The sequence below is a fragment of the Emys orbicularis genome, chromosome 2, assembly GCF_028017835.1.
Source record: "Emys orbicularis isolate rEmyOrb1 chromosome 2, rEmyOrb1.hap1, whole genome shotgun sequence".
Classification (NCBI taxonomy): domain Eukaryota; kingdom Metazoa; phylum Chordata; order Testudines; family Emydidae; genus Emys; species Emys orbicularis.
In genome coordinates, this window is record NC_088684.1 from 107,140,333 (window position 1) to 107,284,511 (window position 144,179).

The 144,179-nt window shown below is 43.1% G+C and overlaps 2 protein-coding genes across 2 annotated transcripts in view; one reads left to right on the forward strand and one right to left on the reverse strand.

Moving 5' to 3' along the window:
• The first annotated feature begins 10,941 nt into the window (after positions 1-10,941).
• DCDC2 (doublecortin domain containing 2) lies at positions 10,942-119,612 on the forward strand. Its single transcript, XM_065399722.1, has 10 exons — positions 10,942-11,234; positions 19,922-19,973; positions 48,508-48,584; positions 48,697-48,828; positions 54,648-54,794; positions 56,913-56,967; positions 59,850-60,033; positions 98,756-98,856; positions 117,749-118,075; positions 119,508-119,612. The coding sequence occupies exons 1-10, from the start codon at positions 10,942-10,944 to the stop codon at positions 119,610-119,612; spliced, it is 1,473 nt and encodes a 490-aa protein (XP_065255794.1).
• A 23,357-nt stretch (positions 119,613-142,969) lies between these two features.
• NRSN1 (neurensin 1) overlaps positions 142,970-144,179 on the reverse strand; it is a 1,525-nt gene continuing 315 nt past the window's right edge. The window contains exon 2 of the mRNA XM_065400180.1: positions 142,970-143,368. Within this exon, the coding sequence (XP_065256252.1) occupies positions 142,970-143,368 (399 nt within the window). The remainder of the gene's footprint in view (positions 143,369-144,179) is intronic.

The following is a 144,179-nucleotide window of genomic DNA, read 5'->3' on the forward strand; positions in this document are numbered from 1 at the left end:
GCTACACCTCAGAACTGGATGAAAGAGGGTTTTTTTCATCTTCTTTCCCACCTAAGCTGTCCATCTGGGGTTTTTGCCTAAAAGTTTATGAAGTTTCTCCTGCTTACTCCCTCAGGTATCTCTCAGGAGTCTTGAGTGCACTAAAAAAAACCCATGTTGCTGACAAGTGGAATCAGCAACAGGTATGGCTTAAACTGCAACATTTCAATGAGGATTTTTGGGAAAAAATAGTTGATATGTGTTTACAACATTAATTATATTTTAATGGAGTTTTCGGTTTGGGAATTGTATAAGTGAGTGAAATTGCTGTGGCATAGATTTTAAAATTTACAACTGCATCAGTGTTTTATTTCTTCCAATTAGTGTGAGTGAGTCAAAGTGCCCCATAATGTGTACTTCAAACTGTCAATGAAGGCAGTCCAATTACTGCAGAATTACAGCTGTACATAACTGGCTGATATTCCTCAGACTGGTTTTTAGATACATTGCACAGAGCAATGTGAGTCTAAGAAAGGATTGTGGGCGTTCCATTTAGAAAAATCGAGTGCACTGAAATTAAATTCTCTTCTGTTGGAAACTTTACACTAACCCTCTCAGTACATTTTGTTGTTGTTCATTTTCATTATTAGGACCAAGCTCAGAGTTGATGTAAGCGGATACTGTGCACTGACTTCACTTGTTTGTCTTGTATTAATTGATTTACACCCTTTGCATCACGACTAAATGGCTTTTACAAACTGATTTATCCTATGCAACATGCTACTGTCTGACAAACACGTCATAATTAAATGACGGTAATGTAAAATTTAGATTCCCATCATTCATAAGAACAGCTATACTGGGTCAGACCAAAGGTCCATCTAGCCCAGTAGCCTGTCTTCTGACAGTGGCCAATGCCAGGTGCCCCAGAGGGAATGAACAGAACAGGTAATCATCAAGTGATCCATCCCCTGTCACCCATTTCCAGCTTCTGGCAAACAGAGGCTAGGGACACCATCCCTGCCCATCCTGGCTAATAGCCATTGATCGACCTATCCTCCATGAATTTATCTAGTTCTTTTTTGAACCCTGTTATAGTCTTGGCCTTCACAACATCCTCTGGCAAAGAGTTCCACCGGTTGATTGTGCATTGTGTGAAGAAATACTGCCTTTTGTTTGTTTTAAACCTGCTGCCTATTAATTTCATTTGGTGACCCCTAGTTCTTGTGTTACAAGACAGAGTAAATAACACCTCCTTATTTACTTTCTTCACACCAGTCATAATTTTATAGACCTCTGTCATCTCTTTTTCAAGCTGAAAAGTCCCAATTTTATTAATCTTTCCTCATATGGAAGCTGGTCCATCCCCCTAATCATTTTGTTGCCCTTTTCTGAACCTTTTCCATTTCCAGTACAGTAACTCCTTACTTAAAGTCATCCCGGTTAACATTGTTTTGTTATTAGGTTGCTGATCTATTAGAGAACATACTCGTTTAAAGTCGCGCAATGTTTCGTTGTAAGGTTGTTTGGCTCGCCCCCCTCCTCCCACCCGCCTGGCGCTCCTGATGGGGAGCAGGGTCAGAGCACGGGGGCTTGCCCCACTCCACTCTACCCACCGTTCCAGCCAAGGAGCCGGCAAGCTCCCATCCCCACTCCCCAGCAGGAGCGCGGGGTGGGTGAAACGGGGCAAGTCCCCACACCCCGACCCCGCTATGCCCCTGCCTCAACCAAGCTTCACAATCATCATTGGTGAGTATAGTATTAAATTGTTTGTTTAAAATATTTAAAACGTATACTGTATATGTATATAATGTCCTTTGTCTGGCGAATTTGCCTGGACCCTAACTGCCCCCCATTTACATTAATTCTTATGGGGAAATTGAATTCGCTTAATATCGTTTCGCTTAAAGTAGCATTTTTCAGAAACGTAACTACAGTGTTAAGCTAGGAGTTACTGTATATATTTTTTTGAGATGTGGTGACCACATCTGCATGCAGTATTCAAGATGTGGGCGTACCATGGATTTATATTGAAGCAATATGATATTTTCTGTCTTATTATCTATTCCTTTCTTAATGATTCCCAACATTCAATAATCATTTCACAGTGCACACAAGTATGCCATGGTGCATCCAATTATTTTTTCAAATATTATTTATCTAAAAAGGATGATCTGTTGTGTGTTTATCTTAATTATGCACATGGAGACAGATTCTGTCCTCCGTTAGAGAACTGGGTGTACATCAGGGCAGAATTTGGCTGATGAAGGAAAACTATTTATATATAAATATAAAATATTTTTGGATGTTTTTCTGCATTTATATATTGATTTCAATTACAATGCAGAATACAACATATTATTTTTGATTACAAATATTGACACTGTAAAAAGTTGAGGCATGAATGTTTAGCATATCTGGCATGTAAATACCTTGCAATGCTGGCTACAACAGTACCATGCGAACGCCTGTTTTCACTTTCAGGTGACATTGCAAATAAGTAGCAGGCAGCATTATCTCCTGTAAATGTAAACAAGCTTGTTCGTCTTAGCAATTGGCTGAACAAGAAGTGGGACTGCGTGGACTTGTAGGCTCTAAAGTTTTACACTGTTTTGTTTCTGAGTGTAGTTATGTAAAAAAATAAAATTCTACATTTGTAAGTTGCACTTTCATGATAAAGAGATTGCACTACAGTTCTTGTATGAGGTGAATTGAAAAATGTTATTTCTTTTGTTTATCTTTTTTACAGTGCAAATATTTGTAATAAAAATAATATAAAGTGAGCACTCTGCACTTTGTATTCTGTGTTATAATTGAAATCAATATATTTGAAAATGTAGAAAAACATCCAGAATATGTATAATACATTTAAATTGGTATTCTGTTATTGTATAACAGTGCGATTAAAACTGTGAGCAGGGCTGTGGCCTGGAGTGGGGCCGCGGTTGGAGCTGTGGGCCCCGGCCGGGCTTGGGATGGGGCCTCAGCTGGGAGCGGGGCTGCGGTCAGAGCCAGAGCTGCAGCTGGGGCCGCAGTTAGGGGCTTGGGGCCATGGCCAGACCCGGGGACTGCAGCCAAGAACGGGCCTGTGGTTGGAAGTGGGGCCAGCGCTGCAGCTGGTGCCACGGCCAGGAGTGGGGCGCTGTCGGGGCTGCAGCTGGGAGTGGGCCCGCGGTTGGGGCGAGGGTCGCGTCTGAGAGTCGGTTTGGGGCCGGGGGCTGCAGTTGGAAGCGGGGCTGGCGCTGCAGATGAGGCCGCGCTTGGGGCTAGGGGCTGCAGCCTGGAGAAGGCCCGTGGTCGGAGCTGGGTCTGGGAGCAGGGTCGTGGTCAGGCCAGAACTGCAGCTGGGGCTGTGGCCGGGAGTGGGGCCAGGAGCTGGTGGTTGAGGCCGGGGCCAGAGTGGAGCTGGAGGCAGAGCAGGGCTGGGTGGTGCTCCCTCCCTGCCCCAGTAGCGTAGCTAGGAGGGGAGCAGGGGGAGCGGCCGCTCCCGCACTGAGCACGTTCCCCAAAAGTGGCGCCTTTTTAATTTTTACACTGGCGCGGGGACGACGTTGCGGGGTGAGACCTTGGAAGAGCCTCTTTGCTCACGGCTGTCAGTTCGCGGCGCAGCGGGCGCGCCTGTCCCTTTAAACCGGGCGGGAGGGTGTGTTCCCATGGTGCCTAGCAGCGGGCGGCTTGGATTTTAAATCCTAGCATCCGGCGGCGAGAGTGGGGCGAGGTCAGCACAGGGTCGGAGATGAGCAGGGAGCTGCAGGCAGAGGCAGGATCACGAGCGCAGTGGCCGGGAAGGGGGTGAAGCCGCCGGGCGCGGCGGAGCCCGGGAAGGTGGCTGGGGCTGGGGCACTCACTGGCAGCAGCACGGGAAGTGGAGCAATGTGGCCCCAGCCCGCTCCACTCCGCCAGCTCCCAGCCGCGGCGCTCCGCTTCCCGCTGCCGGTGAGTGCGGTGTGCGGGGAGGTTGGGGAAAGACTCTTTCCTCCCCCTGCACTCACCGGCAGCGGGAAGCGGAGCAACGCGGCCCCAGCCTGCTCCGCTTCCCTTGCCCGGGCCCCAGCCGTGTTGCTTGGGGGGGGCCTGGGGAAAGGTCCCCCCTCCCCTGCACTCACCGGCGGTGGGAAGCGGAGTGCCGCGGCTGGGAGCTGGCGGAGTAGAGCTGGCTGGGGCTGGGCTGCTCCGCTTCTGCCGCTGCCGGTGAGTGCAGGGGGGGATCCCTTCCCCCAAGCCCTCTCCCCTGAGCGACACAGCTGGGGCTGAGGCGAGGGAAGCGGACAGGGCCGGCTCTGACTTTTTTGCCGCTCCAAGCCAAAAAACAAAACAAAACCCAGGTCGCAGGGCGGCCGGATCCGGAGGCAAAGCCAAAAAAGCCAACCAAACAAAAAAAAAAACGCAGGGCACAGGGCGGCTGGACCCGGATGCAAAGTCAAAAATAAAATAAAATAAAATAAACCACACGGCGCAGGGTGGCTGGACCCGGAGGCAAAGCAAAAAAAACAAACAAAAACCCTGGGTGCAGGGCGGCTGGACCCAGAGGCAAAGCAAAAAAACAAACAAAAACCCTGGGTGCAGGGCGGCCGGACCTGGAGGCAAAGCAAAAAAAAAAAAAAAAAAAAAATAGGGCAGCCGTGCCCCCTTAGGATTGGGCGGAATGCCGCCCCTTAGAATCTGCCGCCCCAAGCACGAGCTTGCTTGGTTGGTGCCTGGAGCCGGCCCTGGAAGTGGAGCAGGCTGCTCCCTGTCTCCCGCTAATCCTCTGGGCATGCGGGCCCCCAAAAGTGCCCCCCACAGCTCCTGCCTCCCAGACCCTCCGGGTCTTCAGCGGCGGGACGTTTAGTGCCACCGAAGAAACCCGGGGCAAGTGAAGGCCTGCCGCCGAAGACCCGGAGCGCTGCCAGGTAAGTAAAAGTGCCGCAGCGGGTGGCGCCTTTTTTTCCTTATTGCTCCCCCTGTTCCCTCCACCTGGCTACGCCACTGCCCTGCCCCCTGGGTCCTGCTGCGCCCCCCCCAGGGGCACACCCCACAGTTTAGGAACCACTGGCCTATGGGCTGCAGCAGTGCCCAGAATATCTGCAACACACCCATAACATGTCTCACCTTCCCCAGCTACCACGATCATGCTTGGTATGCCAGATTTGTGTTGGAAGGCAGCCTTATAGTTGGCTTCTGCAGAGCCTGCCCTGGGAAATCTCCTCCATCCTGGGCCCCTTTATGCAGCTCTAGCTCCTTTATCTGATGTAAGGAGGCTGGAGTAGATGAGCATTTCGTCCCTTATGTCAACTCTGTGCCAGCTGGGATATCCCCCTGCAGAAAGGGTATTCTTAGGGCTGTTTCTGCTCCTCCATTTTGCCAGTGCATTGTAAAACGATATTGTGTGACTGTGAGAATTGGGCCTAAGGTCAACAGGGATGGCTGAATCTGGCACTGAATAGCTGACGAACTGGTTGACAGATTATACCTCATTGCCTGACTCTGGGACAGTATCAAGGTCATCACCCTTTTGCCTTTTACACACAAAATACTAATGTTTCTTACAGGTTTTTTCATATCTGGCTGAACTGTCTGATTACCAGAGAGCACTGGATAGGAGGACAGTAATATTACTATGCAGTTTTCCCCTTTATAAATTAGATCAGAAGTTGCAAATGAGTGGAGGAATATAACTGTTAACCAATAACAATAGTATGTCTGACATCACTCAGCCTGAAATTACTCTCTTGTAATGGTTAACTGCCTTCCTGGCAATTCACAGCAGGGGGTGATTTTTCCTTCATAAAAGTTAAGATAAAAAGCAAGAGAAAAATTCCTGTATGTTTTGATCATCATGCGTGTTGAAATCAGTTTAGAAAATGATGATTATATTGAACAATCTCCAGGTGTGAAGGAACAGAGCCGTTTTGATCTTGCAACAATCAATGGGAAAAACAAGCCAAAAAAGAAATTAGATGAAATGTAATATATTTTCTGTTAATCTCTGTCAGGCTTTACAGTTCCTACTAGCCAGGATTTGTGGAAGGTCCAGTGGGGTCAAAGTCTTAACTGGCTTATACAGTGTTTCATTGTGCAGTGGTCTGGATAGAGCAACACATACAGTGTTAAAAATGTAGTAGAAAATCATGCATTGCTAGCACACACTATTTTCAAGCTACAAATTTTGCTGTTTGTCATCAAAATGTGTCCAAATGTATCAAAGCATTTGCTTTCATTGAGTAAGTCCACGAGACATTTAAATTTGGTTTTTTTTTATACATTTGAGTAATCAGAGCATAAAACATTCTTATTATAAAACATCTTATATTCTGACTGGATAATGCAAAGATGTCCAGGAAGAATTTTAGCAAATTTTGTACACACCAGAAATAAGTTTTGATTAAAAACAAGAAAGAGAAATTTCATTCCAAAGGGTCATTTATTTATGAAAAGTTATAAGTAATTTAGTATGAATGTGCCACATTGCTGCTGTATTAAGGTCTGATATTAGACCCACTGAAGTCTATGGGGTCTTTCTGTTATCTTTAATGGAAGTTGAATTGGATTCTTAATATGTATGTTATATACATCACTGTTTTGTGTTGAATTATATTAATTATTTGTCAAAAGTACTCAAAATTAACTGGCCTGACTTGAACTTTGTCTGTAAACCATGAATAGTTTGTGCTAGGTTGGTTTTTCTCAAAACCTTCTATTGATTGTTTTTGCAAACTTTATTGGCCCCTAGGATATCCACAGACTTTATCAGGCTATTATTCATGGAGTGTTTTGAATTCAATCCTGGTTCAGAAGGACAGGCTACATTGGGCAAGTCAAATCGTTTCTTCTGTGTTTCTGATTGGCTGATGTTATCCCACAGGAGGTCAGACAGTCTCCAGCTCAACAGAAGCCATTTAGATTCTTACAGGATCCAACTGACCTCTCGCAGTGGAATGGGTTATTTCTGGTGTTTAGGGCAACTGTGTCCTAGTGCAGGAGTGGTTAAAAAGCTCCACACTTTTAGGGAACACGATCTACTCAAAGTGAATTCACTTTGCAGGAATGAGCTTACTCCTGCCTTGCTTGATCATTGTAGGAGCGGACTTTCACTTTGTGTTATCAACAGACCTTGCCCATTCAGGCAGTAGAAGGACAATAGAAGGCAAAAAAAAAAGCAACAACACTATATGTATAATTTAATTGGAAAGACTTGTATAGCCATATGGAGAGCATCCCCCTGCGAAATATGTGATTACGTGTATTGCTGATCTAGGCAACAAACCAATGCACACTCTGATTTTTTAATCTGTATATTCAGAGAACTTGATCTCAGCCACACTGATATCTTGATTATGGCCCAGTCACGTTTTTGAATTGAAGTGAGGAATAAGGAGCAAAAAGATACAAAGATCCAATCCAGTTGTCATTTGAAAGTTCTTAATAATTGAAGACCAGAAAAGGAAAAAAATCAGAAAATATATGTTATATAAATACAGAATGGTTTTCAGTGTGTCAGTTGCTTTATACATGGACTGTCCATGTCATATAAAGAGAAACTATCAGATGCCAGTAACAAACAAAAAGACAAATGTTGGCACCAGATAAATATAGCCCTAATTAAGAACTCACAGATCAGAGTCGGTAAAAAACAAACAAACCAAAAACCCCACTTCTGTTAGTCTTTCATACCCCAGGAGCACCCCACCCCATTCTTCATTTGTTGTGGCTTGTCCTTGCTTCTGTGCTGCGTCAATGGAGTTTTTAGTGAATCTGGTCTTAAAGGAATCCAATAAAAGTCTATTTTATTCTTGAGAGTGAGTAAACTAATCCCTATAAAAAAGGAGTCCAGGAAGAGATGCCAAGTGCAAAATGAAGGGGCTGTTTTTCAGATGTTTCTTATTCCAGCAAAGTCTTTCCCCATTATATAGATTTTTTTTTTAAAAAGAGAGAGCCAAGTCTCCATGGTGAAGGGAATTTCCTTTGCCCCTTTTAAAGTCTAATAATAATGCTTAGCAATTACATGGCACTTTATATCTTTGAATCACTGAACAAACTCTAAGGCCCAGTCCTTACCTAGGAAAGTAGTTCCAGTAACGTCAGGAGAATTGCTTGTGCAAGTAAAGGCTGCAGAACTGATTACTAACTAATGAATCCTCCCATCATTATTATTATTTTATTTATTTATTTGTATTACCATGGCACCTAGTCCTGGACCAGGGACCCATAGCAGTGAAGATACGCTGAGGACCAAGCCCTTCTTCTTTTGAAATGTGTCCTCACAGCAATATTTTATGTAACTGAGTGTTTCTTATTTTGAAGACACTGAAACCGATTCTGTGCAAACAATGTTAATTAAGGGACGTATCTCAAAACAGAATAGGCATTTTAACATTATCTCCTTGTAGAACAAAGAAGAGGAATCAGTAAAGGCCTTTCTTATCAGATCTGTAACCATAAGTAAAGAATAATAGCACCAATGAGAAGATAGTGCTTCACCAGTTGCTGTATCCATCCACAGTTCTAATGCACTCAATACTGTTGCTTCTAGACACTGGAGGTCAGATCCTGGCCCCACTGAGATCAGTGGCAGTTTTGCCTTTGATTTCAAGGGAGGCAGGATTTCACCCCAGATACAGGAGTAAGCATTACATTACACCAGAATATCTGAAGGTAAATTGTCTGAATAAGTTTGAAGCACATTAATAAGTAAAATGCAGTCTGAGGTTTCCCTTGTGCAGTGTATCTTGGCTTTTTGAACTATTATTCATAGTGGCAGAAATACTTTAATTCCAAAGAATTTCTCTCGTATGGATAACATTCAAAAAGAGGGATGGATGGATGAATGGATAGATAGATCCGGCCCTTGTGTGCAGATATGTGGGGAGGGAAGAAGGAGCCTTCACCCCTCTCTTGTACACCTTGTATGATGAGGGGGGACAGTCACAGTCTGTGCTCCGGGGGAGTCTGTTACAGAGGAGAAAACATGATTTATTTAAATAACAAGAAGATGATAATGAAGACAGAAAACCCAGTACTGATCTGCTGTAACGCAGCATGGCTGTATTCTTAGGCTTTGTCTTCACTACCCGCCGATCCGGCGGGTAGCAATCGGTTTATCGGGGATCGGCTTACCGCGTCTAGTGAAGACGCGGTAAAATCGATCCCTGATCGCTCTGCCGTCGACTCCGGAAATCCACCTCGGCAGGAGGCGGCAGCGGAGTCGGCGGCAGCGCGGCAGCGGTCGACTTTCCCGCGTCCTCACCGCTAGGTAAGCCGACCTAAAATACGCAACTTCAGCTACGGTATTCACGTAGCTGAAGTTGCGTATCTTAGGTCGGACCCCCGCTGTAGTGTAGACCTAGCCTAAGTCTCAGTCTCTACAACTGCTTCCTGTTGCTGTGTAGACATAGTCCATGAGAGTTGTTGGGAATTGTGGCATTGCATAATGTCCTGCCAGAGGTGTGGTGACTTTAAATTCTCCCTGAAGTTTAGCCCTTAGAGTTCATCTCTTTCCTCTGCCCTCCCCCCCTCCCCCCGCCTCAAGTGCACACAAGCTCTCTTTTCCCCCCTCCCCTCTTTTGGGTTCTCAGAAGCTTTCCTCCACCCCTTCAGGCTCACACTGGTTCCCTCCCCCCTGGGGGCTGCAGCAGTGCTCTTTTCTTTCTCTGCAATGGATCGATGCTCCCCCTGCTCTTGAGCTACCTGGGTCGCTATGGAAACTGTGGCAACTAACAACATTCTCCCCCATGCCCCCAGGAGAAGCTCCTTGAGCAACAGCAAGAACCAACTGCCACGGCTGGTGCCTCCTTCTCTCCCCACCTTCGGGAGCCCCAGAGAGGAGCATGAGACACACACTCAGCCAACAGTGTCCAGTGTGCAGCAGTATGATGTGCCGGGTGGCTCAGAGCTGAGTGCTAGGTGGAGAGAGAGAGAGAGACAGACACACACACACACACACATGAGTTCACACACCTGTCACAGCCAATGGTGAAGAGTGTGCTGGTGTATCGTGACGGGGATCCTGTCACTCCTGACTTGAATTATCTTTGTCCCCTGTCTGCACTGGGATTTCTGCTTCTCTTCCCTCTGCCAGGCTTTTGGTGTTTGAATGATGCACCTACTGCTGATCACATGGGGGCCTAAGGGGCCCATTCAACCTGCACTCCTAGGAGGTGCTGACTGTTCCCATATAATTATGTTGATACAGAGATGGGCAAATGAAACGCACCAGATAACTTATTCAGCGAGTTTTCTGAGAGTTTTCTAAAACATTTCCACCATGGTGAATAATTCTGAAATAGTCACAAATTTCATGCAATTTTTTCCAAATAAAATATTTGTGACTCAGCCCCCTTCCCCTCCTTTTCTCATTACTCGCCCAGCTCTGATTTGGTTGGTGTGTTTAGGCTTAATCTCTCTGATTTGTTGCAGTCTGGCAGCCGTCCTCACTTGGCTGAGTTTTTCTTTTTTCTTTTTTCTTTCTTTTGAGGTGGGAAGGGGAGGGAAGATAAAGTTTCCTGAGCAACAGAGTAAAACCACTTGCGAAAGAAGAGAGCTGCAAGTGCAAAGTGAGGCTGTGAAGATCTGGCAGGACTATGGGTTCCTTACTATGCTCAGTCACTTTTTCTCCTCCTTGAGATCTGTATATATGTTTTTTTGGGTATGGCTTAGTGTAATCTGTGTTAGCCACACCAGGCTCCAGGGAGCAGCAAGAATCGGTTGCCTAGCAGAGGTTGCTCTTGAAGGGCTGAACAGAATTGTACGGGAAACCTTAGGGAGGCTCTCATCCCTCCCTGGTTGTTTTAGACAGGGATTTGCCTATTGGAGGTGGTCCTTGGTGCAGGTATTGTGTGCATGTGTGTACACAGTTCATGCATCACAGGTATTTGACAGTGTGTGTGAGAGAGGAACATTCTTGTTGAATAAACAGGTGCAGACAGTGCCTGGAGGGCAGCACTGACTGTCTGGCCGCAGCAACAGCAGCGAGAGGAGGTGAACATGAGTAGCCCCACCACGAAGCCGACCTGCCTGTCACAGCCAATGGTGAAGAGTGTGCTGGTGTATCGCAACGGGGATCCGTTCTTTCCGGGGCACCGGGTAGTCGTCCATGAGAAGAAGGTGTCCAACTTCGAGGTCTTCCTGAAAGAGGTGACCGGTGGGGTGAAGGCGCCTTTTGGGGCTGTGCGTAGCATCTACACCCCCCGGGGCGGGCATCGCGTCCGTCAGCTGGAGGAGCTCCAGAGTGGAGAGCACTACGTGGCTGGTGGCAGGGAGGCCTTCAAGAAACTCAAGTGAGTGATGAATGAAAAAATAATTAGAAAATGTAATGAAACATTTGCATCTAAACCTTTATTATTTGTATCATGGCAGCGCTGTGGAGCCTCAGTCATGGACTAGGCTCCCACTGTGCCAGGCGCTGTACAAATACAGAACAGAAAGACAGTCTCTGCCCCAAAGAGTTTAAAATCTAAGTAAATGTGACAGAGGAAATTTAATACAGCTTTGTGGGGTGGGGGGAGGGTTCCCTCTTTAAGGCTTAACATAGAATTAGCATTCTAGTATCTCTGCTTGGTACTTTACAAAAATAAAAGAAACAGTCCCTAACACCCTATCTTTGCAGCATAATGTATTATTTTCACTGCATGGTAACTGCCTGCATTTGGGAGGAATATATGGTGCTCAGTAATATTTGGGGAGAGCAGAGTGCAGAAGTGTGTATGGTAAAGTTGGATGAGCCTTGCAGATTAGACCTTCCAAACAATTTTGTTTCTTGCTTGTTTTTTTAAATGTTTAAAATATTTTGCTCATTCCAGGTAGGTACATGGCTCTCTATATAACCACAGTAGCTGAACACCTCCTGTTATTGAAAAGACGACAGTGTTTTTGCTCTCTCCCTGCTCTGCCCTGCCACCAAAAAGCAGGCTTAGCGTTGGTTTTTTGTTAACGAATCGTTATGAGAATATTGTGGGAAAGCCTTGGCAAAGTGGTGAGCTTATTGTTCTTATTTCATCTGACAGTGAGTTCCATAATCTTGGGTTTTTTAACAGAGGCGACACATAACTGTTGATATTGGTGGGCCCCCCCCACAATTTAAAGGTTCTGGTGTGAACCCTGTCCGCAGTGATGACGTGGGGGGGCACGAGCTGCATGGCCTCACAGTCACTCACTGTGCCTTCTTCAGTGCAATCCCTCCCCCACCTTTGGCAGGTAGCTCGGCTGTCCGGAGTGGGCTGAGCCCCTGTGCCCTGTCTGTGCCCCTCAGCTCCTGCAGCTCTACCAGGCTGCTGCTGCTGTCTGTGTGGAAGGGCAGGCGATGGCAGGAGTCGCCTCCAGCCCAGGATGGCATCACTGTGCACTGGCAGGGAAGGGAAGGAGCCAGGCTGCTCTGGGCACCCCTCACCACTCTCTCCCTGGGCTCCGGTTGGGTGTCGTGTCATCTCCTCCTCCTCCCCTCTGCCAGATCCCAACCACCCCTGCAGGTTCCTGAGGGCCCCACAGTGCACAATGCCTCCTTAACCCCTTCCTGCCTGCGCTGCAGCTAGGGGAGAGGAAGCGGCTGGATTATATCGGTGGCCAGCAGCAGCCTGGAGGTGTTAGCCGCCCTTGGTGCTGTGCGAGTGGGAAGGGACAGGAACTGCTGCCAGCCACAGCGGTGGGGAGCCGGGAAGAGATGAGCTCTGCAAAGACATGGGCAGGGGCAGCTCCTGGGCAAGTAGGGTGACCAGATAGCAAGTGTGAAAAATTGGAATGGTGGTAATAGGAGCCTACATAAGACAAAGCCCCGAGTATCGGAACTGTCCCTATAAAATCGGGACATCTGATCACCTTATGGGCATGGCAAAGGGAACGAGGGCAGCAACCCTCACTAGATGGTTCTGACATTCTGGTGTGAATCCTAGCAGAAATCTGGGGGACAGGGAGTACGTGAACAACTGGGACTGGGAAAGGAATTGTGCTTTCAGTAATTGCAGAATTATATATTTAAGGTTAAGTGGCTATTTCCCATCTTTAGAACTTGAACTTCAAACCCCCAAACCCTGTTTAGACCCCATAACTTATTCCTGAGGGAATTCTGCACCAAAACAAATAAAAATTCTGCACACAATATTTTAAAATTTTGCAAATTTTATTTGTCAATAAATAAATGTGGAGGCTCCAACATGGCTGTGGGGAGCACAGGCCACTAGCTGGACGGAGGTGGGGGATTGCCCTGCAGCCCCCCCACCCCTGGACACTGACTTGGTGGTGAGGCTGCACCTGACCCTGACACAGTGCAAGAGCCAGGCCTGCCCCAGAAATACTCCAGGGCCCTGCCCCTCTATGCCAGGCACACCAGGTATGGGCAGGCAGGCTCAGCCCGGCAGAATCCAAGTGTGGAGGAGCTTAGTGTGGGGGGATCCAGGTGTGGGGTGCGAGGGTTCTGGGTGGACAATCTGAGTGCAGGCGGCTCAGTGGGGAGGATCTGGAGGTACAGGGGCTTGTTGGGGGGTTAGGGTGGGGTCCAGGTGGTATGCCGCGGTGGTTCAGGTGCAGGGGGGTGTGGGGCTCATCAGGGTGTGGGTTTGAGTGCAAGGGGCTCAGTGGGGGTAGCCTGGGTGTAGGGGTGGAGATCTGGATGTGGGGCGGGGGCTTGGCGGGGGGGGGGGGTCTGAGTGCAGGATGGGCTCCAGATGCAGGGGGTGAGGCTCAGCAGGTGGAGGTTCAGGTGTGTGTGGGGGGGTGAGGCTCGGCAGCGGGGTCTGGGTATGGGGGGGTCTGGATGAATGGGGCTTGGGCGGATGGGGGAGCAGCTCCCTTTACAGAGACCCCTCCCCGTGCAGCTGAGGAGTGATGGTGGCAGGAGGCTGGGGGTGCTTCCTGTGCGGCGCTTCCTGCAGCTGGGGAAAGTTTCTGGGGGTGTGTCTGATCTGGCCCAGGCTGCTTCTTGCAGGAGACAAGGCAGTCCTGTCCTCCCCCACCCCCAGCCCAGCTGGGACTAGTAGCTGAGCCTGACATAGGGTAGGAGCCACAGGTCTGGGCATCCCCAGTGGTGATGTACCTCTCTGCCGGCTGCTCTGAGTGCCCAAAAAACACGCCCATGCTGCTGGGGAGGGGTATGTAACCGCTTTTGAGGCTTCCCTTTGCTTCCCCGTTGAAAGTCATTTTTCTGTGGGGAAGCAAAGAAATCTCTGGGAGACATGAATTCTGCACATACGCAGTGGTGCAGAGTTCCCCCAGTATTATGTCAACTTCATGTCTGTCTCTTCTGACAGTATACATTCTTTTTTAAAATGGTGCAATAGATATAGATTGGGATCTTCAAAAGCACTCAGCACTGGCCTAATCTTGCTCCTATTGAAGTCAATGGGAATTTTACCACTATCTTCACTGAAAGCAGGATTAGCCATTGCTGAGCACTTTTGAAAAATCCCACTCTACTGTAAAGCCACTGTCCAAGAAGAGGAAAAGTTCCTAATTATATAAAATTACTTTTCTAAACATACCAGACCTGATCCTCTACTGCCTTCCAGCTTGTGTAGTCATTTACAGCTGTGCTAAGTGAATGTATGTTGTGCGTGTACGTATGTATAGAGCTTGATCTTAGGGCTTGTCCACACAGAGACTGATAGTGAGTGGCAAGCTGGGGTGTAAAGCTATAGTGCTGTAGCCTATCGCACACTAAATAGCTGTATGCACCCACTAAAAGTTCTGTAGTGCGGTAGCAGGAGTCACACTGCGACTTACTGCATGGTCGATTAATGCGCTGTGGATTCTGTGCACTAATTTGCCATGTGGACAAGCCTTTAGTGCTTTGGTGATTTGTTCTCGGCCTTTGACACTTTTTCTTGTGAGGTATCTATTCCTTATGACACCTTTGTCTTTTTTAGCATTGTAAATTTTAGGTTGCCACCTCCCCCCCGCCCCATTAAGCCTTGGCATCTTTATACCCGGAGAAGCCTCAGCAGTTGGGCACTTTACTTTGGAACCTTGACCCTTATCCTGAAGAGTCTCTGCATTTTCATCTCTGGTGTTTCAGTGCTTTGCTTTGGTGTTGGACGTGTTGCCTTGAAGCCTTGTTGTATCTTGATACTCCAGCACTCTGAAGACTTCAGTTCAATACTCTAGAGCAGGGGTCGGCAACTTTTCAGAAGTGGTGTGCCGAGTCTTCATTTATTCACTCTAATTTAAGGTTTCGCGTGCCGGTAATACATTTTAACGTTTTTAGAAGGTCTCTTTCTATAAGTCTATATATAATATAACTAAACTATTGTATGTAAAGTAAACAAGGTTTTCAAAATGTTTAAGAAGCGTCATTTAAAATTAAATTAAAATGCTGATCTTACGCCATCAGCCTGCTCAGCTCGTTGCCAGCCTGGGGTTCTGTTCACCTAGGCCGGCAAAGGGCTGATCAGGGCCTGTGGCCGGGACCCCAGACCTAGGGGGGGGGGGGGGTGTTTCACGGGTCAGGGCAGAGGGCTGGGGGAGGGGGTTCAGGGCAGAAGGCTGGGGTGTGTGTGGCGGGGGTTCAGAGATCAGAGCAGACGGCTGGGGGCTGTGGGGGGTGCAGGGCAGAAAGCTGGGTGTGTGTTGGGGTGTGGGGGGTTCAGGGCAGAGGGCTGGGGGTGTGTGGGGGTGCAGGGCAGAAGGCTGGGTGTGTGTTGGGGTGTGGGTGATTCAGGGCAGAGGGCTGGGGGTGTGTGGGGGTGCAGGGCAGAAGGCTGGGTGTGTGTTGGGGTGTGGGTGGTTCAGGGCAGAGGGCTGGGGGATGCAGGGCAGAAGGCTGGGGTGCTCGGCTCGTGGGGGTGCTCCCAGCCCCCTGCCCTGAGCGGCTCATGGCAGGGGGCTGGAAGGGATATGCCCTGTTCCACCCCCTTCCCCCAGGCTCCGTCCCTACCTCTCTCTGCCTGCTCTACGGAGCTGTGTGCACGCTGCCGCTCTTCCCCCTCCCCCTCGCTCGGGCCATCAGCTGACGGAGAGGAGGCGGGGGACGGAGAGGAGGCGGGGCAGGAAAGCACCACTGGGGGAAGAAGTGTGGGAGGGGGGAAGCTTGGCTGCCGCAGAACCAAGCTTCTGCCTCCTGCCCCCGCAGGGGAGAGCGGTGGGCGGGGGGGCTGAGTGGGGCTGGGGGCCGGGACCGCGGCAGGGAGCTGCGTGCCACTCAAAATCGGCTCGCGTGCTGTGTTTGGCATGCATGCCGTAGGTTGCCGACCCCTGCTCTAGAGCCTTGGTGCTTTGGCATCGCTATTTCCAGGTTAATGGTGTTTTTTCATTGCAACGTCATTTTTATGCAGGCCTCCTTAATTTGAAATTTTGCCACAAGAAGTTTTTTGACTCACAGACACATCAGATCCCAGCCACTGACACAGAGCAATGATGCTTTTGGGAGACTATGCTTGCATCCTGGATTCCCAGCAGAAAGTGCCAATGGGAGATGTGTATCAAACTCTGCTCGTCTACCAATACTTTTGTGACTGCTTTCAAGAAAATCTGTTGAGGAGACCCTCTACCAAACTCAGCTCACCTGCAGATGCATGTGGAACTCCCAGCAGAAAATGCCACTGGGCAGACCCTGCACTGAGTGATGATTGCCTGCAGATGCATGTGTGTCTTCCAACTGGAAGTGCTAATGGGGAAAACCCTGTATTGAACACTGACCAGCTGCCAATGAATCTGATGCTCCTGGCAAAGACAGCTTAAAGGAGACACTTGAACTCCAGCCATCTGCTAGTTCATCTTTAACTTCTGCAGGAAGTGCCAAAATGAAGCACTGTGTTGAGATACAACTACCCACTGCAGCATCCTGGGCTCCAGCACATGCACCATTGCACGTTCCTGCACAGAGTTATAGCCAAAATCGCTGTGCATTCTCAGCTCCTGGTGCCTGGCACACATCGGAGACCTATATTTTTCTTAGTTTTTCAGCGTATAACTATGTGGGCAGAGTTAAGTTAGTTAGGGTGCTTTGTTCAAGGAGTCCAACCCCAAGTTCCTAAGCATGAGGTGTTTTTTTTTTAACTCTAATTTTCTTGAAAGGCAATATGCAGTTGTCAAAGTCAGACTCAGGACTCACAGTTTGTCAGACCACTCTGTTTATTAGCAAAGCACTCTGCTAATACACCCAGATAATGTGAGTACCATGCAAGACTCAAACTATCTTATTTATACAGATAAAAGGGCGCGAACTTAACAAGATAACAAAAGGAAGCAGAACTGATAAGTTTACCTGGGGTTAGACATACATATCTTATTTCCTTACTAACTGTTACCGATCTCCTGTTAATATCCCACCATCAGCTTAAGTGGACCCATTGTTTCATACCTTAATGTTTCTCTTCCTGACAACTATATTTCAACATTCCTTATTCCTGCTTAAAGGAACATACAGCATTTCTTTAATCCATTCTATTTTAACAATATAATTCATTCTACTTTCACACAGTCAAACAACCAATGCGTACTGCAGTTCAAATGTCACCTTATCAACGTTTTTGTGTGTGGGAATATAGGTTTTAATTAGGGCTGTCAATTCATCGCAGTTAACTCATGCGATTAACTCAAAAAATTAATTGCTATTAATCGCACTTATAACAATAGAATACCAATTGAAATTTATTAAATATTTTTGGATGTTTTTCTACATTTTCAATATTGATTTCAATTACAACACAGAATACAAAAGTGCACAGTGCTCACTTTATATTATTTTGTTATTACATATATATGCACTGTAAAAATGATAAAAGAAATAGTATTTTTCAATTCACCTCATACAAGTATTCAAGTGCAGGGGGGAGGGATAGCTCAGTGGTTTGAGCATTGGCCTGCTAAACCCAGGGTTGTGAGTTCAATCCTTGAGGGCGCCATTTAGGGATCTGGGGCAAAAATCTGTCTGGGGATTGGTCCTGCTTTGAACAGGGGGTTGGACTAGATGGCCTCCTGAGGTCCCTTCCAATCTTGATATTCTATCTCTTTATTGTGAAAGTGTAGCTTACAAATGCAGATTTTTTTTGGTTACATAATTGCACTCAAAAACAAAACTGTAAAACTTCAGAGCCTACAAGTCCACTCAGTCCCACTTCTTATTCTGCCAGTTGCTAAAACAAACAAGTTTGTTTACATTGACGGAAGATACTGCTGCCTGCTTCTTATTTACAATGTCACCTGAAAGTGAGAACAGGCGTTCGCATGGCAATTTTGTAGCTGGTGTTGCAAGGTATTTACATGCCAGATATGCTAAACATTCGTATGTCCCTTCCATGCTTCGGTCACCATTCCAGAAGACATGCTTCCATGCTGATGATGCTTGTTAAAAATAATAATGCGTCAATTAAATTTGGGACTGTACTCCTTGGGGAGAGAATTGTATGTCTCCTGCTTGGTTTTACCTGCATTCTGCATATATTTCAAGTTATAGCAGTCTCAGATGATGACCCAGCACATGTTCGTTTTAAGAACACTTTCACAGCAGATTTGACAAAATGCAAAGAAGTGACCGATGTGAGATTTCTAAAAATAGCTACAGCACTCGACCCAAGGTTTAAGAATCTGAAGTGCCGTCCAAAATCTGAGAGGGACGAGATGTGGAGCATGCTTTTACAAGTCTTAAAGAGCAACACATGCGGAAACTACAGAACCCAAACCACCAAAAAAAAAAAAAAAAAAAAAAATCAACCTTCTGCTAGTGGCATCTGACTCAGATGATGAAAATGAACATGCGTCAGTCTACACTGCTTTGGATCGTTATCAAGCCGAACCCATCATCAGCATGGAAGCATGTCCTCTGGAATGGTGGTTGAAGCATGAAGGGACATATGAATCTTTAGCGCATCTGGCATGTAAATAGCCAGCTACAACAGTGCCATGCGAATGCCTGTTCTCACTTTCAGGTGACATTGTAAACAAGAAGCGGGCAGCATTATCTCCTGCAAATTGTAACCAACCTTGTTTGTCTGAGTGATTTGCTGACCAAGAAGTAGGACTGAGTGGACTTGTAGGCTCTAAAGTTTTACATTGTTTTATTTTTTAATGCAGTTTTTTTTGTACATAATTCTACATTTGTAAGTTCAACTTTCATGATAAAGAGATTGCACTACAGTACTTGGACTCCCATGCCTATCCAACCCCCCTGCTCCCTGTCCCCTGACTGCCCCCTGGGACCTCCTGCCCCTTATCCAAGCCCCCGCTCCCTGCCCCCTTACTGCTCAGAGCACCAGGCCTGGCAGCCGCACCGTCCGGCCAGAGTCAGCCACGCCGCTGTGCAGTCTAGAGCACCAGGGCAGGCCGGCAGCTCTCGCAGCCGTGCCGCCCAGCAGGAGCTCACAGCCCCGCCGCCTGGCAGGAGCTCGCAGCCCTGCTGCCCAGAGCACTGGTGGCACGGTGAGCTGAGGCTGCGGGGGAGGGAGGACAGCAGGGGAGGGGCTGGGGGCTAGCATCCCCGGCCAGGAGCTCAAAGGCCTGGCAGGACGGTCCCGCGGGCCAGATGTTGCCCACAGGCCGTAGTTTGCCCACCTCTGTACTAGAAGCTGATCAGAAAGATGGAATCCTTGCGCAGGGGCCAGAGTTAGCACCCTGACAGGAATCCTAGCACAACACCTATACATCTAATCTATTTACTGTCCCTCATCACAGTAGTAACTGAGCCTCTTTCTAAGAACTGGATTAGTGAGGGGCTGTGCTTTTTACCAGGACTGGGTTCCTGACTCTAGCTGGTGACTCCTCCTCTGTCTTTTGTATCGGTCTCTGACTTGTAGGCATCTGGTAAACTTTTTAATTAGAAACCTGAATTAAGAGCACTTTATGCTATTGTGGCATGGTTTCTTTTCAGTGCTGCAAGTGGTCAGTTTGTTTCAGTATAAAACTTTCGTTATAATTATATAAGTGAAAACTCTCTACATCTTATTTTACTCATGCTAATTTAATTAAATATAAGAAAAAATATTTGTTGTTGAGATTAAATGCAGCTATAAGTAACCTATACCATTCTTTTCTCTTCCCCAAGCTATCTGGACATAGGAGAGGCAAAGAAAAAGCCTGCAGAAGTCAATAATGAGGTAATGAGACTCAACTATTTTAAAAAAAATCTAACATTAATACTAGTGTCATCTCTACATTTCTTATTGAAAATTTCGGTTTGTGCTTTGGTATCTCATGTTCAGAAATGATCAAAACCAAGTTCTTCAACATTATGAAGATGTTATTGATGTGACCGTTAGCCCCATCCACACTTCCCACATTTTAATTCTGACTGTGATGAACTGGTTGTCTTCCTTTCAGCTCTGACAGCTGGCAGGTCTAGCAATAAAATAAAGCATCAGTACAAACATTTTATTGCTGTCATCATTAGATGTGATTAGAAAATGAAGCTCTTTGCTGTGGAAAATTTTGATGAAAATGAAAAAAGTTTTGTTGAAAAAAAAAATCAGTTTTCCATGTTCTGGCTGACAAATTTTAGAAAAAAATATGGACAGCCTTCTTGAGCTGGTCGGGAAACCAAAACTTTTTGTCTGGAAGATTTCTCAGGTCCATAATGGAATTTCTGGTCAAAACCAAAGAGAGACCAAGAGAATGAAACCAAATTCCAAAACCTTTGGTGTTTTTTGTTTGTTGTTGTTTTTTTGCAAAGCAGAATTCTCATTTTCCGGAGAGCCCTATAGTCCTACACTGACCTCTAAGGCTTATGTCAGAGACATGTGACTGCTGGGAATAGGCGTTTTAACCTAACAAGGAAATGAAACAAACTCCAAGAGGAATCAGTAAAGGTCTTTCTTATCAAATCTGTAACAGAAAGTAAACAATAATTGCATCAGTGAGAAAATAATGCTGCTTCACCAGTTTTTATATCTATCTGCATTTCTAATGCACACAGCACCTTTGCTTCTAGGCACTAGATGTCAAATCCTGGCCCCACTGAAGTCAGTGGGAGTTTTGTCATTGACTTCAATGGAGCCAGGATTTCACCCTAGATACAGGAGTAAGCATTATATCACACCAGAATATGCCCTAAAATGAACCTAATGCTCCTCCTTTTTTTGAGCTTCCTACTCACCTGGTTCCAGTCTGCAAAGGCTGTTACACTACTCCACTACTGGGAAAAGCCCTGCTTAAAGGGGGTGTATCTTGCACCGGCGTTAAGAGTAGAGAAACTTGTAATCATCCCGATATCTAGTGGTAGTGTATTCCATGGCCAAGGGCCATACACAGACTAGCTATGGCTACACTACAGCACTTGCAGCTGCGCCACTGTAGTGCTGCTACTGCAGATGCTCTAAGCTGACAGGAGAGAGCTCTCCCATCAATTTAATTACTCCAGCCCCCACGAGCGGCTGGTAGCTGAGTCGGCAGGAGAAGCTCTTCCACCGACATAGCACTGTCCACACCAGCGCTTAGGACGGTGTAACTTATGTCACTCAGAGGGGTGGCTTATTCACACACCTGTGAGTGAGTAAGTTATACTGACTTAAGCTGTAGTGTATACATAGCCTAAGAAGGGCATCTTTAGGCACCTTTTCAGTGATGTACAAGGGGAATTAGGCATGCAATGCTTTCAATAATTAACAGGAGTCATACATCACAGTGAAAATGTATTTACAGAAAAAATTTCAAATTACTTTCTCTGATCCAGCAATGCATAGCTCACCCTTGAGATGTGGGAGGAATTCTTCTTTGTTCCTTGCAGTGCCCCAATGTAAATATGGCATCAGGTAGATGCTTAACTGTTTTGAAAAACAACAATTTCAGCTCACATTACTCTGCACCATTGTGTTGTGTGTGCGAGTTGGAGGTTAAGACAAGTGCCCCAGTGGGTAAGTGCATAAGCCTTTTACCCTTTAAGAAGAATTTTACATTCTGACTTGGATCACAACTGAGAATCAGTGGGATGGCTTCATCGTAGTTTCCATTTGTCCACCTTACCAAACCACAAACAAGTCAACTAATTTCGGCCAGATTCACAGACTTTGCTCAGAAGAGACCCTTCACTGGAATAATAAAGATATCGCAGGTCAGGAACAGGCTTCATTGACAAATGGTGTGGGAAAGCTTGCACAGTCCATGTTTGCACTGTGGCAACTTCTTTCTTGTGCAAAGTTACTAAGAGTTATGTATGCACCTCAGGGACACAATATAGGCCCTTGGCATAGGTCAAGTCAGTATTTAATTTCTTTTTTTTTTTTTATTTTAAAAATTGCTTCTCTCTCCCTTTTGCTGTGTAAAGGTGTGACGGGGTGGACTAAGCCCAGAAACCCCTTGCTGGATGCCTCAGGGTCCTGCCACACCCATCCCAGGAAAGGAGCAATAGAGCTAAGTCCTCTGAGTGGCCTAGAGAGACACTGAAGGCCTAGCCAATCAGAGGGTTGCAGGCTACTATAAAAGGAGCTGCAGTGCAGCCCAGAGTCAGTTCCTTGCTAGAGCCAGAGGAGTGCAGCTGGTGCTCCTGGCTGACCAAAGGGAAATGCAGCACCATGGACAGCTCAGTACTGGTAGTGACCAGGGGAGCAAGAAGGAACTTCTGGAGGGCTGCTGGGACTGAATACAAGACTTCAGCCCTACAGAAAGGGTGACACATCGGTGAAGGCTGGGGCTGCAGGGAAGTGGTCCAGGGAACTGAAATAGTTTCATTAAAGGGACGTGGCAGCATGTGGCTGCTATTCTTAGGGTCCCTGGCAGGACCTGGAGTAGTGGGGGGTGGGGAGGAGAGGCAGGTCCTCCCCACATAGGCCACTGGGAAAGTGGCCTATAATCGTACAGCAATAAATCCCCAGCAGGGGAACTGAACAGTTAAGAGGCCCAGCTGGAGAGCTGGGGCCTGAAGAGACCAAGAGGGTGAAACCATTGCCTTCAGGGAACAAACCCTGGGGATATGGGCCAGGACTGTTTAAAGACTGCAGACACACCCAATCAGAAAGGGTGCTCATGGGTGCCACTCCATTACATTAAGACTAACAAATAACAGGGAAAAAGAACCAACTGATTATACAGGGAGATAGTGAAAATACTTTCCTATAAAGGGCTGCTCAATGTGCAATGTAAGTTAACTGAAAAAATATTTCATGTATAGTACTCCTAGATGTTACTTGTAGTAATAATAGGTAAAAGACTCACAGATTTTCACATACAACATTTAAAATAGTTTTTTAGCAGACAGAATGTGTCACATTTTACATCCTTTGGATAATGAAGAATATCACAGCATCACACCAAATGTCTATCGGGTGCTAATACTGCTCAACTTTGAGGATCTCTCATTATTAAGTGTCTGTTACCCCAGGTTACATACATTAAACCCCTATTTGCACTACTAAGAGTGCTTTATACTTCTGAAAGGATAGTTCTTGGGATTGATGCTCTTCATTAGCCAGGAGTTGTAAAAAGAAATGTCGCTGAGATATAAAAAAAAAAGTTATTTCTATATCCAAGTGATGTGGACTCTCATCCCACAGGATCATACCATTGCAGAACACATTAGGTTCTGCACAATATTGGAAGTGGTAAAGACTGAATACCCTACCCTACTTGATATTATATTGTCACTGTTCAAAAGGTACAGGTGAGCTTGGATGCTCTGGTTGGGGCTGGCTGAAAATTTTCCATCAAACTATCTTTGGATAGATAGTTGGGTTTTTGACTACATTACATTTTTAAAATAAACTGTTTTCTTTCACATAATATTTCAAGTAATTTCACATATCTCAATTTGCATTTTACTTGCACTTTGGATTCTGTTTGTTATCTTCAGAGTATCTAATGCAGACATAGCTAGCTGTTTAATTCTGTGTAATTAATGTATTTGAGTATAGGAGTCTAAAAATAAAATTAAACCAAATAATCTGTAAATGTTCATCTAGGAATATGAAGAGCAGCTACATGGCACCAACTGTTTTTAATGCATTAACATTTCATTAGAAAATCTCCTTTAAAGGGTTACTGCCAAGAACTTTAATCTCCAGATTTATTTGTGTAAAATAGCTTTTTGATGAAGCAAGTCCTGTTTTACTTTTTGCTAATATACCACTTCATTGTTATGGAATTAAAAATAAACCATACATTTTGGGAGGAGGTAGGGGACCAAAAACCAATATTTTGTTTTTATTCTCCCTGTTTGCTATGCATTTTTATTCCTAGCACTGTGTGGGAATTTTTGATGCTGTTCCACAAAGATGCTTTGGTATGATAAAGCATTAATTTAAATAGAATTTCATAAATAAAGCCTTCCTAGTTTGTTTCATTAAAAAAAAATCAGTACTTGCCTAAGGGAAAGGGACAAAATTGGTAAGGAAAGATATTTATGGCTCAGCTTCTGCAAATGCACTCATCAGAGCCTACCTTTTCAGTTTTCTGAGAGCTTAAGGAAAAAAGCAGAGGAAGCTATTTTATATTTTATTTATTTAATTAATTAATTGTATTCCACTAGCCACTAGAGCACCCATCCAGATCAGGGTTGCCTAGTGCTAAATGTTGACCAAGGAGCTTACTGGTGGCTTCACAAGCAGCTCCTGGCTACCATCAGGGTAACGGAAGCTCTTTTTCTAAAGACAACTGCCACTGCCTTGCCTCTTCTTGTTGTGCTGAGGAGGGTGAGAAAACATCTGCCCTCCCCATCATTTCTGCCTCTTCCTAAGCCTTCTTAGAAAGAAGATGGAACTGGTCAGGCGCCCTCATCCCTCAGCACAAAAGAAACACAAGAGTGGCCATATTGGGTCTGACCAGTGGTCCATGTAGCCCAGTATCTTGCCTGCTACAGTGGGCAGTACCAAAGCTTCAGGGGAAGTATACAGAACAGGGCAGCTGGAGTGCTCCAAGCCTGTCTTCTCTTCTTGGCTTTTGGTAGTCAAGGGTTTAGGGTAGCCCCTACGCATGGGGTTGAATCCCTGACCATCTTGGCTAATAGCCAAGGACGCATCCTCCATGAATTTATTTAGTTCTTTTTTGAACCCAGTTATACTTTTGGCCATCACAACATCCCATGGCAATGAGTTCCACAGGTTAACGTACTTCCTCTTGTTTACTTTGTATTAAACCTGCTGCCTATTAATTTCATTGAGTGATCCTTGGTTTTTGTATTGTGGGAAGAGGAAAATAACACTTCTCTATTCATTTTTTCCACACTAGTCATGATTTTATAGACTTCTATCATACCTCCCTCTTAGTTGTCCCTTTTCTAAACTGAACAGCCCTAATCTTTTTAGTCTCTCCTCATATGGAAGCTGCTGTATATTTTGGATCTTCTTTGTTGCCCTCCTCCTAACCTTTTCCAGTTCCACTATATCCTTTTTGAGATGGGGCAACTAAAAGTGGACACAGTATTCAAAGTGTGGGTGCACCCTGGATTTATATAGTGGCATTATGATATTTTCTGTCTTATTTTCTATCCCTTTCGTAATAGTTCCTAACATTCTCCTAGCCTTTTTGATCTCTGCTGTGTATTGAGTGGAAGTTTTCAGAGAACTATCCAAAGTGACACCAAGATCTCTTTCTTGAGTGGTAACAGCTAATTTAGAATACATCATTATATATGTGTAGTTGGGATTATTTTTTCTAATATTCATTACTTTGCACTAATCAGTGTTGAATTTCATCTGCCATTTTGTTGCCCAGTCACCCACTTTTGTGAGACCCCTCTGTAACTCTTTGCAGTCAGCCTTGAGCCATGTCTACACTACCGCTTATGTCAGCAAAACTTGTCGCTCAAGGGTGTGAAAAAACACCCCGCTGAGCAACATAAATTACGCCAGCATAAGTAGTAGTGTGCACAGGCTATGTCGGCAGGAGAGTGCTCATTGGGGGTGATTGACAGGGCTTTCTCTTTAGAACTAAATTCAGTTTTTTAAAATAGACCAGAAACATGACAGTATTTCCTATTGTATCCTTGCAGTGACAAGGGTACCTCTACAACTGGTCGAAATATTCCAAATTTCCAGTTGATGAATTTTGTTGGTGAAAATTTGGTGAAAATGACGGGGTAAGAAGTTTTTTATGTGGATCAGGATTCCTATTCATGCACCAATTGCTGTCTCCCTCCTTCTCCTTCCCCACCATTTTCTCATTTATCCCGATAGATAAATAACAAGACATCTGCCATATCCCAACATTGTGGTAGCTCCTCTGTGCATAAGGGTGAAGCTAGCTTCCTATCAAAAATCAAATTTTCAACATCCCTTAATTTCCCCAATAACAAGGCAGTCCCCCAGAATTGTCACATGGAGGTTTTCCTGGGAAGTTTTGGGGAAAAAGTCTGAAAAACAGTTTTATGGCATCAGATTCTCAACTATGCCCAGTATTAGCTAGACTCAGTAGTGGAGGTGAAGGAGAATGCAAAGGAGCCAGCTGCAGCTCCCTGATTCTGGGGCAAATTGTATGCCAGCCTCAGGGCTGCTGTAAATTACACTGGCAGGCCCCTTATGGGCTTTTATTCCAACACAAACAAATATACCTTCATTCCTGTTACTGCAGTACAGATGGGAAAAATACTGTAGTGTAAAAACATTTTACCCTGACTCAAGCTATAACCTTGATGCAACATATTTCCCAGGTTTCTCTCTTTTGGCAGTAGAATTCATTTTGAACGAATACGTTCCTTTTGTAGTTAAAATGATCTACAGCAGTGGTTCTCAAAGCCGGTCTGCCGCTTGTTCAGGGAAAGCCCCTGGCGGGCCGGGCTGGTTTGTTTACCTGCCGCGTCTGCAGGTTCGGCCGATCGTGGCCAGTGGGAGCCGCGATCGGCCGAACCTGATTCGCTGCTCCAGGCCAATGGGGGCTGAGGGAAAGGCAGCCGGCACATCCCTCAGCCCGCGCCGCTTCCCTCAAAGCGGCTTTGAGAACCACTGATCTACAGTACAGGTGTATCTCAAAGGAGTTGTTAAACTGTCTAATCTCTGGAGGGAAGGTGGGTCAACATAGTTACCGTTTGATTATTATGAATAAAGCCTAATTGTTTGTAATGAACAAACAGGGCAATCATCAAGTGATCCATTCCCATACCTGTCATCCATCTCAGCTTCTGGCAGAGGCTTAGGGCTAGTCTACACTTACCGGGTAGTTCGACGGCTGCGGATCGAAGTTCCGAGTTCGATTTATCGCGTCTGGTGTGGACGCGATAAATCGAACCAGGAAGTGATCCCCGTCGACTGCGGTACTCCAGCTAGACGAGAGGAGTACCGCGAAGTCGACGGGGGAGCCTGCCTGCCGCGTGTGGACCGCGTCTGAACCGCGGTAAGTTCGAAGTAAGGTATGTCGAATTCAGCTACGTTATTCACGTAGCTGAATTTGCGTACCTTACTTCGACTTGGGGGGTAAGTGTAGACCAAGCCTTAGGGACACCCAGAGCATGGGGTTGCATCCCTGACCACCTTGGCTAATAGCCATTGACAGACCTATCCTCCGTGAACATATCTAATTCTTTTTTGAACCCAGTTATATTTTTGGCCTTAATAACATCCTCAGGCAATGAATTCCACAGGCTGACTGTGTGTTTTGTGAAGAAGTGCTTCCTTATTTTTGTTTTAAGCCTGCTGCCTATTAATTTCATTGGGTGACCCCTGGTTCTTTTGTTATGTGGAGGGGTAAATAACACTCCCTATTCACTTTTTCTACACCATTCATGCTTTTATAGACTTCTATCATATTCCCCCTTAGTCATCTCTTTTCTAAGCTGAACAGTCCCCATTGTTTTAATCTCTCTTCATATGGAAGCTGTTCCATACCCCTAATGATTTTTGTTGCCTTTCTCTGTACCTTTTTTAATTATGATATATCATTTTTGAGATGGGGTGACCAGAATTGTATGCAGTATTTGCAACTACTATAGGTGACAGTTTCTTTTAAGCTTTATTTGATCCAGAAAAATATACTCAATTGAAAAAGAAAAGATATTTTATGGAGGACAGAGATTTGAACATACTGAAGTAAACATCACGTTACTGTGAAAACAGAGAGTCACAAGCCCTTATTTGAATGAGAGTATGTACTATAATATTAAAGAACTAGTTTGCCGTTACTGAGAAGTGCAATTGAAGATTATAAGTGTTCATATGGAATGACATCTATTCTCCAGAGTTTTTAGGTGGTCCTGTGTTAAGGCCCATTGCTGATCATATTGTTATATTTGTCCTTAAAAGCTAATAGACAGATTTTTTTCTAAACAGCAACATCCTTCAGTTGTCTTATCCACTGATCAGTTTTTGACATGGATTTCTGGAACAAGGTGACCACATGGCAAGCTGTGAGACTGTTTATTATTATCATTATTATTTGTATTATAATAGCTTCTTTTTGTTGTGTGTATTTTAAAAAGACATTCACAGGCACATAAGAAAATGGCATGTCAATATATATTGGAGCATAGAGAGAGAGAGGTACACAAACTCGTATGGTAGGGTTTGTGTATAGTGTAGGCAGATGTGTAGTAGGTTGGGGAAGAATCTTTCTGCCCAGGTATTATTATGTGGGTGGATGGATGGGCATGTCCTATCTGGGTGAGGTAATGTGGTTTTAATTCTGGGCTGTTACCATTTGTCCTTGTCTCTTATATGTTAAAAGTAGAGTACTGGCTAGAGCCCAGTGATCTTCAAACAGTCCCTAGGATTTTCAGATTCTGTCTGGGATTTATTTCATCCCTTTAATTTCTTGTATTTCATAGACTCATAGATTTTAAGGCCAGAAAGGACCATCTAGTCTGACCTCCTGCACATCACACACCATAGAACCTCACCCACTCACACCTGTGATAGGCCCATAACCTCTGGCTGAGTTACTGAAGTCCTCAGATCTTGATTTAAAGACTTCAAGTTACAGAGAATCCACCATTTATTCTAGTTCAAACCGACAAGTGACCCGTACCCCATGCTGCACAGCTTGTAGGTTCTCGTTTTGTCAGCCATAGTATAATGATGCATTTTCTTTCAGTAGCTGTTAATATTTTGAGCAAGTATCTCTCTTTGTCATTATGGATGTTTGGAGGTGTGTCCATCAGGACATAATAGTTTGAGGTTTTGTTTGAAATATATGTCAAAGGATTTCTGTGAGTTTTCATGTGTGTGACCAGAATGTGTGGGTCTGTGGGCCGGTCCAGAAGGTGAGTGTGTGGTGGCCAATATGCCCACATCTTCTCCAGCAGAGGTTAGTAATTGCTAGAATGTAGAAGAAGCATTTGATATCTTTCCACTGGAATTTTCTCCAAAGCACAGTGAGGAGGTATGTGTATAGGTATTTTGGAGGATGTCTGCCATTCTCTGTCATATCCTGGAATGCTGCTTCCCGTTTTTCATTTATATGTTGTGACTTAATTATTTCAGAATCACTAAGGGCCACATAAAGTTTGACAGTTAATTCTCTGGATCTACCTGTCTGAGCCTTTTTGATGCCTCTTTCAGAATAGACAGTAGTGATGGTACAATATGTCTTCCTGGTCTGCACTGGTCGTGTTTGTAACTGGATGAATTTGTAATAATTTGATTTGGGGAGCTGATATTGGGAGCTCAATTTATCATATGATTAAATCCTTAACGCTGGGTAGACTTTTTGTTATGACATATCGTGTAAATCGATATGAAAAATACTTGTAATTAATTCCAGTATTTATGCTTTTTGTACTTATTGGAAGTTTTGTATTTAGGGTTACCTGACAAATAGTTCCTACACCTAACCACTGAGAAAAAGTTGCTGTTACGTAGACACTGTGAGTGGACTGTTGATTTGGTTCTTAGATTTTTAGCCATTGATCACTGAAAATTAATTCCCATTTCTTCAGTAGAGGAAAAATGTCGTGAGGTACGTCTGAAAACAGTTGAGAAATGGTTGAACTATCCCATTTTTCAGTGCTCTCAGAATGCAGCTGAAGATGGGATCGGCTTTGCCAGGCCAAACTAATCCTCACGGAAGCAAATTTTTCCTGATTTTTAGCAATAAGCAATCACAGCTCCTGTTATAAAAATAGCATACACAAAATATTGCTGTATGCTTGGAAGCAATTTAATTGTATGCATGATGTCCATTCATACTGCCATACAAATATGCCTGATAAAGACCCCTTAAGTGTTCTTTATTGCTCCACATCTTAAAAACTTGATTTCTTTCGCAATTTGCTTCAGGGGCTGAGTATGGAATTCCTCATTTTCTGAAGTGGGATATAATTAACTGTATTAAAAATGTTGCTGCTGGTATAACATACAGCATGAAATTGTCAAAATATAGGGTACAGATGCCAAAGTTTTGATTTAGTTTTCTATCCATGATTGTGTAAAGCTTGCAAATGAAACATTTGATATGTTTCTTAAACCTCTGGAGCAACATCTTTATAAGTTAAATTTTGCATGGCATTGTTTGGTAGTTAGTATCCTGGTAACGTAATTAGCACAACAAGACATACAAACATAGTTACTATTCCGAGTGTTCATAATCAAACTAATACCAGTAGGAATCAGTATGGAATTGACCAGACGGTATCTTTTGGTTTGTACATACTGCTAATTGGGATTATGTATTTTGGAAAGCTAATCATTCTGCTGCCATCTGCATTAGCAATGTATATGGAAGAGATTATCTTAATTTTTATAATTCCATGTACCTTTGTAATGAGCTTATTTATGGACTGGTTCAAAGCCCTCTGAAGTCAATGGAAAGACTCCCACTGACTTAAATGGGCTTTGGATCAAGCCCATGGAGATTTTAGGTTTTGTATTGGGTTTAACATAAGGGTAGCTAATTAGTCTCTTCTAGGTAATTAATGTGGCTGATGTTTTTAAGGAAGCGAACTATACTTTCATTTTTTTGGGTCCAGTTCTGCAGTCTTTAATGAGGTACAACTCCATGTAAGTATAAATACTGGCATTTTCTGTAAGCAGCATTGCCTTCCCCAAGTGTTCAAAAATCATAAATCAGGTACACACACACACACACACACGACATTGGATTAAAAATCAAGAGATTTTCAAAAATAATACTTTTTAAAAAATTTGCTTTCTTGTTTTTGAACCTTTATGGTCCACATCTTCAAGCTTTTCTCTGCAGCCTTGGGGGGCAAAGACCTTTTATTTTATCTTAAATGAAGCTCAAACCTGAGGGTGTCAGAGGTGAAAAGGGTGAGACAGCAAATACGCTGTGTAGAAGGCACCCCCAGTCTGTCCATTCATTTTGAATGAGGAGAAAAATCTGAGTGAAGTTGCTGAGCCCCTTCTGCCCCTTCCTCATAACAGACCCTCCCCATGTATTTAGTTTCTGATGAGGTTTCTCCAGGTGATTATCTAGATTATTATTTAAGCATCCACGGTGAACTTGATGCTGGACAAGACAGAGACATGAAATCAGATCCTCAGCTGATGTAAATCAGTATAACTATGTTGAAACCAATGAAGCTACCCTGGTTTATGCCAACTGAAGATCTGGCCTGTAATCTCTGCCTTGAGGAGTTTACAGTGATACATGTTGAATATAATAGAATTTTCCCTCCAGAACTTGCATACATGGGGCCAGATATGCCCACATAGGCACAGAGGGTACAAACGACAATGCTCTTCTATTGACATAGGTAGCTGCTGTGGAGTAAGATTTACTCTGGAGGTGAGCGGGAGCCTTCTTTATGGTTTTCAGTGGAAGAGGGCAGCTTTAAATGCTTGTGGGGGCTCTCTAGGAGCCTTGCTGTCAGAGGCTGCCTGGAAGATTTGCTGAATCAGCAAATACATATTGGCCTGGCACTGCCTCTTTCCTGCTCAGTTATGCTCAATAGGGATTCTGCTGGTTGACAGGAGAGAAGATTGTGTGTAAGCTGCCAAATGCCAGACTATCCGTGGAAGCTGAGAGAACCCAGTGAGTTAATATGGCCCATGGATGTTAACTGTGTCTTTGTAGAGCTAGCAGCTCTAGACATCTCTAGGAGTACTTTATTTCCACGCCAATAAAGGTAGGCCTCTAGCTAAAGATAAAGAAATTGTGGCCAGGTCCACTGGTACATTGTGGTTGCTTTGCACCATCCAGTGATGTAATACAGCCATAAACCTAGAGTAATTGGTCGGTCACTGCTTTGGGTCAATGGAATGATACAAAACATTTAGAACATGCTGGTGAATCTGGTCCTATATCTTTAAGAAGCATACATAAAGAACACCAGTAATAAAAATCTTATATTTATGTGGTGGATAAAATTGTTTCATGTGCTGTGATAGCTTTTAAAATAAAATAAAATAAAGGTGACATTTATCTTTTTTTCTTTGCTTTTGACCATTGAATCGTGAACCTACTTTCATTTGCATCACAAGTTTTGAACATCCAGGATGATGTATGTTAATGGGGTTTCAGTTCTTTTGTCCCCAGCTCTGCCCTTAGGGAAAGCAAACATTTGTTCTCAATTTTCCTGGGTTAACAAACTGGCCATTGTAACAAACTGGCCAAGCCATGGCTCATTATATGAGCTGATAAGTTTGGTATGCAACACTGTGTTGAAATCTTTCAAATTTCAAAAGGTTTAGCTATATAGTAAAATGAGTAATGTGACAGACACTAGTTTTGCCATAGACATATAGTACTTACTGCAGTAGCAGTGGGCCATATCCTTTGCTGCTATAAATTGGAACAGTGCTATCAACTTTAATGAAGCTACACTGATTTACACCAGCTGAGAATCTGGCCCAAAGAATGGCTTTATACATACATGCGGGTATGTGAGGGAAGGCTTGGAGCTGTTCAGGTGAGCCCCTTTGCTAGGGCGAGGCAGAAGATCAGTTTAGTCATGTCATGTTTTAGCTAGAAATTAAATGAATTCCATCAGCGTAGCAATCAATGCAGGTGCCTCCAGACTTTCATCCTTTGGCACGGATTTCAGATCGCAGATGTGCAGTCATGTTTGTTGCTTGCTGGAAGGAGAAGACAAGCTAAGATGAATGCTTTCATTCTATTTTTAACTCTCCTCAAGGTGACGAAAGTTGCCTAGATTTTAGTCTCAATCAATCTTCCTAATGTACCAGATGCAGTACCCCCCTTCCCTCACAGCAATCCACTGCTTCTCATGTCTGATTAAATATTGGTGTGTGCCACCACAGAATACAATGATAATAGTATGTAATCAACTATGTAATTTTCAAGTATTAAGAGCTTAATTCTGCAAAGTGTTGAGCACCTTCTGCAAAGTCCTGTATACGCTCAGCCCAGTAGAAGTTTAAGTACTTTGCTAGACTGGGGCCTAAGTTTCTTATTTGTAACTAGACTGTCCTCTCTTTGTGTGGGAAAGGGGAGAGGAGAAGGAGGAAAGTGAAGTCATATAACGTACCATTCATAGATTCTAAAACTATAAATATGGTAATCAACAAATAAGCTTACATGTTAATTAGCACAAAGAGAAATATACCATTTGCTACATCTTTGGTTTTATGGCGCTGGCTGTTGTAGCAAGCATAGTTCTGATCCCAGTGTAGACAGGGTCTTCTGTTGATTCAAATGTCACTCTTAGGTACTTTTTTCTTTACCTGTTAATGGTTAATACACTCATGAAAGTCTTGGAATGTGTCTCTGAGTCCCACGCCAATGTAGCCTGTGCCCCTGCAGTGTTGCTGAAAGTCTTCATACCAGTAACTTTACTTAATTGTGATTTCAGCTTGAGGCATTGAATTGCATACTGCTCGGGTTGCCTGAACAATGTGGTGCTATTGCAGACTTCACTTTCACAAGTGGTGCTCAACCCAGTGTTGTCAATTTCTCATTTTCATGAGCAATAAATTCATCGTTAACATAGTTCTAATGCTAGCATTAAACTAATGCTTCAATCGCTCACCTTCAAGAGCACAAGATCACTTTCTATTAAAACTTAAAAAATAGACTTAGAAAGTGTTTTATGCTGAATTTTTGTCTGATAGATAGAAACTTGTTTGTTTATTATAGATAATTTGATTGTATATGTAAGTTAATTATTTAATTGCTAAACATACTGTTTTGTTTTTTTTTTTTTTTTTTGCCAACAGTTAACAGTGGAAGATGTAAGTACAAGTATTAGTTAGCAGTGTGTGTATGTGTATATTATTGCCAAATTTTATGAATATTTAACAAATACCTGTAAGGACTATAGTATAAGGATAAATGATGTATAGAGTGTTTGTTATAGAATGACGATAATTTTTACTTATGCTTTTATTAGAAGTTTAATGCACATTCTGGTTGGGATTTTCAAAGGGGCTTAAGGGAGTTAGGCACCCTACTCCATTGAAATGAATGGGATTTAGGCACTTCCTCGCATAGAAATCCCAGCTTTAGTACCCTGGGTTTTGCTATGATCCTCAGTCATGCTGCAAAAAGTGAGGATGAAAGTTTGGCTTAAAGATACACACTTTAGAGGCCTCAGAATCCATGTTCTGTGAATGCTTGAATTTCAAAAGCCATGACCACCTGGGGCTGTGAGCTCATCAGATTTCAGAAGCTAAGTTGAGTTGGGTTTAGTTAGTAGTTATATGGGAGACCTCCAAGAAAATCCCAGTGTGCTGTAAAAAGTCATTTTGTTGATTTAGTAATAGTACTCTTCTGACTGAGTCAATAATGAACAAATATGGCATTAGAGGGAACAGAACAGCAGTGTTGGAGATGCCATCTTTTTAGATGAAATATAACAGAGACATCCATGATGGTTGTAAGCGTTAGAGATACCATGCTGTATTTCACAAGACTACTGGGGTTGGCTCCTATATACTGACAAATTCTAATTTAAGTAATAACATAAAATTGCCCCGAAGTTTAAGTTGGATACAGTGCTCTTTGCTTCCTTTCTTAAAATTGTACAGTCCTGCTGTGTGCTATCATTTAACACGATAAACTGGGACCTCACACAAATAAGAAATTATTACCTAGGCAATTTTCACCAGGTGGTAGGTGGAAACTGCCTTGAAATGGCCCATTTGAAAGAAATTGAGGGAGCTTGGATATGAAAGCATAAGAGGGCCAGATTCTCATGGAAGTCAATAAAACTATGCTGATTAAAGTGAAATTAAACTACCGTGCATTAGAGGATTTAGGTTCTAGTGGTGCTGGCTTCTTAACATAAGTGCAAATATTTACCCAAGGCTTCACTTGGGTTAATATGTAACTTTGTAGCCCCAGAGGGGTCAGACTATTCCAGACACTATGCCATTGTGGTCTCTCCTACAAAGGAAATATGAGCACATCAATGTATGCCTTAAACAAACACTGAGCCAGATATTCAGCTGGTGTAAATTGGCATAGCTCCATTGACTTCAATGGAACTGCATTGTTTTACACCGGCTGAGCACCCAGCCTCTTATTTAGGGTGACCAGACAGCAAGTGTGAAAAATCGGGACAGGGGGTCGGGGGTAATAGGAGCTATATAAGAAAAAGACCCAAAAATCGGGACTGTCCCTATAAAATCGGGACATCTGGTCACCCTACTCTTATTTATGTGTTTTGTGTATTTAAAATATATTGCTCTCTTAGAAAATACAGCTCTTTTCATACCTAGAGATGGCTTAGCAATGGCTAAGTCGGTCTAATGTGTGAACTGATAGCTGTTAAGACTGTGCTGTTAGGGAAATGTGAAACAGAAAAGCAATGTGTAAATGAGAGAAATGTGGTTATGAGGCTTTAAGTGTCTGTAATGCTATATACACTGTGCTTTGTTTAAAATGGTAGCACTGTAGTGAGCATGGTTGTGTGGCTACATACTTACTGACTTGAAAACTTATGGTGTGCAAAACTCAGGTGCAGAACTCCATAGTATTTCAGCTAGTGTTTCTTTTTGTGGTTTATTCTTTTCTCCTATCTTTCTCCTGTACCTATTCCACATATACAGGGCCAGATTGTGCTTGGTCTTTGGGCATGTGCACAGTGTGGAGATGGGTGCAAAGAGTCTTTCCTGCCTTTTGCCACCTGAACCAGGGTCAGGCATAATTGTAGTGGTGACCTTGAAGGGGTAGCCACCCCAAAGAGGGTAGGGGAAGACCTGCCCCTTCCAGACCTGCCAATGCAGCATAACTGTCCACATAAGGGTGAGAGAGAATCCTAGGAGCAATGCAGCAGGTCTGTTCCCATTGTACAGTGGGGAATGCCAAAAGGACTTCCTATAGAGCAGTGCAGTTCTGTTCTGCCCCCCAAAAGGTCCAGTGCTTGTTAGACACAATCTGGGCCACTGTGTGCAGTATTGTCAATTACTAAAGCTTCTACTCTGTGTACTACGGCAAATATTTATGTGCAGTTAGAGTGGGTTAATGTTGCTCTGGGAACCTTAACATTTTCTACTTTCTGATTTTTGTGTGTGGACTTAAACTGGCAACCTTTAATGTTGTGCTAATGTAGCTTTTTTGCCTTTAATATAAGGCATGTTTGGTTTTAACAAACGTGCAGAACTGTGTAGGGTTTTATTTTGTTCTTACTTGTGCCACGTTTGGAGTAAAAGGGAAAAATATAATGGCTTTACCCAAACTGTTCCCATCTTGCATTCCCTAATGATTTGCTCATTTAAAAATGGGGCTATCTTGTTTTCTAGATAGACCAGAGAAGGCTGCTGGGGATAAAATGGCTCTTTGTTTAGAGGGTAACCCAAAAGACAGAACTTGCAGGCTGAAGCCATAGTGTCTATTATTGGCAGAAGTACAAACCTTTCAATAATAAATGAGCCCTTAGCCGCTCTCACACTGTATCTATCCTCAGGGGCCAAGTGCAACAACATAGTGGCCTACTGAGGAACTTGGCTAGAAATTTATGGTTTCATCAGCTTGCAGAAACAACTACAGTAATTAATTGGACACACCAGGGAATAACCTAAATGGTTTGTTCTTTGTGATTAGAGAGCACTTCTTTAACTAGCTCTCCAATGAAGTGTGGGTCACTGAAATCTGGGTGCAACAAAGTATATTGAAGAATGTAGTTTTGGTAGGTTATTTAATGTTTGCAGTATATATATGATGTTAATGGGCCCAATCATATAGTTCTTGCCTGCAGAAACTTTCGTTAAGGTAGATGGGAGGCTGTGAGTGCATGTCAGATGCAGGAGTCAGCCCTGAAAATGTTGAACAGCCATTAGAAAAGGTGTGTAGGTGTTAAATGATGGGAAGGGTTTGGTGTGATGAGGGGAAACAAGCTGATGGAAGTGGCTACACCCAGTTTTTTGTTTCTTAAAATCTAAATAATAAATATATATTCTTAAATAGTTTCAGCTTTTTTAGCAAGTGAATAGGCTACACCTGTGCTTAGCTTGCATCTCATCATAAGTAGTATTAACTGTTAAAAGCATTCACTAATTTTTTGAAGCTTTTAAGGTTAAATCTTTAAACTTGATGCATGAAATGTTAGCCACTCAGCTCTCATTAATGGTCAAGGAATTATGCTGCTAGAGCCTTGAATGTTCAGTTGGGATTGTAACCTTGGGGAAATGTTTTCAAAGTTGGCTTACAAATTTGCACCTGCAAAATGGGTGTGCATGCACACAGTTCTCATTTATGTTCAGAAATAGGGTAAAAGTATAATTACCCCATTGTTAGAAAGTCAAAAGGCTCATAGGTGCAATGCCTAGGGCCTTTGAAAAAATGACCTCTAATGTTCATTGAAAGGAAGCAGTCTGTAAAGATTTTTTTGAAATATACTCACTTCAGAAAGCTTAAGTACTTTCTGTGCTGTTTTTTGTACCTTTGTAGTTTTGAACTTCTAGCTGAAGGTCAAATGGGATCACTGGGTTAATTTAATTAAAAAGAAAGAAGAAACTTTCATATGCATCCATGTTTTGGGATGTAGAGGCAGTGGACAGCCGATACCAAAAGTGAATGATTTCATAATATAAGGCCAGAGAACTACACATCGGAGAGTCTGTTCATGCTGATGTGCCTCGGGGAGGTAGCCACTTCCAGGAGGCAGTATGGATTAGTGGATAGAGCACTGGACTGGGACTCAGGAGACTTGGATTCTGTTCCTGGCTCTGTCAGAGGTGTACTGGATGGTGTTGGGCAAATCACTTCACCTATCTGTGCCTCAGTTTGTAAAATGGGGATAATGATACAGCCCTCCTTTATAAAGCGCTTTGAGGAATATTGATGAGAAGTCCTATATAAAAGTATTATTATTATTTTATTATGTCTGAAAAGTGGTTGCCTCTCCATCTGCTTCTTCTGGTGCTTTTGAAGATTCTTGAAATGTATTTCTTGCTGGCCTTGTGTTCAGTGGGGGAAATCTGTTCCAGATTCTAAAAGGAAATATAACAAGTAGGGTGTTGAAGGGCCACATTACTGGGGAAGGAGGGAAATCCTACAAAAAAGCCCCTTCGTGTGGAACATCTTTCTCTGTTCCCGAGCACCCTGGGATGTTGATGTTTAGGATATTAGTAGTGACGTAAGGATCAGGTGTGGAGAATCTGGAACCAAAGGATCAAATCAGTCTTTTAGATAGACAAGTACTGTTAAGTACTGAAGCCAGTCTGCTTTATGCTGCAGATTGGACTGAGAGCCCCAGCATTGGTTGGGAGGGGAATATGCTCTGCATCAGTTGTTCTTTGAACACAGCCCAAGATCTGGGTCTAAATATTCAGACTAATGACTACTAAAGTATGATTATTGTCATCCTAGCCCTCAGCAGCATGCTTTTCAAAATGTTTCCTGGCTTCTTGGCTTTGAAGCTCTTTGCTACACTGGTTACATTGGTAAATGATCCTTTGACACTGACAGCAGCTACAGGAACATCTTCAAAATATTCCCAATTTGGCTCCCTTTTGCAATCTGGAGACATGGCAGATTTCCCTCCCCCGCCAAAAGCCTAGTATGGTAAAAGACTGATATAATAACACTGTAAAAAATTAACCTTAAAATGTTTTTCTTTAAAACTGACACCAAAAATTACCAAGATCCTTCATAATTTGGCAGCCTCTACAAAATCTCTGTGCTCCAACTATGCTAATTACAAATGATGTCACAACAAGCTATCATTGTCTCTCCCTGCCCAGCCTAGTAATGTAGAATCTTCTGAGTGCCAGGATTTCCCAAAGTCCCAGGCTCTAATTCAAAGCCCATTGAAGTTCATGGGAAGGTTTCTACTAGGGTTGCTAGCTCTAAGGTACAAAAAAACACCATCGGGGAGCATCCTGAGCCCATAAAACCGGACAGCTGGCAGTGTACCCTGAACACCGTTACAGATTTCCCAGGACAGCTATCTCAAAAAAGGGACAACCCTGGGAAAACTGGGACATGTGGCAACCCTTGCTCTCACTGACTTCAATGGGATTTAGATCAGACATTAAGGAACACACTGGTTTAAAGACAGATAGTACAGGCAAACAAAACATACTCCAAAGAGACATCGTCGACCACCTCAGGAAATGGCTTTAGTGAAGAGGAGATCCACAGGAGTTCTAGGAATCCACCTCCCAGCTCCCTCCACAGGCACTTCTGGAGTCTAGGGCTGCACTAACCTCCTTAGCCATTCCATCTGTCTCCCTGCTGAGGGTGTAGCCAAAAGCTTCCCGCACACTGGGGCTCAGCTAGTCCCCACAGATTGCAGCTACCCTGTGCCAAAGGAATGCCGGCCCATCTCGTGGAATCCCAAAATCCTGCCAGACCTGTGTAGTGGGCCTGCTTTGCTTGAGTGGACAGGGAGTATGTTTGATCCTGAAAATGCACAGTCACTAGTGAGTTTAGTACTCACTACTGTGAACTACTTCCATGGGCCTGCTCACAGTAGTAAGCGCTAATCTCAGTAGTGTTGGCAGGATCCGCCCCTTGACCAATAGTCATCTGGCAGTCCCAGGCTACAACATCTCTTTAATTCGGTTCCATTAATAGTATTAAATAAAATAGATTGTAGGCTGAACGGGACCTGTGATGAATCTACTGTGCTTAATATTTGCATGGCTATTGAATGTATAGCATTTTAGTATTGTCTATTATATGGTATTAAACTTTTTTTACCATGTAAGTGACTACAATAGGGGGCTGTAGATTCTAATTTGTTTTTAAGTTTCATCTCTCTTTTTAATTGATTTAATTTTTAAAATTGCTTTCATTTTTTTAAACCTATTTTTATCCCCCCTGCTTTTGGTGCTTAGTTACTACAATGCCAGCGCTAAGTCCATTTTTAACATACATATTTGCCTTTTATATTATAGCTCACTTGAAATGTTACCAATGGTAAATGTTGCCACTCTTCTTTGATGGTAGTTACTGTGTAAACCATGGGAATTTCTTTAGGGGGTTGCCACACGCCTCCACCAACTGAATTCTTTGACATGCATCACTGCCAAAGGGGAAAAAAAATCATCATGTTGGAAAAAAAGATAGAAGATTGGAATCCAGAAAGACATCATAAATAGGTTTTATGCAAAAATATATTCAGTGACTGTAAATAAATTTGGAACTTTAGGCACAACAACAGAATAATACTTTTTAAGACCACAGTGAAAAGGAAAAACTTAACGTTCAACCCTTACTTATGCTCTGTTAAGGGCAGGCATTCCTGCCCACATTCCATTCTTCTGTTGTGTACAGATAAGTCATTTCATGCACATTTGAAGTGGGGGGAATGCTATTCTAAATGGGCAGCATTTTGCAGTCTGTTAAATTCTACCTCAGCCTCTCCCATTCTCCCACGCCAAAGTAGCATCAATTACTGCAGACAGTTTGAGGTCATTTACACTGCTTACTCCTCCAAGGTGTGGACATGCCCCTCTAGGGTAGTGGTTCTGAAACTTTTTTGATTGGGCTCCCCTTCTTTGTGTCTGTAGTCATTTACACATCCGTCCCCGGCCCAGTACACATACGCCACCCACCATTTTTCACAGCAGACTTAGCGCCCCATTGAACCCTTATTTCTGGTGAGGGATTTGGGGGGGAGGAGCAAGAGAGCCCACGTGGCAGAGCTCTGGCTGTCCCCTTTATCCCTGCCTCTCAGGTGTGCATAGCCCTTCTGCATGAGCCTCAGCCACCTGAGGCTGACAACTAGAGCTCATAACAACAACAATAAATAAAGCACACAGCTCACGCCACCCTTGGGAGGCCTTCCCCATAGTTTGAAAACCACTGCTTTAGGGAATTTCTGGGGCAGTCGTGGTTGTGATGAGCAGTCAGTGTCAAATGGGCTGAAGGGGGCAGGAAGTTTTTGAAGGAGAGTGGTCATTACACAGATTACCTCATCTGTGGTTCATCCCAAGAGTTCTGCAGGTTTGGGAAATGGAATCTTTGAGCGCTCAGACACCTGCTATGGAGAGGCAAATCCTGCCTCCCTCTCCCCACCCCAATGCAAAAAATCAAAGGGTTACACATGCTTAGAATCTTTCAAGAAATGACCTTTGGTAACTAGCACCCCAAGTCTCCTTCCTTTCATAGCAATACATGCAATTCTAAGCAATGGGCTACCTGAAAATGTGCAGAGATTGAGTGACCGTACTGAACTGGTAGATTAAACATAGAGTCAAGAATTTCTGAGTTCTAATCCTAGCTCTACTATTGACTAATTTGGCTGACAAAGGTACCTGTATACATAGAACATACAAATATACAATGTCAATGAAGCACACATTATATGGATTAAAAACTAGCTAACTGATAGATCTCAAAAAGTGATTGTAAATGGGGAATCATCATCTATAGGGGGTGCTTCTAGTGAGGTTCCTTCCTCAAGGATCTCTACTTGGCCTCATTCAAAATCTTTATCAATAATCTGGAGGAAAATATAAAATCATTGCTGGTAAAGTTTGCAGATGACACAATAATTGGTGCAGCGGTAATGGTATGGCCAAGTCAGTTCTACAGAATTATCTGGGTTGCTTGGTAAAGTAGGCTTACTTGAACAATTTGTGTTTTAGTACAGCCAAATGCAAAGTCATACATCTGGGAACAAAGGGTGTAGGTCACATATATAGGATGATGGGACTGTATTTTGGAAAGTAGTGACTCTGAAAGCAATTTGCGGATCAGAATCAATAACTATCTGCCATAAGTGCTGTTGTGATAATTGGGCCTACACATTTATCTTAATCATGAGCGCAACTGTAAAAGCTGTGAGATAGTTTATAAAGTGTCACAATAACCTACAACAACACATGTTGATGTGGAAAAGGTGAAAAAGCGAGGCAGACTGAATTAGCCTAAACCAAAAGGCCTACTGTTATAACTAAAGGACTGCGTTAAGATTATGCCTGGAAAAGAAGAAAAGTGAGGAACCAGAAATCAATCAACCAAAATTGGTGTGGCAGAAATTAGGCCTAATTGGTGGACAAAATAATGAGGGGATGGGACTTTCAACCCATCACTCCTTTTTGGGATCCTCAAAAAGAGACTTTGGGGGGAAAATATGGATGGCTGGGTGGAGGTGACGCAGAGGGCCTACCATGCCACTGGCTGACTGAGAGAGGAAGGAAGGAGAAGAGTGAGTTTTACCATCATGACTGCCACTCCCACTTTCTCCTGGGACCCTGTACCACCTTCATCCTAATCCTGAGAGATGTTCTGACCAGAGTAGGCCAGAGAGAGGTACCAGATGACATTGCCACCTCCACCAGCTCCAACTAAATCCCAAACACAACCTGGGATGTGAGATTTTGTCACCTCCCTCTTCCCCCATCCCACATGTTCTTTTCCTTCCCTGCCTTATTTCTTCTCTTTTATTATCGCTCTCCTTTTGCCTTCTGTCTAATAAGTCTGGCTTAGCCAGACAAGACTGTGTATTTCACAACTTGCTTTAAGCCTGCGAATAGAAAGATTTCAGAGTGGTAGCCATGTTAGTCTGTATCAGCAAAAAGAACAAGGAGTACTTGTGGCACCTTAGAGACTAACAAATTTATTTGGGCAGAAGCTTTCGTGTGCTAAAGCCCACTTCATCAGATGCATGCAGTGGAAAATACAGTAGGAAGATATATATGTATATACAGAGAACATGAAAAAATGGGTGTTGCCATACCAACTCTAACGAGTTCTCCGGCTGATAATAGCCCACCTTAATTGATTAGTCTCGTTAGAATTGGTATGGCAACGCCCATTTTTTCATGTTCTCTGTGTATATATATATATCTCTCTCTTCCTACTGTATTTTCCACTGCATGCATCTGATGAAGTGGGCTTTAGCCCACGAAAGCTTTTGCCCAAATAAATTTGTTAGTCTCTAAGGTGCCACAAGTACTCCTCATTCTTTTTGCGAATAGAAAGAGGCAGCTAAAAGCAAATGCTGTAAATGGCTTGATGCTGGTACAATTTGCCAGGTCTGAGAAGTGGCTGATAAGACCGTGTGCCATGCCAGGGTTTCTCCAGCAGTGAGATTTGCAAGTGAGAGTCAACATCAGAGACAGAAGCTGGATTTTTTATCTTTGCTCTTCTTTTCTCTACCCTCTTGTAGGTGTCTTGTTTTGCCTTTTAGGAAATGGGATCGGACTTTAACAACAGCTCCAGCCCATTTCAACTAACTGCTTCTCGTCTCCCCAAAAGGACAGTTATTATCATCTTTAATATTATGTGATAGACCAGTGTTTCCCAAACTTGGGACGCTGCTTGTGTAGGGAAAGCCCCTGGTGGGCCGGGCCGGTTTGTGTACCTGCTGCGTCCGCAGGTCCGGCCGATCGCGGCTCCCACTGGCCGCGGTTCGCCGCTCCAGGCCAATGGGAGCTGCTGGAAGCGGCGCGGGCCAAAGGACATAAACCGCAGCCAGTGGGAGCCGCGATCGGCCGGACCTGCGGACGCAGCAGGTACACAAACCGGCCCGGCCCACCAGGGGCTTTCCCTACACAAGCGGCGTCCCAAGTTTGGGAAACACTGTCAAGCAAGGTTTCCCTTCCCCCCCCCTTTTTAAAGGCTCTCTACAGTTAAAGTGATAGGGAATGAGGGGTGCTTAAATGAAAACCTTACTTAACATTTCAAACGCTATAACTGTTTTTCCTTCTTTTTTGTATTTTTAATAAAGGGTTACAAGATTTTTAACGGTATGTTTGCCATGGTACGAAAGCAGACTGAAGTCTCTGTGTACCAAACCCAGAATCTTGTTTAAAACTGCTTAGTGTTGGACAGTTACAGGATCATGTTAAAACCTTTGACTTGGGCCCATTTATTGACCCTGAATGAATTCAACAGTGTGATGTGGTGATTAAGAGAGCAAATGTGATCTTTGGATGTCTAAGGGGAATATCAAGTAGAAGCAGGGAGATGTGTAATGTATACTGCCTTAATGAGACCGTTACTGGAATACTTGTCCGGTTCTGGTGTCCACACTTTGGAAAACCTGCCTTACTGGGAGAGACAAAATAGCTTATTCTAGTTTATCCAAGAGAAGCTTAAGAGGTGACTTGATCACGTTCTATAAATACCTACGTGGGGAGAACATTTCTGATAGAGAAGGATCTTTAATTTAGCAGACAAATACATAACAAGAGCCAATGACTGGAAGATGAAGCTAGAGAAACTCAGAGTAAAAACAAGATGCACATTTTAAAGTCAGGGTAACTAGCCATTGGAACAATTTACCTAGCTATGTGGTGGATTCTCCATCTCTGGAAGTCTTTAAATCAACACTGGATGTCTTTCTAAAAGATATGTGGTAGATAAACCAGAAAATTAGGGGGGAGGCTGTTCTAGATTTGATTTTGACAAATAGGGAGGAACTGGTTGAGAATTTGAAAGTGGAAGGCAACTTGGGTGAAAGTGATCATGAAATGGTAGAGTTCATGATTCTAAGGAATGGTAGGAGGGAGAACAGCACAATAAAGACAATGGATTTCAAGAAGGCAGACTTTAGCAAACTCAGGGAGTTGGTAGGTAAAATCCCATGGGAAGCAAGTCTAAGGGGAAAAACAATTGAAGACAGTTGGCAGTTTTTCAAAGAGACATTATTAAGGGCACAAGAGCAAACTATTCCACTGTGTAGGAAAGTTAGGCAGTATGGCAAGAGACCACAGTGGCTTAACCAGGAGATCTTCAATGATCTAAAACTCAAAAAAGAGTCCTACAAAAAGTGGAAACTCAGTCAAATTACAAAGGATGAATAAAAACAAATAACACAAGTATGTAGGGACAAAATTAGAAAGGCCAAGGCACAAAACGAGATCAAACTAGCTAGGGACATAAAGGGTAACAAGAAAACATTCTACAAATACATTAGAAGCAAGAGGAAGACCAAGGACAGACTAGGCCCGGTACTCAATGTGGGGGGAAAGACAATAACAGAAAATGTGGAAATGGCAGAGGTGCTTAATGACTTCTTTGTTTCGGTTTTCCCCAAGAAGGTTGGTGGTGATTGGACATCTAACATAGTGAATGCCAATGAAAATGAGGTAGGATCAGAGGCAAAAATAGAGAAAGAAGTCAAAAATTACTTAGACAATTAGATGTCTTCAAGTCACCAGGGCCTGATGAAATGCATCCTAGAATACTCAAGGGGCTGACTGAGGAGATATCTGAGCCATTAGCAATTATCTTTGAAAAGTCATGGAAGACGGGAGACATTCCAGAAGACTGGAAGATGGCAAATATAGTGCCCATCTATAAAAAGGGAAATAAGGACAATCCGGGGAATTACAGACCAGTCAGCTTAACTTCTGTACCCAGAAAGATAATGGAGAAAATAATTAAGAAATCAATTTGCAAACACCTAGAAGATAATGAGGTGATAAGTAACAGTCAGCATGGATTTGTCAAAAACAAATTGTGTCAAACCAACCTGATAGCTTTCTTTGATAGGTTAACAAGCCTTGTGGATAGGGGAGAAGCGGTAGATGTGGTATATCTTGACTTTAGAAAGGCTTTTGATACTGTTTCACTTGACTTTCTCATAAACAAACTAGGGAAATGCACCCTAGATGGAGCTACAATAAGGTGGGTGCATAACTGGTTGGGAAATCATTCCCAGAGAGTAGTTATCAGTAGTTCACAGTCTTGGTGGAAGGGCATAACAAGTGGGGTCCCGCAGGGATCGGTTCTGGTTCCGGTTCTGTTCAATATCATCATCAATGATTTAGATAATGGGATAGACAGTTCACTTATAAAGGTTGCAGACGATACCATGCTGGGAGGAGTTGCAAGTGCTTTGGAGGATAGGATTAAAATTCAAAATGATCTGGACAAACTGGAGAAATGGTTTAAAGTAAATAGGATGAAATTCAATAAGGACAAATGCAAAGTACTCCACTTAGGAAGGAACAGTCAGTTGCACACCTACAAAACGGGAAATGTGCCTAGGAAGGAGTACTGCGGAAAGGGATCTGGGGGTCATAGTGGATCACAAGCTAAATATGAGCCAACAGTGTAACACTGTTGCAAAAAAAGCAAACATCATTCTGGGATGTAAGCAAGACACGAGAAGTAATTCTTCCGCTCTACTCCACGCTGATTAGGCCTCAACTGGAGTATTGTGTCCAGTTCTGGGTGCCACATTTCAGGAAAGATGTGGACAAATTGGAGAAAGTCCAGAGAAGAGCAACAACAATGATTAAAGGTCTAGAAAACATGACCTATGAGGGAAGATTGAAAAAATTGGGTTTGTTTAGTCTGGAGAAGAGACGACTGAGAGGGGACATAACAGTTTTCAAGAACATAAAAGGCTGTTACAAGGAGGACAGAGAAAAATTGTTCTTCTTAACCTCTGAGGATAGGACAAGAAGCAATGGGCTTAAATTGCAGCAAGGGTGGTTTAGGTTGGACATTAGGAAAAGCTTCCTAACTGTCAGAGTGGTTAAGCACTGGAATAAATTGCCTAGGGAGGTTGTGGAATATCCGTCATTGGGGATTTTTAAGAGCAGGTTGGACAAACACCTGTCAGGGATGGTCTGCTCAATACTTAGTCCTGCCTTGAGTGCAGTGGACTGGACTACTTGACCTCTCGAGGTCCCTTCCAGTTCTATGATTCTATGATTCTAAATATTGTCTTGATGCAGGGATAACTGGATGAGGTTATCTGGCCTGTGTTATGCAGGACATCAGACTAGATGGTCATAATCTTTCCCGACCCTAAAATTTGTGACTATCTGGCAGGTCCCTTAACCTCTTTGTCAGTTTTCCAATCTGTACAAGGCAGATGATAATACTTACAGGGTGTTTTCAGGTTGAATTAATTTGTTTGTTTGTAAAGCCATTTGAAGATATAAATGGTAGTTTTCCCCAAGTTGAAACGAGGCGTATTAATTAAGTTGATGCAACTTTTATGTGTGGACGAGGACTGATAAAGCTTATAAGGGACTAAAGCATGGGCTATTTTTCATCCTACGATTGGGCATGTAACTTGCGCTAACTATATAAGTATTGCAAAGCATGTTTCTATTTGTGAGAATGGTGTGTTGAATCCTTCAAACCTGTGACCCTTTCTTGGGGTATTGTGAGATTGTAAATACATTTTCCTTTATTTTTGGATGTTTGTTTGGGATTTTGTCAGCCCACCTGGCTCAATGATTTGAGAATTATAGTAGATGAAAAGTCTTCCCTTTAGTTGATTTTTGGGGGGGGGAGAAGATGTGTTTACCTTTTATGTGTTTATTTTTTTACTTGAAAATTTGAAAGAATGTGATGAATGCCATGTGGAAGCCTAGCTTGATAGCATTGGATAACTTTCTATTAAATATTAATGTCATGACTACTGAGCACTCTGAACACAGTGTTTATTAAAAAGGGAGGCAGTATGGTCTAGTGATTAATGCCGATGTCTGGGGATCAGGCAGCCTGTGTTCTATTTTGAATGCCACAAACTCCTATCTGAGTAAGCCATTTAACCTCTGTGTGCCTTTTCCCATCTGTAAAATGAGACTTGTACTTACCTTCTTTTGTAAAGTGCTTTGATAATAAAAAGAGCTGGATGAAAAGGGCTGAATAAGAGCAAAATATTTATTAAACTCTAAGACCTAGAGGTACTTAGCTATTATACCGAATGGAAGATGCAGGTTTGACTTTCCGAACCAGTAGGCATGAACTAAGGCCTTGTCTACACCCAGCCGCTAGTTCGGCGGCTGGGAATCGACGTTCCGGGTTCGATTTATCGCGTCTGGTCTGGACGCGATAAATCGATCCCGGAAGCGCTCGCCGTCGACTGCGGTACTCCAGCTCGGCGAGAGGAGTACCGCGGAGTCGACGGGGAGCCTGCCTGCCGCGTGTGGACCGCGTCTGAACCGCGGTAAGTTCGAACTAAGGTATGTCGACTTCAGCTACGTTATTCACGTAGCTGAAGTTGCGTACCTTAGTTCGAAGTTAGTGTAGACCAGGCCTAAGACAGAAACACCGTCAGAAGTCAGGGGTGAAGTTTGGGAGGTTGACCCTTGTGTGACTCAACAGCACTTACTGGCAAGTCAGTAATGGCATCTGCAGAGCTCTGAACTTCAGTGCAGGTTTTGTGGCAGGTGTATGTTTATGGCGACATAACTCCTGCATACTGGGAGGGATAGAGGAAAGCTTTATAAGGGGGTGGGAAGGAAGGTCTTCATGAAGGCAAAAGGTCAAGGTCCAAATTTTATAACCTAATATAATTCCCCCAAGAAGGGCCCCAGTCATTATAGTATGCTGTTGTACCACAGAGAGTACTTAGTGCCAGATGGCAGTAGTGTGAAGTTAAACTTACTGCTGGAAAAAGAGGAGTGAGGTAAAAGTAAAATGAAATAAAATTTTTAAAAAGTCCTGTCCTAAGATAAAGACAGAATAAATGACTTTATACTTTTGTCCTTCCAGGTGAAGCCAGTTACCCACAGTAGAATCAATGTGTCAGCACGGTTTCGAAAACCACTTCAAGAGCCATGCACTATTTTGTAAGTAGGATTTTCAGTTAGGGGAGGTAATCCACCATCGTCTTTTTCTTGTTTCTATTGAGTTTTATTTAAACACAGCTACACATTATTTAACTTTCCTTTATTCTTCCAGTCTGATTGCTAATGGAGACCTTATAAATCCAGCAGTGCGCCTCTTCATCCCTAGAAAAACACTAAATCAGTGGGATCATGTTCTTGAAATGGTGACAGAAAAAGTAACCCTCCGAAGTGGAGCTGTGCACAGGTATGGGGAAGTTGTATATTTATAACATATACTTTACATATTGACATATCTTTAAATCTCTATAAATAGAGCTGGTTGGGAACTGAATTTCTGTTCCACAGGAAATTGTGACATTTTGAAAAAAATTGTTCCTAATCAGAATGAAAATCTGAAATTTTGCATTTCCACTTAAATGAAAGTTCCAAAAAAGTTGATTCAGTACAGTTGAAATGTTTTGTTTTGGCTTTACAGTTTTGATATATATAATTTTAAATATAATATATAAGGACAATACAACATTGACATTAATATTTAATGTAACAAAATAAAAACAATAAAGTCAAAATATAATGTTTTAACATTATTGAAATGAAACGTTTTGACTTTTGCCATGAAGCGTTTTATCAAAATTGACATGTTCCCACAAAATATTTCAATTATAAAAACCCTGCATTTTTCAATGGGAAACTGGCCCATCTAATTTCTTTCAACCAGCTCTATCCACAGCCCACCATTTTCTGATGACTTGGGCCCTGCAGTATGCTCAGAAAGTCAACCAGCTCAATCTCTGTCAGACCAAGGTGGGAAGCTGGTTCCAAAGTTATACAAGCATCTCAGCTCATCTCAGTTGATACAGTATCGATTAGAGGAGAGATGATCTCTCAGGTAGGTAGTTTCCAAATCATTTAGGGCTTTAAAGCTTAAAATCAGCCCCTTTAATTGTACCTGGAAATTATTTGGGAGCCAGTTCAAGTCCTTGAGCACAGATTAAATGTGCTCTCTGTGGGAAACACTGAAGTAAGCAGGCTGCCAAATCCTGCACTAACAAAATTTGTGGCCTTCCAGTACATCCCCATGTAGGGCACATTACAGTAATCCACTTTGCAGATGGGAAAGGCATGGTTAACTTAGGTAAGGTCTGCATCCGAGAGAAAAGGTCACAGCCCTGTACCAGTGAAGCACTCTTTGCAACTGTTGCTTACTAAGCTATTCTGGAGCAGGTGGGAGTCAGTAAGACCCCCGGGTTGTAAAGCTGTATCACAAAAAGAGAAACTCCCCCCAAATAATAAGAGATGAAAAAATCTCCCCTGCTGTATAACCTCAGTCTTGTGTGGGTTGACTCTCTGCCAGCTAGCTTCCATCCAGTTCCCTCATCCCCAGCTCCATGTTTCTATCAACATCACTAGACTCACAAAACACAGTATTTTTTGGGACATCTTAGATGTTATATACAGTAAAATAGATGTAAACATACATGACAACTCTTTCGGTCAGATCCTCGGCAGGTATAAATTGTAGCTCCAGTGAAGTGATGTCACTTTTTACCAGCTGAAGATCTGGCCCTCTGTTTTCACCTCCAGATTGTTTTGAAATTAATAAACCATTAGAGGTTTGCTCTCACAGTTTGATGTCACTACTTGGTGTAAGAAATAACCAAATTATGTACAGAAAGGTATAAATTATTCTTTAGGTAACTATGGTTGCAGTTCAGTGTTTTGTGTTATTTTTGATGATAAAAATGCACATGACATCGCAAGCGCCGACTTTCCAAAGTGCCGGAGGATGCTGGACCCCCTGGCTCTGCCCCAGGCCCCGCCCCCCACCCCACCCCACCCCACCCCACCCCACTCCTTCCCTCAAGGCCCCACCCTCCCACTTCCCACCCCTGCTCCCAAGGCCGGCTCTAGGCACCAGCAAACCAAGCAGGTGCTTGGGGCGGCACATTTTCAGGGGAGGCATTTTTTTTTTTTTTTGGCACTTGGGTGGCAAAAGCCTAGAGCCGGCCCTGGCAGCAGCAGCGCGTCCTGCACCGGGGACGCCCTGGGGCCGCAGCAGTTCGCGTCGGGGAGCAGCGCCCGCACCTTATGGCTGGGCGGGCTCCGAGCGCGGGACACTCCGTCTGGGGGCTGCCCTTCGGGGCACACGGAGCCGCCTGCAGGTGCCGCAGGGCGGCCACCCCCCAGCGCCGCAGCCGGGCCTGGGCGAAGCGGCCAGAGCCGCCCAGGGACTGTGGCAGGGCGGCCAGGAGCAGCAGCAGGAGCGGGGCCATAGAGGACGGGGTGCTGCCATGCGGGGCCCGCGTCCCGCTCTCCGGGGCTCTGCTCCCTCTGGGGCTGCCCTGCCCTGGCTCCTCAGCCCCCTGCCGGGGCGGTCCCCCAGCTCTGTCCTCCCTGGTCCCGGCCGGTCCTGGAGGCGGGAGCCCTGGCTGGAGGGACCCTGGGCTGAGGCGCGGCCCGGGAGCCCCGCTGCTTACCCCGACCCTGCCAGCGCTGGACCGGCTGTAGGCGAGGGGGGAGTGGGCGGAGTCAGCGCTGGTGGGGGGAAGCCCAGCGCTGGGGCGGCAGGCAGTGCGGGTGGGGTGGGGGGAGAGCCCAGATTTGGGATAGCAGGGGGTGCGGGTGGGGTGGGGGGGGAGAGCCCAGAGTTGGGGTGGCAGGGGGTGCGGGTGGGGTGGGGAGGAGAGCCCAGGGTTGGGGCAGCAGAGGGTGTGGGTGGGGTGGGGGGGAGAGCCCAGGGTTGGGGCAGGTGTGGTGGGAGGGAGCGCCCAGAGTTGGGGTGGCAGGGGGTGCAGGTGGGGTGGAGGGGAGAGCCCAGGGTTGGGGCGGCTGGGGGTGTGGGTGGGGTGGGGGGGAGAGCCCAGTGCTGGGGCGGCAGGGGGTGCGGGTGGGGGGGAGAGCCCAGGGCTGGGGTGGAGGGCAGCCCAAAATTTTTTTGCTTGGGGTGTCAAAAAACCTAGAGCCGGCCCTGCCCGCTCCACTCCTGCCCCTTCTCTTCCCGCCCAGTTCCACCCCCTCCCCTGAGCGCGCTGTGTCCTCACTCCTCTCCCCTCCTCCCCAAAGCCTCCTGCACGCTGCAAAACAGCTGATCACGGCGGGCGGGAGGCACGGGGAGGGAGGGGGAGGCGCTGATCTGCAGGGCCCGTCAGTGGGCAGGAGGCGTTGCGGGTGGGGTGGGGGAGAGCTGATAGGGGGGCTGCCGGTTGGTGCTCAGCACCCACAGAGTCGGTGTCTAGGTATGGCATTTGAACCATTCAGTGTTTTCCTTTTCTGGTTTCCTATTAACCTAGTTTTCATATTCTGTTCCTTAAAATGCTAGGAATACATACTAAATAAGTTAGTAAAGTGATCATTGTTCCTTAATAAGTTACAAATTAATTGCTGTGGTTTATAGTCACTGTGTTGTCATCCTGTGAGACCATTGATGCCAGAAAGATAAAACTTCTTATTAAACAAGAAAAAACAGAATTACGAGAATGACACTACATGTGTGGTGTTTTTCTTTTCCGCATCATTAACAACATAGCTGCCAAGTTTTGTGGTTTCATGCATGACATTTATCAAGTCACTGATTCTCCCTGCCAAGCTCCCCAAGAGTGGGGGCAGGTGCAGTAAGGATGTTTTCCAGGGTTCTCCAAGCAGTGTGTGGTCTAACAAACACAGTGAGGTGAATTCAGAAATGAGTTTCCTTATTGATTTTAGGTTTCCTTGTCTTTGTGGGCTTGTTTGCTCATTAATGTTGTTTCATCATTACTGGTGGCTTTTATGTGGCAATGAAGCATAAGTGTTTTTTCAAGTGCTGCCATTACCATGAAATGTTTGTATTTAAAAAATAACTACTAGGTATACTTTGTAGTAGTGGAAGTGCATTTGGGATGACATACTAGATATGCAAGGAAACAGCAAAGTTTAAAAGTGGAGATTGGTATTAATATAAAATAAGAACAAAAAAGTTACCTATGTTAGTATACAATTTGTTGCACCTAGAAAACTGAGGAACTTCCACATCTGGGGGATTAATGATGCATTATGGGTTACAAAAATATGTCAGAGTATTTTTGCAAATTGTGCTTTTTAATGTTATTTCATGCAAGATTAAACCAAGTGTATGTCTGGCTTCAAAGGGCAATGGATTCATCTGACTAATACTGACTGTCGGAAGTTAGTGTAAAAAGAATTATGGGGAAAAGTAGCTTTTTCTTTTTTATAAAATACAGAATTTTCTGACTTAGCTCAGCTCTCTCATCTTGCACATATCTGTATATATCAGTTGGGAAAAAAGCTTGTTGAGGTGGACTTGTTGAGAAATTAATATTTGTTTGTGTCAGTATAGTGTGCATCCATTTGCTGTACGTGCACTTTGTGGATAATATGCACACGCCCTCTAGAAGGCTTCTTAAATACAGATGTTTGAATGTTAAATTTAATTATGTAAACGTGCTCCTGTTGTTGAGTTGTGGAACGTGCTGCACAGGGTAGAACCTGTTCAGTATAGAGGGATTCCCTCCACCCCCTTGTGATCTTTCTTGTAAAAATTCAGAGATTTGGAAATGAGCTGATTCTGACAGAAGAGAAATAGAAATCCCCAAGCAACAAGTTTCATCCTTCACCCTCAGTAAATGCATGTGTACACACAATAGTCTATATACTATACTATACTCTATATACCGAGATTATTATGATAAAGATCCCTCTGGTACAACGCAGACATTAGCTCTTGGTATTTTAATTGTTTTATACATACTGTTCCTTGCTATAATGCAGCGGTTCTCAAACTTTAGCAACCCAAGGACCCCCATTTTGATTTAAAATTTTTCGGGGACCCCCAAGGCCCCCCATGCAGCCCTTGCCCTGTCCTCTTCTCTGAGGCCACGCCCCTTCCCTGCCCCTTCTCCGAGGCCCCGGCCCCACTCAGTCTATCCCCCCTCCCTCTGTCACTCGCTCTCCCCCACCCTCACTCACTTTCACCAGGCTAGTATAGGGGGTTGGGGTGCAGGCTGTGGACCCCGGGAGGGACTCTGGGACCTTAGGTGGCTCCAGAAAGCGACTGACACATCTCTCTGGCGGCAGTTCCTAGGCGGGGGGCCCAAGGGGGTTCTGTGCACTGCCCATGTCCGCAGGCACCGCCCCCACAGATCCCATTGGCCGCAGTTCCCAGCCAATGAGAGCTGTGGAGTCGGCACCCGGGTAGTGGGCAGTGCACAGAGACCCCCTGCCAGGGCAGGAAGGAAGCCTGCCTTAGCCCTGATGTGCCTCCAGACTTTAGCGTTCAGGAGGCGCTGGGAGAGAGGGGGAGGAGTTGATCAACGGGGCCTGCGGACCCCCGGGGCACTCTCGGGGACCTCCAGGTGTCCCCAGTTTGAGAAATGCTACTATAAAGTAAAAGTGACCTGATAATATATTAACAATACCACCACAACAAAAAAAGCCCAATCCAGCATAGATACCCTGTGTGAATAAAAGTACTATGCATAATTATGTTCACACTTGAAATGAATAGAAGATGGGTTCTGAATCTTGGGGTGATGACCTACCTGCCTTTTCCATATAGCTGGACGGGAAGTGAATCCTGATATGGAAAAGAGGGTCCTAGAATGAAAAAGGTTGAGAGCCAGTGGAACAGATCACATGTAGCTCTAGAGAATAAAGTTTCTGTGAGTACAGAAATCCAGTAGTTCTTATATTTATTCCAGTTACCGGATAGAGGAAACCCTCTATCTGTCTCCCAATAGTTCTCGTTTCATTAGCTGACACAGTTCACCCATGACAATGAGAGATCAATCCCAAATTAGATTTCTCTGCTCACCTGCTTGGATCCCAAGTACCATGCGGCTTGATCCAAGTTGTGATGTGGATGGTTAGTTTGATATTTCTTTCCTTGTATTTGATTCTTTGGGGGTATAGCGGTATATATATTTGTATGACAACTGTTATAGCTCTGCTTTTGAAGTCCAGTAAATTAAGGACGAAAAGAATCAGTCATGATTTTTAAGTGGATAGGTTACTCTAGCTTTTCAATGCACTTAGGAAATCTAATTGAAACTGCAATTAATGTTTTGCCAGGCTTTATACTTTAGATGGAAAACTTGTTCAGAGTGGGTCAGATCTGGAGAATGGGCAGTTCTATGTCGCAGTGGGCAGAGACAAGTTTAAGAAGTTGCCTTATGGTGATCTACTGTTTAGCAAGTCTACAATAAGAAGACCTCAGGGGTAAGCTCTCTTTATACACACGTGTGTGTGTATTTTCATATTACTTGTGTCCTTGTGTGTTAGTCATTGTGTTTACAAACCAAACCCAATAAAACACAAAATCATTATTTGAGACACACAAAATGTAACACAGAAGCAGACCTGTATATATATTTTTTGAAAAACCTGTGTTGATGCCCATGAGAAAGAAAAGGGGACAAAGAATATTAGCAGAGAGAGGAAGGAAACTGAGAGGAAGGGAAGATGTGTTTCTCTCATAAAAGTACCATTAAAGTGAGAGATTATGTATCACAACATGAACACCGTGAGAGAGATTCTGTGGCTCAGCCCTCCCCATCTAGATTTTTCCTCTACTGGTGTTAATCCACATAGATCTGTGGTCTTCAATGGAACTATGCTGATTTACAGTGGCTGAGGCCCACTATATTTTGTATGGTGTGCGGAGCATGCATTCTTTCAAAAGGTGCTGTAAGCCAGTTCTATGACCCAGAAGTGGAGTGTGACCTTCCTTAAAGGTATTCTCTCCCCCCCCCTTACCCCCCCCCCCCACACTCTGTTTCCCAACTGCACACTCTTCCAGCCCTTCCCCTGACTACCTGTGTAAGGAGAAAACACCAAGGACCAGACAATGCCCCTGTCACACGAGTATTCTTTTAGGGACTGATCCTATGAACACTGTGTGGCTTGTTGCAAAACTACCATTAGTAGTCCCATTGAGTTCCATGGGACTATACATGGTAATAAGCACTACACTGGTAATGTTTGCAAGATTGAGCTCATAATGGGTATCTGCTGGATCACTGTAATTTAAAAATTGGACCGATCTTTTAAATTCTTTAGAAAAATTTGGGCCCAATTCTCTCACTTTCTCTGATGTAGATCAGGAATAATTCCACTGAGATCAGTGGAGATGTGTCAGTGAGAAACTGATGTGAGATCAAAATTTGTCTCGTATTTTGCAAATTAACTCCAGCGCAATACATACTGACTTTTGTGAACTGTATACAGAGAGAATTAGTAACGCAAAATATTCTGAGAAAAACATTTTTGAGGCACGAATGGAAAGGTAGTGCAAAGCATAACCTAAGGCTATGTCTATGCTACGAGCTAGGAGTGTGATTTTTGCTGTTTGTGTACATATACTTGCACTAGTTCTCATCGAGCTAGCGTGAGTATAAATAGCAGTGTAGTTGTGGTAGCATGGGTAGCAGTAGTGGAGGCACTGCTGAACTGTGCCAAGTACATACCCACTAATGAGAGCTAGCGGGAGTATGTGTACACGAGCAGGGGAATTGCACCCCTAGCTCATTGTGTAGATATAGCCTAAGGGATATTGAGCTAGATCCTCAGTTGGTATAAATCGGCATTGCTCCACTGAAGTCAATGGAGATACTTTGAATTATAGGTGCTGGGGGGGGAATCTTGCACAGATTAACAGAATACCTCCTCACATTTTTCAGTATATAAAATATACCAGTGATTCTCAACCTTTCAAGACTACTGTACCCCTTTCAGGAGTCTGATTTGTCCTGTGTACCCCCAAGTTTCACCTCACTTAAAAACTACTTGCTTACAAAATCAGACATAAAAATACAAAGGTGTCACCGCACACTATTACTGAAAAATTGCTCACTTTCTCATTTTACTGTATAATTATAAAATAAATCAATTGGAATGTAAATTTTGTACTTACATTTCAGTGTATAGTAAATAGAGCAGTATAAACAAGTCATTGTCTGTATGAAATTTTAGTCTGTACTGACTTTGCTAGTGCTTTTTATGTAGCCTGTTGTAAAACTAGGCAGATATCTAAATGAGTTGATGTACCCCCTGGAAGACCCCCTGTACCCCTGGTTGAGAACCACTGAAGTATACATTATGGGAATTACAATATATTTATTTGCATAAGATAAGGATTAGGCATTTAACTCAACCTAGTAAATAGGAATTTGACATCAGTATCAGTGGGATTTCTTAGTAAAATAGTAGATTGGATAAAATAATTAACTACATTGCCATAGTTAGGAAAACAACCCATTTTTTATTATAATAAAGGCACATATAGCGTTTACATTATAGACCGTGTTTAGAATCCTAAGGTATTATTTGTTTCTGCAGTTCCAAAGCCTCTTCACTGCCTCCTGTTGTGGGATCCCGAAAATCGAAAGGGAGTGTAAGTAGCAAATGTAACAATAAGATTTTTGCTGCTAACTCTGCTTAATTCCAATAGATGGAAAGTCACTATCCTTTGGGTTTCAATTAAACATGTGATAATAAAACCCAGAGCCACCTGGTGGTATGTTTATTACTGCTTGAAGAATATGGAACTATTCCCATGTCAATTAGACAAAAGAAATATCAGAAAATATTGTTGCTGTAATGGTCTATTTATTTTGTACAACATCTCTGAAACACAGCCAAAGACCAACTGTTGCTTTGAGATATTTCTCATAATTCTGGTAAACTATCCTTGTAAGTTTTCACTCATTTTTTAATTCAGTTTATGCAACTAAGGAAAATACACAATCAAGACTTCATACAAAGGCCAGTGAAGACAGTGGGAGTCTTTTCATGGTCTTCGAATCAGGCCGTAAAAGAGTTGCCTATCCCATGCTCTAGGAATCCTTTACAGCCTGATTCTCTACTGCATTACACCATGTAAGCCATTTACACCTCAGGGCGGGTAGTGATCGATCTATCGGGGATCGATTTATTGTGTCTCATGTAGACACGGATAAATCGATCCCCGAATACGCTCCCCGTCGACTTCGGAACTCCGGCTCGCGAGAGGCGGAAGCGGAGTCGACGGGGGAGCGGCAGCGGTCGACTCGACGCCGTCCTCACGGCCAGGTAAGTTGACCTAAGATACGCCAACTTCAGCTACACTATTCACGTAGCTGAAGTTGCGTATCTTAGGTCCACCCCCTCCCCCCAGTGTAGACCGGGGCTCAGACACATAGACTTTAAGGCCAGAAGGGACCATCATGATCACCTAGTCTGACCTACACACCTGTGCAGAGTGGGTATAAAATGCTGCCAGATCAGAATGGTAGTATTTTATTCCCTGCTTGCATTCACTGTGCACAGAGGTAAATGACCACAGAAGTTGAAGGGAGTGGAAAATCAGGCCCACAGTCTATAAGTATAAACCCTGTAGTCTATCCCACCCACCCCACTGCCCCAAGGAACACCCCCCCCCCCCCAAAAAACCAACTAACGGGACACCAAGAAAATATGAAACTATTGGGAAAAAAAGCCTCCACTCAATTCAGTTTAAATTCAATAGAAGATACAAACACCAGTATAAAGTGCAGTTTCCTTGCTTTGGTCACTGTATGTGAATTTCAGCATTCTAGCATTTTTTTTATTTGTCTCATTTAACCATGACAAGTCTGGAAAAAAGAAGCGAGAAGCTAACGAGAATAATGGCTAACATTCAGAATTTATCTACTTTATGGTTGTATCCCATGTAGAGAAGTAACACAGACAAGATAAAAAATGCACAATTGACACAGTGATGCATAGTAGACATTTTAATATATGTAGACTTTTTAGGAATGTGCAGTATTGATATTAACTATCTGGGGCAAGATTCTCAGCTAGTGTAAATCATTGGAATTCCATTGGCCTTAATGGGCACCTACGGTTTTACTGCTCTTGCTGATTTGGACCAGCACTTTGATATGTTATGAATTTTGGAATTTGTAGGCATTGAAAGAAAAGGTGAAATGTGGCTATATCCCCATTCTTCAATAAACAAAAAAGCCATCTTTAAATGAAACGAGGTGACATTTCTATTGACTAAATAAAAATCAGAAGAACCACAATGAACATGTTGTTTTTATTAAAAAATGCCAGTGCACAATACATACAGGATTTTGTTAAAGCAAAGGTTATTGTAGTGAAGTCAGTCCTGAGACCTTTGGTTAAAGATAGGTATTTCCTCTCAACTTCAGCAGCGGGGGAAAAACACGCTGTCCTTGTCTATTCTGCCCACGTTGACACTTTGTAGAATTACAGGGCCCTCTAGTGTCCAAGATTTAAATCGTTTGAATTGTTCAAACAGCTGCACCCAGTGAAAGTACCAAGTGGAATTTACTTGTCCTTTGTGATTTAACTAAATGGCATTATATGTGTCTGAGATATGTAATCTACTCTGCATACATATTTATGATATAACTTTTATAAAAATTATTGTGAACTGGTTTAAACTAAGGAAAAAACATGTGGAAGTCACATTTTTTTTCAAGCTAAAGATTGTGTTAAACTTAAATGTGGTCAATTAAAGGGAAAAAGTGCATGCTGCTTAATTAGAGAACATTATTAGGTTGACAACTCCAAATGAAGTCAGTGGGCGCTGTGAAGGACTGGGCTCCTATGAAAATCAGCTTCTAGATAGCCTTTTAATATGCATTATCGTGTCATTTTGCCTTCCTTCAAAGATGACTTTCAAATATATCTTCTGAATTTGCCATAGTAAGTCTCCATAAAGAGACATGGGTCCAGATCCACTGCTCAGTTTCTAGATGCAAAATGGGGAAGTGATTCAGAAGCAGCAGGGTGGCTGGCCTCTTTCAGGGTGTCTATAATGAAGAACATCAGTGCGAATGCCAGATATCTGCCAGTGCCTCTGCCATCTGCTGTTGCTACTTAGGAGAACAACATACAAATGTAGTTTTGGCCATGTGATCAATTATTTACCAATCACATTGGTTATGAACATCCAATGACTTTATATATGTATATGCATGTATTAATTCACATTAAGGAATCTTGTATCAAAGAGGGCATGCCTGATTTTCCTGAGGGAATTCACAGCATTAATTGAGTTAAATGAACTGGCTTTTTTTTCTTTTTTGAGTTGACAACAAGTTGATGAAAGGTTATGGTTTCTTGGATTATTTTAGATAGCATCTAAAAGCACTGGTAGCTAATGAATATATCTGTTTGTATACTTGTTGTCTGTATAAACTATGACTTAGGTAGCTTACAGTGAAACTTAAAAAAAAATCTATCCTATATTCATCAATGAAAATTCTGAATTATTTTTCTTAGGGAAATGATCGCCAATCTAAATCTACTGTTGGCTCCCGTGACACGGGAGACATGGTGTCATCTCCTCAGCCTCCAAAGAGAAAGGAAAAGAGAGAACAGACTCAAGAGAAGATCAATTTTTCTAACAAACCCACAAAAGTGAAGCAAAATATAAGAGCAACAACTTATATCCTTCAAGATAATGGTGAGTATTTAGGTGAAGTATAACATCATATAGGTTCCTGAACACTCAGGGCCAGATTCCGGTCTTGGTTATACCAGTGAAAATTTGGAATTACACATTGGTGTAAATCCCAGTGAGGTCATCAGATTTTCAGTGTACTTTGTCTGCCACATTAATTTCCAGATCAAATCATCACGTATCAAATGTATCTGTATGCAGCATTCACAGCCTCAGCCCAATTTATAAAAGACAGACTAACCTGGTATATACCATATATAATGTAAGCTAAATAACTTAGGGTTGCCCAACCTTTTATGCTTTTGGTACAGGCATAACCAGTGGAAAAACACGGTCAGAATCCCTTTGTCATTGTTCTGCATTGAAAAAAAAAAAGAAAAAAAAAAAAAGAAAAGCTGGCCTGCTCCAAGGACATTACAATGTCCCAGAGGATCCCATGCTGGCTGCCTGGTTCTGATAAAACAAAATGATTTAGACCCAGAGGGAATAGAACAAATGTAGAACTCCAATTAGCCAATAGCTGCAGAGACTAATCACACTTCAGACTTGCTGGAGGCAACTTCTGATTTGCTTCCCCACTGTGTCATGGCAGCAATTTAGAAATTTAGAAATTTAATAATAAATGTTCTCTTTGGGAAATTGCTTTCCCTCCCTTACGGTGTAAGAATTTGTTTTATGTCTAGAAGAATATCTACTCTGGACAGATGTTATTGAGACATTAGTGTGCTATTTTTTCTTATTAATAATGGTTCAAAAATTGTTAACATGGAGCAATTAATATCTGTCAGCAAAAATAAATTACACTTTTCATAACTTCTGATGTTTCCCCAAACTGCTGTTTAAATGTGCTATAATTATGCATCATGCTTTATAACTTTCGCATATTGGATCCAATAGTGCATCTGCAATGGTACAGGATTTACAAATTGTACTTCCTGATTCTGAGGAGTAGATTTGAAAATTGGCATTGAAAGATCAATGAAACCCTTTACTCTGAATCACTTTGTAGTATAATGGTATCTTTCTTAGAAGAAGGTTGTAGAATTGCTGCTTTATTTTTGTTGTGAATCTAATGCCCTTGAATTGTAGTACTGATGTTACTATAGGTTGACATCATTATCCAGCTGTTTATGGGTCATGTTCAAACTATGTTTGTTTCTTGACAGAGGGATAATTTTCTTATTATACTAAAAGTGACCAAGGGCAATTTTACTGTCTGCCTTTTAGAACTGGCTATCTTCATAGGTTCCCTTTCTTGAAATTGCCTCTGCAATTTCCTCTCTTAAAAGCTATATGCCATGACTTGCAATCTGCAACTTGGTTTAACTGATAGAGGGTAGTCACCCTTGGATGCACCATTCTGAAATTCCAGCTGCAGTTATCAAAGGCTCTGCCTCCTACCTGTTCTCAGGTCCTGGCTTTTCACTGCTAAAGGAGTTTCTTAAACAATTCTCTTATCCCTGATTATGTCATTTAGTTTAATACTACTAGTTATTCAGTAGGTAGTAGTTAAAGTGGTTGAATTAGATGATGATAAGGATTTAATTACGGTTGAGGCTACGATTATGTCATGGAGGTTGCAGAAGTCACGGAATCCATGACTTCCAGCGACCTCCGTGACACTGTGGGCCCTGCAGCTGACCAGCTGCCGTGCGGTGTGAAAAACTGCTATCTGACTGAATGTGCTACTTAGGGTGTACTGAGCATGCTCACACGAACAGCAGGGGACCCCTGCAGCAGCCCAACAGGTGGCAGAACCCCTCGCAACTGACCGGCCGCCTCTGGGGACCCCAGAGATGCCCAGCTGCCGCCGCCAGCAGCAGAGGGATCCCGGAGCTACTCAGCGGCCGCTGGAAGGGGCCCCCAACAACTCCCCAGCCGCCAGAAGAGGTGGCGTGGGGACCCCCCCCCGTTCCAGTCCCGCAGGGCAATGGGGCCTCTGCAGCTCCCAGCTGCTGCAGGCGCGGGGTGTGTGTGTGTGTGGGGGTGTGTGTGTGTGGGTGTGTGTGTGTGGAGGGTGCTGGACCCTCCTCCCTCCCCATTTTGTCAGGGACATATTTAGTAAAAGTCAGGGACAGGTCATGGCTTCTGTGAATTTTTGTTTATTGCCTGTGACCTGTCCCTGACTTTTACTAAAAATATCCATGACAAAATTGTAGCCTTAATTATGGTAGATCTGGAGAAGCCTTGAAGCACTGCACTTAATGAAATAGTGTTTGCCACAGACTAGGATGTTAAGAACCTGGAATGCCCTGCGGAAGGGTATATCTTGCAAGGAGTCTTTTACTTTTGTAGTTTTTGCCCTTGGTGTTAAAAGCAAGAAGAGAGGCCATGCTCTTGGAGAAGGCTTTGTCTGTTTGGCTTACAGTTTTTAAGGGCTCGGAGACCTCTAACTCAGAATCCTCAGATCAGTCTCCAAGAATACAGGAATTATCTTCTGTTCAGACAGTTCCATCCTGGTTAACTTGAGGCCTTGGTACCTTTTTCTTCTCCTTAGAAAAGAAGCACTCAGTGGTGTTGAGAGACTCTTGATGCAGAGGTCTTAAAGTAGCTCTCAAAATCCAGGTGTATTGATCCACTCTCCTGTTTGGTATATTGAACCTGAACCTCTGGGACGAGATGTTCCTGATTCCAAGTTAAGGAGTCCGTGTACACAGTCTTCTCTGATCCATGTAACTCTGACCCAGTGATTTGATAGTGTCAGTCTGTTTGGAATGAGGATTTTCATAAGTAAGGGTTCTGGTTCTGGAGATATTTCTTTAGGTGGGTTCCTGAATTCACGTAGACACCATTGTAAGAAAGATAAGGTATAAAACAAAACCTTAATTAAGCAACTGCTTAACTGATTATCTGTACAACCTTTCTTAGGGTTCTTTTAATTTCGATTGCTTAACTAAAGAAAAAGGACTTGAGAGTTGAATGTAGTTTTATACAGTTTATTAAATATCCTTAATAATAGCAACTAATAGTTTAGGATACAAGAACGCAAAAATAGTATTGGACTCTGATTTGACTAACAGACTAGAAAACTGGTCAAAATAACCATTCAGATTTTCAGAATCAAATCACATGACCACAATAGAAAACAACAATTATACTCAATTACTATCTTGGGAAGGTGACTTTGTTTGGATTTTTGAATAAGAGTCCCTCAGAATAGGGCCTCACTTCTGCTAATTGGTTATCAGCTCCGGTTTGCTAACAAGAGTAAGAACAATCCAAAGCTAGATCACAAGACAATTTAATCAATTATTTACATGCCAATTCACCAAGGTCTCCTTCCCAATGGATCTATAGTAGTCAACCCTTTTAACCTATTTTCCAGTTAATCATATTAGCCCCAGGATCTGATTAACTATCTAGAATAAATTACTACATTTATAACAGACTGTATAGACTGAGTGCAGTTCAAGAAGCTTGCACACTTGGTTTCATTTATGTATGTATACACCTAGAACTTGAAAGGCAGTATGAAATCATTAACTGTGGTAGACACACGTCCATATACAGTGTTCTACAATCTTAGTTAACAACACTAACTTGTTCAGTTTTAAGGCTACTTTACAATAGTCTTGATTGGCACCTGTTACAAAACAAAGACACACACAGTAACTCTATGATAGTCTTTAAATCCATGGTACGCTCACATCTGGAATACTGCGTGCAGATGTGGCCGCCCCATCTCAAAAAAGATATATTGGAATTGGAAAAGGTTCAGAAAAGGGCAACTAAAATGATTAGGGCTATGGCATGGCTTCCGTATGAGGAGCGATTAATAAGACTGGGACTTTTCAGCTTGGAAAAGAGATGATTAAGGGGGGTGTGGTGGGGCAACGACTCACCGGCGCGGCACCTCCTGCTGGTTGTCCAGGGAATTAGCTCTTCCAGCCCAGAGTGCCCTCTGCGGGCCGGTGTCTCGCCTGCCGCTGGCCCCGTGTCCTTCCCAGACCCCAGTGCCCTTTGCCCAGGGGTTCTGCCCACCACAGTATCCACTCACTCTGTATCCCAGGGGAACCCCCAACCCCCTATCTCCACCTTGCCTCAGTGGCTACTGCCAGTCATCATCTAGCCCCCGCTCCCTGGGGCAGACTGCAGTCTGTAAACCACTCATCATCAGCAAGGGGGGTTGGACCAGCTGCCTCTGCCTATATCTGAGCTGCCCCTCTGCAGCCCTAGTACCCTTTTGTGGGCCCTTAACTCGGCCTGCAGCCTGGGGCTTTGCTAGGCTGGAGCTCCCCAGTTCCCTCTGCCCTTCCCCAGCACTGCTCCACCCTAGGTACCCGCCTCAGCTTCCCAGACAGCCAGGTCCTTCTCTTTCCAAAGCCAGAGAGAGTGTCTGTCTCAGGCTCTGGCCCTCAGCCCTCTTATAGCACCAGCTCTGGTCTGATCGGGGCGTGGCCCCACCTGTGGCTGCTTCCCCCAATCAGCCCAGCTTTTCCCCTGCCAGAGCCCTCTCCCAGGGCTGTTTTAAGCCCTTCAGGGCAGGAGCGGGGTGACATGATGGAGCTCTATAAAATCATGACTGGTGTGGAGAAAGTACATGAAGAAGTGTTATATACTCTTTCTCATAACACAAGGACTAGGGGTCACCAAATGAAATTAATAGGCAGCAGGTTTAAAACAAACAAAAGGAAGTATTTTTTCACACAATCAGAGGGGTAGCCGTGTTAGTCTGGATCTGTAAAAAGTAACAAAGAGTCCTGTGGCACCTTATAGACTAACAGATGTATTGGAGCACAAGCTTTCGTGGGTGAATACCCACATGCGTCTGATGAAGTGGGTATTCACTCACGAAAGCTTATGCTCAAATACGTCTGTTAGTCTATAAGGTGCCACAGGACTCTTTGTTGCTTTTTCACACAAAGCAGTCAACCAGTGGAACGCCTTGCCAGAGGATGTTGTGAAGGCCAAGGCTATAACAGGAGTCAAAAAAGAACTAGAAAAGTTCATGGAGGATAGGTCCATCAATGGTTTTTAGCCAGGATGGGCAGGGATGGTGTTCTTATCCTCTGTTTGCCAGAAGCTGGGAATGGGCGATAGGGGGTGGATTACTTGATGATTACCTGTTCTGTTCATTCCCTCTGGGGCACCTGGCATTGGCCACTGTTGGAAGACAGGATAATGGGCTAGATGGACCTTTGGTCTGACCCAGTATGGCCGTTTTTATGTTCTTTAAATCACATACACAAGCAGGTACTCATCTTTACTAATTAAGTACACAGTTTCAGGAATTGATCAGTTGACTGATTTGGGTCATCATCCAAGAGAAAGGCTATGTTACTATCACCAGATCTTTGCTCAGTCATCAGCTTTCAGTTTAGTTATCATTCACAGCAGGATCTGACACTGCGAACACAGGCAATGCAAAGGACAGACATGACTATAGGCTTTTTCTGGTGCACTAGCAGGCAACCTGAATTGTTGGAAAATAGAAAGTGCCTATCCAAGATAGGTACTTGATATCATCAGGAGGACACCCAGGTGGCCAGGCCAGGACCTCTGTCTTCTCTCCTCTCGTTGTCTTCGGCTTTTGGGAAACGACGTACTGAAGGAGACAGGCTGTTTTATCCTGTTTTTGCTGTGTGGTTTCACTTGGTCTCTCTTCTTGGAGATGATGGTGTGGACCAATCAGCTGGTGACCCATATTTCTTCTGAAGATTCAAAATGTCCAACCAAAATGAGTCATCCTGTCTCACCATCCAATCAGGGAATGAGACATCAGCTTTTGGGTTCTTACAACTGGGACTGGAATTTTCCAGTCTCTTTGTGCTACACATTTTGTCACACTAGCTTGTATAAGACAAGTTAGAGCATAACTGTTGGGACAGCCATCTTGGGACATACCTTGAACACTGGCTAATTTGCTCTGGTTAGCAACTTTCCTCCACAACTCGCTTTCTGTGGGCCCCTTTGCTAATCAGAGCAAATTAGCTAGTCCCTCCATACTCTCTGAGTCTCTTTAAACTTGTTTTGACAGTCCATTATACAATGCAAAGTCACTTCAAGAACTATTGTTCTCCAGCAGGCAGGAATAGCTGTATGAATCTACCATTTCTATTCTTGTTCTAACAACAATGGTGGGACCTTGGTATGTATGGCTGAGCTGAATCTCTGTGTTATTACCAAACAGTTCATTTCTGACTAGTCCACTTTGTGGTCAAGTGTCCTTATTACCACACTGTTTGGTTTTAGTTCCTTTTATTTATTGCCTCTTTCGGCACAGGTATATTATACTAACTTGATAGCACAAGCATTTCTCATTGCAAACAGCCTTACTTCTTCACTTTATCACGTAAACTAAAAAAAATCAGTATGAACGCAACTCCTTTCTTTCCAAACAGGATTGCCCGGGAGGTAAATCCTGTCATTAATTTACAATATTTTGCCCCAAACTGTATAATTTATTGTTACGTTCGCTTTTATACACATTTTAATTATAATTTTCGGTTAAGAACATAAGAATGACCATACTGGGTCAGACCAAAGGTCCATCTAACCCAGTAGCCTGTCTTCCGACAGTGGCCAATGCCAGGTGCCCCAGAGGGAATGAACAGAACAGGTAATCATCGAGTCATCCATCCCCTGTCCCAGCTTCTGGCAAACATAGGCTAGGGACACCATCCCTGCCCACCCTGGCTAATAGGTTCCATCAAGTTCCCCATTTTACTTCTGTATTTGGCACATCATATAATATCTTAGTTTGATATTAATTTAAGTCAGGGAAAAAGGGGAAGTCTCGTTGCAAAAGTCTGCATCAAGTCTGAGTTTTTTCAGATTATTGAAAAAATCTAGCCATTGGGTTTTTATTCTCTTAGCCCTCTGTTCTGTTTTCTCTAAAAGGCCTCGATGCCTGAAATATTCTTAAAGTGATAACTCATAATTTTGGGGCCTTAATGACTACACCGTATCACGATCATAAGGAAGACTCCACTCTTAGGCTGGGGCATCTGGCTTCAAGTGGCAGGGGCTTCTTATGGCCTTCTTCTCCTCCCCCAGATAGGGAAGGGGAGGAAGAGGGGCAGCCTCCCTATTTCCCTCTCTCTCCTTTTAGCACATTGGGTGCTGGCTGGAAGCCAGAGCCTCTTTTAGAGGATAGGAAACAAACATAGGATTCCCCCCTGGGACATCTCTCTTTCTGTACTGGTTGCTATTGCTGTTCCACCCACTGGCAGGAAAGGCTGGGAGCCCCAGAAACTCCCCCGCTAGGCATCAGCTGGCTCCACGCTGCTTTCATGTCAGATTTCCCTGCCTGGTGACTTGCATCAGCCAAAGAGAAGGGCGAGCTCTGAAGGAGCTGAGCTTCCTATACTGAGGAGAGGGCAGGTCTTTCTCTAATTGTAGATGAAGGAGGGAGGAGTGTGCTTCCCTCTCTGTTTCCCTTACTTTAACCCTAGTGTGAAGGCACACAAGGCCAAGTGTGACGACAGATAAGTCCAAGGCTTTGCTGGTGGTAGGAGACTGGGAGGAAGGAGATGTGCCTGTCTGTAGGTTGGGCTTAGCTGGGCCCTGAAGGCAGCTGCTGTGGGAAATGACTGCAACTGAGCTCCTGCAGCTAGGGAGGAGGCATCTTCACGGTCGGCCCTGCAGGTAGCTGCTGGTGGAGGCACACATGCAGCCACCGATGCCCAGCCTCCTGATCATTCTCCCCTGCCTGCTGGCTATCTTGACTCTGTCCTGATAGGTCATACAGACTGCAGGACAATTTGAGATGGCAAGCCACACCTCAGAAACTGGCCCATGTGCAAAATGATCCATAAAATGTAGGCTTCTTAAGAGGCCTATGCAGGGTAAAAATGACTCGCCAACACTTTTTCAAAAATATCCTGTTATCATTTCTTTTTCACGCTGAAATTAAAATCTAATATTTAATTAAATAATAACAGATGTTATGATCAGACACACAGCTTGCAGACAGTAGTGTCATTCAGAGTTCAAACTGAATCCTTTCTAATAGCCATTACAGTAAAGATGGGACTTTGCCTGTGGTTACATGACACTAGATAGCCCACACTGAAAGTACAGTAGTCCTGTGCTAACAGAAAAAGCAATGTCTCTAAGGTCCCCTTCCTAGAAACCTCTGCACTCGCATAGGTCCCCATTGACTTGCTGGAATGGGTCCTAAGACTGTAAAAACACATTTCTCTTTCTGGTGAGTCTTTGGTTAAGGACTGTTCAGAAGCAGTTGCAGACTTCCCTCTTGCCACCAGCCATGGAATTATGTTTTCATTACTGAATGCTCTGATAGTTGTTCAACCAGATCAAATGAAAGAATAGCCAGGAAGCAGCTGCATGATTCTCATCATGTGACTGCTATTTCAAAATAATTTCTAGTCATGTCATGTATTTTAACAAGGATTACATTATTATTCCATTATATATTTTTACACTTATTTTTCAATTAAGCTTAACTCTACTTTTTAGTTAGAAGATTCAGATTTCATTTTGGTCACTTCATGATGCTATCTATGGCTTCTTTTCTTCAGCTTTTCTTGGTACTTGTCCCCCATCTTGACGTATGATCTTTTCTGCTGTCAAGAGCAGTCAAATAGAATGCCAGCATTGCTAGATTTTGATTTTAGATCAGCTGCTAGTTATGGTCCCAGACATATAATTTTATTTGAGGAGCTGATGGCAGGTATTCTTTCAATTAGAAGGTTTGCATTGTTAACCATGGCATTTTTCTAAATAAAAGGTTGTTCTTGTCACGTAGAAGTTGCTTTGACGTTACACAGGATTCTGAGCAGACGTTTTGTAGTAAGATTTTCTTCTGTGTGTCCTTTTTATTTTCTTTTGATTGTAATGATCATAAAAGTGCCTGAGAGCCCTGAAAACTTAAAGGCCTCTATGCAATCCACAGAAGAGGTACAGCAGTGACTGCAGCACCACATGTGCTTAAACCAAGTTCTGGGGCACCTGTCTCTGTAAGAGAGAGGTTAATTCAGTTTCCCTGCCCATTCGTTTCCTAGATCCTCTGACGATGTAATAGTCTGGCTGTGTTTGTTTGAAAAGCCCCTTCCTGTTACCAGGAGTTGATCCTGTTGGGAAAAGGTTCAGTGGATTCTACTGATTCACTGAGGCAGGTACCTCATTTTCCTATTTAAATATAAGGGAAGTAGAAGAACCACTCTAGAGAGACCATATCTTAGAAGTTTTGAGGCAGGAAGCTCGGGTGACAGCAGCAGCTGTCACCACCAAACCTGGGGAGAAGGCTGAAGCCAAACTTTGTTATTGGTAACTACTTTATTAATAAAGCTAAACTCCAGGAAGGGGGTGACTTTTTGACCCTACACTGTGTGTAGCTTTTGTTTTAAAGCAGGTTAGGAAAGGTATCTGCTCACATGCTGATTTTAGAGAAATATTCCCATGTTATCTGGAAAATAAAGAAAATCCTCTTTTCCCACAGAGGCATAAAATACACAATCAAACTTAGAGGAGACTGTGGCAGCACTTAGAGAAGATAGCATTAACTATACTACAGCAGCATAGGTAAACATTGCAGTGTATGTTTAATTTAGACTTGGTGCATTCATTTTGTTGCATGTCCTCTAAATAAATCCTTCACAGTACTGCTTGAGTATGCTGATTGTATGAACATGGCACATCAAAATATATTTTTGACATATTATAATAAATTAATTGCTATAGACAATTTAATCTATTTCGTCATCAACATTGAGACTTTAAGATGGCCTGCGGCATAAAACAAATATTAGCTTGCAGTCATATTTGAAATTAAGTGTGATGGTGTATTCAGTGAATATTTTCCCTGGATAAAATAGTGGCTTTCAGGGAGATAGAAATTACCTGGAGTTACAGATACAATTATTTAGCTAAGTTTGAAAAATTTTGTTTCTCGTCATGGGAGGGGGAGTCATTTAAAAAAAAAAAAGTGTGATGAAAATATTTCTGCTGGAGTGTATACCTGAGCAGCATACTAATTTGTTTCCATTGTATTACACGTTATTCCAGTGTAACACAATATGCCAAGTCATGGCCAAAGCCAAGATGATGATTTATTTCTTTTCATAGAAATGAAAGGCAAGCTGCTTCTTGGAAATTCAAATGCACCAGGAAACAAAAATCCTTTAAAATAAAGTGTAATAAATTGCACTCACAACATTTTTAGCATGCAACCATTTGTACATGTGATTCAGGTTGCTGGTACAATTGCTGGTACAATTCGGGAGAGCTTCTGACAATCAGAATTCTCTAAAAGATGAAATATAGAACATTATGATATCATGATTATCATAGTGTTTTATATAAATTCTTATAGTCTAGTAGTAATAACCTATTAAAACCAAGACAAACCTTGATCCACACTCCAGAGCAGATATAAGCTCTTCTGCCCCATTATGTACCTTTTGCCATTAAATGTAATGGGCCTGATTCACTGGTGCTCTGCATGTTTTATATTCATTTATACCAGTTCAAAGTAGGGTGACCAGATGTCTGGTTTTCGACCGGAACACCCGGTCAAAAAGGGACCCTGGCAGCTCAAATCAGCACCGCCGACCGGGCCATTAAAAGTCTGGTCGGTGGTGCTGCGAAGCTAAGGCAGGCTAGTCCCTATCTGCCCTGGCTCCGCGCTGCGCCCCGGAAGCGGCCAGCAGACCCGGCTCCTAGGTGGGGGGGCCACGGGGCTCTGCATGCTGCCCCCGCCCCGAGCACTGGCTCCGCACTCCCATTGGCTGGGCACCGGCAGAGGCGGTGCCTGCGGGTGAGAGCAATGTGCAGACAGAGCTGCCTGCCACACCTCTACCTAGGAGCCGGACTTGCTGACTGCTTCCACGGCACAGCACGGAGTCAGGACAGGCAGGAAGCCTACCTTAGTCCCCCCACTGCGCCGCTGACTGGGAGCTGCCAGAGGTAAGCCCGCCCTGCAACCCACTGCTCCAGACCTGAGCCCCACCCAAACCCAGAGGCGCCTCTTGCACCCTGAACCCCTCATCCCCAGCCCCACCCCAGAGCCTGCACCCCCAGACAGAGCCCTCACCCCCTCCTGAACCCCAACCCTGTGCCCCAGCCCAGAGCTCCCTTCCACACCCTGAACCCCTCTGCCCACCCCCCAGCCTGGAGCCCCCTCCTGCACCCCAAACCCCTCATCCCCGACCCCACCCCAGAACCTTCACCCCCAGCTGGAGCCCTCACCCCCTCCCACACCACAACCCCATGCCCCAGCCCAGTGAAAGTGACTGAGGGTGGGGGGAGAGCGAGCTGCCGAGGGAGGGGGAATGTAGTGAGCGGGGGGTGGGGGCAGAGCCTCAGAGAAGGGGCAGGGCAGGGGTCATGGCCCCAAGAAGGGACGGGGCTAGGGTGTTCAGTTTTGTGGGATTAGAAAGTTGGCAATCCTAATTCAAAGTAAGGGTAAAACACTATTTGATTTCAATAGGGCTTTCTGTGGGCTCTGGGGCCTACAGAGGATTAGGGGCTATTAACATACTGACAACAAGCAATAGGCATTACACCATAAAAGCTCTAAGTAGTAAGTTACCATAAACTCTATGTCATCTTGATCTGAATATATGACATATCTTTCCTAGTCTCCAATTGCTTATCTGTGTTTCTGTGCACTGAAGGTGTGCATAGAAAATATTCTTGTGTTTTGTTTGCTAAAGAACTAAATTAAAATCCATTGTGGCTGTTCTTTCATGGAGTCTTTCAGGCTCTGTTTCTATTACAAGGGTTTGCAGAAAGGTTTTAGATTTACTGGGGTAATGTCTGCACCCAGCTTGTAGATAGTTAAATAGGGTCTAACCAACATGGTTGCTGCAAAGGAAAAATGTGTCTCACTAATCTGCTAGAATTCTTTGGAAATGTCAGTGTGGTAATACGTACAAATAAATAGTGATGATGATAAAGTAGTGGATAAAAGAGAATTGGTTTATAAATTCAAAAGGCCTCTGACAAGATCCCTCAGGGTATGTGTCTACACTGCAGCTGGCAACGTGCCTTGCAGCCCATAGACAGACGCTTGTGAGCTCTGTGTGAGCTACTGTGCTAAAGTTAGCAGTGTAACATAGCGCAGGCAGCGGTATGGGCTAGCTGCCAGTGTATGAGCCTGAGCTCAGGTGGCTAGCCCGTGCCACTGCCCATGGTGCAATGTCCACACTTCGGTTTTTAGTGCGTTACTTGGAGCGAAGCAAGTGTGTGTTTGTCTCCCCCGGCTGGAGGCACACTCCCAGCTGCAGTGTAGACATACCCTCAGAAGAGGCTGTGACAGACTGACAGTATCCTGTAATATCATGAACAAATGTTATGGACTTAAGATAAACCTTATGGAGTTAGGGTTAATACCTTTGGGGTCCACTGTATTAAAAATGCAATTGTGTATGTGTTATTGTGGCGTGTGTACTTTCTCTAGTAGGAGGGGGATGCTGACGTACTTCCTCTGTCATCTGTCCTTTGAAGCCATCCCCTTTGCGAGGTGGATACTCTAGGGACCAACAGACAAAGAAAGGATTTTTGGATAAATAGTCTGGTTTTAAACTGGCTCAAGGTCTTCTTCCTGATCCAGCAAAAGGACAGTACCCCTGGTCCACAGAGGACCCCAGTCCTTATGGAAGGATTGGAAAGACATGACCTACTGAGGCCCCATAAGACTGGGTGCTAGTTCTGAGCTGAGGCTGTGATGAACTTGTGACCACAAAGGAAACCCCTTGGGTGGGGTTTTGAAGGACTGCTCCTGCCAGAGCCCGTGTTAGAGTTGGGGTGATCTCTGGTAAGCTTTTTAGCTTGTGTGTAGGTTCTTTATTGTTTTAAAAATGTTTTCTCTGTAGTGCTTTTACCTTATACATCGGTTTGCATAAAAATATGCTGTGTGGGTAACTTAGAATTGTAGCAATTACAGGTATTTGTCTCTGAAGAGAAAGCAAGTAGGTGTGCTTGAGCAGCCTGTCTTTGCTGGGAATAACACTGTGCAGCTGGGAAATATGCCAGTCAGAAGGGAGTGAGATGTGGTTTTTGACTCAAGAAAGGCAACAGATGGGGAGCTGGAAGTTGAGAGTTGGTGGCCTTGCTGGACCACTGAGGGGAAATACAGGTGCAGTTGCCCTGAACTGTAACAAAGTCTACTGAAAAAACTAAGTAATCATGAGGTGAGGCAAACTGTTGTCATGTGTCAAAAACTGGCAGAGACAGGATTGGATGGTCAGTTTTCACCATGGCAGAAGTTAACAGCAGGATATTAGTTCTGATGTTGATTAATATATTTATTAATGATTTGGAAAGGGGGATGAGCAGTCAGGTTGCAACATTTGCAGATGATGAAGTTTTTAGGTTAGTCAAGTGAAGAGAAGTCTGTAAGGAACATCAGAGGGACCTAACCAAGATATGTGCATGGGCAAGGTAATGGTAGATGAAGTTCAGTATTGATACAAGGTGATGCAGATTGGTGGGAAAAGGTTGTGCAACTCATATACCTTACAGAATTCTAAGTTAACTGTATCAGCTCAGGAAGAATACCTGGGAATCACTGTACCCAGCTCAATAGAGACCTCTTTTCATTGTGCATCTGTGGTCAAAAAAGCAGGATGGAGCCTAATATGGAAAATATTATGTCATTATGTAAATCAGTGGTATGACCTGGTTTTGCTGGTACTGGTATACTGTGTGCACTACCGGTCACCTCATATCAGAAAGGATATTACAGATTTAGAGGAGGTTCCAAGAAGGAAAAAGAATGTGATTAGGGACATGGAAAAATACATATGAAGAGACTGAAAAAATTGGGATTGTTTACCTTAGAAAAGAGGAGACATGATAAAAGTATATAAAATAATGAATGGTGTGGAGAAGATAGATTAGGCACTTTTGTTCCCCCAGTCTCATAACACAAGAACAAGGGGATAGTGAGTGAAATTTAAAAGTGGCAAATTCAAAATTAATAAAGGGAAATGCTTTCTTTTACACGACTGTGGAACTCATTGCCATTGGATTTTGTTGGGGCCAAAAATTTAGCAAGATTCAAAAATGGATCAGACATTTATATGGATATTAAGAATATCCAGAGTTATAATAGTTAATGCTAACAAGTGATTAATGCTAACAAATTTTGGAAGGTATATAAAACCGCATTTTTCAGAGCATAAACCAGTCTCTAATTGTTAGGGATTAGGATGAGAGCATCATGGGGACAGATTATTCCACATCAGCCTACTGAGGGGTTTCTTGCATTTTCCTCTAAGCCTTAAGACATCTGGTGCTGACCTCTGTCAGGGACAAGATATTGGACAAGCTGGACTATGAATCTGACCCAGTAAAGCAGTTTCTATGTTCCTATTTACACACTGACTTTCTGAATAATATAGACTTTTATTTTAAATAGCTTTAATTGGCGATTTTAAGCAGTAGGTGGTGAAATGTTCATTTTATTTCTGACAGGAAAAAATGTAACAGTTCTCAAATGGCATGGGCAGAAGTGAATTAAGTTATTTTCCCCCCAAGATCTCTAAAATGAGGCTTTTACTGCCTGCAGTGTAATAGTTTTCTTTTGCTATGTAAACGCAGTATCAGTCTGGTTTGCTATAGAAATGTTTTCCTAATGCCTTTTTTTGTGCTTTTCATGCTGTGAAGCAGCTGATAGGTGTTCTCGTGAAAGGTAAATTGTAGTAGATTCATATTTATAGGGATTCTGGCAGTAACTTAGGAGAACAGACATTTGAAGTGTAGCATGCATTTGTTAGTGAAGAATATTGGTAAATCGATAGCCTTTTTGAGGTTGAATGGGACAGTGAAATAAAAAGTAGTCTTTTTTTACCCCCTTCTGGCTTACCTCAAGTCAATTATTTAACTTATATTAGTCTCCGGAGATATTGCTCCCAGAGTGGGAATTGTAAATCAGTTTAAACATACTGATGAATCTAACTTTTTTAAACAGATACTTTGATAGTCTTTTTGTGCTAAAATGTGAATTTTTAAAAAATATATTACATTATAGGACTCTTATCCTGAAGGAACCTTCCAAATATATTAAGTCAAATTCTCCCTTTTGTGCACTGGAAGTGGGAGACGATACGGGGTTGGAAGGAAGAGATGGATTTATTGAATGGGCGGGTCAGTGCATGAACATCCCTACAGCCCGTTTCTGACAGGGTATCTGGCCTGTGTTTCAGGCTCATCCCCACATTTTTTCCACCAGTGACCAAACTGGCTTATCAAATTATGCTTTCTGTCAGTTTATAGCTGGAATAAGGAGCTGGTGGCACATAACATGGCCACTTGCATCAGCACACCTGGCCGCTGAGAAGTCTGTGGTGAAAGGGCTACACGGAAGGTTTTCACAGGAGGAAGTATGGGAAGCTACAGGGGGAGGGAAGGAGTGAGGGCCAGTGTGTGTATATATGTGTGTGTGTGTGTGTGTGTGTGTGTGTGTGTGTGTGTGTGTGCGCGCGCGCAAGGGTTACCAATTTAAAGCCCCAGTTTAGTAAAGCACTCAAGCATGTGTTTAAACCCATTCCTATTCAGGACAGCACATGATTATCTTTTTAAATGGAACATCAATGGGACTCTGCCTTTGTCTGTCTGGCCATTTTTGACAGACCTGCGGGTGGCTATCTTAAAACAGAAAAACTTCAAAAACAGACTCCAAAGAGAGACTGCTGAGCTGGAATTGATATGCAAACTAGACACAATCAACTCAGGGCTAAATAGGGATTGGGAATGGCTGAGCCATTACAAACATTGAATCTATCTCCCCTTGTAAGCATTCTCACACTTGCTTCTTATCAAACTGTCTGTACTGGGCTATCTTGATTATCACTTCAAAAGTTTTTTTTCTCTTACTTAATTGGCCTCTCAGACTTGGTAAGACAACTCCCACCTGTTCATGCTCTCTGTATGTGTGTATATATATCTCCTCAATATTGTTTCACTCTATATGCATCCGAAGAAGTGGGTTGTAGCCCACGAAAGCTTATGCTCTAATAAATTTGTTAGTCTCTAAGGTGCCACAAGTACTCCTGTTATTTTTGCGGATACAGACTAACACGGCTGCTACTCTGAAACCTGTCACACAGGTTGTAACTACATTGATTTAAGACTACCTTACACTGATTTTAGCTTAAGTTGATAAAAAATTAACTTAAGTTAAATCAGTGCCAGGCACTCCTAAATTGATTTAAGTGTCCCCACACGAGAGATGCACTGATTTAATTAAATCAATTTATAAACCACTTTAGTGTACTTGGTACAATTTCTGTATGTGGACAAGACTTCAAGTGCATGTTTGCTTAAAGTGAAACATGTGATTAAATGCTGTCGTGAATAGGCCCCAATCCTACAATCACACACATGCATACACTGTCTTCAGTGAAACTGATTTCATGTTTAAAGTTAAGCATGTGAATATGAGTTTGGAGGATCAGGCCTAATATATTGTGTCTTCAGAGATTAAATTTTATTCCAAAACGGAAATATATAAATTACTACACAAGTCATCTGGAAAACATGGAGCTTCATTCAGTGCTGTTATTTAACATTTAATGGCAGTTTTCTCACATATAACACTCTCTGCATCATCATTAAACAGTGTGGAATAAACAGTTCATATTCGATATAAAATAACTTATAATCTCTACTCTTGGAATGAAAGTCAATAAATCCAAGAAAGTATATCATCCTTGAGCACATCAATTGTTTGTGGTTGGGATGTCTTTCACAGAGACTTTTCAGCTTCATATCAATTATTCAGCATATATTTGAGTATATGTTCTCTGTGTGTGTTTGTTTAGTACATTAAACGGAAAAAATCTATTAATGCAAATGTTCAAGTTATAGCACAGTTGAGAGAAAATATAAACCAAGAAATGAAAGCTCTAGTTTCTACAGCAACATTAACTTGGACATATTTTATATATATATATTATTTCCTATTCCTGTTTTGCTGGTTAAAAATGTAGTTTATATATGTTTCTGTCCATTATAAAATGTATACTCCAAAATATATAAGATGTACATATAGTTGATTTAATATTGCTGCAGAAACTTTTGCATATCCTGTCATTTTATATTGATGAAAGCTTAAATGTTGCATTAATGTGATAGTCTTCTGCATTTAATTTCCTTCTTTTTTAAAATAAATAATTTTAAAATGTGACTGTGGTTAATAAAGTTGGCATTTAGATAGCCTTAACTAGACTAGAGTTCACATCTCACTGAGATGAATTTGATTGGTGTGTGTGTGTGTGGTAGAATTCACACCTCATTGAGGGGACCAGGATAGTTCAGAGTTGGGCTCCCAATCCTGCAGTTGCTACCATTTGCTTGGAGAGAGAAATTTTTTTTTTACATGCAGCAGTAATTGACAGTACTTACAATATTCCCTATAATCAAAACAGGAAATACAACAAATATATAGCTGCTACGAGCAGTAAATGTTTTTTTATGGCACCATCTATATTAGCTGACCATTGCTAAATGCAGCAAAAAATGGCCCTGAAGGCCCTAAAGTTATGAGATCTGCAACAGTTCACACCTGTAGTTATCTTCTGTGCCTGATATTAAGGCAGGATATTCTTGTGTATTTGTGGGTAGGTTTTTGTTTGCTTTTTGTTTTAATTATTGTTTTTTTTTTCTATAGTACTTAACGCAATGGTATCTGAGTTCACCAGGATTATAATGAATTTAGCCTCACAACTTCTTTCTCTAGTTCTCTTTCCATCCATTTAACTATTATTTTATGTCTTCTTATCCCCTCCTTACTGTCCGTCCTGTTCTGTTCTCTTCTAACCTCTCCATTCCTCCCCCATTTTCTGTGATCCACGATTTTTGATCCACTTGCTTTCTCACTTTCCGTCGCCTCTCTCCATACCCTTCCTTGCTCTCTGTTCTCTCCTCCTCTCATTAGGACTAGGATGCAATGCAAGAGAACTTCCAGCTCTGTCACAGACTTCTTGTGTGACTTTGGGCAAGTCATTTAACTTCCATACCTTGGTTTTCCCATTTTACAATACCATAGCATAAGCATGTGAATAAAAATACTCATCTCATATCAGCGTTGAGAGAGTCAGTTCACTGATGTTTGCAGAGCACTTTGAGGTCCTTAGATGGAAAGCGTTATAGAAGTGCAAAGTGTTGCTTTTGTTTTTCTGCTCTTCCTTATTCCACGGTTCCCACACCATTCTCATCTCCTCTGGTGCTGTATTCTCTTTGTCTCCTATTCCTCTGGCAATCACCACAGTCTCTCTTCCAGTCGCTGATGGAGAAGGCTTCTTCTGGCAGCTCCCAGGGAACCAGTCCTACTTGTTCAGCGGGTCTGATTTAGAATTTCAGAGTCTCTTCATTTTGCACCTCTTATTGTCTGCACAGAGTAGAGCACCCAACAGAGAAATACTCCCCTGTCTCTTAATGTGGGAGTCAAGGCCTGCTTGGAGTTGCTGAGCAAAAGGAAGGGCTGAGCAGACAGGTTTTTTGTGTGAGCTAGCATATCTGAGCAGTGCACCCATAGAGTGGGCAGCAGTTTAGCATAGAAGCTTTCTCTGTCAGATCAGCAGATAAATAAATATTTGGCTGGTGAACTAGGCAAGGGGGTAAAAAATCAAGGAGGCATGTAGTAACCACTTCTTGAAAAATGCTGGGCAATAATTCCCATAGGCTTTCCTTGACAGCTAGGAGGGGAGAGGACATACCATTCCTCTTTGATCAGCGTCCCTTTCCTTTTGTACTTAGCCCATGTGACAGGCAGGGGACCTGTTAACCCTTTACAGACTGCAGCACCTTTGCCTTGCCAAAAGGTTGTGCTAGGCATTTAAATAGAACACACTACCAGGAAAACTTAGTAGCTAAAACATTGTTTGAGTTTTCACACCTTATTAAAGTCATATTTCTTGTCTCTGTAGTTGCTTTTAGTGAAACATAGCTCTCCAATCATGACAGTAATGTGAAATATAACTTTTTTTTATGAGTTAGAAGTTATTATTTTGGCCAGATCAGTAAAATATATGTCTAAATGCTCCTTCAAAAGCTCTAACTGTGGTTTTGATGTTTGATTTGTAGATTATGATTTTTAAAGCAAAAACTAATTTACGTGCAATTACTAGATAAGTTATATTAAAAGTGTGACAAGAACTCACAAGAACAAAGAATATTGGGGTTTTTTTTCTTTTAAGTATTCATTACAAGTTAATGCAAAGGCTGAAGGACAAGAATCTTTAACTCAGTTACAAAAAAACCCAGGAGGTGTACACTGGTCTGCATTGCATTTTAAAATACAGTGTCTCTGGGGTCAGTGTTTAAAGATATTTAGATTTGTTTTCATTTACTCTGCTCTGACAGTGAAGAGGAGCCTTATCCTGCCAGAATAGTGTAAATGAGGCCCGCGTGTAACTGAGAATTGGGCAAAATTAACAATAGTGCAATGGATTCCTTTTCCAGGGGGACTGTTTTTCACTCTTAGTGTTTTATTGTTATACGTTCTTTGTTACTTAAAAACCTGCGTTAAACCAAAACTGGATTTTGGTTTAACGCAGCTTTTTAAGTAACAAAGAACGTATAACAATAAAACACTAAGAGTGAAAAACAGTCACAGACAGCAACAGTCCAGATTCCAGACTGAGGAGCTTTCAAAGTCAAATTGGTGACTGACTTTGAAAGCTCCTCAGTCTGGAATCTGGACTGTTGCTGTCTGTGACATCATACTATGCAATTCCAATTCCCCTAGCTGGATGCTGTGCTTTCGGAGCTCAGAAAAGCCCCTCCACTAACACCATCTCTCTCTCAGCCCCAGTCTCCTACCTTATGGTGAGATAGGAGCTCCTGCTGCAGGGTCCTGCAGTTGTGGTGTGAGCAGCGGGATTGTAGTGGCTCATAAGGTACTGCAGTGACTACAAAGGGACCCAGGGCCATTTTGTGACAGGCATCTTTCAATCCTGGTAACTCATGGGACCCTTCACCAGCGGGATAGGAGGCTTAATAAGTTGCAGCTACCCTGCTAAGTAGACATCAGACAAGCAGCATGTCTCATGGCAAGCGCTGGGGCCAAGGCACAGATCTGGAGGAGTATGAGTTCAGGTAAATGGACTCCATGTTCCTGCTTTCCTTCCAGCTTCTCTCTGCCTTTGTGATCTGCCTCAATTCTGTGTTTGAGAAATTTAAGATGGGAGGGGTGAGCAGGCCACTTTCTGACTCTCTGTCGCCCAGTCCACAAGCTCTACGCTGTAGTGACTCTAAGACAGATAGCTAGCCTGTTCCTCCTCCAGCAGGATCTCTGTTAGATGATTGGTGCCCTGTCCCCGTTCCCCAGTGTTGCAGTCAGCCACAATGTTGGGGAGGGTCCCAATCATCATAGTTTGAACTAGGGTTGCCACTAGGCTGGTTTCTAATGGATCTGGGTGGTTTTTGTACTGCCTTCCTGGTTAAAAGATTTAATGTGCCGTTTTTTCCCTACTTGGGATACATGAGAGCAGTGGTTCCCAAATGTTTTACTAACGTGACCCACCAACTGCAATTTGTCTTATTTTGAAACCCTAATCCTGCCCAAGTGCAGAGGGATTGGAGAATGAACCTGTCCCACATTCACCTGGCAGTGGTGGCTCCTGTCCTGTGGGGCTGGGCCTGGCTCTCCATGCCAGGCATTGCGATCTGGCATATGAGGTCACAGCAGCACTCAGATTTGGTGGCTGGGACAAACCTGAGTGGCACTGAGACTCCATGTGAAATGGTTCTTTCTCTCAAACATTTTAGTAATAATTAGCTATAGTTGGCAGTAGGACCGTTTTTGTTGGTGGGGTGGGTGGCCAGTGGATGAGTTTTCGGTGTCTTGGAGGTGGCAATCCTAGTCTGGAGGCATTCTTCCACTTTGATTTCCCTAGTACAGTGGTCCCCAATGCGGTGCCCGCGGGCGCCATGGCACCCACCGGGGCATTTATGTGCACCCGCCTAGTGCCCAACAGGGGAGACAAGCCGCGGCCCCGTGCCTGATGGGGACAGAGAACTTAGGCTGCGGGCACGGTGTTCTCTGTTCCCGGCAGGCACGGGGCCCGCCTAGTGCCCAGCAGGAGAGAGAAGCGGCGGCCCCGCGCCTGCCGGGGACAGAGAACTCCGGGGCTGCAGGCTGCGGGCGCCAGTGTTCTCGGTCCCTGGCAGGTGTGGGGCCGTGGCTTAAGCCGGAGAGAAGCCACAGCCCCATGCCTGCCGGGGACAGAGAACTCTGGGGCTGCAGGCTGTGGGCGCCGGTGTTCTCTGTCCCCGGCAGGCGCGGGGCCCACCTAGTGCCCAGCAGGGGAAAGAAGCCAGGGCCCCGCACCTGCTGGGGACAGAGTACTCCGGGGCTGCGGGCGCCGGTGTTCTCTGTCCTCGCGGCTTCTCTCCGGCTTCTCTCTTCTCACTGGATTCATATATTATGTAATATTAAATATGATGTTTTTCGTATTATTTAATGTACAAATACAAAATAAGCCTTGAAAAATTGTTGGTGCCCGCCACACTCTTCTGAAAACATGAATGTGCTACTGGCCACGAAAAGGTTGGGGACCACTGCCCTGGTACCTACCAAATTCATCTCAAAGCAGAGGCCAGGGGAACCAGTCTCTTGCCATCTGGCTGTCAGTCCCAGGGTACTGGAAAACCCAGAGGAAGAGGGTGAGTGTTCCTTAGAGATTGTGTCTTCAACACCACTGAGGAAGTGGCATCCTCCATCCTGGATTTCCCCCAGGATATCTCCCAAGAACAAAAGCCCCCTAAAAGAGGCTGTTTATGTGGGAAGAACCCTTTGGCTGTTTCTTTTCCCACAAGGATATCTAAGAAAGTGTCAATGAATCCTGGGATGTGCTAAATTCTCATCCTATCCTAATGGACCACCTGCTCAAGAAGCATAGGAAATCCCAAGTCTCTCATGAAAATAGACACTGAGTTAACTCCTCACTTGAGGATACCTGCTCTCACATAGAGGAGGGAATTTTCTCTGAAAGATCCTTTTGACAGGAAGCTGGAATCCAAAAGAAAGCATGAACTGAACACAATGACTATTTTGGTGGATTCAGCCAGAACGTTATGCTCTGAAAAGACTCCCTTCAACTTCAATGTTCTTTGGAGCAATTCCTATAGCAATTTAGCAGCAGGCTGTGGATCAGGATTCTCATTGGGTCACAAGTAGGTGAAGGAAGCCTGGTCTAGCCTCCACTTCATTTCCAATTACATGAATGATGTCCCCTTGAAAGTGGTCACCTGGATACTTATAAACAGGCTCAAGAGAGGAGAATCCTCTTAAGGTTACAGTTCCAGGAGATTCAGACCAAGCAGACGCTCATAGCTACTCCTGTTAAAGGTGAGAAGTTTTCTGGGGAACATCCTTTTGGAGCCCAAGAAGCTGATTATCTTTTCTGTGCCAGGATCACCCAGCCCCTCCGATTCCCATTTAAGTGTTGGTAGTGGTCATAGGCCCCAAGGTCCGACTGGGCAAGAGTCCTGAGGAATAGATCTGTGGCAGCAGGAGTGCACAATGCTGGTGAAGGAGAGTTTTTAATGTCAGGGAAGCAAGGCCCATCCCTGCTTCCAGTGAGAGGAAATCTCCATTTCCTATAAGCAGTGAGGGCAGATTACCAAAGATAGCTGGGTGCTATCTGTGATCTCATTCGGATATTTGTGGATTTATAGTCTTTTCCAAATTCCCACTGATTTTTGCCATCTCCCATCTCTTATCAGCCAGAGAAGCAAGAAACTGTGTGGCTGGACCTACAGCAGAACCATCTTCGGGTGCCAATCAAGGATTGCTTTGCAGGGATCTGTGCTCTGTTGTTTGTGATGACAAAAAGCTTGGGGGGAGGGTTATGATTTTCTGCATCCAGTCTTAAATTTGAAGAGGTTTAGTTCCATTGTAGAATACAGAAAAATCAATATGGATTCACCCTGGACAATTATACCTGTGGTGGGACCTGGAGAATTCCTAACATCCATAGCTCTAGCAGTCACCTTCCTGCATATTGCCATCTCTCTACCTGAATATGTCCACTGGGAAGCAAACATAGCCTGTTTGCCATTGGGACCTCGCTGTCATGTATATTTTGTACAAGATAGGTGATGGGCATGCTGCTAGCAGCTGAGATTCCTGTACCAGATGTAGACTGGCTACAGAGCCTCCTTCTCAGAGAAACATACCAGAGATGTGTCTTCCACAAGAAGATCATTTAATGAACTTCCAGGAATGGCTGATATGAGCTTCATTTAAATATGTTACACATGGTGTCTAGTAGCTGAACAGTATAATACAGTTTAGCACCAGGGTCTAGTCACCAGATTCATGAGAGTAGACAAGAATCTCTCTTCTAGGTCCACTGTTTGGATTCTAAAAATACTTTTGCATAAGCTCTTCATAAGTTTAGGGTCCTATTTGGGTGGGTGACTTTCAGTTGAGATCGCCATGTTGTTGGTCATTTCCGCTGTGTGGAGGATGAGAGAATTAGCAGTTCTTTTCTTATAGGTTCTTTCCTGATCTTACACCAGGTCAAAGTATCCATCTACTCGGTACCTAGTTTTCCTCCAAAGTTAACTCTAGTTTTCGTAGAGATCAGTCCACCGATCTCCCTTCGAGTTGTCCTCTTACCCCTCTTCTAAAGAGTTCTTAGAAAAATAATTTGAATGATTCAGACTATCACATATCTCCAAGAAATTCACTACTCCTTGATTGTGCTGTTCAAAATATATTTTTTTAAAGGGCGGGAGCTGGAGAGAGACCTTCCACTGAATCATAGTAAAGAGGCTGCCATTAAGAAAACCTATGTATTAGAATTACGTCCTTGCTCTATTTGTATTGTTATTGCCTGTACTGTAAATAAATACAGGATTTCACATTTCACTTAGACCAATCAGGCACATCTCATGAACACTAATAACTTTAAATGTGAACCGTAAAGCGTTTATAAAGTAATATAAGTGTTCAGGAATCCAAATAATGAACAGAATGGACAGCAGTTATAGATTTACAAATTACAAATATATCTACTTTTAACAGCATATTTGAAAACAGCACCACATCCGCTCAACTGCCACATCTTAGGTATTGTTCCTGATCTTTGTTTCCTATATACATTGCTTTAAGAATCTTCATATTTTATGTGCTATATACATTAGAAGTTGCTACTGGATTCATTTTAATTTGGACCAAATAAACTATACACAGAATTGAAATGTGCACTCTTTGGAGTATACTGAAGTGGATAAAAACTAAATATTCTTTGGAGACAATGTGTTTTTGCTCCTCAAGCTTAGAATCTGTTTTTCTGTTGTTTGAGTACATAAGTGCCAAATGTTTGAAGGAAGTTGATTCCAGGATTTAATTAATCAAGAATTATGTCCATATAATACTTAAAGGCTTAACCTAAATCTTCCAGCACAGTTCAGACTGCAAGGTTAGCCATACGTTATTTTTGAATTTGCTTTTTTTTTAAACGCACATACTAGAAACTGTTTCACCGGTATGCCATACATATCATAACCCATGCATGTCACAATCCCATCAAATCAAGATGATTGAAGAATTACTTATTTTTTTATGTTTAACTCCCTTCATGTTTATGACAAATCTGGTAGACTGCAAGCTAGCATTTCAGTTTTTCTAACCTATTAGACATAATAATGGTATGATTGGATTTGTGTCACACTGGTAATAGCATAAGCAATACTGAACATGTTTTTTCTTACGGTGGCTGCAACTGGAAATGTCAGTGAGGTTTAGAGCCATAGATTACTGCAGCTGTACCTCAGCAATAATTGGGTTTATTAAAGTGATACCAAAAGCATATATTGTTGTGATATCTCCTCCATCCATTAGATATTTTACCCCACTGTTTATTTGGTTGGCACCTATTGTGCAAATAGTAGCTTAGCCCAATTCTAGACAGTAAAATCCTACTTTAGCCTTAGGAAATAAGAGTCAATTTAAAATACTTCAGTTGTATAATGTGATTGGAAAATGAAAAGAACTGTGCAAGCTGTTCAGGTATACATCCCTCACATTTATGTTGTTCAGTGCCAACTTGGTGAGCAATCTTTCATCCCATAAAACCATCTTTAAAAGGCCAAAGCACACTCTTTATTGTGTTAGGCTTCATCATCACCTTCAGGGGCATCCATTTCCTCATAGCCCAGTTCAATTCTGAAACATTAGAAAAAGGATACCAGTCTCAGCCCGATAGGAATTATTCAGAACATTTTGCATTAGTGTGTCATATGGAGACATCCAAAATGCTGGCATCGAGGGGCTAGTTAAAAGAAAAATATGCAAAACCCATCTCTTTTAAAAGCCAGATGTTTGAGACATCCATGTGATCCTAATAAAATTGATGAAAGCCCCATTGGAGCCAATTTATTAATACAAGCTCAATATCATACCTAGAAGATTATTTTCTGATACCATATTTTAGTAGATTGTAGCATCAGTGCAGAGTTTTTGTAGGGTGTGATAGTTTAGTATAATCTTCTAGTACTATTTACTAATGTTCAATCTTCTGAAGCATCCGCTTTATTGAGCACCTAACTCATATTTATGCCTTTGAAAATCTCCCCCTAAAATAAACTCCTTCTCATATATTACACACATCTGTGGTGGTTTCCCACACATATTTTGCAAGTATCTACTCTATATGCCGGTTGGTTTTTGTCACTGAATGATATTTTAAGGTGGTGGGTCCCCCTAGAGAGGTGACCTGTCTTACTGTCATGTTATTTTTTGCCTTTCATAATCACTAATGGCTCTTATAGATTTTTTTTTTGCAACTACAGGAATTTAATTTCAAAATCACAAGCTGAGTACATTTGAACCATCATTGTGGTTTCTGTTTTGTAATCAATCTCAATTTTTTCCCTCAAGAATGAAAGTGATTCCTTCAGCCTGAGACCTTAGTGAATTTTATTTTGCGAGGATTAGGAGGTGGATAAAAAAGAAAGTGAGAGCTGGTGGGTATTAGATCAATACTGTGTAGGCATACAGTATGCATCATCTTTACATTTGTATCTCCATAAACACATCTCTTCCATTGAAGTGCATTTTATTTTCACTCTTCATTAAGAATGAGTGCCACTAATACCAAGAGAATGTGAATTTAGCATAATGTAAACATTGGGATAGTTGAGTGCATGGCTGATATTCAGAGTTAAAAATGTTAATGACCATGTTTACACGATGTTGACTCTTAGTTGTTTTATAAAAATCTGTAGTTCAAACATAGTAATATGACCAGCTCATTGAGAAGTTACCATGCATATGAAACTATGCTAAAGAAAGGGAAGTGTTGACAATAACTCAGTAAAGAAGAAAGTCATGTTTGTTTATTTATTGATTTATTGTTCGTGAGAGAGAAATCATAATCATATTTATTTGCAGAGATTTCCCTGGACTTGGAGATTTATTATTGGCGGTAATTACAACTGATGAAGGAAATAAGATCATTTTTTTACAATTAGTCTATATCACAATGCTTCATTAGTAGCAGTCATGTGACACTGAATGTAGTCTTACAGCTGCCACAAACCTCACCACCTTCCGTTCTAGTGCAAGGCACACTTTTTCAACTTTGCCTTCTCTAATATAAACATAGAAACATGTACATAAAAAAGAAAAACTCTCCCTATCAAAACAAAACACTCCACTGTACACACATTTCTGCCCGGGGGAGAGGATGAGAGAACAAACCACATGTGACAGATTAGTCACATTGCTTAATGCAGTACTGGAAGGCACTCAGATACTCCAGTGATGAATGCAGAATAAGACCCTATATAGAGTAAAATAGAATATAAGTTGCAGTGCTTCATCTGGTCCTATACAAAAGTTTTGCCATTATGAGAGATGAGTTACACTAGGAACCTAAGAGAGTGATGTATTTTAAAACTGACAAGAAATCAAAACAGATCTAGACTAAATAGGCGATACTTTATTATTGTAACATACACATAGTCTTTAATGGTCTATAACTGTCATTTGAGCAATAAATTAATAAATTAAACACCTAGAAGCAGAGAGAGAAAATAAATATGGGAATGTTCAAAGAAGGTGGGGGGAAAAACAAGTCCCAAAATATCACACCCATTCTTTTTTGTAGCAGCGAACTGTAAGATAAATAACGTAATCCTTTCAGAACAAACTACTGCATACAAGTGAAGCACCCTTTTCTCTGCTCTAGCATTTACTGCATTCCTATCAATAAAGGAGACTGCTTCATACAAGGTCAAACTTCTGGAAGCACCTTTTGCAATTTCCATTGAGATAGTCTGATGTCAGCAATCTATAGCTGAGTGAATTCTTATTAGGAATTCAGTACATTCTGAAGCAAGCAACTAAATGTTTAAAAGCTTGATCCTGTTGACCACATTAGCATCAGATGAAGAAAAGTATTTTTCATATTCAGGTTCCCTGCTGCCAATTTCTGTTTAATTCCTTCTCTCTCTACACACAATGAACTACCACCAAACCCATTTAAAGGAAAAATCATGGATCTTCCACCACAATGCAGCCTGGAGATTTTTTCAAAAAGAAAATGGTCATAGACAGGCATTAACTCCTAGGTCGCCCCCATCCCTCATAGCAATCTATGAGATTTAATGAACCACAGATTTTTTACATTTTGTTTATTTGACGTAGCATTTTATGAGGCAGAGTCTGGTAATTCACATTAATATTTTTTTAGTCATATTAACTTTCTTGCTTACATACAGAGCTTACAGTTAATAAATGCCTCTGATTTCCATAAAATATTCAGGGCAGGCCATTGTTACAATGACTTTCTTTTATCCCTACTGCTAAACTTCAATCAGTTTCAAATCTGAAATGCATTAAATGGCTGTGTATAATGTTATAATTTGTGCTACAATAATTTTTTTATAGTTAGTGTTGGTTAGGAAAGGAGCTTATACAAGAGGCATTAATTGCTGTGCTTAATTATTTAAAATATATAGATTTCTTACCAGTTATTTGAATGTGTAACTCATTTACCATTTAATATATCCATGTAATGTTCTTGTTTAGCAAAGTGTACAAAAGGATTCCAGTCAGGCTAAGCTGAAATACTGAACTGCATCGAACAGGAAAGGGTCTCGGCATTTCAGCTCTTCTGTTTTGCTCAGAAGTTCCAAATATGCAGTTCCTGTGGTTCTTTCTACAGGATAAAGGTGTCCCCATTTATTAAATGGCATATCTGCACAGGGTTATGAACATTGTTTAGACAGTGGAAAAATATCCTTGGTGAATTGTGTCTCTCAGAATATTTTGAGATATCTATAGTTTTTCTAGGACATTTGTTACTAATTTATCTACATTTTCCCTCTTTGGGGTTTAGTTGGCAGCCCAAAGCAGTTGGAGTGTCCCTGTAGGGGTAGTTGAGGGTTCCCCGTGTCACAGGTGAATCCTCAGGTGGTGCAAAGCCAGCATAGCCAGCAGAGTGCAAGGAGGGACAGGGTAGACTCTCTAACAGATCCTGGGCTACTGTGGTTGCTGGCTGCAGGCAGTGCGATTTAGAGCAGTCCTGAAGCTGCGTAAGTTTCACTGGTGTTCATTTCAGCTCCAACTGGCTGAGGATGGAGGTTGTGGAAAGATACATTCACACCCCTCCCCCCCCACCTTTGCTTCTCATCTGCACTGAGTGTACACTTGTCCTGCCTGAGGGTTGAGCCCCACTGAATTTTATGAAATATACATAACCAAGTGCAGTATCATTCTAATATCTGATATGTCCTTAATGGGAACTAGTCATTGTAGGGGGATAGACATGATCTAATGTGTCTTTTTCTTCAATAGCAGTGATCCTGGGTCCTATGCCAGTGGTTCTCAACCAGGGGTATGCCTACCTCTGGAGATCTTCCATGTGGTACATCAACTCATCTAGATATTTGCCTAGTTTTACAACAGGCAACATAAAAAGCATTAGCGAAGTCAGTACAAACTAAAATTTCATACAGACAATGGCCTGCTCTATATATTATATCAGTGTTTCTCAACCTGGGGGCTGCAATTCATTTTATTATTATATGATAAAAATGAGAAAGTAAGCAATTTTTCAGCAGTAGTGTGCTGTGACACTTTTGTATTTTTATCTCTGATTTTGTAAGCAAATAGATTTTAAGTGAGGTGAAACTTGGGGTAGGCAAGACAAATCAGGCTCCTGAAAGGGGTACAGTAGTCTGGAAAGGTTGAGAACCACTGTCCTATGGGTCTGGTTTTCAGATGTACTGAGTGCCACAACTCCTCCGAAGTTTTTACACTACCTTTTTTTTTTAATAAAATCTAAAATGTCCCTTTGTTGCAACGAGTCATACAGTTCCACTACTGGTAGCTATGGTGGTAATGCTACTATAGGCCAGTCATCAAGAGGTCTGGCAGCTTTGGATGGGATCAAGCCTATTCAATCCAGCAGATTCTTCAGCTCCTGGGGAGAATTACAACTTTCATAGATATGGTTCCCTTAGCCAGAAACAGAGTTCAAGTTGTGCCAGAACGCTCGGGAATGCCATTCCAGCACTTTTAATAGCATAGTGGTACTTGTGGTACCATCACTTACGAGTGTGTCAGAGGGTAGCTGCCTCTCTGAAGGGGTCAGAGGCCCAGCCTACCTCAGACAGGCTCCACAAGAGAGATTGGGACAGCTCAGGTTCACCTGGGAGTAGTTAAATCAGTTGAGTAACTGGCGGCATTTAATTAGGCAGGGAAGCACCTGAGCCTGATAAAAGGCTAAGGACCTCCATTAGAGAGAGAGAGAGAGACTTCAGAAGAGAAAGGAAGCTCCAGCAGATTGGAGCTCCCAGAGAGCCCGAACCAGACAAAAGCTGTGCTGTTAGAAGAGAGAGAGAGACACAGCGCACTTCACTTAAGTGGAAGCTGTGCTCCCAGTGTAAGGAGATGGAGGTAGATGGAATGTGAGCCAAACAGAAACTATGCTTCTAGGGCAGAGAACCTAAAGGGGGATCTTGGAAACAGAAAGCTCCCTGGTGAGCCTACCAGGGCAGGAAGCCTGGAAAAATGCTTCAAGGGAGCAGAGAACTCACAATGGGCTGAGAGGCCAGAGAGCCCTGTCTGATGTTTGGAACAGCCTTTTGAGACACCTTCACGGACCTGGACGTCAGAGGAAAACTCCATCCAGACAGCATCAGGAGTTCTGAGGCAACAGCAACCAGACAGAGCTCCTGGACAGAGGCAAATACTAAACCCAAGACAAATGACAGATAGACTGGGACTGACTGAGCCCCTCAACCAGGAAGCTGAGGTAGAAAGGTGTTGTGTATGTCTGTGTGAGGTTGTTCAGTTAAAGACTTTCTGGTAAATAAAGGAGACCCTCCATGGAGGGTGCTCTTTAATATCTGAAACTGGTCTGGGCTTGTTTACACTCCAGGTGAAGGGAGATCAAGGCAGGACTCTGTGGTGCTGTGATTGACCAGAGGGATGTGTGCTGGGGTGATCTCCCATACCTTCACAGAGTGATAGTGCCAGAAGAGTGTACTGGCACTTCTTTTTTTAGGACTGGAGCACTGGACAGGAACATGTACATCCTCTTTCTACGGCTAGGTCTACACTGCAGCGGGGGTCCGACCTAAGATACGCAACTTCAGCTACGTGAATACCGTAGCTGAAGTTGCGTATTTTAGGTCGGCTTACCTGGCGGTGAGGACGCGGGAAAGTCGACCGCTGCCGCCGACTCCGCTGCCGCCTCTTGCCGAGGTGGATTTCCGGAGTCGACGGCAGAGCGATCAGGGATCGATTTTACCGCGTCTTCACTAGACGCGGTAAGTCGATCCCCGATAGACCGATTGCTACCCGCCGGATCGGCGGGTAGTGAAGACAAAGCCTACATCTTCTGTTGGCTCAGTGGAAGCTGAGGGACAGTGACTTACAAGCAAGGATCCTTGTGTCTGCAGAGGCCAGACAATGTGTGTTTTGGTTGGAAGACTGTGTGCCAGAAGAGAGGGATGTTATTGCAGGACCTGTAAGGAATAATGTTTACACTAAATACCAGCCTCTGAGATGGGGAGTGACTTTGTAGTTCAAGAAACCTGGTCCAAGCAAGTGAAGTTACTTCATCAGTCTACTTAAGGGACAGCCCTTCAGGAAAGCTCTGAGCTGAGAGGGTCACCCAACTGGCCTTCAAGAAACAGATATTATATTTCCCAATTCATCTAGACAACATGACTGTAGTCTCTTACATCAACAAGCAAAGGAGCACCAGGAGCACAAGGCTAGCTCAAGAAGCAGCAGCACTAAAGAACTGGGTGAAACAGCACCCTCTGCTAATTAAGATCAGTCGCTTAACTGCTAAGCTAACCTAGCAGATGTTATATGGGAATGGGAGCTCAGGCTAGCAATTTTTGTTGGTGTGGAAATTATGGGTCACTCTATATGAATCTAGAAGACCCACCTGAGGTATTATGTCTAAGTTGTACTTTCAGAGATGAATCAATTTAGTTTGGAAGTACCTGCTAAGGAAGCTGTCGCCTGGGGTTAGAAGGTGGATTGCAAGACCAGAGAGCTAAACACAAATTCTTTGGCGGCAGAGCTGCTTGTATCTAGGCAATGAGATGGAGCAGCCCTTTCCAGCTGGTGATCCCCATACGCAGAAAATTTCTTTTTCACTCTCTATGGTTTCCTTTTTATATTATACTCTCTCCACATGCCGTGCTATCACAGTGGAGATCAACAGAGACACTTGCACAGAAGCCCAGTTGGTATAAATAAGACTGCTGAAACGATGTTCTCTGTGAGGGCCCTACTGCTTTGAAATTTGCTCCTTGCCACACCTTCGTCCAAAAAGGGTCTGAATCTGATGACCTTCAGGGCATGCTGCAAAGCTCGTCTTACACCCCCCCCCCCCACGCCCCGGCACTTGACAATGGTGACAGCTCTCCTGTGTACAGTGCTATGGAATCCCTCCTAGCCAGAGACTCCAAATCCTTTTACCTGTAAAGGGTTAAGAAGCTCGGGTAACCTGGCTGACACCTGACCCCAAGGACCAATAAGGGGACAAGATACTTTCAAATCTTGGGGGGGGGAAGGCTTTTGTGTGTGCTCTTTGTTTGAAGGGGTGGTTCACTCTTGGGACTGAGAGGGACCAGACATCAATCCAGGTTCTCCCCATCTTTCTAAACAAGTCTCTCTTATTTCAAAATTGTAAGTAAAAGCCAGGCAAGGCGTCTTAGATTTACTTTGTTTTTCTCAACTTGTAAATGTACCTTTTACTAGAGTGCTTATCTTTGTTTGCTATATTTTGAACCTAAGACAGAGGGGATTCCTCTAAGCTCTTTAAGTTTGATTACCCTGTAAAGTTATTTTCCATACTGATTTTACAGAGATGATTTTTACCTTTTTCTTTAATTAAAAGCCTTCTTTTTAAGAACCTGATTGATTTCTCCTTGTTTTAAGATCCAAAGGGGGTTTGGATCTGTATTCACCAGGAGTTGGTGAAAGGAAGGAGGGGGGAAGGGTCAATTTCTCCTTATTTAAGATCCAAGGAGTTTGGATCTGTATTCACCAGGGAATTGGTGAAGGTCTCTCAAGGCTACCCAGGAAAGGGAATTAGCTTTGGGATGGTGGCAGCGGACCAGAACTAAGCTGGTAGTTAAGCTTAGAAGTCTTCATGCAGGCCCCTACATTTGTACCCTAAAGTTCAAAGTAGGGATACAGCCTTGACAGATGACCTTCAGGGCATGCTGCAAAGCTCGTCTTACACCCCCCCCCCCCCACGCCCCGGCACTTGACAATGGAGCTGAATAGTAAGGGTGGTGACTTGTTGGAGAAGAAGGGTGGTTTTAGCTTTTTATTTACTTGGGTTGCTGGTTACGGGCCATATTGAATGGCATTGCTGCACTTGAGTTAGGTTGGAATGTTGTTTTGCATAGGGGCACTTTTAGGTTGTGTCAAAGGTGCCTTTAGTGTATCAATAGGCAGCCTTCTGTAGAGTGTATGTGCACATCTAAAACTTTTATTCTCTAACACTTTCATTTTCCTTTCTAACTGATATTTGTACCTGACATACTCCACTGGTTTTGGTTTTTTTTATTTATTGGTTGGTGATGTAGGTACCTATACACACTTTACATTTCTCCAGTAGATCTATTGGATTTCACTCAATATTTATTGATGTATTCTCTTAACTTAGTGTGCCCTACTTTATTCTTGCCTAGTTAAAATCTCTCATTACTACAAGCATGCTCTTTACACACGTTTTTGATTTCAATCCATTATCACAGCACCTCTGTACTTGTGCTCCACTGGTGCACATGCTGCTACTACATGATCAGGGGAAATTCTTCCTACATGTGATATCAATGCTCAGTGCTGGTACAATCAGCACTTGGGTATGTCAGAAATGGATATCTATCAGTCTTGCGTACCTCATCAGAAAGTTGCAGAGCAAACCTTTCCCCATTGTTTTTTAGTGCTGGTACCCATCATTCTTCAAGTGTTTGCTCATGTCCATTCTATGCTAGGTGTGTGTGCACCGTTGCCGGAGTTTTTTCCCTTAGTGGTATCTCTTGGGCCGGCTCTAGCACCCTGTGGAGCTGCACACATATGCACCGGTATAAGGGGTGCCACCAGCCCGTACCCTCTCAGTTCCTTCGTACCGCCTGGGATTGTTGCTGGAATGACCCTTTCTTGCTCTGACAAATCTGTCGGGACTTCAGACCACGAAGCCACCACGGTATCAGCGGACTGACGGTGCCATCAACTCTGGAGCCTCTCTCTTCTTGTCCCTCCAACCCCAATGGGGCACCTACCAGCTTCGGCGTCTGGAAGCAGGAGGGAACAAGGGGCATCAGGTGCCTTCCCGGCACCAGGCCCCCTGGCATCATCCAGGGGCAAGCCCCACATGATCCCAGCATCCCAATCCCTGGCACGCCACTGTTCCCCATAATTCTGGCACCATATAGAGGTGGAAGCAGGTACCGCTCCACCATGGTTACCAAGAGAGGAATCCTCTTCGGAGTCGGAAGGGGAACCCTATGTACCACCAAAAGCCCACCATCAGTACCCAGCCTACGCCCCCCCGAGCTTCAGTGCCGGTCCCCCAGCAGGTACCTGGCCAGCGGGTCACTGGACAATGCAATGGCCCTACTGGAATCCCTGGGGGTTTCTCCCAGTACCGGGGCCTTCCTCCCACTTGGTGGTCTCTGAGAAACGGGCTACTGCTCCTTCCTGCTCAGCACTGGATCCCATCTCTGGTACCGACCCCAGTGTCTCTAGGGAACGTAGTCGAGGAAAAGGAAGGAACCCCTCCTCTGGTGCAAGCCTCCTCCTCATCCTCCCCAGATGAGGCTGTTGCGGGTCCCAGCCTAGGATGATTTCAGGGCCCATCAGGACCTTCTGAAGCAGATTGCTTCAAACCTGGGCTTGGAGATCGAGGAGCTCAAAGAGACATCATACAGCCTTATTGATACCTTGGCTGCAGCAGCTCCATCCAAGGTGGCCCTGCTCATCAATGAGGTGGTGATGGGGCCAGTCAAGGCCCTATGGCAAACCTCTTCTTCTCTGATCCCCACTTCAAAGAGGGCAGAGAAAGTATTATGTGCCAGCCAAGTGGATTTGATTACCTGTACTCGCTCCCCTACCCCACCCTGGGGGTCCCTGGTGGTGTCTGCAGTGAACTTCAAGCCCCAGCAGCCTCTCTTTCTGTGCAGACACTCCAGGCGTCTCATTGCCTGGGAGCCTGGAACGTATTGGCGGATTACCTCAGCAGGTCCTTCTCCTCTCACCATGAGTTGTCTCTTCACCTGGAGGTTGTCAGTGTCATCTTCCAAAAGTGGGGCCTCCCTAGGTGGACCTGTTTGCCACCAGGCAGAACAGAAAATGCCTTTAGTTCTGTTTACTGCTTGGGCACAGCCTGGGCTCCCTCTCCGATGCCTTCCTGCTCTTGTGGGCAGACCACCTACCAAGGGCGCCAGAGCCCTACCAAAAGTGTGGGGGCTGGGCCCCCCCCGCCTCCCCAGGCCCTGGCCAAGCTGGAAGCCAGAGCAGGGCCGGGGAAGGGCCTGAAAGCAGTCGTCTACCCAACCTCCCCTTAGCTCCCCCCCCCAGGGCAGGTGGAGGGACCCAAGACCCCCACAGCTGCGCATGCAACTCTCCCCGACCCGGCTCCGGCTGTGGGAGGGGGGGCCTCAGAGCCGCAGCCCAGCCATGGTAAGAGCCATGCGGGCTGTGGTGGACCTTCCACCTGCCCTGGGTGGAGGGCCCGAGCAGCCCCTGGCCTGTGTCCCTGCCCCCCGGGCACTCTGCCCAGGGCAGGTGGAGGGTCTGTGCTCCTCACAGCTGACCGCACAGCTCTTACCGTGGCTGGGCTGCGGCTCTGAGGCTTCTCCCCCTCCCCACCTGGCTGGAGCTGGGTCGGGGAGAGGCACGTGCGCAGCTGTGGGGAGTCTGCGCGGAGTTGTGGACCCTCCACCTGCCCTTGGCCAGACAGGAACACAGGCCGGGGGCTTCTCTCAGCCCTCCTGTACCCCAGGCAGGTGGAGGGTCATCCATAGCTCCCCACAACTGCCTGAGTTCCCCGGCTGGACTTTATGCTGGCCTACCCCGGGGCCTTGGGGAGAAGAGGGGGAGAGGAAGGGGAAGGGGTCCGCCCCTGCGAAAAGTAGACGAGCTAGGCCCCCTACTTTCTAAAAGTGGGAGGACCCTGGCCCTCCCTCCCCCGATTCCAATGCCACTGCTGCCTACTGTATGCCTTTCCTCCGATCCTCTTGTTTCACAAGGTTCTTCTGAAAATCAAATGGGACAAGGCAAGAATTAACCTGATAGCACCAGCATGACCATGCCAGCATTGATTTGGCACAATTCTGGACCTCTCGGTGGCAGCTCCACTCCGCCCAGACTTGATTTCACAAGACCACAGCCGGTTGTTTCACCCAAACCTTGCCTCCCTGCACCTAACTGCATGGATGCTGCATAGCTGAACCCTGAAGAACAGGCCTGCTTGGAACAGGTTCGACAAGTCTTTCTAGGTAGTAGAAAGCCTTCCACCAGGGCTACCTACTTGGTGGGCTCCGAACGGGATCTCTCTCGATCTCTATCTTCTCTTCAGTCTATCTTGGACTGTTTGCTCCACCTAAAGCACCAGGGTCTGGCACTCTCATCTATTAAGGTTCATTTGGTAGCCATCTCAGCCTTCCACTCTCCAGAGAATGGCAGATCAGTGTTCTCCCATGAAATGACAGCCCAGTTTCTCAAGGTGTTGGAAAGACTATTCTCAGGTTCGCAAACCGACTCACCCCCCCATGGGACTTAAACCTGGTCCTGTTGAGACTTATGGGCCCTCCTTCAAGCTGTTAGCATCATGCTTCCTACTACTTCTCTCCTGGAAGGTTGCCTTCCTGGTGGCGATCACCTTGGCCAGAAGGGTCACTCAGATCAAGGCCCTTATGTCAGAATCACCTTACACATTGTTCTCCAAGGACAAGGTTCAACTGCGCCCCCATTCAGCTTCCTGCCAAGGGTGAGGGCACAATTCCACAACAATAAGGTGTCTTCTTCCCAAAAGCTCTTAGGAACGACGGCTTCATATGTTGGACATTAGGCGGGCCCTTGCCTTTTGTATTGAGAGGACTAAGCCCTTCCGGAAATCCACACAGCTCTTTGTAGCAATAGCGGAAACGATGTGAGGGCTACTTGTGTCAACCCAAAAAATTTCTCGTCCTGGATAACTGCCTGTATTCAGGCTTGCTATGAGCAGGCGACCATCCTACCTCCAGCCATCGTGACCTCTCATTCCACAAGAGCCCAGGCTCCATCAGCAGCATTCCTCGCACAGGTACCAATTCAGGACAGCTGGAGAGCCCCCAACCTGGTTGTTAGTTCATACCTTCACGTCCCACTACACCATCACCCAACAGGCCCAAGATAGGGGCGACGGATTCTTCCTAAAAGTGGGGGGGGGCACAAGGTCTCTCGGGCCCCTTCACCTGCCCGGGGTGGGGAGGCCCAAGAGCAGCTCCCGGCCGGTGTCTCCACCCCCCAGGCCTACCACCCAGGGCAGGTGGAGGGTCCATAGCTTTCCACAGTTGCCCATGAGGATATTACCCTGACCCGGCTCCGGCTTCCAGCCTAGCCTGGAGGTGGGTCCTCAGAGGCTGAAGATCCACAGCTGGGCCATGGTAAGAGCTGCCTGAGCAGCTGTGGGGAGTCACGGACCCTATACCTGCCCTGGATGGGGGGCCTGAGTGGTGGGGACACAGGCTGGGGGCTGCTCTCGTCCCCCCTGCCCTGGGCAGGTGGAGGGCCTGCAGCTCCCCATAGCTCCCCGGGCCAGGTTCCAGCTTTGGGGAGGAAGAGGAGGCACTGGGGGCCAGGCCCATGATGAAAAGTGGATGAGCCAGGCCCGTCCACTTTCAAAAGTGGGAGGGCCATGGTCCCCTGGCCCCCCCACCCATTCTGGCGCCCCTGGCCCAAGACGATGCCAATTTTGGGAGAAGAGTGTTGCAGTCAGCACATTCATGAACTTTGAGCTGGCATAGGGCCATTGGTGCTTCTTATATCGGTGCATACACATGCGGCTCCAGAGGGTGCCAGAGCCAGCCCAACAGATACCACTAAGGGAAAAATCTCTGGCAACAGTGCGTGTGGCACGCACACACCTAGCACGGAATGGACATGAGCAACACATCTCGAAGAACAACAGTTATGAAAGGTAAGTAACTGCTTTTTCTGTTTTTAAACCCTTATTACTCTTTGAGGCTACAAACTATACCTGTCATTCTAGTTTTTCCTTCCCAGTTTTCTGGTACAAAAAATGTGCCTGGCTAAGGCATTTGGAAGTTTCTTGCAGAGTACAATAACAAATGAATCAAATAAAATGAAGACTAGTGTAAAACGGATGTGAACTAGAATGAGGTTGGGAATCGACTATCTGCTTAAACAACAAGGAGTCTGGTGGCACCTTAAAGACTAACAGATTTATTTGGGCATAAGCTTTCGTGGGTAAAACCTCACTTCTTCAGATGCATAGAGTGAAAGTTACAGATGCAGGCATTATATACTGACACATGGAGAGCAGGGAGTTACTTCGCAAGTGGAGAACCTGTGTTGACAGGGCCAATTCAATCAGGGTGGATGTAGTCCACTCCCAATAATAGATGAGGAGGTGTCAATTCCAGGAGAGGAAAAGCTGCTATCTGCTTGTGGACCTATTAGTCTTGCCGACCTAAAACAACCTTCTCCACGGTCCTGGGCAGGCTCTCTCAGTGCCTTTGCAAAACAGAACTGTAGAGTTTCTTCTATTGTTCAGGCTATGAACGGGGAACTGCAGTTGATTCCCCTGGTTATCTTTGTAAATTCTAAATTGTAATATCACAGCTGCAATAACTCACCACATTTAGTTTTTCTTCTGAGCTTGTGATGTTTTTCTTAGCACTGGAAATTTTATTAGCTCATTTATCATGAGCTAATATCATAATTTTGAATCTATATGCATAGTCTATTGTTTATATGTAATGTGATAGCTCTGTGTTGTGAAGATCAGGTTCACATCTGAGCTTCCCCAGAGTTGAGGGGAGTTCAGATGCAGGGTGTTTGTTCAGATCTCTCTCTCTCTCTCTTTATCCTTCCTCCCCTACATAATGTAGCGTGTGTTTAACTGTAATTAGAAACAAAGGAAACAAAATTGAACATAATGAGACATTTAAAATCCATTAAAAGGTCTGCACTGGAAATGGTATGTGAGCTTTGAAAGCTATTCTTAGAAGCAGAATTTAGGTGCAGTTCAGTTGTTGTTCCACACAGTGTCACAATTGGTCTTTACGTCTACTCAGTATTTCTTTCTGGTTGTAGATGAAGGTATTTACAAAGCTGGTGAAAAACGGTCTGAAACGTGGGGGGCAGCGGAAATCCAGGAAGATGAAGACACTCAAGTAGAGGTTCCAGTAGATCAGGTAATCTTTAAGCTTTGAACAAATGACTAATGTGGAAAACAAATCTTGTGTTTTTCTTTTGCCGCTTCCCTTGATGCCTGCTGCATTTTTTTTACAGGGTTCATTTGTAACGTTCATTGGTACAGCATTGTATACAAGGTTGCACTGCTTTTGAATACATTCCCTTTTCTTGAATGCTTTTTGAGTCCCAGTTATTTGTTCCTGTCAAGAGATGAGCCTCTCCAGCATGTTCCCTTGTGGCCCTGCCTGCACATGTTCTTTTAACCAATTACCAGACTTAGGTTAGACCTCTTTGTGGGGTCTGATTTATTAAATCTTTCTGTAAAAGGTGACTTACTTTGTTAGTTACCCAGGTCACCCCACTCTGGGTCCCTATAGGAGTCCAAGTCAGCTCTTCATCATGGTTCAGGAGACAACCCCACCCCTGACTGTCTTCTCTATCAATAACCCCCAGGTCTCTTTTATTCATATATATAAAAATAGGCCCTTTAAAACCTTAATGGGCCAAATCACATGGTGGGATGGGTTGACCACTAGGCACCACTGCCCTTAAGAGGGCACACGACCCCATCATAGTTTCCTTTGTGTCAGTGCAAAGTCCTTGCACTCCCAAAATCTACTCAAATACCCCCTGAGTCTTCAGACGATGTTTACTGTAAAAAGAAGCCCCTGTCCTGAGGTGAAGTGTCACAGTATTGTTTCCAGAAACTGTGCCCCCAATCCCCTTATTTGCGCCTTGTCTACATTTGAAAGGGTTTGCCAGTAGAGCTGTACTGGTAGAGTTTTACAAGCAACCCCACTAGTGGAGAAGCAGCTGATACTGGAAAGGGGTTCTTTCGCTGGCATAGCTTAAACTAGTTCCCAAAGGGAATAAGCTGTACCAGCAAAAAAGAGTTTTAAAGTGTAGACCATCCCTCAAGATGCCTAGAAAACTTCAGTAGTTTACTAAGACTGAGGAAGGGTGAATAAAGGGGATCTGCTGGTCTCCACCCACCCACCCTGGAAAGCTTCTTGGGAAGTACCTGCCATTTAATACCATCTGGTACATTTCAAAAGACAAAACAATCACTCCTGTGTAATATTTTGACATTCAACTTTTTTTTAACTGTAATTTATGTCTCCCTTGCATTTGTTCTTCCTCCTTTCCCTTCCTTAGCCCTACTTTTCTTTCTCTTGCATGTCTTGGGTATCCTTTTTCTCTTCCTTCATCTTCTTCATTTTTCCCTGCATTGTGTTCTCTTCCTCATGTTTTCAGTCTCTCTCCCCTCCCCCTTTCTTAAGTCCTCAACTCTCCCACTATTACTCTCTTAATATAACACTTCAATCCTTCCCTACTCCCAAATCTATTCCTCTGGCTCACCCACAAAAACGACAGAGGTTGTTCTACGTTACAGCGATCTTGATTAAGACACCTATGGGCCACTAGCCTAGACTGTCCAGACCACAGTATGTTCTAGCCATAACGCTTTTCGCCATATTGCTGAAGAAAGGCAGAATTGGGCTGTTCCAGCCTTATGCCAGCAGGTGGAGCCCTGCTCTGTCAGAAGGATTCCTTAGTGCATAGGTCCACCTGGGTTCTGGTCCCTCTGTACCAGCGGAGCAGTGTAAAGGGGCTAGACCACTGCCCAGAATCAGGGCCAGGATTCTTGCAGTCTTGTACCACATTAGATTGCCTCTGAATGGCAAAATAGGCTCGTGTCTATTTGATTTTGATAAATCTGTACGCACAGTGCTGGAACTGAAGTGGCTAACATGATATTTAGTTGTCCCACTGTTTCCTCAGTAGAGTTGTATGAAATTGGCAGAGCTTGTTATGTTTATAGGCACTATTTCCTTTTACCTAGTTTGGAAAAGAGAGGTATCCACCTCACTGTGTTTTTTTAAAAGTAAAATTTTATGTCTTGAGCCAGCTCTTCAATTAAGTAGATCTTTATGTCCCTGAGGTAGAGAATAGACCTGGCCAAACTCTTTGCTGCAAACATATCCCTTTCCTGTTTATGAATTGCTCATGAGCCAATCCTGATTTACTTCTCATGTATATATAAGTATTTGCCAAAAGTGTGGACAAATAGTTTTTAGTAGCGCTGTCAAGCGATTAAAAAAATTAATCGCAATTAATCACGCTGTTAAACAATAGAATACTATTTATATAAATATTAGGATGTTTTCCACATTTTCAAATATATTGATTTCAATTACAACACAGAATACAAAGTGTACAGTGCTCACTTTATATTTATTTTTATTATAAATATTTGTACAGTAAATAAAAGAAATAGTATTTGTCAGTTCCCCTAATACAAGTACTATAGTGAATCTCTTTATCATAAAAGTTGAACTTACAAATGTAGAATTACATACAAAAAAACATGCATTCAAAAATAAAACAATGTAAAACTTTAGAGCCCACAAGTCCACTCAGTCCTACTTTTTGTTCAGCCAATCACTGAGACAAACAAGTTTGTTTACATTTACAGGAGATAATGCTGCCCACTTATGGTTTACAATGTCACCTGAAAATGAAAACAGGCATTCTCATGGCACTGTTGTAGCCGGCGTCGCAAGATATTTACGTGCCAGATGCGCTAAAGATTCATATGTCCCCTCATGCTTCAACCACCATTTCAGAGGACATGCATTCATGCTGATGATGGGTTCTGCTTGATAATGATCCAAAGCAGTGCAGACTGACGCATGTTCATTTTCATCGTTTGAGTCAGATGTCACTGGCAGAAGATTGATTTTCTTTTTTGGTAGTTCGGGTTCTGTAGTTTCCGCATCGGAGTGTTGCTCTTTTAAGACTTCTGAAAGCATGCTCCACACCCCGTCCCGATCAGATTTTGGAAGGCACTTCAGATTCTAAAATCTTGGGTCGAGTGCTGTAGCTATTTTAGAAATCTCACATTGGTACCTTCTTTGTGCTTTTATCAAATTTTCAGTGAAAGTGTTCTGAAAACGAACACCACGTGTTTTGGGTCATCATCCAAGACTGCTATAACATGAAATATATGGCAGAATATGGGTAAAACAGAGCAGGGGACATACTATTCTCCCCCAAGAAGTTCAGTCACAAATTTAATTAACGCATTATTTTTTTTAATGAGCGTCATCAGCATGGAAGCATGTTCTCTGGAATGGTGGACAAAGCATGAAGGGGCATACGAATGTTTAGAATATCTGGCACGTAAATACCTTGCAATTCCAGCTACAAAAGTGCCATGCAAACGTCTGTTCTCACTTTCAGGTGACGTAAATAAGAAGCGGGCAGCATTATCTCCCGTAAATGTAAACAAACTTGTTTCTTTTAGCGATTGGCTGAACAAGAAGTAGGACTGAGTGGACCTGTAGGTTCTGAAGTTTTACATGGTTTTGGTTTTGAGTGCAGTTATGTTAAAAAATGTACATTAGTAAGTTGCGCTTTCACGATAAAGAGATTGTACTATGGTACTGGTATGAGGTGAATTAAAAAATACAGTTTCTTTTGTTTATCATTTGTACAGTGCAAATATTTGTAATAAAAATAATATAAAGTGAGTACTGCACATTTTGTATCTATGTTGTAATTGAAATCAATATATTTGAAAATGTAGAAAAACGTCCAAAATATTTAATAAATTTCAATTGGTATTCTATTGTTTAACAATGCGATTAAAACTGCGATTAATCACGAATAATTTTTTTTAGTTAATCATGTGAGTTAACCGCGATTAATCAACAGCTGTAGTTTTTAGCATAAGGGACTGTTTGTCTTTGATATGTTTGCCCCCCTTTGATTAGCCACCTAACATAGTATTACTAATCTTTGCTGGAGAATAATGAATAACATTGACGTGGTAGGAGTTTCAGACTAACAATTATCTCTGCATGTTTTGGGAGTCAACCATTTTTAATAATATCTGATTGTCATTTCAATGCCCAAGAATAATGATTAGTATGAACCTACAAACAGTAGTGGAGTGAAATCAAACCACTTATTAACACATATTTGTGAATCTTTATTGTTATCATTATGTAACCAGCTCTGCCAGAAAGCCTGGTCTGGTTGTCCTTTTTTGTGCTTACTTATCTAGAGGCTAATTTTCTAAATTTTGTTTGACTCAGATAAAAGAACACTAGGCCTTTTGATTAATTCTCAAACACAGTGTACAAAAAGGTAAAGGTGTTCTGGGGAAGATAAATGGAGGATTTATGTTATACAGTGTAGTAATTTCAGTATAGGCATTGCTAGTATACCAAAATACCTAGCTGCCACCGAAAATACTAAGAACAGCATCGTTTCTATCAGAAAAAGGACCAGACTCGCCACACCTCCTTTGTTTTGTGCTGCTTTTGTAAGTGGGGTCACTCCTGGTGATTTTCTGGTGGAAGCATTGCTGGACTATCCTGCTGCCATTGTTACTGAGGAAAGGTCTCTGAGAGGCATGAATTCTATATTATGCTCTAAAAGTAGCAAGAGTTTGCTTCATCCTGCTGTCTGATGTTCCACAGCCAAGGTCCTTCCACTGAAAATACCCTGCCACAGCCTCGAGAGTTTCACCTGGGCCACCATCAGCCTCCCTGTTAGTTGTATCTATCATTGTTGAGAGAGAAGCAGCCTTTGTGATAGTTAGGCCTCTGTGGATACTACTGTTAGGATAGAACAACACCTCATGTCCCGTCTAGTTCATCTGTGTTTCTTGTGGCAGCCTGAATTATCCTGTCTTGGTCTTGGCTTGCTAATAGTAAATTAGTGAGATCATCATTCCATTTACTGACTTCCACAGAGGCTTCCTATGGGCATTTTGGAGTGTTTGACAGCAATGCATTCAGTCATCAGGAACTGTCTTGTTCTAATGTTCATGTTGAATTTATTGCTTGTGAAAGGTGCCAACTTGACAGCACTGAAGATTGAAGTCTTACTTATCCCCTATACTGGTACAGCACAAGCAGCAGCTCTGCAAGCTTTTGCATACAGTCCTGCCAGTGTGCCTCAGCACAACCTGATGGGGCCCTTCTTTAGGGATGAGAGAATAGTTTATTCTCCATTGCCAGTTTAGCACTTGGTCTGTCTGCTGAGGTTGCCAACAAGTGTTAATCATGCTGATGACTTTTGTAACACAAGGAACCTGTTTGAGACCTTTGCAAAGGTCACCGTACAGCCATCAGATGCTAACACCTTTCAGTCACTACTAACTTGGGCTGGAAATTGGCATCACATTTGATAACTAGTATCCTTTCCACCATTCCCTTCCCCCACGCACATACACCACCCATGAAGAATCTTCTGATTCCATACTTTCCAAGGAAAAAGCCCAAAATTCACACTCCCCACTCTTCGTCTCTGATCAAACATCAGTGGATGTATTTGTAACTTTAAAACAATATGTATATTCTCTTAGGGCCCAATATTGCAAGGGACTAGGTACATCTCAGACTCCAATGCTCCCAAACCAAGGCATTCAGCACCACTTGGAAGCACTCATCACCTTGCAGTGTTAGACCCTTATTGATCATCTTTAACAGTTTTAAACTTTGCGCTGGAAAGCTTTTCTGTTCACCTTGGCTGCTGCACTGTTGCCTTATGTACCAGGAATATGGGACAAAACGCACCACTACTGTCCTTTATGCGTGGGACGCTACTATATATGCACCAACTTTTCATTAGAATGCTGGCACTTCAGATAACGCCATCATGTTCTTCAGCCACCAGAAATGAAGTGGTTAAGATGCTGTTTACTTGAGCCTTCTTCTCTGTTTTACCATTTATAGCATACAGTTGAACAAATGCCAGATTAGCCATTGACTAAATGTCGTGTGAGATCAGCTAGATGCACGCTTATATACTGTGCTGCAAAATGTTGACTTCCAGCTGAGTGCATTAAAATGGCTGCCTTTATTTTATTGTAGGCTAGATGCCAGTGGTAATTGAAAATCAAGTAGGAAAAAACAGTGTTTCCCTTAAACGGCACATCTCCTCTGTTTTACATTCAAAACCAAGAGTGGAAGTTCCAAATAAAAAATGCACGGTGGCTTTGTGTGGAATACAGGCGTTCTCCAGCTTCACACTTCTCCGTTTGCATCACTGTGCCAATGTCAGTGGGAGTTGGGGACATGCTATGAAATCAGTTGGACAAAGGGGTGGGAAAAACAGTTTATCTAGTAAGGTGTTTTCACTTCTCAGTGATGGGGAACAAAATAGTAGGGGCTTCGTCAGGTTAACTTGAAATACTAATCTAATGTGTGAACGCGAGGGTGGTGTTTTAAATGTCCCTCTTATTATTATTACTGTTAACTTTTTCTGACAGAAGAGTTTAGATAAACCCTCTTCATATTTTAATGCTGCTATTATTTAATATATTTAAAACATACTAATACAATGTTTTGTTAAAAACAGTAAAGGAATACTCCCCTATTTTTTTTCCTTTCCATAAGCAGAAAGAATCTGGCTCTTCTGTCTGTCTCCCACACTGGACTCTTAGAGGAGGTAAAACAGTGGGAACTAGGCAGTATATCAAATTAACTGTTTTAGTGTCCCAAGATAGGAACCAGGAGATGCTGCCAGTTACTCTTCTGTGCTCTCGTAAATTAGGCAGTGTCCCCAGCAAGTGGCTCCAACCCCAGTTTTAAGCCAGGAAGTGGAAGTAGGAGCTGGGGACCAGATACTCAAATGTATTTAGGTGCTGAACTCCTATTGAAATCAATGGGTCTTAGATGTCTAAATACCTAGGAGGATATGGGCCTGGGAGACGCTACCTGAACTTTAAAAATAATATAAAAAAATCTGATTGGGAGGTTAGTTTTTTTGGTAGCTCCTATGTGTAAAATGTGGTAGCGGTGATACAGACACTGGCTTAATTTAAATGTAAATAATTGGGAACATATCCAAAAGATTTCCCTGATGTGTGTGCACTTTGTTCTCCCCTGCTCCTCCCACATCATCTCTTTTCCTTTGCACATCGTTGTAAAGATTTCATGATGTGACTATGTTGGACGCTCACAGAGTTGGAATCTTTGCTGCTTTGTAAATACAGATTTGGCTTTTCATTAATGCTCTCTTGATGTCACCGATGACTTTACATTTCCTGGAGATGTGATGGGACCTGAAAGTCTTAACTCACTGAAGTATCGCTTGTGTAGTCAGAGTATGTCATAAGTAATAGAAGCATTGCACCTTTCATTCACTGTTTTAGATATAAAGCAGAAGTTTTGGGATGAAGACCTGAATTTCACCCCAGTGAAGAGTATGCAAGATTTCTCTCCCCGTTGCCAAAGGCAAAAACAGTTATGTTTGCGTTGATTCAGTCTTAAAACAGATTGGCAGCTCTGAGACATCCCTCGATTACAAAGGCCAGACCTTTTCATGAAAAAAAAAAATTCATATTATATCAGTTCCTCCCTGTCCTATAAAATCATGCACGAGCCTCAAAATTAATTAGAACAAGAGATGATGTGTTCAAATAAAAACCACCACTTAGACCTTCTGTTTACTGATTACTGGGCAGGTCAGTATCTAATAAAGGGTTCTTTCTTCTCTTGCTGTTTTTGTTTTTTTCAGATCCATTGACTTATACCCTCAGGACTTGAGAGAGAGAGAGAAAACATGTAACTGTCTTTTGGTTGGTTGCTGCTTAGAAAGAACAGATTTTCTTTTGGCTCAGGTGGTAGAGGCCTGTGATTTTTTTTTTTTTTTTTTTTTTTTTTTTTTTTAAAAGCTGTTTGACAAGGATTCCAGCCCTGGATTTGTGTGTGCATGTGATTTTATTATTGAGAGGTGGTAACGTCTCCAAAGTTAAGATTGCAACTACAGTCCTATTATACAATTGATTTTGATTTCCCCTTTCTAGTGTGCTCCCAACCCCCCCGCTCCCCCCCCAAAAAATCCAGAAAAATCCTCAGACTTTCAAATTTTTAAGTTTAATTTTCATTGCCTGTTGAATACTTTTTGAAAACTGTATGTTTAATGTCAAGCAAATATTTGTTGAGACTTCAAAATAGCTCCTTTTGAATTGTTTGCCAGCTGTCTAACCTTTCATTGTCCCTACGTCTGCCCAATAAATCACATTGAATCACAAAATCTGAAATGTAGATGTTTTAACACTGACTCAAACGGTCACTAATTAAAAACAGACATGATTCTCTGTCGGTGAAGCAGATAGAGGAAAAAATGTCGTTGACTTGTGTACTAATGTGGCTACTTCTCAAACATGAAAGAACTCCAGGATCTGGTAAAATGATTCTTCCTCCATTCGTTACCAAAATGGCCTATTGGCTTAGGGGGGATGCACAGAGATCCCTTTTCCATGTAACTGAGGAAGAGAGTTTGAAAGCCTGATTTTTTGCAGTGGTGCTGAGCACTACTGCTCCTGCTAGCTGCAATTGGACTTGTGGGTGCTGAGCATTTATGAAAATCCAGCCCTAAATGCTTAGATACTGACATCAGTATAATAAAATAATATATAAAAACACACCCAAATGGCTCAGTGGTTCAAGTTATTGGCTTCATGATGGTAAACACATATTTTTATACTGAGTAATAACAGCATACTTATTATGTGGGAAGTGTAAGACAGAGTCCTTAATGTTCATTTCCTTGCTTTTAAGTGCTTGGGTTTTGTAAGTGATGTTGTCACTTAGCAACCCTAACTGGATTTGGAACAAAGTGTTTTTGCTTTTGGAATATATGCAACATATCTATAAAGCACTATTCATTGGGTAAATAGTAGTTATATTTTAAAGGTGGTTGTTGTCTCAAAGCTAAGTGAGCCTGATGTTGTATTCATGAGATCTGCATGCCATGCTATTTATGACCATTAAGATTTTGTTGCCTACTTCATTGTCTGTGACCATTGTCTAAGTAAACATTTGGAAATGGTTTCAGTAAAGCAAAATTACAATTGACATTAAAATGGATTCTACTTAGTGTTTAAAAATGTATTTTTCCCATATAAAATATCTACCTTGAAAAGAATTTCTATGATGTTGGTCTCTGTAATATATTAATAGCAGTCATGCACTAACCAAATGATTGGAAGTAAAATGCCTCACTGTCTTTGTGATTTATTGCTTTTTGGAATTTTGATGGCACTTGGTAACCATAGCTCTTAATGAATGGTAGCATAATGAGTGCAATTAGAATACCTCCTCCTTTTTAAGCTCCTTTGCCAACATTCAAAATACTACCAAGCAATCATACTTCTTGAATGTGAACTGAAATTTACTCCTGCTCTCCATTAAGCTGCTGTTAGACCACCATGGGTTTGATTTCTAAACCAGGGGCCAGATCTTCAGCCAGTGTAAACTGACATAGCACTGTTAACGTCAGTGGATCTACATTGTTTCAGACCAGATGAGAATCTGGCCTCAAGCCTTTTTTTGTAGGCACAGTTTTTCATTGACAATTCACTAAGAGCGTAGAATTGTGCCCACAAAAATGGAAGCCTGGTCTGAAAATCAGGCCTTATAATTCTCTAAGCTAGGTGCAATAAAACTAGTGAATTGTGAAAATGTTACTTTAAAAACAGATAAGCCCACTTAATTTTAAAATTTCTGCACTATTTGTGATACATCTTTCCTCTTTTTTGCCATCATACAAAAGGAAAACTCCTTACTGTGAGTTGCTATGACTCTAGGAGGCAAAAGAAAGGCCAGCTATGCCCACTATAAAAGGCAGAGCCCTATCCCTTTCACGTCAGTCCTTTCAACACCTTAAGTATGTTACTCAGTCCTCTTTCCCTACCCCTTTCTACCTTTTTTTGGTGTGGGTTTGGTGCTTGTTAAAGATACTGTATTGACATCTCTGGAGGCTCAGTTCCTCTGCTTATCAAGGTACCTCAAACAGGTACCTTATGGGGAGTAGCAGTGAAAGTTTCCCCAAGATGCTCTATCAATATGTTCTAATTCTCACCTGAAGGGACTACCTCAAGGAGCTAGAGGGTAGTTGTCTCCTTACGTGTTCAATCCTTGGCAGTTTCAGCAAAGGTTAAGAAGGGTGCCAGTTGTGCTTATGTTATTTTGTGATGTGGACGCCTGTCCACGGGGAAAACAACACCAGCAAACTCATTTTGCCTAGGCCACTGCTCGGCTACCAGTTGGTATTCACTCTTAGCCACTGTTGATCACAGCTGACTCTGCTTGCATTCTCATGAGGGGTGAGGCAGCCCTTTTGTCCTTTCTGCTGTGTAACACTGGTTTTACTGAGTTGTCTCTTGGGGTACGTCTACGCTGCAGCTGGGAGGTGAAAGTTCCAGCTTGGATAGACGTGCACATGCTCGCTGTGTTTGAGCTAGTATGCTAAAAATAGCCATGTAACTGCCACACTGCAGGCAGACTAGCTGCCAGAGTACTTACCTATGGTCCTGGGCAGGATTGTACTGTGGTGGCTAGCCTGTGCCACCATGAAGACTATCACAGCTACACTGCTATTTTTAGTGTGCTAGCTCGGTCAAAGGTAGCATCTGTGCATCTCCCTGAGCTGGAAATTACACCTCCAGCTGCCAAGTAGACCTACCCTTAAGCACTGGTAGAGCCAGCACTGAGAGTCCTGTTCATCTGGGATATACACTAGCAAGTAAGTCATGCTTCTGGCTCAGTCACTCATTACAGGTTAGGACAACTAATTGACTGTTTGGATTTGAAGTGTATTGAACCCTTGTGGAGTCTGTGGAACTACTTTGCCCCTCTTAACCATGCATTGTGCTTATTGACACAGCTTCCACTAAGTGAAAGGATTGCCACTCTTTCTGATGTGGGTCGGATAGTCCCAATTTCAATGGCTCTATGCTGCTTCCTGCAAGCCAAGGTACCGACTGTAAGCCCCATTGTGTTCCACTCACATGAAAGGGTCTGCCTGCCCAGGTCCAGTGGCAGGATTAGGGCCCTCATCTGTGCCAAAGTTAAAGTCCTCAATAAATGTTGGGCTCCCAGACATAGCATTGCAGTATTTTGACAGGGGTAGCATTGCATCTCAGTGCAGCTTGGTTTCACATTGATGCAGCATCACACATTGTGCAAACACCAATATTGATGGCCCAGCGTTGTGGCACCGAGGCATCACTTTGTCCACAAAAATGGTCCATGGGAATGCTATATGATGGTTATTTTGAAGATTGGAGCTAATCACCAGTGAGAGGCTGGCAGGTAAAACTAAGTGAGCAGGCTCAGGGGAGAATTCTAAGGTAGGTGTGGAAGGCACAAGACATCTCAAAGCCAGAAAATAAATGCACCAAAGAAGCAACTACACAATAAAACTGTCATAACTATAAAGGGAAGGGTAACAGCCCTCCTGTGTACAATACTATAAAATCCCTCCTGGCCAGAGACACCAAAATCCTTTTACCTGTAAAGGGTTAAGAAGCTCAGGTAACCTGGCTGACACCTGACCCAAAGGACCAATAAGGGGACAAGATACTTTCAAATCTTGGTGGGGGGGAAGGCTTTTGTTTGTGCTCTTTGTTTTGGGGGTTGTTCGCTCTTGGGACTAAGAGGGACCAGACATCAATCCATGCTCTCCAAATCTTCTGAACAAGTCTCTCATATTTCAAACTTGTAAGTAACAGCCAGGCAAGGCGTGTTAGGTTTATCTTTGTTTTCTCAACTTGTAAATGTACCTTTTGCTAGAGGGTTTACCTCTGTTTGCTGTAACTTTGAACTTAAGGCTAGAGGGGGTTCCTCTGGGCTCTTTGAATCTGATTACCATGTAAAGTTATTTTCCATCCTGATTTTACAGAGATGATGTTTTACCTTTCTTTCTTTAATTAAAAGCCTTCTTTTTAAGAACCGGATTGATTTTTCCTTGTTTTAAGATCCAAGGGGATTGGATCTGGACTCACCAGGAATTGGTAGGGGGAAAGGGGCGGGGGGGGGGGGGGGGGAGAATGATTAATTCCTCCTTGTTTTAAGATCCAAGGGGTTTGGATCGGTGTTCACCAGGGAATTGGTGGAGGAGTCTCTCAAGGCTACCCAGGGAGGGAAAGGTTTTTGGGGGGAAGACAGAGTTTCCCAAATGACTCAAATTATTTGGGTGGTGGCAGCAAAAGCAGATCTAAGCTGGTAATTCAGTTTAGAGGTTCACATGCAGGTCCCCATATCTGTACTCTAAAGTTCAGAGTGGGGAAGGAACCTTGACAAAAACATAAGATGTTTCTGGCACTTCCAGTGTTATCAAGACCATGGCTAACTTTTGCAAATGAATCTATACTTTGTTAGGACGTAGTAGACATATTCTCAGCTGGTGTGAATCAGCATTGCTCCCCTGAAATGAATTGAGCTATGCTGATTTTAATCCAGCTGAGAATTATGGGTTGTAATGTCTTCCATAGGTACACAATGAACACTCACGTACACCTATGCACTAAGGACCTGCTCCAGAGCCCATTAAACTCTGTTGAAAGACCCCAATTGACTTTAATAGGCTTTAGATCAGGGCCTGATCCTGTCTGCATTCCCACATGTGTTAAAGTTTACTAATTCGCTGATGTTGGCTCAGTTTGGAGAACCGCTGCATCTGTTGGCTGATCTGTCTGGGGGAAAAAGCAGTGTACATTGGTCGGTCGTTAATCCAGATAAAACTAACTCCCTGGCCATTGCCATCAAGCAGCTCCAGATTACAACCAGCTCACTATTAACCTATCTGAATGGGACATGGAGCAGGTGACATCTGTCAAATATTTGGGCAGTGTCAGACAGTGCTGGAGAATGCTTGAAAGATGTGGGCACTTGTATAGCAGCAGCTGCTGCCATGTTTTGGGCATCAAGTTTGCTTCATGGGCATATTTAATGGCATCAAGCTGGCTATGAAGCTGCAGATACATAGAACTGCTGATAGACCAACTATTTTAAATGAAAAAGTGAAATGTGGGTGTAGAGGAGCGGACTCACCCCTGTGGCGCCTCCTGCTGGTGACTTCCAGGAATTAGCTCGTTCCAGCTCCAGAGCGCCCTCTGCAGGCCAGTGATCTGCCTGTCCTCTGGTCCCCATGTCCCTCCCTGGACCCCGGTGCCCTTGTACCTGGGGTGCTGCCCCTAGCAGTAACCCTTCAGTCTTAGGGTCTCCCCTCCCCGGGGAACCCCCACCCACTATTCCCACCTCGCCTCAGTATAAGGCTACTGCCAGTCATCATCTAGCCCCACGCCCTGGGGCAGACTGCAGTATCAGCCTACTCATCACTGGCAAGGTTGGGTTTGGACCTGCTGCCTTGGCCTTACCCCTGGACTGTCCTGTGTAACCCCCAGTACCTTTGAGCCCAATGCTAGGCCGCAGCCTGGGGCTTTCCAGGCTGGAGCTCCCCAGCTCCTCTGCCTTTCCCCAGCCTTGCTCCACTCAGGTACCCTGTCTCTAGCTTCCTGCAGCCAGGCCCTTCTCTCTCTGAATGCAGAGAGAGACTGAGTCCTTGCTCCTGGCTCCCAGCCTTTATAGGGCCAGCTGGGCCCTGACTGGGGCGTGGCCCAGCTGCAGCTGCTTCCCCAGTCAGCCCAGGTCTTTCTTTCACAGCCTGCCAGCCCTCTCCCAGGGCTGGTTCCAACCCTATCAGGGCTGGAGCAGGTTACCACCCCGCTACAGTGGGCATTGAGGAAGACTGAATAACATTGGATTGATGTTTTCAGTTCTCATTGTCTGCATCAGCTGCTCCATACTAAGTGGCAGGACAAGATCAGAAGTGAGGCTATCCAGAGCCAAACCCAGCAACCACCTCCATCGCCATTGGTTAATTGATTGAAATGATTTCTTGGTAGAGAATATCACACATAGTATATCAGGAATAATGTCTAACTGGGTGGGTAACTTGGCCTTCAGTTTCCTGCCTACAGCCATCTACAGTAAACCTCAGAGTTACGAACATCAGAGTTACAAACTGACCTCATTTGGAACCAGAAGTACGCAATTAGGTAGCACCACACCCACACCCACACACACACCACAGCACTGTTGTTTAACTCCCCTTTTTAAAAAAAATAGTTTATGTTTGAGTTACGAACAGTCTCCATTCCTGAGGTGTTTGTAACTCTGAGGTTCTACTGTCACAGACTTATTGTGTACTGTAAGAGCTATTTTATATGTAGTTCTTTATATTTTAGAGCAGAAGTCCCCAAAAGGTGGGGTGCGCCTCCTTGGGGGGGTGCCAAAGAACATTTGGGGGGGAATGGTTCGGTCCCGGGCCAGCCCCCATGGGGGGCAGGAAAGGGTGCCACCCAGCTCTTCTCCTGCCCCCAGCTGTGGCCCTAGCCTCTGCCCCCTTATCCCAGTCCACATCCCCCACTCCTGGCCTTGGCTCTGGGGGCGGGGGGCGGACAGGGGTAAGGGAGGGTGTGAGGTAAAAAGTTTGGGGACCACATTTTTAGACTTTTGTACATCTTTGCATGGAACTAAGGTCAGTTTGCATAAATAGTGCATGAGAAAAAAGGCCCTTTCCTTTGGGGATAATAAATTAAATGTACACTATAAACATCCTTAATTAGGTATTGCCAGCTTGAAAAATGATAAATGCACATCACTTTTCAGTTGTTTGCTGTAAACATGGCTAACTATATTTTTGTCCTTCGTAGTAACAGTGAATGCTGCAATGTACTTAAGTTTTAAAAAATATCCTAAGAGTCTTTCAGTCACTGTTAAAATAATTTGTTCACAATGATGGGATATGTTTTTTCTTACCTTGTTTTGGAGCATTCCAATGCTTAACCAATATAGTTCAGATGTCCAATATAGTTCAGGCTAAATGAGATGTGACCTGAATGTTACCTATTGAAAGTATCTGAGAGTGTTGCACTGGCATTCAGTAAGTTTCTGGGCAGAGTTCAAGGTGTTGCTTTAGCCTCTAAACTGCTAAATAGTTTTAACCTCTGGGCCCCTAAATGATTTACATCCTAGTCTGTTAGGATCCTCTCTCTAGGATACTGCTGCAGTTGTAACGGTTAGATGCACTCAATATCCTATGAAGAGATAGTGTCTAAAGTAGACTAAGATCTAAATCATTTAGAGATCCACTGGTTAAAATCAACAAAGAGTCCTGTGGCACCTTATAGACTAACAGATGTATTGGAGCATAAGCTTTCATGGGTGAATACCCACTTCGTCAGACGCATGTAATGGAAACTTCCAGAGGCAGGTATAAATATGCAGGCAAGAATCAGTCTGGAGATAACGAGGTTAGTTCAGTCAGGGAGGTGAGGCCCTCTTCTAGCAGTTGAGGTGTGAACACCAACGGAGGAGAAACTGCTTTTGTAGTTGGCTAGCCATTCACAGTCTTTGTTTAATCCTGAGCTGATGGTGTCAAATTTGCAAATGAACTGAAGCTCAGCAGTTTCTCTTTGAAGTCTGGTCCTGAAGTTTTTTTGCTGTAGGATGGCTAACAGTTATAGGGCCAATTTGATGCTATCAGATAAAATAGAGTCATGAACATATGAATAAGGAACATATTGAGATCATTGTGCTTTAAAAGCCACCTTTTTGAGTCTTTGTCTAGCTAGTCAGGCTACAATATAATATCACCAGCTACCAGAGATTCTGTGGCTCATTGCAGGAAAATGATATGTCCTATATGATATGGTGTCAATGGAATATAATTGTATTATGGAGCTATATAAAGGCAAGACATTTGGATCAGGAGACCACTGATCATTTAATAACATTCTTATAATGCCTTTTATTAATACATGCTTAGCATTTTTTTGGCATGTTAGTGTTGTCAGCAGCAAGGTTAATAGATTTTTCTATGGCTTTTTAAAAATAGATTCTGCAGCAGTTATCGTCTTATCTCAACAATTCACTAATGGCCATAACATTCCAAATATTCTTGGCTGAGTGAGAATCTTTTGAAATGTGCTAGTTGGCTTTAGATTCTGATGAAGCTCAATGGAAGAAGTGGGAGGCAGTCACCCCTTTCACTCATCTCTAGATCTGAATGGAAAGAAAGGATGAAAATCTAAACAAAAATATCTAAGTCAGCTCTGCAGTGGGGACACTAGTTCATTGAACGGCCGGGTGATGCAAATACAATCTTTAAAACTCTTTTATTAAATGGTGCTACTTTATCAGCAATGAGGACTTGCTTGTCCTTCCTTCGGGCCTAGGGCAAGGTGCTGTTCTTCCGCCTTGTGACCTTTCTACACAAGGAACATTTTGGGGAAATTTCCCACTATTGCTAATACTGAATATAAATGAGACCTGTGTGTTTAAAGCAAAGCTCTCTCTTCCCTGACCCTTTCTGTGTTTGTGTGTAAAGTGGCTTTTGTATTGGTGGGAAAGGGTGAAAGGTGACTTTTTTATAGGTGATATTTATAATTCTTTGCATTGTAAGACCCATGAAATCAGTGTCCTTGCAATGAATCAGATTGCCTGTTCCTTTCATGACCACCTGGCAGGTCATATGACATCTCCTGAGAAGAAACCCCTGTCATGGGTTTTCCCCCAGGGTGCAACCTGGAACTGGGGTACCACTGAGCCCTCTGTTTTACCAATCTGGGTTCCCTTTCACATTGTGACATTGTGACAAGCTGCAAAGCCCTCCAAGCTTGCCCTCACACAAACGTCCATAGGCAGGGGCCACACCCAGCCGTGTTCATGAATGCTCTACCAGCTACTTTCATGAACCAACAATAGACAGGCTCCAGCCAAAATACCCCCCAGCTCCCCAGCCTAGGATCCCAGAGCTATAACGTTCTGAGCCTGACCAATATGAAATTATTACCCAATCCGCCCCTCCCTCAATGTGGAGAGGACAATGCACCAGCCCGCGTTCATTTCCCTTTGCATTTCAACCAAAGCACACTCTTTTAGGTAAAAATATAAAACAGATTTATTAACTACAGAAAGTTAGATTTTAAGTGATTATATATAATAGCGTACAGATTAAAGAAGATTACCTAAGAAATAAACAAAATCACAATCTAAGTCTTATACCCTAGATAGGATTTGAATCAAGCAGTGTCTCACCCTGTTAGTTAGTACAAGTAGGTTAGGTTTTGCATACGCAGGCAGGAATCCTTTTTTCCAGCCTGGGACCAGCATTTCCCCAATTCAGTCTTTTTCTAAGGTGTTTCCAGGTTTTCTGTTGTGAGGGGAGTGAGACCCATTGGTGATGTCCTGTTCCCCTTTTATAGCTTCTTCCATAGGGCGGGAACCCCTTTGTTCCAAGCCAAGTTCCCAGTCCAGTTTATGGAAAAAATACAGGTACCAAAAAGGAGTTCAGTATAATGTGATTGAGTGACAAGCCCTTGCATGCTCCGATGAGTCATGGCAGCCATTATCGATAGGCTGACTGAAGCATCCCCATGGCCCATTGTCTTTGTTGATGGGCCATTCAACTTGAATAGCCCATTCATGATGTGCTGGCTAGCCTGAATGCAAACGAACTTTTGGGTCTTATCCAGGAGCAAACACATTTGAAATACAAATACATAGTCAATATTCATAACTCCAGATACAAAAACGATACATTCATACAAATAGGATAATCATATTCAGCAAACCATAACTTTTCCATAGACACCTCACATGACATATATTGTACAAGATGCAACATAATTATATCATAATCATACCATAATCATATTACTATGGTGAATATGTGGTGCAGAGTGTCACAATCCTCCCTTACTAAATTGGGAGTGTTTGTTTAAATGAAGAATTTATTTGATATGCACAAAATTATATTTTGTTTATGCCAAAATAACACTTAAAACAGTGGGACCAGATTTTTCCAAAGTTCTCAATACTAACAATTGGAGCCAGGGTTTTCAGAAGAACTCAGCTCCTGTGTAGGCACCTAAATTGACTTTTTAGCAGTGCTTAGCACCCAGTAGCTCCCATCATTCTCAGTGTGAGTGGTTGGGTGCTGGGCACTTCTGAAAATCGGGCCCATTGGTTTTCAAATTTGGAGCATGTGAATTGGAAGTAGATTTCTTATGAAATCTTGAAAATGTAGGTAAATGAATGCTCTCTATTAAACACTAAGTGTTCCCCACTTAAAGTTGTGCAGTATAGTGGTTACCATAATCAGATCTGCCAGCAGTCTGGGACAGGCTATATGGTACCTCTGTTTTCAGGTTCTCTGGGGCATCTGCAGTAGGTAGATCTCATCTGTTCAGAGGCCCTGTCCCTCCACAATGGCTCTGGGACTCCTGTCTACCTCCTTATCTCCTTAATGGAAGTGGAGCCACGGAAGAGGTAGCACAGCCACGGGCTGTTTTTGTTTCCTCAGTAATCTCTACAGGCTGAGGAGAGGGTGATGTGTATGCTTCCCAGCCCCTGCCTGTCCCACTCACTGTTCCCAATGCAAATCCCAATCCTCAACCCTCTAGAACGGGGAATATGGGATTGTGGAGTGGTTGGTCCCTCATACATTCTCACCCCCACAATACCCTCTGCCATCTTCCTCCTGGTGTGAACAAACTGGACTTTTCCCCTTCTTCCCCCTGCTGATCTCTGTGGCATTGTCTAGCCCAGGAGTTCTCAAACTGGGGGTCGGACCTCTCAGGGGGTCACGAGGTTATTACATGGGGGGTCGCGAACTGTCAGCCTCCACCCCAAACCGCGCTTTGCCTCCAGCATTTATAATGATGTTAAATATGTTAAAAAGTGTTTTTAATTTATAAGGAGGGGTCACACACAGAGGCTTGCTTTGTGAAAGGGGTCACCAGTACAAAAGTTTGAGAACCACTGGTCTAGCCCTTAGTTAGAGAGAAGTGGCTGGGACACATGATTCTTGGGCTGATAATATATTTAGACCATTTATATCCATTATATCCATCTAATATATATAGACTATGTATATAAATAACTTCCTTGGTGTAAAATAGTACAGCTATCCCTTTATGATGATGCAACTATGATTTAGGGGTCCACCATATTATTACATTGCTTGGGATGTTTTGATTAAAGATGTTTGAAAATGACATAACTCTGCTCTTGCTTTCATCAGAGGCCAGCAGAAACAGTAGATGAGGAAGAAAATGAAGAAGAGGGAGATGAGGGAGAAATGAATGGAGATCAGGGAGAGGAAATGGGGGAGGCCGTTAATGGAAATGTTCTTCATAATGAAATAGAAGAAAATGAAGAGAAAATAAATGAGAATTATGAAGAGCAAGAAGAAGAGAATTTTGGACAGCTGGAGGAAGAGAGGCCTTTCCACTTAAACGGTGAAACTAATGAAGAAAATGGTGAGGAAATGGAGCAGTTTAATGACCACAATGATCTTCATCCTGAAGAAGAAACAAAAGCACCAGAGGACTTTGACAATCAAAGCCAGGTAACAGCTTATTTTTTCAATTTTTTGTTTTTAAAAAAATAGATATTGCCTCATTCATTCCAGCACTAGCTTTCTGTACTGCAAATGTAGTCCAACTCAGCCACAATGATGTCCTTGGAGTCTCATGGAGTTTCAACTTGCAGGAAAGCTATTTCCCCTCATTTACAACCCCTCTCATCTTCTGGCTACAACTGCAGAATTCTTTCTCCAACTGGCAAATAATGTATTTGTTGCTCCATCACTTTGACAGGTCTTTGTCCTGCCTTTGTGGGTAGGCAGGGTACTAGAAATACAAGACTCCTGCACTCTCAAGAAGAGATGGGTGATTGTATATTTCATTCTTCACTTCCTCTGTCGGACATAGCAGGGGGACAGTGGGATGTGCACAAGCATGTCTACTGGTTTAGGAAACCAGTGCCTTGTTTGTTTGGCTGAGTTGCCCTGCACAGAGGTTGTATTTAATAAGTGTTGCTGCCCCCATTTCATGGAAGTCTTATTGATTTATTTAATATTTATATTTTCAGATAGAAAAGGACTGATAAAATAAACAAGAATCTTAAAGGCAGGGGATTTCTCTTCATGGGATTTTAAAACACAAGTCTTGTCCCTTAGGACAAGGAGGGGCATGCCACAAATTTAGGGAGAGGTGCCTGATGCTGTATCCTCCATTTGCTGATAGGAGAGGGTCTTCGACAGCAGGAAATGGAATCAGAAATGTCTGTGTCACGTGTGAACTACCCCAAGTGTTCGGTAACCTGAGCAGTGGATAGATTTCCTGAGATTACACGGTGCGTGGGTTGTAAACTTAACATGGCACTCCCTGACTGGATTCCCCAGTGTCAGGGATAGGACAACTGGGGCCAGCTCTCTGATTGCATACCGTTAAGAAGTGAAAGTTCCTGTACCTCCCATGATGCTCAGGATAGTCTCTGCCATATTTCTAAATTTGGGATTTATTCTGAGCCATTTGTATGACACACAAGGGCATTTTCAAATAAAGATTACCAGACAGATATGCAACAACATTCTCATCAGAAGTAGGATTTATTATTTTCTGTGCTTCATATGTTGATGGAACAGTGTTGAGACTATGAGAGGGTTTATGTCACAAAATGAGATTACATCTTTGGGAGGCTCAATTTAGAAGGGATGTTTGCTCAGATGGGGGTATAAACAGGAAAAATATTCTAATTTGAGCAAAGGTTCTGCTACTTTCACCTTTTTCCTACTTATCCGTACCTGATGGGAGGATCCCATGTATAAGCTACCCAAGAATGTTATATTGGTGACCAGCTCGTATATATTTTTTCACTTGAAGAATTCTTAGAAGAAATTCTAGTGTGGACTACTTAATTATATATTTGTTGACATGCAATGAAGTCTATTACCTGCCAAGCTTAAAATATCGATTTTTGGTTCCTTTTTTCTCTAGATTGACTCTCATCTGGAAAAAACATCAAATCCAAGAGTAACTATCACCAGCCCACAAGACAGTGAAAAAAATGACCAAACCAATGAGTATGCTGCTGTAGCATAGACTTTTTAAAAAGTAGATTAGCAGAAAATGAAGGATTGTAATATTTGACATTTAAAGCATGTTGTTATCTGTGATTGATAATTTATAATGTGAAGATACAGTTGAGTACCACCTATTGAGTCTTGAAATGATAATGCCATATGGATTGACAGAGATAATGAACATCCTATTAAAAGGAAGATTGAATTATTTTCACAATATGTGGCTTACTGATGAGATTTTAGGGGGGAAATGTAAGGGTTTTTGTTTAGAAATACTATAAATAAGTGAGCTATTGCTTCTTTGTTATCAGATGATAGTACTAGAATCAACCCCATTTGTTAGTCTTCCAATGTGCTCCAAAAAAGCATTAGTTAGACATCAGAGTTTTTCAGCAATTTTGTTTAGAAAAGAATATTTTTGTGACTTCTAATGGAAAAATGTATAATGTTTTTCTTAGAATAATAAACAGCCAGAAATATGAGGTATACTTAATTTCCAGGCTTATAATTTAGAGGTAATGGGCCAGATTCTCCTCTTGGTGGAGTTCACCCACATAAAACTGGAGTCGAGAATCTATCCTAATTAGATGCATAAAACTGGATAGTGGCTTTCCAGTAAAGCAGCAGCATTTGTGGTGGTTCTGTTAATAAAAAGCACATATATAGCACCCTGAATAGAGCGGGGGAGAGAGAGAGACTTCAGTACTGCAACCTGATCCATGTACTCAGATCCCTGCTGCTGCAGAAAGACCCACTGACTTCAGTAGAACTCTGCACAGATGTAGGAAGTCTGCATGCACATAGAACCGTTTGCAGGATTTGGGCTATAGAGTAGAATTGGGCAATATTTTTCAGACGCATAATTTATTTGCCGAAAAATGCAGTTTTGCTTGACCACAAACTAGTCAAGAATCTGGCATGGATTTGCTGAATAGTTTCAGCCAAATTTTTTTTTGGCTGACTTAGGATCTTTCACAAAATGGCTGGAGGAGGTGATGTTGACTAGAGCACTTACCTGTGACATGGGAGGCCTGTCTTCAATTCCTGCCTCTGCCTGTTGTGGAGCAGGGATTTGAAATCAGTCTCCCACATCGCAGGAGGGTGCCCGAGCCACTGGGCTGAAGGTTATAAGAGAACAAACACCACCGCTTCCTCCTCTAGCTCTTCTGTGTATCTAGCCCTTCATTTCCTTTGCTTCCAAAAGTGACTAGTGGAAACTAGGGCTGTCGATTAATCGCAGTTAATTCACACGATTAACTCAAAAAACTTAATTGCAATTAATCACAGTTTTAATCACACTGTTATACAATAGAATACCAATTGAAATTTATTAAATTTTTGTGATGTTTCTCTACATTTTCATATATATTGTATTCTGTGTTATAATTGAAATCAAAGTGTATATTATTTTTTATTACAAATATTTGCACTTTAAAAATGATAAACAAAAGAAATAGTATTTTTCAGTTCACCTCATACAAGTTTTGTAGTGCAATCTCTTTGTCGTGAAAGTGCAACTAACAAATGTAGGTTTTTTTTGTACATAACTGCAGTCAAAACCAAAACAAAGTAAAACTTCAGCGCCTACAAGTCCACTCAGTCCTACTTCTTGTTCAGCCAGTCGCTAAGACAAAGAATTTTGTTCACATTTACAGGAGATAATGCTGCCTTCTTCTTATTTACAATGTCACCAGAAAGTGAGAACAGGCATTTGCATGGCACTTTTGTAGGCGGCATTGCAAGGTATTTACGTGCCAGATATGCTATACATTCATGTGCCCCTTCATGCTTTGGCCACCATTCCAGAGGACGTGCTTCCATGCTGATGACGCTCGTTAAAAAAATAATGCATTAATTAAATATGTGACTGAACTCCTTGGGGGAGAATTGTATGTCCCCTGCTCTGTTTTACCCGCATTCTGCCATATATTTCATGTTATAGCAGTCTCGGATGATGACCCAGCACATGTTGTTCATTTTAAGAACACTTTCACTGCAGATTTCAAAAAATGCAAAGAAGATACCAATGTGAGATTTCCAAAGATAGCTACAGCACTTGATCCAAAGTTTAAGAATCTGAAGTGCCTTCCAAAATCTGAGAGGGACAAGGTGTGGAGCATGCTTTCAGAAGCCTTAAAAGAGCAACACTGTGATGTGGAAACTACAGAACCCGAACCACCAAAAAAGAAAATCAACCTTCTGCTGGTGGCATCTGACTCAGATAATGAAAATGAACATGTGTCTGTCCACACTGCTTTGGATTGTTATTGAGCAGAAACCATCATCAGCATGGATGCATGTCCCCTAAACTGATGGTTGAAGCATGAAGGGACATATGAATCTTTAGCGCATCTGGCATGTAAATATCTTGTGACGCCGGCTAAAACAGTGCCATGAGAACGCTGGTTCTCACTTTTGGGCGACATTGTAAACAAGAAGCGGGCAGCTTCTGAAATGTAAACTCCTGCAAATGTAAACAAACTTGTTTGTCTGAGCAATTGGCTGAACAGGACTGAGTGGACTTGTAGGCTTTACAATTTTACATTGTTTTATTTTGAATGCAGTTTTTTTGTACATAATTCTACATTTGTAAGTTCAACTTTCATGATAAAGAGACTGCACTACAGTACTTGTATTAGGTGAATTGAAAAATACAATTTCTTTTATTTTTTTACAGTGCAAATACTTGTAATCAAAAATAAATATAAAGTGAGCACTGTACACTTTGTATTCTGTGTTGTAATTGAAATCAATATATTTGAAAATGTAGAAAACATCCAAAAATATTTAAATAAATTGTATTCTGTTATTGTTTAACAGTGCGATTAATTACGCAATTAATCATGATTAATTTTTTTAATCGCACGATTAATTGTGATTAATTTTTTTAATTGCTTGACAGCCCTAGTGGAAACAAAACAAAATTTCTGTCAACTTTTGATTCACCTGAAGTTTTCATCAGTTTTGGTTTAGCTTAAACTGAATCCTTTTTCTTTGAACTGCCAGCAAAACAAAAAATCAGTTATTCACCCAGCTTTACTATAAACTAAGACAACTTCATTCAAATATAAACCCGTAAGCTAATATGTTCATTTTTCAAAACTGGAAAGTTTACCCAGTCACAATGTTAAATTTTAACTAACTTTTTACAACAAATATTAAAAAATTTTAAATCTCTGTAGTAGATTAATAGATGAATGGAAGAAAATTTAACTTCTGTTTTAGTTTTGAAAAATTGGATTGCAGCTGATTCATCAGCCAATGAGAAACTAATTTATAAATGAAAACACTGGCCCAGATCCTCCGCTACCATAACTCAGTTTAGCTCCACCGATGTCAACGGAGCCATCTCTGTTTACACCACTTGATGATCTGGCCCATTAGGTTTTTTTTGCACAAAACTCTGCTATAAGTGCTCTATGTTTTAATCCTGAGCATAGTTGTTAAAGTTTAAAAATGTTACTTCACCGGTCGTAGTAAGATGGTTCCAGATAAACTGAGGTTTCATTTGCACTAGTACGTAAGAGTATCATCCAGAATATTGGTTGTCTTTATTACATGGATTCCCACTGTCTTTATTTCTTTTCTAAACTTCAACAGATAATGCCACTATGTTGCAAGTCATAGAAATGAACATTTCTCTGATCTTAACCATATTTTAGCTAACTATAGATATGTGATAGAGGTGTCTTGGTTTTGATTTTGAGGGTTTTTTTTTTTGTTAATGCTAGCAAATTACTACTAAACACTCACTTTTTGTGGTTATCATGCAGTTAATTTTTTAAAGTTCATTCTAAGCTGCTGAAACAAACTTTAAAAAAATGTAAAAAAGCATTCACAGTAATTGAAAACCACCTAAACTGCTATATTTTCTCTAGCGGATATTTTGATATTTTCCCCCAATGGAAAAGTAATGTATGTTGACCCTCCAATATATCTCACAGTATTAGCAATATAGATATATAAAAGGTGACATTAAAAACCAGAGGAACAAAGTATGTTCATGTTGCTAGAACTCAAAGATAAACTTTTATAATGTTTAGATTTGGGTGTGGTTTATTGAACTGGGCTGGACAAAGCACTGGGGAACATTCCTGTTGGGAACAATTCTGCACTTGGGTCCCCAATTCAGCAAAGCCCTTAGTCTGTGCTTAAGACCACCTTTATTCAGCAAAGCACATAGGCATGTCCTTAAGTGCTTTGCTGAAGTCCCAATGACTTCAGTGGGACATAAGCACGTGTTTAAAGTTAAGCACATGCTTAAATTATTTTATTTACATTTTAAGCAACGGTAAAAAAGACCTGTAGAAGAGCTCTAGGCACCCTGACAATTAATCTTCCAATAGTTAAACAGGAGCAAATTAACTAAATTCAACCAGTGTATCAGCTACCAAAAACATCTGTATCTTCTCTGGGTACATATGCTCAACTTTTTGTAAAAACCCTAGCAAATAAATGGCTGTTGCAGCACGCTTTGCTCAGTCAGAATTTGATCGTTCATGTGCCTAGTTAGTATTAAGCACATGCCTAAGTGCTTTGCTGAATTGGGAACTAGGGCACTGATCATGGGACTGTTGTACCTATGTTGAGCCCCACAGAAGTCAATGGGATCCATGTGGTGTGGAGGTGCACCTCTTTTACAGGATTAGGGTCTAGATGACCTAATAGGTACTTTCCATCTTCAGTATCTGTGATTTTTCCTAGTATTCCTAGGATCAACAAATAGATAGCAAACATGAAAACTTTAAAGGGACAGCTACAACTTGAAAAACATATTTGTGTGAAAGCTTTGTATCTAACAGTAGGTACATGGAGATCCCGATAACAATATTTTCTCTTCTTCTAGTTTGTTTATTTTGTGTATTTGGCAGCACGCTGTATAGTCAGTGGCATTGTTTCCCTGTACAGTCAGTGCCTCCCTTGCTTAAAAGACGTTTATAAACATCAATGGGAGAACATAAACCTTCATATTTTTTCAGGTTTTTTTTTTTAATTTCAGAACATGCTGTTTAAAGGGTTAAACTGAATTTTGTTTTCAAATTAGTCAGTTTTAAAAAGTTCAAGTTGATAGTATATAGTTAACTCTAATGTAAGATTATTTCATTTATTGTCTGACAGCAGGCAATTTTCATTCATTCTTATAAATTTCTCTCTGTTGCTCGCCTACAAAACATCTAAGCATACATTTCTTCAGGATAGCAAATAAGACTCTTTATAAAATAAAAATATAGGCATTTTCAGTATGTCATCTCCTGCAATGATATATAGTATCATTCAGAACATGAATGTTGTACCAGGTACTCTTTAATTTGCGGAGAAAGGATAAGCATAGTGTGTAACAGGTAGTTCTGATGACCTCACAGTAAAAGTGATAGATTTTATATCACTGAATCCTTGAGTGTGTGGCCTTATTAAGAGTTTTCCCTTTAAAATATTCAGTGGTATAGGGATAACAGAAGTGGCTAAACTAAATTCCATGTTCCCCAAATGAGAATTGGGGAAACTCTGTTTACCCTCGACCACACTACTGAAGATATTTCCTTTGGACACCAACATTTAGATATCACTGATCACTTTTGAAAATCTTAGCTATTAGGAAAGGAGGCATCTCATTAGTGTGCTTATAAATGCACAGGTCAGGACAGGACTTTCTTTTTGTTCTGCACAATTGGCATTCAACAAATAATAGCTTTAGCTGTTCACCGGGGATAGCCCAGGAAATTTTCAAATCAGCGGTGCCTTCCTAATCTGTACACATTCTAGGCAGTTAAAGGAGGAGATGAAGCCACCAATGCAGCAAAGGATTTAAGCATGTGCTTAAGTCCCATGGAACTGCAGCATGCTCTCAAAGTTAAGCACATGCCTAAGTATTATGATGAATCAGGTCTAAATAAAGTAAGTTCATATAAGGAAATGGAAATGCCTCCCCAATTTCAGTGTATGAAAGTGAGGACAATTTAAAAAAAAAAATCCAATCTAAAATAAAGCTAAATAAATATTTCCTGTCTGTTAGCAGAAAAGAAATTACCCCCAATCCCCAAAATGGCAGTCTGTACAAAATACTGAAAAAGAGTGTCGGCCATGGGTATCTTAATGTCTGACTCAAACACCCATTAAGATGGCCTTTAAAATTAGTCAGATACTAAATAAAGTAGCTTGAGAAATTTTATTACTATTATTTTACTATAGAAGTTACTTATTTCATACACCACAACAGCAGTCTAGTGCACAGGAGGATTGGTGATATCCTGCTAGTGGCTGGCTAAGGACTCCACACACAGCTAGCCTGTGCTAAATATCACGTTTTTATTACTCATCTTCTCCCCAACATGTCTGATTGTAGGCTGTTTAGGGATGGGGCTGTCACTTACGGTGTTTGTACAGCTGCTAGAACAATGGGTGAGGACTCTGGGCACTACTGCAATATAACTGTTAAATAATCACAAGAGGAGCAATTAAATAGGAATACTGTTCATAGATATATCATTTTGGGTGATTGAAATCCCGCTATGTAGCCTCTAGCCAAACAAAGCACTCTAGACATGCCAGTATACAGTAAAACCATTCACCTGCTTATGGGTTATTGTTTATGGGCATATCAGTGTATGCATCAAATTATGTACAGGTGTATACATAATGTGTGATTGAAGCTTTCTGTTACTTTGTTAATGGAAGGTAAGATGCTTCTGGTTCCAGGTGCTATTCCTTATACTTAGTACTGTTTCTAATGGTATTTCCTATTATATCTTACCTACTGAAAAGGGATTATACATATATTTAAAGTTTTAAGCACATGCTTCAGTGCTTTGCTGGATTGAGATTAGAACTCTTGAAAAATTGAGCCCTGCATGCAGAGGAAGAGAACAGCCTAGACCTGGCAGAGAAGCTGTCAATGGATGAGGAGCTCAGAAAGAGATGGTATGGGGCTGGAAAATTCTGGGAGATAATTAAAGCCTTTACAACTATAGGGTGTAGCTCTTTTAAACTGACTGAAGCCAACTCTTGGCATATCCTGTACTGTTGTTGTTATGGCGCAGCTCCAGTGCTTATTTTGTGCTAGGGCTGAGCCCTGGCACCTCTAGGCTTGGCAGTTCATAGAGCTGGCACATCTGGGCTTGCTGCATCAGTTATCATAGAATATCAGGGTTGGAAGGGACCTTAGGAGATCATCTAGTCCAACCCCCTGCTCAAAGCAGGACCAATCCCCAACTAAATCCCCAAATTGCCCCCTCCAGGATTGAACTCACAACCTTGGGTTTAACAGGCTGATGCTCAAACCACTGAGATATTCCTCCCCTTTATGAATGCAAAATAATTGCTTGAGCCCCAACACCTCTTTCATTACAAATTAAGCACTGAAGAGCTCGCCACTGGTTTCAAATCAGTGGTATGATGTGCCCTTGTCACAGGCCCAAGAACTCCCTCCCTCATTTTACTCTTAGGCCTTAATCCTGCAACAATTTACGCACATGCTTAACTGGGCACACTGGGTACCCCCATGGAAGTCAGTGCAAAAAGTTAAGAAGGTGCTTAATGGGCCCCAGGCCTTAATTTTCATCAGTTGTCCTTTGGTGTATGCTTGCAGAGATGTGGATTATGCTTGGATCAGTTGTTTAAATTACTTCAGTAAGTGTAAAACAATCACAGGGGTTTAATGTGAGCTTTCCTCTTTTCTAAAGAGAGAGGCTCCAAACCCCTATATATTTTTTTTATTTAACAGGCATTAAATAAAATATACTTTGCAAAACAAATATATAAATCAAATATTATATTGTAAAATGGTAGAATGCTTTTGTTAACAGAAAACACCTATTTATTTATAAAGAGAATTCTTTGCCTTCATTCAGTAGTGTGTGGGTTTTTTTCCCCTTATCCTGTTGTAGACCCAACACTGTGAGGGAAACCAGAGGTACATGAGGCAACCTGGAAGCGTGAAATTTGCTCAAAAGTTTGACTTCTTGAAGTCTATCATATTTTAACAGCTCAATGAAATACATCTGAAAGTTGCCTGAATATAAACAAAGGGGTGAACCCTGATACATTGAAGTCAGTGGGATAGTTTGTATGTGTCATGGTTCATAAGATTGAACCCTATTTGAGGTAACCATCTGAAGACTGGAAATAGATGAAGAGTACCAAAATTGACAAGGAGGTCATAGGTCACATCAGCAAATTGAGAAATAGTTATCTTTCCAGTGACCTTTGACACTAATAGTTGAGGAGTTCTAGTCTGTCTCTGCAGTCCTTCAGAATCGATTCACATTGTCATGACTTTGAGACATAGAGATCAGAGGTCAAGCCAAAGGCTTTCAAAATTCTAAGGACAATTACATTTCCTAAGACACATGGCATGACTTTCAACTCTTCATAGCATAGGGGGATTTTTTGCAGTTCTCCAAAGCTACATAATAATATACAATATAAGAGCACTTCAGTTTCACATGTGAAAATAAGCATTATTCCTCTTTCAGAAACAATTCCCCTTTGTTGAAATAAAAAGTGTTGGAATTTAATACCTTCACCTGTGTGTAGAAAATGTACTAGGGTAGATCAGGACAGGATACTAAAACAACACTCACTACACTTCTAAAAAAAATAATAATCAAGGTTAATAAACACTTTTTTCCTGTATAAAAGCAAGTAATTTAAAAAACCAGACAAACCCATGTTAAATGACTATGACCTAGTCAGAGGACCTGGTTACACCACCACTGTCTGGTGTTCCAGCATGTGGAACAAAACAAATCTGTAATGTGATAGGTTCTGACTGTTACCATAATGGGCCTTGGCTTTACGCTGGATACAATTGAATCCCAGTCACACAACAAATTTTAATCCTATTGTAACCAGGTCAGCACCCTTGGTTTAGTTGTAGTGCAAAATCACCTATTTGTGCCTTAACCCCTAATTTGATTCACCTTCCTGTCACAGGTCGAGCTGAATCATTAAGAGGAGCTCAGGGTATGGTTTTCCTCACAGATCAGGTGATTGCAAGCTACAGCAAGGCCTGTTGGGGAAGGGGGGGGGGCAGAACTATAAAAAGAGCTCCCTTCACCTCAGCTGGAGATGGTCTTGGGGATGCTCCCTGGGATTCTTGTTGGCTCTCTGTGAGGGGGCTGGGGATAGAGCTCAGGTGAGGCTTGGCTGAATAGGTTAGGAAGGAAAATTAGAACAAGAGCCTGCTGGTGAGGCTCTGTAGGATAAGCTGAAGTAATATGTGCAAGGGCCAGGGTTAAGGCCTAAGAAGTATGCAAACCAGAGTAGGAAGTAGCTCTGAGGGAATAGTGAAGTGTATGTCTGAGGCTGGAGCAGATGCCTTTGTTAGTACCTCAGGTCTGGAGCCCTGAGCAGAGGGGGGACATGTACCTGAGCTTCCTGAAAGAAGCAAGTTCTGCACCTGAGGGGAGGAAGATTCTCTGCAGAGCCCCAGCATGGAGACAAGAAAGAGGTGGGACTTTGGACTGTTTGGCCCAGATGAGATGGACTTTGACTTGACCAGAGGGTGATATTAAATTACCCTACCAGTTTGGGGAAGTCTCCAAGGGAGGGAAACTGAGATACAGCAAGGAAATAAAAGTATGGCCATGCAGCTAATGTCATAGGGGTAAGTAAAACCCTCTCCCTCTCCTGTTCAGAGTACTCAGGTTTGTGAAGCCTTATTAACTTGCTACCAAATGTTTAAAATTTATTCGTACCTTTTCATATGTCAGCATGGGCTTTCCCTAGTGACATTTGCTCTCCCCCAATCAAAAGCTGGTTGTAAAGTTTCACTCAGGTTTACCCCATTATCCAGGGGCACAACTTCACTCCCATATAACCCCTAAGCATCTCTGCAACTGTTCTCCCAGTTCTGTACTGGAGCATGATGCCCAGGCTGCTCCATATTTCATCTAAGTTGGGGCTTCCTAGATGGAAGATTTCATCCCTCCCTGACATCCAAGCACTTAATTTCTTTCAAGCATTAGACCACCACCCAACTTGTGAAATTAGAGGCCTGTTCTTTTTCCTGTAGTACTTGTTTCTCAAATCAGTGCAATGTGCTAGTTCTAACTCACTGGGCTTCTTTCCTACTAACGGTCTACATGGGAGTCCTGCTATGAAAACAATTTCTGACCAGTGGAGAAACAGAAATTGTTCAAGGCCACTACTGTTCTTCAATACTCTTCATACCAGCCACGGTGTAGCACTACACAGCCAAGTTGTTTATTTTGTTTTAAAAAGATGATGGTTGGTTAGGTAGAAAATCCTGTTTAAAACTTCTTTCAGGTGATTTTTAGCTTTCTGAAAGCCCATTTACCTCCTATGCAAATGGAGCAAGTGTGTGGCAGAGGATCCTTCTTTCTCTAGTGCATCACTCAAAACACTGACCTCATAAAGCTTCACCACAAATCAGAAACTGGAACTTTGGCAACTTTTGGTGGCTGCACCTAGCACAAACACACATGGGAGCACACCTTATCTCTGTGCATGTGAAGGTATCCACTCAACCCTGTGGTTCCTCTCCTCTAGCTGTTTTCACTGGTGCATATATTGCCATCATTAGCTTGATCTCTCTCCTACTGGTTCTGCCTCTGTTCTTGCACAGCTTGCCTGCCTCTACTGAGTGTTTTCATTCCACCGTGCACACAGCCAGAGGTGGAGGTGAATGCTGGATTCTTTGACATCTTTGGCTTCTCCACTCTATTAGGGACTGATGACAGAGCATGGATGCAGAATGTAGGAGGGACACCTACAGGAATCCTAAGCAGTATTGTCACTGGAGAAAAGCAGGAGAGTAGGAAGGGGGGGGGGGGAAATCATCACTGTCTAGCTCAGTGGTCGCCAAACTTTTTTGATCGCGGACCCCTATCAGTAAAAAAATTTTGAGCATGCAACCCCTACCGCACCGGCTCTACCATTTTTGCAGAAGCGCAAAAAAACAAAAACAAAAAAGCCACTCGGACCCCCGCCCGAACTTACGAAGTGCCCCCCCCCAAAAGCTCCTCCTGCTGCCCACCCCCAAGGATCCTCTTGTGCACCCCACTTTGGAGACCACTGGTCTAGCTAAATACTTTGGGATTCTGCTGCTAAACCTGTAGTGGTATGAACCACTTTAGGACACCTTGAACACAGGAACACAATGATTCTGCTGGAGGGAGAATAAAGCTGGGATTTTCAAAGGAGTTCAAGAGATTTAGTTGCCCAACTCCTATTGAATTTCTATGGCAATTGGGCACCTAAATCCTTTGGGCTCCTTTGAAAATCCCAGCCCAAATTGTTTAGTGACACATGGTGTTATTGCCTGGCTTGTTTGTTTACAGGAGATAAGTTCATGAAGTGAGCCTGCCAGGATAGATCTGATAAGAATACTCTACCAATATGTGCTTCTTGGGGATACTGAAAAGAGCCCTGCATTATTTAGAACCCGAGGAACATTCACCTGGGCAGCAAACAAAGTGTTTAATACTTGCCCACCTCCAGCCTCAGGAGGAATGCCTCACCAAAAGGAGAGAAGGGAGAGCAGCACTTTCACTAGCCCTAGCTGAGCAATACCTGTGTTAGGGCCAGCAGAGAAGACTTCACCTTCATGAAGAAATTCTTCTTTTGCATTTGTTCTAAGTGAGAATACATGGTCCCGAGGCAAGTGCCAGCAAAACCATTTAAGTAGAAAGAACTCAACTCCCAAACATGCACGCTCCATTGTCCATGGCCACTAGACTGAAATGTCTGGCTTATTTAAAAAGCCTACGTCTGCCCTCCTACAGCTGTCAGCCAGAACCCCTCTTTTTGCTTACACTGTGCTGACCCTGGGTTTCATAGCAGCTGCAACTAGTTCTGCTCCACTATCCATGACCCTTATTAAAAGAAGGTCAGAATCTGTGGGGTCACAGAAGTTCAAGCAGGGAATGTGGAGCTCCCGAAAAAGACATAGTGAGTAGGAGCAGCAGATTCCAAAGAAGTTCTGAGAGCTGGCATAGGCAAACACTCCAATTCCAACCTGGTCCCTTTCCATCAGAATAGATGCTCCGGGTGATATCAGGCTGGAAGCATCTAATCTAGAATCTAATTCTTAGAGTAATGCATCTCAAATAATTTGCCTAACTCATAGGCAGTGTTTAAATAAAAGTCCCTCTTTATTTGCAAAAAATCCACCAGTGTATGTTATGGAAAGACTGGGCCATTTAAAAATTTGCAATATTTGCAGCAGTTTTGTTCCTTATATTTGATTCTCTCTTTGCATTTATGTTACAAATACTTACCCAAGTTGGTGTTGAGTTCATTTGGAAAAGAAAGTCTCCTTATAACTTACCTGACAGCTAAACTGAGCCTTAGCGTGTTTAGTATATTAATATAATCAATCTCTCTCCCAAATCAAACCTGAAAATGAAGACAGGTGGCTGTTTACACAGGCATCTGAGAGACCCATAAGAAGCACTAGTAGTCTCAAAATGTCTGAAATGGGAGATTACCATAGGCACACACCGTGCATTCCCATTTGTGTCAATGTCATCAAGAGACAAGCTGTACCACAAGAGCAAACCGGCAGAACCCAAAACATAATTACCTCAAGCAGTATGTGGCCTTCTAAAGTAGCTTAACCCCAAGAACCTCTGAAGAGGATGTACTCTATAAATGTGCTACGGCTCTTAGCTCACTAATGAAGTGGGAGGAGTAGAGAGAGCCTTCAAGTCCTGCCCCGGAGATCAAGGGCATCATATTCTATCATAGTCGATGTAACTCTGATTACGAGATGTAAGTTTATCTGGCATCCTGGTGTATAATGTCAGGGTGACCTGCTAACATTGAGTGGCCCTACACCCTAATACCTTCATTTTATTAAAATTGCTGCTTTGGCTATTAGACCACCGATAAAGAGGAGCTCTTGAAATGCTTACAGCTTAGATTCTTGAAATTTGCTATAGGCTTTCTCTCCTTTACATTACCCAGGATAAAGTTCCTCTCCCTTGTTCATACACTGCTGCCTTTCTGCAACTTCTTAGGCCAAACAGTCGTGAAGTGGTAGGGTCCATCCTCTTGATCTCTTATCACTGCTATTTCCACAAATAGCCATTTGTTTGCAAACGCACAATTAAAAATGTCATGTTGGGGCTGCACCATAAATTCTCAATGAATCTGCTGACATTCAGCTGTCTTTAGCCAGTGAGTCACCACAGTGGGAATGAAAGGCAGATAAAGGGGTCAATAGAGCCTGCAGGGAGAAAACACAGATGCTGCAGCGAAGTCACTGTGTGATGCAGTAGGGAAAACAGACCCAACCATCATGTGTGTGTGTTTATCCAAATTAACACAATAAAAGCAACCAATCAAACTGCAAAATTTGATTTCCTCCATGCAGATTGCAACATGAGTACTCTTATGGTAAAGGAGGTCTTGTAATTCTAACTCTAAGAAGGATAGAATAAAAAATGAAAATAGTCAAATATGCATAAGAATTTGATAGAAGGCAATTGGGTGGGGAGCAGGAAGGGCAGGGAATGTTTCTGCTGGTAAGATGGCCCTTACCTGCGTTGTAGATTCCATTCTACTTGTGAACGTGATGTTATCCAGTCCTTGAGCTGGGAAGTGTTCCAGGACCCAGGAAGGCTGAATCCAAGGCCCATACTTGGGCAGAAGAGGGGCAGTGTCAGACATTGATGGGGTTCACGATGGGGACTGTAGAGCTCAAGGAAGCAGTGGAGAGCAGTGAGAACTGTGTTTAGTTATTTGGGATCCTTTGTTTGCTATGGGACTTATGGATGGAATTTGGATTAGATCCCTAGCTCAAGTGGTAGGCATTATCCCCATGTGGACTAACCACAGTGGAGGGAAGAAATGCTCATTTCACAACTCTTTGCCCATTAGCAGCGGAATGTTGAGACTCTGGAGTCCAGTGTTTAAAACATGGATTACACTTAAAGGTTCTATTGGCATAGCTATGCTGCTCAGGGCTGTAGAAAAAACCCATCTCTGACCTATATAGCTATACCTACAGACCCCTCATTGTAGACACAGCTATGTTGACGGATGAGGGCTTCTGTCAATGTGGCTAAGATTGTTTTGGGGAGGTGGTGTTCCTGTAGGTGTAGGCTGCATCTACACTAGGGGGCTGTGCTAGGGTGGCTGAGCCTGCATAGGATCCATACTGTAGACATAGCCTAATTCCAGGTTTTGGAAGTGAGTGTGCTCTAGTGGTTCTAGACCGTTTTGCCCCTGCTCTCATAACCTGTCCCTCTCTTCTCCTGTTCCCCGCCATCACTCCTGTCCATTCTGTCTTTGTTCCTATTTCTGCTCCCCTTCACAGCTCCTATCCCTCTCAACCTATCCCTCTGAACCACTCATCAATGTCCTATGCTCCTCAATCCTCTGTATTAGTCATGCTGCTTTCCTTTCACACTGCCTGGATGCCAGCAGAGGAAGCATTCAGAGCACAGGACTGACTATTTATCTGTCCCCAGTTCCAGTGCTTGGAGCCACCGCAGGCTGCCAGGAAAGAGCAATTGCAGCTCCCGCAGCCCGCTCAGCTGCTCTGTGGATATGGCGCATGTGCAGTCTGGTCAGCACATAAGAGCAGTGAGAGGACGGAGCATGCTCAGTGCAGATGTGAAATTCAGAGAATTTAGCTGCCAAAATCTAACCATCCTCTACTGAGAATGTGTGAACTGAGCTTTATTGAGGCTTATAACTTGGCCATACATAGGTAGATTTTTCTCAAGGCTGGCAAATAGTACATCCCTAGAGCCAGTGCTATCCCTTTACCAAAGTCAAGTATGGAAAGACTTAGAGTTCCACAATGAAATGACTGTAAGAATTATTTAACACAAGCAAAATGATATGCCCTAAACTGGTTCTTGGAAATGACAGAACCGTTTTTGCTGACACTTTCCAAAAAATTCCACCTGAGGCAAGCATCTGTCATGGAAAATGTCTGCTTGAACAGTTTTTAATTTTGGCAAAGTTTTAAGTGACTGAAAACAAGGTCTTACCGTGGAAAGTGTTCAACCTTAGCTAGAGGCAGTGTTACCCACTTCCCCCTTCAATATGAGCGGACAGGGGGCTGCAGACAGGGGAGTTTGAGAGGGAGAGCAAGAGATCCCACTGCCAAACAGGCTACCAGGTGAGAGGTGAGAGTACTGCTGGTGGTGTGAGTGAGTTTGCTCGACTGTTTGAATTTTAATTGTGATTCTGATTTCAGGTGACTTCAGTTTCAGTTACAGCTGCTGTGGCAGTTGGGACTGAGTGCCTGACCTTGTTCCCTTGATTGCCTTTGATTGGCCTTCCCCAGTGTGACTCACGAGGGGGTGGGACTGACCTAGGCAAGCAGGCTTTAAGAGGCAGAGCAACCAGGGGGCTGCAGAGCGGACAGGGGAGTTTGACAGTGGGAGGCTTACGATGGTTAGGAAGACCCGCAACACCTGTGCCAGCACTGCTTCTGTCTCCTCCACCTGCGCCTGTAGCCAGACAGAGCGCCTGAGCATGGATGCTTCTACCCAGATCCTGGTGTGGTTTTGCAGGGACTGTAACTTGCAATTTCCACTTACTGATATCCAGGCTGGGGGGACCATCCAATGTGAAAGGTGCCTGCTGGTGGAATCTCTCAGGCAGCAGGTGGGAGAGCTACAGGAGGAGGTGGCTAGGTTGAGGAGCATCCGAATCCACGAGCAATTCCTGGACAGAGTCCATGTGGAGACAGCTGAGGTAGCTGTCCCAGTACACAGGACTGCTGACACACCACTGGTGGAGAAGGAGATGGCTCAGGGTGGACATGGGCAGCTGGTTACTTCTGGCAGCAGGCAGTGCTCCACCCCTGCTCCGAACCCTCCCGCCATGGTAATAGGTAACTGTTATGCTCTTCTTGATACAGGAGAGAAGGAATCACCCCCTACAGGAAAGGAGGAGAAGCCTCATACCCCTAAGGCTGGGAGGTCTGCTGCCACCACTGCGAATAGGAAACATAGGGTAGTGGTGGTCAGAGACTCTCTGCTGAGGGGGACGGAGGCGCCCCTCTGTCACCCTGACATTTCATTTCGGGAGGTATGCTGCCTGCCGGGGGCCCGTATCCAAAATGTTATGGAGGCACTGTCGAGGATTATCCAGCCCTCTGACTACTACCCCATGTTACTCATCCATGTGGACACAAATGATACTGCGAGGTGTGACACTGAGCTGATCAAGAGTGACTACAGGGCTCTGGAAGTACGGGTGAAGGAGTTTGGAGTGCAGGTGGTATTCTCTTCGATTCTTCCTGTCAAAGGTAGGGGCCCGGGCAGAGACAGATGCATCATGGAGGTGAATGCCTGGCTGTGAAGATGGTGTTGCCAGGAGGGCTTTGGCTTCCTTGTCCACGGGATGCTATTCGAGGAAGGACTGCTAGGCAGAGATGGCGTTCACCTTTCGAGGAGGGGAAAGACCCTATTTGGACACAGACTGGCTAACCTAGTGAGGAGGGCTTTAAACTAGGTTCGATGGGGACAGGTGAGCAAAGCCCTCAGGTAAGTGGGGAACATGGAGACCTGGGAGATGGGTCGGAAACAAGAGGGAGCGTGGGCTATAATGGCAGAGAGAAAGGAGGGTCAGGGCAAAACTGGGAGGCAAGATCAAACCAGTATCTAAGATGCCTATATACAAATGCGAGAAGTATGGTAATAAGCAGGAAGAACTGGAAGTGCTAATAAATAAATACAACTATGACATTGTTGGCATCACTGAAACTTGGTGGGATAGTACACGTGATTGGAATGTTGGTGTGGATGGGTACAGCTTGCTCAGGAAGGATAGACGGGAAAAAGGGAGGAGGTGTTGCCTTGTATATTAAAAATGTACACACTTGGACTGAGGTGGAGATGGACATAGGGGACGGAAGTGTTGAGAGTCTCTGGGTTAGGCTAAAAGGGGTAAAAAACAAGGCTGATGTCATGCTAGGAGTCTACTACAGGCCACCTAACCAGGTGGAAGAGGTGGATGAGGCTTTTTTTAAACAACTAACAAAATCATCCAAAGCCCAAGATTTGGTGGTGATGGGGGACTTCAACTATCCAAATATATGTTGGGAAAATAACACAGCAGGGCACAGACTATCCAATAAATTCTTGGACTGCATTGCAGACAACTTTTTATTTCAGAAGGTTGAAAAAGCTACTGGGGGGAAGCTGTTCTAGACTTGATTTTAACAAATAGGGAGGAACTCATTGAGAATTTGAAAGTAGAAGGCAGCTTGGGTGAAAGTGATCATGAAATTATAGAGTTTGCAATTCTAAGGAAGGGTAGAAGGGAATACAGCAAAATAGAGACAATGGATTTCAGGAAGGCGGATTTTGGTAAGCTCAGAGAGCTGATAGGTAAGGTCCAACGGGAATCAAGACTGAGGGGAAAAACAACTGAGGAGAGTTGGCAGTTTTTCAAAGGGATACTATTAAGGGCCCAAAAGCAAGCTATTCCGCTGGGTAGGAAAGATAGAAAATGTGGCAAAAGACCACCTTGGCTTAATCACGAGATCTTGCATGATCTAAAAAATAAAAAGGAGTCCTATAAAAAATGGAAACTAGGACAGATTACAAAGGATGAATATAGGCAAACAACACAGGAATGCAGGGGCAAGATTAGAAAGGCAAAGGCACAAAATGAGCTCAGACTAGCTACAGGAATAAAGGGAAACAAGAAGACTTTTTATCAATACATTAGAAGCAAGAGGAAGACCAAGGACAGGGTAGGCCCGCTGCTCAGTGAAGAGGGAGAAACAGTAACAGGAAACTTGGAAATAGCAGAGATGCTTAATGACTTCTTTGTTTCGGTCTTCACCGAGAAGTCTGAAGGAATGCCTAACATAGTGAATGCTAATGGGAAGGGGGTACGTTTAGCAGATAAAATAAAAAAAGAACAAGTTAAAAATCACTTAGAAAAGTTAGATGCCTGCAAGTTACCAGGGCCTGATGAAATGCATCCTAGAATACTCAAGGAGCTAATAGAGGAGATATCTGAGTCTCTAGCTATTATCTTTGGAAAATCATGGGAGACGGGAGAGATTCCAGAAGACTGGAAAAGGGCAAATATAGTGCCCATCTATAAAAAGGGAAATAAAAACAACCCAGGAAACTACAGACCAGTTAGTTTAACTTCTGTGCCAGGGAAGATAATGGAGCAAGTAATTAAGGAAATCATCTGCAAACACTTGGAAGGTGATAGGGAATAGCCAGCATGGATTTGTAAAAAACAAATCATGTCAAACCAATCTGATAGCTTTCTTTGATAGGATAACGAGCCTTGTGGATAAGGGAGAAGCGGTGGATGTGGTATACCTAGACTTTAGTAAGGCATTTGATACAGTCTCGCATGATATTCTTATCAATAAACTAGGCAAATACAATTTAGATGGGGCTACTATAAGGTGGGTGCTTAACTGGCTGGATAACTGTACTCAGAGAATTGTTATTAATGGTTCCCAATCCTGCTGGAAAGGTATAACAAGTGGGGTTCCCCAGGGGTCTGTTTTGGGACTGGCTCTGTTCAATATCTTCATCAACGACTTAGATATTGGCATAGAAAGTATGCTTATTAAGTTTTCAGATTATACCAAACGGGGAGGGATTGCAACTGCTTTGGAGGACAGGGTCATAATTCAAAATGATCTGGACAAAGTGGAGAAATGGTCTGAGGTAAACAAGATGAAGTTTAACAAAGACAAATGCAAAGTGCTCCACTTAGGAAGAAAAAATCAGTTTCACACATACAGAATGAGAAGAGACTGTCTAGGAAGGAGTATGGTAGAAAGGGATCTAGGGGTTATAGTGGACCACAAGCTAAATATGAGTCAACAGTGTGATGCTGTTGCAAAAAAAGCAAACATGATTCTGGGATGCATTCTGCTCTACTCTGCGCTGTTAGGCTTCAACTGGAGTATTGTGTCCAGTTCTGGGCACCACATTTCAAGACAGATGTGGAGAAATTGGAGAGGGTCCAGAGAAGAGCAACAAGAATGATTAAAGGTCTTGAGAACATGACCTATGAAGGAAGGCTGAAAGAATTGGGTTTGTTTAGTTTGGAAAATAGAAGACTGAGAGGGGACATGATAGCAGTTTTCAGGTATCTAAAAGGGTGTCATAAGGAGGAGGGAGAAAACGTGTTCACCTTAGCCTCTAAGGATAGAACAAGAAGCAATGGGCTTAAACTGCAGCAAGGGAGGTTTAGGTTGGACATTAGGAAAAAGTTCCTAACTGTCAGGGTGGTTAAACACTGGAATAAATTGCCTAGGGAGGTTGTGGAATCTCCATCTCTGGAGATATTTAAGAGTAGGTTAGATAAATGTCTATCGGGGATGGTCTAGACAGTACTTGGTCCTGCCATGAGGGCAGGGGACTGGACTCTATGACCTCTCGAGGTCCCTTCCAGTCCTAGAATATATGAATCTATGAATATCCTTCACCTCCTGGGTTCCAATCATGCTTCTCAGCATGGCAGGCTTCAGTAATATCCGTAAGGCCTGCTTTTTCCTAACATATGGTTGCTGCAGTGACTCATCCTTAAAGTGTCAAAACATATTAACCCAAGAAGGGGTCTGGGCAATACGGTAGAATGCTCAGTGTTTGTACCAACCCATCTTAAATGGAGCTCATTGCCTGCTGATCACCTCTCCTCCCAGTCAAAAATGTTAGAAGATGATAAAAGTGTATGTTTAAGAACATTGTGTCCATTCAGCCCTTGTGGGAAAAACTATAATTCATTTGAAAGTTGGATTTTCATTCTGATAAAGGTTAGTGTAGAGATAGGAGTAGCTAATAGATATTAGAACCATCATTTTAATCTCCTGTAGTGAGCTATACTGTAAGACCTGAAATGTCACATTTTCACTATTTACAATCTTTAATTAAACTTCACATTGAAAAAGTTAGTGTCCTGTCTCCCTGCTGCCCACACACTAACAACCTGACAGCAGTGAAGGAACGGAGTAGTAAACAAGCCTCCTTCTGACATGAAAAGAGCTAGATAAGGACTTATGCTGCTGTTCTACCTCTAGGCTATAATGCATAGAATAAAGAACAAGCAACTGTGAATGATGTGTTTTGGTGTTGTTTATCACACACCATATAAGCAATCATCAGAACTCTCCCCTCCCACCCCCATGAAACACTTGCAGTCTTTGCTTGTTTTATATAATCATAGAAACATAGAGCTGGAAGGGACCTTGAGGTTTTCTAGTCCAGCCCCCTGTGCTGAGGCAGCACCAAGTATACCTAGATAATCCCTGACACGTGTTTGTGACCTGTTCTTAAAAACCTAACAACAGAGATTTCCCAATCTCCTTGGAAGCCTATTCCAGTGCTTAACATGCCTTATAGTTAAAGTTTTTTTCCTAATATTAACCTAAATCTCCCTTGCTGCAGATTAAGCCCATTATTTCTCATCTTACCTTTCGTGGACATGGAAAATTGTTAATCTTCTCTTTATAGCAGCCATTAACATATATGAAGACTCAGTCGTCTTTTTCAAGAGTAAACAAACCTTTCCTCATAGGTCAGGTTTTCTAAATATTTTATCTTTTTTTTGCTCTCCTCCGGATTCTTCTCAGTTTGACCACATCTTTCTTAAAGTGTGGCACTCAAAACTGCATCTGGTACATACATCTGATTCCTGCCCTTGTGTCCCACACCTATTACCCACTCATCCTCTCCTCCCTGTGAACTACTCTTGTTTTGAACATGGGTTGCTATGTGCTTTTGCACTCCAAGCTGTGGGTGCCAATAAATTGCCAGTTATACACAGAATTTTATTCTTTTTCAGTCTGTGCAATTTCTTGTTTGTGATGGTGTCATCATTGTCCATCTTACATAGTGTTGGTCCTTAGGCATTTCAAATATGTGTTGCTATGGTAATCTACCTTTCTGTGTCTGGCTGAAATTTTTCTTAGCATCATCAAGTACAATTTTCTTACTTCTATCACCATTCATAACAATTATTCCAGTTTCAACTCAAAGAACCCCCCCCAAAACTCTCCTTCTGGTTTCTGCACCTCCAAAGTCCATGAAAGGCTTTGCAGATCCAGAACTTTTGAATGAGCAAGGCATGGAGCACAGCCACCTCCAGACTTAATCTGGATAGCCAGAGTTTTCCATCCTGAATCTGATTCAATGTCATTGTCACCAATTTCCACACTATGCATGAAACTGGCAATGCGCTTCATGCACAAAGGGCATCAACACAAACAGGTTCACTTGTGCTATGCAGCTAAATGACTTCATTTGCTGATTCATCTTTGAAACTGATATTTTATGTTTTGAAAGGAAAATGGTTTCTTGAAAGGACTCACCACAAAATTCATGTTTGGCTTGTTCATATAATTTTACTGAATCCATTCAAAAAATAAACAGAACTATAAAGTGGAATGTATTGTCAGAATACAAAGGTCACATCATTCTTTACACATCATTAATTTAAATCCATAGATTAAGAGGATGAGCTATTTACCTCATATGAGAACAAAATTAAGTTTCTTTAGTGAAAGGACAAATATTCAGGTAAGCAGCCAGACAAATGTATTCCGGTTAAGGAGAGCTTACTCTACTATCTATAAAAATAGAACAACATTTTAAAATTTCTTTAGATAGATTCTTTAAGGTCAACTAATGGGATTATGTAGAGACAGGACACAGCAGGCTAGGAATTTCACTTTAAACCAGTGGTCTCCAACCTTTTTACCCCCAAGATCACTTTTTTGAATCTAAGGACAACTCAGGATCTACCCCACTCCATCCCCCACTCTCCCTGTCGCTCACTCTCCCCAACCCTCACTCACTTTCACCAGGCTGGGGCAGGGGGTTGGGATTCGGGAGGGGATGTGGGCTCTGGGCTGGGGCTGAGGGGTTCGTGGTGTGAGAGGGGGCTCTGAGCTGAGCCTGGTGCAGGGGGTTGGGGTGCAGGAAGGTGTGAGGGGTCCAAACTCTAGGAGGGAGTGTTGGGGTGCAGGCTCCAGGAGGGAGTTTGGGTGCAGGAGGGGGCTCCAGGCTGGGGCAGAGTGTTGGGGTGCAGGAGGGGGTACAAGGTGCTGGCTCTGGGAGGGGGCTCAGGGATGGGGGTTGGGGTGCGGCCTCCCTCCGGGCAGCACTTGCCTCCCGTGGCTCCCAGTCAGCAGTGGGCGCAGCAAAGCTAAGGCAGGCTCCATGCCTACCCTGCCCCCACGCTGCTCCCGGAAGGGGCCAATGCGCCCCTGCTGCCCCTGGGGTGGGGAGGGCAGAGGGCATGGGGCTCCGCGCCCTACCCTTCTCTGCAAGCACCGCCCCCCACAGCTCTCCCAGCTAATGGGAGCTGCGAGGGCGGTGCTCGCAGGCAGGAGCAGCACACACGGAGGGAGACCCCTGCCCTCCCGCCCCCGGGGCCACAGTGGCCGCTTCCAGGAGCGGTGTGAGGGCAGGGTAGCCTTAGGCAGCCATACTGAGCTGCCACCGGAAATCGCGATCGACTGGGTGATCCTCTAGGATCGACCAGTCGATTGTGATCGACCGGTTGGTGACCACTGCTTTAAACCATAGTCTAATTCCCATCCTGCCAAGGCCCAAATGTGTGTTATGAGTTTTAAGAACGTTTGGCAAAGACTCATGATGAGGGACACCACACCAAACAACCAATGGGGAAATGTGGAGTTCTTTTTCTTAATTAAAATAGGATGTTTCATAATCTTGCTTTCCTTATTTTGTATTTGTTAATAAAATTTGGTGATTTTAAAAAGGAGGGATGGTGACAAATTTGGGCCTAAAATTATGTTTGTTTCCCATATGGAAACGCTGTTGGCTGATGTGCCTTAATCAAAATCGGGGCAGCACAGTTTCTTCTGTGTGAGAGACCTAGAATGTGTACATGTACACTCTTATTTTTATAGAGACTATTGAAAATGACAGGACTACAAACATGGGTAAAGAGGGCAGGATATTACCCCCTGTACAGCAGGACTGGAAAGTGAAAAAACACCAAGTCTAAAAAAAAGTTTTAAAAACTACCATAGCTAAAAAAAGAACACACCACATTAACTTTAAACAGAGCATAATTTTGGATGGCCATGATACAATTGGTATAAAAATGCCCATTTTTCTCAAATGACACAAACTGATAAGAAATTAAAAATCTTTTTTTTTCCCCTCCAGTGTTGTAGCCGTGTTGGTAGGTTGACCTAGATCAACATAGGTGAACACTTGTTTTACACAATTCATATATTTGAATGTGTATACATTATTCAAAGCACTAATCACCTAACTTCCCTCATTTGCCAACATTTAAATTCTGCTAGATAAGGTTTCTAATCAGTTCCCCTCTTACAGAGCAGAGTACTTGAAGCTGTACTGTAAATACAAATTCATATGCTCACAAAGGCTGACCTTTTCAAATTAAATGATGTATAAATTAAAAAGGGAAATGTCAGGTTTCTGATAAAGGTTGGACGTTTTGAACTTCGGACAAAGTGACAGGTATCTTCGATTCTCCTGGTGCTGGTGCTTTTGTGACTGGGTGTGCATGGGCTTTTATGTCTGCTATTCTCTCTTTAAACCTTTGCTGAAGGTACTTTTCTTCTTTTGAGTAGCTTTTAGCAAAAGCAGACATCAACAGGCATGCTGCCATTGTGGTCCCGCCAATACAAAATAAGATCGCTCCTGCCAGCTTACATATATCAAGGGCTCCGTTAAACTGAATGGCATGGTTATCCACAACAACAAAATCATCTTCCTCAAGGGCTTCGATTTTCGGTGGCACAAGAAAACCTACTACAAGAACTGTTAACCCGATCAGCATAAAAACCACCCCAGAGATGAGTCCGACCTGGAAAACAAACAGGGTTAAAAATGAATGTGGCCTCATTGTTTGTAACATTTTCATTGTCTACACAAATATTTGTCAATCCTACCAGGAAGCAGACGTTGTCTTCTGAGCCCTGATTCATAGAATTCACATATGTGGATGAATTGCCATGTTGGAATTGTTTCTACAACTGATCTTTGTTTAAATCAACATATATATGGGAGCTTACAGGAAAAAGAAATAAGCATGGGTAGAGGCTGTAAGCATGTATCATCACTGGATGATTACCCATTCTGTTCATTCCCTGTAAAACACCTGGCATTGGCCACTGTCTGAAAACAGGATATGGGGCTAGATGGACCATTGGTCTGACCCAGTATGGGTGTTCTTATGTTCTTAACCTATTACTGCTACTAGGTGACAAAGCTCCTTCTTTAGCGCAGGTAGTGGAGGTCTGAGCTTTGGCACTGAAAGTCTTGGATTCAAACCCTGCTGATGACCCATGGTGGGGTCATTACGTATGACCACCTCCTGTTTTCTGTCCATGAAATGTTTTATCTTGCAGAGGTTAAAAGGATGGTGTGGTAGAAATAAGTCACAATGTTGCATTTCCTGCCCAGTTTAAATAATAAGTGCAAAGATTGATTTCCACAGGATCCCTAACTTTTTAGTAAACCAAGCCCTTATTGTTTCCCTGATAGTTTGATCATACACCCACCTATGCTTTTATGAATGTCAATGAAAGCTATGTGTGAATGTGTTGAGAGAGTCATTTCTCTACACTTTTACAAATTACAGCTAAGATTTCAAAAGTGACTTGATTTTGTGTGCT

Bases quoted from the DNA above. Each gene is read 5' to 3' on its own strand.
- DCDC2 (XM_065399722.1), top strand. From the start codon at position 10,942: ATGAGTAGCCCCACCACGAAGCCGACCTGCCTGTCACAGCCAATGGTG. The intron at 48,585-48,696 runs GTAAGTAGGATT...TTATTCTTCCAG, and splicing joins CAAGAGCCATGCACTATTTT to TCTGATTGCTAATGGAGACC. The intron at 48,829-54,647 runs GTATGGGGAAGT...ATGTTTTGCCAG, and splicing joins CGAAGTGGAGCTGTGCACAG to GCTTTATACTTTAGATGGAA.